At 42.7% G+C, this 144,179-nt stretch overlaps 5 protein-coding genes, 1 non-coding gene and 1 pseudogene across 8 annotated transcripts; 3 read left to right on the forward strand and 4 right to left on the reverse strand.

The window, feature by feature from the left end:
• Nucleotides 1-16,871: 16,871 nt before the first annotated feature.
• rps27.1 (ribosomal protein S27, isoform 1) lies at nt 16,872-19,096 on the forward strand. Its single transcript, XM_029663755.2, has 4 exons — nt 16,872-16,979; nt 17,716-17,824; nt 18,092-18,202; nt 18,839-19,096. The coding sequence occupies exons 1-4, from the start codon at nt 16,974-16,976 to the stop codon at nt 18,865-18,867; spliced, it is 255 nt and encodes an 84-aa protein (XP_029519615.1). The 5' UTR covers nt 16,872-16,973; the 3' UTR covers nt 18,868-19,096.
• Nucleotides 18,453-18,585, forward strand: LOC115132896 (small nucleolar RNA SNORA35). The gene has a single exon (XR_003864152.1). It is a non-coding gene; the product is annotated as a small nucleolar RNA SNORA35 (small nucleolar RNA).
• A 279-nt stretch (nt 19,097-19,375) lies between the features above and the next one.
• On the reverse strand, nt 19,376-35,963 carry LOC115131774 (small conductance calcium-activated potassium channel protein 2-like; annotated as a pseudogene).
• A 6,793-nt stretch (nt 35,964-42,756) lies between these two features.
• LOC115131776 (neuronal acetylcholine receptor subunit alpha-7-like) lies at nt 42,757-54,837 on the forward strand. The gene is made up of 10 exons (XM_065021069.1): nt 42,757-42,772; nt 43,075-43,214; nt 44,125-44,252; nt 44,368-44,447; nt 47,693-47,860; nt 47,989-48,183; nt 49,908-49,994; nt 50,338-50,447; nt 54,395-54,745; nt 54,790-54,837. The coding sequence occupies exons 1-10, from the start codon at nt 42,757-42,759 to the stop codon at nt 54,835-54,837; spliced, it is 1,323 nt and encodes a 440-aa protein (XP_064877141.1).
• Nucleotides 51,281-104,818, reverse strand: snx27a (sorting nexin 27a). 3 transcript variants are annotated; one of them, XM_065020546.1, is made up of 13 exons: nt 104,429-104,818; nt 96,681-96,912; nt 92,070-92,262; nt 91,552-91,616; nt 91,360-91,464; nt 80,928-81,006; nt 80,481-80,644; nt 77,891-77,980; nt 72,941-73,090; nt 72,642-72,770; nt 70,742-70,801; nt 69,605-69,653; nt 51,281-55,119 (listed from the first exon to the last, which is right to left on the reverse strand). In XM_065020546.1, exons 1-13 carry the CDS (start codon nt 104,737-104,739, stop codon nt 54,887-54,889), a joined length of 1,860 nt encoding a protein of 619 aa, XP_064876618.1. In that variant the 5' UTR covers nt 104,740-104,818; the 3' UTR covers nt 51,281-54,886. The 3 variants fall into 3 exon arrangements, with proteins under 3 accessions (XP_064876618.1, XP_064876617.1, XP_029519617.1); XM_065020545.1 differs by having other exon boundaries at nt 51,281-55,122; XM_029663757.2 differs by lacking the exon at nt 51,281-55,119 and adding an exon at nt 65,072-69,003 and having other exon boundaries at nt 104,429-104,814.
• A 17,085-nt stretch (nt 104,819-121,903) lies between these two features.
• LOC115132762 (ictacalcin-like) lies at nt 121,904-124,200 on the reverse strand. Its single transcript, XM_029665502.2, has 3 exons — nt 124,096-124,200; nt 123,109-123,251; nt 121,904-122,310 (listed from the first exon to the last, which is right to left on the reverse strand). The coding sequence occupies exons 2-3, from the start codon at nt 123,244-123,246 to the stop codon at nt 122,170-122,172; spliced, it is 279 nt and encodes a 92-aa protein (XP_029521362.1). The 5' UTR covers nt 123,247-123,251; nt 124,096-124,200; the 3' UTR covers nt 121,904-122,169.
• An 8,977-nt stretch (nt 124,201-133,177) lies between these two features.
• On the reverse strand, nt 133,178-135,338 carry LOC115132763 (protein S100-A1-like). The gene is made up of 3 exons (XM_029665503.2): nt 135,230-135,338; nt 133,884-134,049; nt 133,178-133,437 (listed from the first exon to the last, which is right to left on the reverse strand). Exons 2-3 carry the CDS (start codon nt 134,022-134,024, stop codon nt 133,279-133,281), a joined length of 300 nt encoding a protein of 99 aa, XP_029521363.1. The 5' UTR covers nt 134,025-134,049; nt 135,230-135,338; the 3' UTR covers nt 133,178-133,278.
• Between the last annotated feature and the right edge of the window lie 8,841 nt (nt 135,339-144,179).

Genomic DNA, 144,179 nt, shown 5'->3' on the forward strand with positions numbered 1-144,179 from the left:
TTGATGTGATTGGCCTGACTGAAACATGGCTTAAGGCTTATAAATTTACTGTGTTAAATGAGGCCTCACCTCCTGGTTACAATAGTGACCATATCCCCCGCGCATTCCGCAAAGGCGGAGGTGTTGCTAACATTTACGATAGCAAATTTAGTTTGTCTTTTGAGCTTCTAGTCATGAAATCTATGCAGCCTACTCAATCACTTTACAGGAATCCTGGGCCATAAACAGCGTTCCTCACTGAGTTCCCTGAATTCCTATCGGACCTTGTAGTCATGGGAGATAATATTCACATTTTTGGTGACTTTAATATGCACATGGAAAAGTCCACCGACCCACTCCAAAAGGCTTTTGGAGCCATCATCGACTCAGTGGGTTTTGCCCAACATGTCTCCCGACATACTCACTGCCACAGTCATACTCTGGACCTAGTTTTGTCCAGTGGAATAAATGTTGTGGATCTTAATGTTTTTCCTCATAATCCTGGACCACCATTTTATTAAGTTTGCAATCACAACAAATAATCTGCTCAGACACCAACCAAAGGTTATCAAAAGCCGTGCTATTCTCGGACAACCCAAAGAGTCCTAGATTGTTATGCAGGTGAGTGAGGACCCAAAAGCGGTTTAACAGAAACAGAGTCTTTTAATGTCCAAACACAGGGAAGACATAAATCCTCTTAAGATGTATCGGTTGACAAAATAGACAACCCGCAGAGAGGGCGACAAATAAATCATAAAGTCCTCTGATCTTTACAGGAGAGTCCCCTTCTAGCAGCAGAGGAGAATAGCAGGGTTAGCGGCAACAGACTGCTGGTCTCTCCGGGTAGGCGCGGGTTGTAGAGGACAGAGGTACCTGATCACACGTAGCATCTGATGAAGAGGCAGATTACGACAGGACGGGACAAGGGTGAAGCAAACGAGAATCTGACAAAGACAGAAGCAGAAACAGAGAGAGAAATAGAGACCTAATCAGAGGGAAAAAAGGGAACAGGTGGGAGAGAGTAAACGAGGTAGTTAGAGGAGATGAGGAACAGCTGGGGGAAGGAAAGGGAGAGAAGGTAACCTAATACGACCAGCAGGGGGAAACGAAGTGAAGAGAAAGAACAGGAACAAGACATAACATGACAATACATGACATAGATGCCCTTCCAGACTCCCTCCACCTACCCAAGGACGTCAGAGTACAAAAATCAGTTAACCACCTAACTGAGGAACTCAAATTAACCTTGAGTAATACCCTAGATGCAGTTGCACCCCTAAAAACATTTGTCATAAGAAACTAGCTCCCTGGTATACAGAAACTACCCAAGCTCTGAAGCGAGCTTCCAGAAAATTGGAACGAAAATGGTGCTACACCAGACTGGAAGTCTTACGACTAGCTTGGAAAGACAGTACCGCGCAGTATCAAAGAGCCCTCACTGCTGCTCGATCAACCTATTTTTCCAACTTAATTGAGGAAAATAAGAACAATCCCAAATTTATTTTTGATACTGTCGCAAAGCTAACTAAAAAGCAGCATTCCCCAAGAGAGGATGATTTTCACTTCAGCAGTGATAAATTCACTTCTTTGACAAAAAGATCATGATCATTAGAAAGCAAATTACAGACTCTTCTTTAAATCTGCGTATTCCTCCAAAGCTCAGTTGTCCTGAGTCTGCACAACACTGCCAGGACCAAGGATAAAGTGAGATATACTCAAGTTTTTTAATACTATTTCTCTTGACACATTGATGAAAATAATCATTGCCTCAATCTTCAAGCTGCATACTTAAATCAAATCAAATGTTATTTGTCACATACACATGGTTAGCAGATGTTAATGCGAGTGTAGCGAAATGCTTGTGCTTCTAGTTCCGACAATGCAGTAATAACGAACAAGTAATCTAACTAACAATTCCAAAACTACTGCCTTATACACACAAGTGTAGGGGGATAAAGAATATGTACATAAAGATATATTAATGAGTGATGGTACAGAGCGGCATAGGCAAGATACAGTAGATGGTATCGAGTACAGTATATACATATGAGATGAGTATGTAAACAAAGTGGCATAGTTAAAGTGGCTAGTGATACATGTATTACATAAAGATGCAGTAGATGATATAGAGTACAGTATATACGTATACATATGAGATGAATAATGTAGGGTATGTAAACATTATATTAGGTAGCATTGTTTAAAGTGGCTAGTGATATGTTGAACATAATAAACTTCTCTCTATCTACCGGATGTGTACCAAACTCACTAAAAGTGGCAATAATAAAGCCTCTTGAAAAAGCCAAACCTTGACCCCGAAAATATAAAAAACTATCGGCATATATCGAATCTCCCATTCCTCTCAAAACATTTTGAAAAACCTGTTGCACAGCAACTCACTGTCTTCCTGAAGACACACAATGTATACAAAACACTTCAGTCTGGTTTTAGACCCCATCATAGTACTGAAACTGCACTTGTGAAGGTGGGAAATGACCTTTTAATGGCATCAGACCAAGGCTCTGCATCTGTCCTCGTGCTCCTAGACCTTAGTACTACTTTTGATACCATCGATCACCACATTCTTTTGGAGAGATTGGAAACCCAAATTGGTCTACACGGACAAATTCTGGCCTGGTTTAGATCTTATCTGTCGGAAAGATATCAGTTTATCTCTAGATGGTTTGTCCTCTGACAAATCAACTGTAAATGTTGGTGTTCCTCAAGGCTCCGTTTTAGGACCACTATTATTTTCACTATATATTTTACCTCTTGGTGATGTAATTTGGAAACATAATGTTAACTTTCACTGCTATGCGGATGACACACAACTGTACATTTCGATGAAAAATGGTGAAGCCCCAAAATTCTAGGTTCTAGGGTTCTAGGGCCCAAGAAAAAAAGAGATCTTCTGTTGAATCTGACAATTCATCTTGATGGTTGCACAGTCATCTCAAATAAAACTGTGAAGGACCTTGGCGTTACTCTGGACCCTGATCTCTCTTTTGACGAACATATGAAGACTGTTTCAAGGACAGCTTCTTTCCATCTATGTAACATTGCAAAAAATCTGAAACTTTCTGTCCAAAAATGCTGCCGAAAAATTTATCCATGCTTTTGTCACTTCTACGTTAGACTACTGCAATGCTCTACTTTCCGGCTACCCGGATAAAGCACTAAATAAACTTCAGTTAGTGCTAAACACGGCAGCTAGAATATTAACTAGAACCAAAACATTTGATCATATTACTTCAGTGCTAGCCTCTCTACACTGGCTTCCTGTTAAAGCAAAGGCTAATTTCAAGGTTTTACTGCTCACCTACAAAGCATTACATGGCTTGCTCATACCTATCTTTCAATTTGGTCCTGCCGTACATACCTACACGTATGCTACGGTCACAAGACGCAGGCCTCCTTACTGTCCATAGAATTAGGAGGGGTGCGTCACTTGAGTGGGTTGAGTCACTGACATGATCTTCCTGTCCGGGTTGGCGCCCCCCCCTTGGGTTCGTGCCGTGGGGGAGATCTTTGTGGGTTATACTCGGCCTTGTCTCAGGATAGTAAGTTGGTGGTTGAAGATATCCCTCTAGTTGTGTGGGGGCTGTGCTTTGGCAAAGTGGCTGGAGTTATATCCTGCATGTTTGGCCCTGTCCTGGGGTATCGTCGGACGGGGCCACAGTGTCTCCCGACCCCTCCTGTATCAGCCTCCAGTATTTATGCTACAATAGTTTATGTGTCAGGGGGCTAGGGTCAATCTGTTATATCTGGAGTATTTCTCCTGTCTTATCCGGTGTCCTGTGTGAATTTTAAGTATGCTTTTTCTAATTCTCTCTCTCTTTTTCTCTTTCTTTCTTTCCCTCTCTCTTTCTCACTTTCTTTTTTTCTTTCTCTCTGAGGACCTGAGTCCTAGGACCATAACTCGGGACTACCTGGCCTGATGACTCCTTGCTGTACCCAGTCCACCTGGTCGTGCTGCTTCTCCAGTTTCAACTGTTCTGCCTGCGGCTATGGAACCCTGACCTGTTCACCGGACGTGCTTCCTTGTCCCAGACCTGCTGTTTTCAACTCTCTAGAGACAGCAGCAGCGGTAGAGATACTCTGAATGATTGGCAATGAAAAGCCAACTGACATTTACTCCTGAGGTGCTGACTTGTTGTACCCTCTACAACCACTGTGATTATTATTATTTGACCCTGCTGGTCATCTATGAACATTTGAACATCTTGGCCATGTTCTGTTATAATCTCCACCCGGCACAGCCACCCCTCATAGCTTGGTTCCTCTCTAGGTTTCTTCCTAGGTTCCGGGGGTTGGCATCTCTCACATCAAAACATACCTGCAGACGAGAGACAGATGGGGAGAGAGAGATAGCATGTTTAAGCTTATGTTTAAAAAAAATTCTAACTCTGCCAGTCATCATAAACATCAGGAGGTGAAACGCAAAACCTTGGATCATTAACTCTGGGACTAATACATCTCTGCCTGTATTTCAATGCAAAGTATCTCTTTAATAATACTTCCTGTTGACCCGACCAAGTAACGTCTCACCTCTGATTATGCTGTGCCCTCTATGTATTTCAACTTTTCAGGAAAGTTAGGAACGCAAAGGCTAGCTTTTTCAAACAGAAATTTGCATCCTGTAGCATAAACTCCAAAAAGTTCTGGGACACTGTAAAGTCAAAGAAGAATAAGAGCACCTCCTCCCAGCTGCCCACTGGCTAGGAAACACTGTCACCACCGATAAATCTACGATAATCGAGAATTTCAATAATAATTTTTCTACGGCTGGCCATGCTTTCCACCTGGCTACCCCTACCCCGGTCAACAGCTCTGCACCCCCCGCAACTTGCCCAAGCCTCCCCCATTTCTCCTTCACCCAAATCCAGATAACTGATGTTCGGAAAGAGCTGCGAAATCTGGACCCCTACAAATCAGCTGGGCTAGACAATCTGGATCCTCTCTGGATGCCCGCAATTGTTGTTACTAGCCTGTTCAACCTCTCTTTCGTATCGTCTGAGATCCCTGAAGATTGGAAAGCTGCCGCGGTCATCCCCCTCTTCAAACGGGGACACACCTTAGACCCAAACTGTTACAGACCTATATCTATCCTATATCCATCCTTTATAAAGTCTTCGAAAGCCAAGTTAACAAACAGATCACAGACCATTTCGAATCCCACCGTACCTTCTCCGCTATGCAATCTGGTTTCCGAGCTGGTCATGAGTGCACCTCAGCCATGCTCAAGGTCCTAAATGATATCTTAACCGCTATCAATAAGAGACAATACTGTGCAGCCGTATTCATCGACCTCGCCAAGGCTTTCGACTCTGTCAATCACCGCATTCTTATCTGCAGACTCAAACTGACTATCCTACCGATCCTTTACTTTAGCGATGTCATTTACAAAATAGCCTCCAACACTCTACAAATTGGATGCAGTCTATCAGTGCCATCCGTTTTGTCACAAAAGCCCCATATACTACCCACCACTGCGACCTGTATGCTCACGTTGGCTGGCCCTCGCTTCATATTTGTCACTAAACCCACCAGATACAGGTCATCTATAAGTCTTTGCTAGGTAAAGCCCCGCCTTATCTCCGCTCACTGGTCACCATAGCAGCACCCACCTGTAGCATGCGCTCCAGCAGGTATATTTCGCTGGTCACCCCCAAAGCCAACTCCTCCTTTTGGCCACCTTTCCTTCCTGTTCTCTGCTGCCAATGACTGGAACGAATTGCAAAAATAACTGAAGCTGGAGACTCATATCTCCCTCATTAACTTTAAGCATCAGCTGTCAGAGCAGCTTACAGATCATTGCATCTGTACATAGCCCATCTGTAAATAGCCCACCCAACTACCTCATTCCCATATTTTTTATATATTTTTTGCTCCTTTGCAAAAAGGTATCTCTACTTGCACATTCATCTTCTGCTCATCTATCACTCCAGTGGTTAATTGCTAAATTGTAATTATTTCGCCACTAGGGCCTGTTATTGCCTTACCTCCCTAATCTTACTTCATTTGCACACACTGTATATAGACTTTTTTACTGTGCTGTTGACTGTACATTTGTTTATTCCATGTGTAACTCTGTGTTGTTTGTGTCACACTGCTTTGATTTATCTTGGCCAGGTCGCAGTTGTAAATGAGAACTTGTTCTCAACTGGCCTACCTGGTTAAATAATGGTGAAATAAATAAATAAAATAAACTTTTTAGTGTATTTGCTATTTGCAGTGTATTTGCTTCACAGCTTTCTCCCTCTGCGTCATGTCAGAACACCAACAAACTCTTAACACTTTAACATTGACAACTTCCCCAATCAACTCTTTTATCACAGCCGTCAACCTTATCAGACTCATTGCCCCTACTCCCCCTTCCTTCCTAAACTTCAGAATAACTTTATGCTCCTCCTCACCTCCACGCCCCCCTCGTGTCTTATCTTGCCCTTCTTCGACACATCGTACCTCTGAACTGCCTCTAGCGTTAGAAAATATGTTTCTCTCCTCAAACTTCTTTTTCTGCCTCCTCTCTACCTCCATAGACCTCTCGCTCCCCTTCAAAACCCTACTCCCTTTCTCTCCACTTTCTTTTTCTTACTCCATCCTTTATTTGTACTACTATGCTCCATACTTGCTTCAACACCGAGTAAAGTTTGTTTGTTTTTCTTCAAATTCTAACTGTTCACACAATGTCGTCTCAAAAACCCGCCTCTCTATTCCACACAAAATAATTCAGTATTTCAGTCTATGATTGCCATGTGAGTGTATAAAATTCAGAAAGTAAATTGACACACATGTACCAAAAAAAACAAAGTTTATATATTTAAATCTAAAATATTGCCAGATTGGTTTTCATGCCAAAAGGTGTTCATTTTTGTCAATTGTAACATATCCCTTGATGGTATTTGTAAGTTCAACATTATTCATGGTTGTATTCAACCACAAGGGTGTACTAATGCACTATGATAAAAAAAAAATGAAAACATGCCAGCCAGACAAGCCTGTGTATGAATCAAATGTATTTGCATATGAATGAGTGGAAATTAGCTGACTTTGTGATCTGAAAGGTAAGTGGAGTTAATTTTTTAACCCGATGCCTGTTTATTCATAAAAAGCAGAAGATGGAAAATGACAATAGCAATGGCTAGCCTATGCAAAACATTAGGAAAATAAAAGCTTATTAATAGGAATACATTTAGCCTAATTGGTAACAAATATGATGTGGGGAAAAGTCAGGATCCTAGTCAGGGTATTGCTTGTCAAATCCAGAATAAATATAGGTCTTCATGTGTATCAAATTTGTAGGCGATTGTGGGCTAAATCAGTGACAAACCGCCTGAAATGTTCAGGCTTCATCATGATCTGTGATCAAAACAGGCTGGGTTGTTTTCAGTTCCGTTTAGGCTAAGGTTATGCGTAAGAATGCAACTGCAAATGAATAGCCTGACTCAATGGGACTCTTTTGAATAAATACGTTTTTATCTGTTAAACTGTTTGGTCTATGCATAGACCCATACCATCTTCTTGGTATTTTGTGGTAGGCATAGCCTACCACTAATTTTCTAAATTGCAGAGCATTTAATAAACCAACCACAGATTCCTGTGATGTTGAGGCTGAGCAAGACCTTCGATGGGCTAGTAGGCTGTGCAGATATAATTGTTATAGCCTAGATCGCTTTATAAAATCTGGACCGTTGTTTTTTCTAAGGCTAAGCAAACAAGGGGTAGCATATGCTTTATGCCACTCTCTATAACACAGGTTAGGCCTATGTCCTCACATACCACCCTCATTTCAAGCGCTGCTGTTAAACATAAGACATCTCCACAGAAATGTATAGCCTAAGGATTGCATGGTGACAGGGACTGTGTCTGTTAAACCTGGGAACCCAGGTTTAGGTTAGAGAAAGATGCCAGAGTTTCTGAAAAAATGTTTTTATATATTTTTATTTCAGTCTGAGCTCCGAATTTCCAGTTGTCTTGAACTCACCGAAGACGGAAGTCAGAGACCACTTATTTCTACCAGAGACGGACTTATTTTGACCACTTATTTCTGAATAGGGCTGCCTCCAACAAAGAAGCCCTTGTGTCTGTATTGAAGTGAAAAATAGGCATATCTACACAGTAATGGTGGCTGGATGCGATATCAACTAGCCTAATAATTTTTGTATTGAGGTGATATGCCTATTTTAGCTAAATCTACAAATTAAATTGATTAGATTACGCTAGCAATGAAAAATATTTTTTTCAAAATCATGTACATATAGACATTTGTAAGGCGATCACGGTGGATCTTTAATAATAAACTAAACATGAGACGCGTAATACATGTAGACGTTTTGAAGGCGTCGGTGCTAAGGTCGTTCATAATAAACTTACAAGTGAAGTGTCAGTGCCACGTTACGTGACGTGAACACTACGTGCACGTGTCACGAACGTGACGTGAACGCGTCGGCCTTAGACTGTCAATGGACCCACGTTTTTTTTCGATGTTAATTCGCAGTATTTTATGGCGCTAGGAAGATGTTAGGTGACTTCGTGAGAGGTATCAGTAGATTTACAAGGCTTAATTCTGGTGCTTATCACCCCCCATACAGGACCTTTGCCTTCCTAGCACACGTGACCTCCCTCCTGAAGCGTTTAACCAGTAAGCGCCACACAAAAAGCTAGAGGAAGTGGAGACACTTCAAGCTGAGGAGTAAGTTTCATACATCCACATGTGCTACATTCTCCCCTCAAATTTAATCAACAGCGACCCCAGTATTGAGCTTAGCGCAACTGTAGATCCGGCTCACAGCACCACTGTACGGGTTGTCGGAATTACTAGCTTGTACTGCTAAAACTGCCTCCTTTTGAAGTTGCCATCATGGCCCTTCATTGGGGTGTGCATTGTATAGCTCTGCCCTGCTCCCTTGTGGGGCTTTTTTCAGTTACTGTTTCCTGTGTAAATCAATGGTTAATTTACAGTATAACTGTCATATTGTCAATGTGGCTTACTATTCTAATAGCAGTTTATTATGTTACGTCAATGTAATATTGTTTATTGCTATAACCTGACATTTACTAATTATAATTCCTCTTCATTCTGTACTTTCAGAAAACCACACAAACACACATTTAGAACCCCCTGTGAATATACTTTCTAATTGACTTTTTCAACATTTTGTTATGTTACTGCCTTATTTTAAAATATATTAAATAAATAAAAGTCCTTTACTGGACTTCCGTGTGGCGCAGTGGTCTAAGGCATCACTACATACTTTGGTTCGATTCCAGGCTGTATCACAACCAGCTGTGATTGGGAGTCCCATAGGGCAGTGTCAATGTAAATATTCCAGGTGGCCATTTGATTAATTGTTCAGCAGTCTTATGGCTTGGGGATAGAAGCTGTTAAGGAGCCTTTTGGACCTAGACTTGAAGCTCCGGTACCGCTTGCCATGTGGTAGCTGAGAGAACAGTCTATGACTTGGGTGACTGGAGTCTTTGGCAATTTTTTGGGGCTTTCCTCTGACACTGCCTAGTATGTACAGTACCAGTCAAAAGTTTGGACACACCTGCTCATTCAAAACTATGAAATAACACATTTCAGACATCAACTATGAAATAACACATGGAATAATGTAGTAACCAAAAAAGTGTTAAACAAATCAAAATATATTTCATAAGTAGCTTCAAAGTAGCCACCCTTTCCCTTGGGTAGTCACATGGAATGCATTTCAATTAACAGGTGTGCCTTGTTAAAAGTACATTTGTGGAATTTCTTTCCTTCGTAATGCGTTTGAGAAGAAGATGGCCCTATTTGGTAAAAGACCAAGTCCATATTATGGCAAGAACAACTCAAATAAGCAAAGAGAAACGACAGTCCATCATTAATTTAAGACATGAAGGTCAGTCAATCTGGAAAATTTCAATAACTTTTAAAGTTTCTTCAAGTGTAGTCGCAAAAACCATCAAGCGCTATGATGAAACTGGATCTCATGAGGACCGCTACAGGAAAGGAAGACCCAGAGTTACGTCTGCTGCAGAGGATAAGTTCATTAGAGTTACCAGCCTCAGAAATTGCAGCCCAAATAAATGCTTCAGAGTTCAAGTAACAGACACATCTCAAAATCAACTGTTCAATGTGAATCAGGCCTTCATGGTTGAATTGCTGCAAAGAAACCACTACTAAAGGAAACAAATATGAAGTAGAGACTTGCTTGGGCCAAGAAGCTCAAGCAATGGACATTAGACCTGTGGAAATGTGTCATTTGGTCTGATGAGTCCAAATTTGATATTTTTGGTTCCAACCGCCGTGTCTTTGTAAGACGCAGAGCAGGTGAACGGATGATCTCCGCATGTGTGTTTCCCATGGTGAAAGATGGAAGAGTTGTGGGGGTGTCCAAACTTTTGACTGGTACTGTAGGTCCTGGATGGCATGAAGCTTGGCCCCAGGGATGTACTGGGCCGTACGTACTACCCTCTGTAGTGCCTTATGTTCGGATGTCGAGCAGTTGCCATACCAGACGGTAATGCAACCGGTCAGGATGCTCTCGATGGTACAGCTGTAGAACTTTTTGAGGATCTGGGGACCCATGCCAAATCTTTTCAGTCTCCTGGGGGGGAAAGGTGTTGTCGTGCCCTCTTCGTGACTGTCTTGGTGTGTTTGGACCATCATAGTTTGTTGGTGATGTGGACACCAGGGAACTTGAAACTCTCGACCCGCTCCACTACAAACCCGTCGATGTAAATGGGGGCCTGTTCGGCCCTACTTTTCCTGTGGTCCAAGATCAAATCCTTTGTCTTGCTCACATTGAGGGAGAGGTTGTTGTCCTTGCACCACACTGCCATGTCTCTGACCTCCTCCCTATAGGCACATTGTTGTCAGTGAGGCCTACCACTGTTGTGACGTTAGCAAACTTAATGAGGGTGTTAGAGTCGTGCTTGGCTACGCAGCTGTGGGTGAACAGGGAGTACAGGAGGGGACTAAGCACACACCCCTGAGAGGCCCCAGTGTTGAGGATCAGCGTGGCAGATGTGTTGTTGAGTTGATTTAATTTTTACAGTGACAGTGCACATTAATCAACATTTCAGTAAAAGTGCCGGTTTTAGCCAGCCGGCTCATTTTCAACCGCAGTCCCTGGGCAGGTTGCCTACCCTTACCTCCTGGGGGTGGCCTGTCAGGAAGTCCAGGATCCAGTTGCAGAGGGAGGTGTTTAGACCCAGGGTCCTTAGCTTAGTGATGAGCTTTGTGGGCACTATGGTGATGAACGCTGAGCTGTCGTCAATGAACAGCATTCTCATGTAGGTGTTTCTTTTGTACAGGTGGGAAAGGGCAGTGTAGTGCGCGATTGATATTGCTTCATTTGTGTATCTCTTGGGGCGGAATGCGAATTGGGAGTGGGATTCAGATTCTAGTTTTAGGAACAGAACACTGTATTGACAGATTCTAGTTTTAGGAACAGAACACTGTATTGAGATGTATTATATTGAAACGTTTCATCGATTTGAACATATGCAGAATGTCGGCCAACAAAGTGTCAATACAAATCTACAAATGTCATTGATTGATTGACAGATTACACCCGTATTCAATTAAGGTAGATATTTAGCCATTATTATGACTATAATAATGGTGTCCCAGTTTATCTAACCTGCTATCCCGGTTTACCAAACACCAACTGAAAATATGCTTTTGGCTTAGTGTACAGACTTTACGTCCGTCCCCTCGCCCCAACCTGGGCGCGAACCAGGGACGCTCTGCACACATCAACAGTCACCCTCGAAGCATCGTTACCCATCGCTCCACAAAATCCGTTGTCCTTGCAGAGCAAGGGGAACCACTACCAGTGCGCACCACCGCTAACTAGCTAGCCATTTCGCATCGGCTACATACACAAATGGTTGTATAATGCCTTCTGTGAATATATCATCAACATTTGTCATTTTTGTGTGATTAGGAAACATCTTGAGGATTTCAGAAATGCCTCATATGTTGATATATTGGATAGATGTAGAAAGAGATTACAGAAGCCGGAAATGCAAAGTGTTCCACCACATAGATTTGCTGTTTTAATACATTTTCATATTTAGGGATGTAAACAGAACAATCAGTGTCACAATCACTCATTGTGATGTGTTATCACTCACGATCAGAGCCATGTACTCTCAGTGGAAAGTTTATTAGGTACACCCATCTCGTGGGTCTCCAGAACAGCCTGCATTCTTCGTGACATGGAAACATTGCTCAATTGGCATCAACGGACCTAACGTGTGCAAGGAAAACATTCCACACACCATTACACCACCGCCACCAGCCTGTACCGTTGACAGCAGGCAGGATGGGGCCATGGATTCATGCTGCTTACGCCAAATTCGGACTCTGCCATCAGCATGCTGCTCCGGGAATCAGGATTTGTCGGACCAGGCGATGCTTTTCCACTGCTCAATTGTCCAGTATTGGTGATTGCATGCCCACTGGAGCCACATCTTGTTTTTAGGTGATAGGAGTTGAACCCAGTGTGGTCATCTGCTACAATAGCCCATCCGTGACTAGGATTGACCCGTTGTGCATTCTGAGATGCCGTTCTGCACACTACTGGCGTACTGCGCCATTATTTGCCTGTTTGTGGCCCACCTGGTAGCCTGCATGATTCTTGCCATTCTCCTTCGACCTCTCATCAATGAGCAGTTTTCGCCCATAGGACTGACACTGACTGGATGTTTTTTATTTGTCACGCCATTCTCGGTAAACCCTAGACACTGTTGTGGATGAAAATCTCAGGAGAGTGGACGTTTCTCAGATGCTGGAACCGGCGCGCCCGGCAACAACTATCATATCATGCTCAGAGTCGCTTAGGTCACTCGTTTCCCCCAATCTAACATTCAGTCGAACAGTATCTGAATGCCTCAATGTCTGTCTGGCTGCTTTATATAGCAAGTCACGGCTACATGACTCACTGTCTATAGGAGCAAACCATTTTTGTGAACGGGGTGGTGTACCTAATAAACTGGCCACTGAGTGTATATAAAGAGTTAGGCGCATAGCCAATGCAAGTGATAATTAACACTTCCGAGTTGTGCTGTTTATATCTGATAGTTTTCTAAACATATGAAGATGTCAGATATACAATTTGTTGACACTACAACACAGTAAAGACTTGGATATAAATCAATAAATTAAATTCACTGCTCTTTTTTGCTTGTTTACAGCGGTTCATTTCATAGGGAACTGTCGGCGGCACTCTATTGTTACATCACCAACATTTCAAGAATAAAGTTGTATATTTATTTATTTCACCTTTATTTAACCAGGTAGGCTAGTTGAGAACAAGTTCTCATTTGCAACTGCGACCTGGCCAAGATGAAGCGTAGCAATTCGACACATACAACAACACAGTTACACATGGAATAAACAAAACATACAGTCAATAATACAGTAGAAAATAAAAAGTCTATATACAGTGAGTGCAAATGAGGTAAATTAAGGAAATAAATAGGCCATGGTGGCGAAGTAATTACAATATAGCAATTAAACACTGGAATGGTAGATCGGCAGAAGATGAATGTGCAGGTAGAGATACTGGGGTGCAAAGGAGCAAAATAAATACCAGTATGGGGATGAGGTAGGTAGATAGATGGGCTGTTCACAGATGGGCTATGTACAGGTGCAGTGATCTGTAAGCTGCTCGGACAGCTGGTGCTTAAAGCTAGTGAGGGAGATGTGAGTCTCCAGCTTCAGAGATTTTTGCAATTCGTTCCAGTCATGGGCAGCAGAGAACTGGAAGGAAAGATGACCAAAAGAGGAGTTGGCTTTGGGGGTGACCAGTGAGATATACCTGCTGGAGCGTGTGCTACGAGTGGGTGCTGCTATGGTGACCAGTGAGCTGAGAGAAGGCGGGGCTTTACCTAGCAGAGACTTGTAGATAACCTGTAACCAGTGGGTTTGGCGACGAGTATGAAGCGAGGGCCAACCAACGAGAGCGTACAGGTCGCAATGGTGGGTAGTGTATGGGGCTTTGGTGACAAAACGGATGGCACTGTGATAGACTGCATTCAGTTTGTTGAGTAGAGTGTTGGAGGCTATTTTATAGATGACATCACCGAAGTCGAGGATCGGTAGGATGGTCAGTTTTACAAGTGTATGTTTGGCAGCATGAGTGAAGGATGCTTTGTTGCGATATAGGAAGCCGATTCTAGATTTAATTTTGGATTGGAGATGCTTAATGTGAGTCTGGAAGGAGAGTTTACAGTCTAACCAGACACCCAGGTATTTGTTGTTGTCCACGTATTCTAAGTCAGAGCCGTCCAGAGTAGTGATGCTGGACGGGCGAGCAGGTGCAGGCAGTGATCGATTGAATAGCATGCATTTAGTTTTACTTGCGTTTAAGAGCAGTTGGAGGCCACGGAAGGAGAGTTGTATGGCATTGAAGCTTGTCTGGAGGTTAGTGTCCAACGAGGGGCCAGAAGTATACAGAATGGTGTCGTCTGCGTAGAGGTGGATCAGAGAATCACCAGCAGCAAGAGCAACATCATTGATGTATACAGAAAAGAGAGTCGGACCGAGAATTTAACCCTGTGGCACACCCATAGACACACTGAACTCTATCAGAGAAGTAGTTGGTAAACCAGGCGAGGCAATCATTTGAGAAACCAAGGCTGTCGAGTCTGCCAATAAGAATGTTGTGATTGACAGAGTCGAAAGCCTTGGCCAGGTCGATGAATACGGCTGCACAGTAATGTCTCTTATCGATGGCGGTTATGATGTCGTTTAGAACCTTGAGTGTGGCTGAGGTGCACCATGACCAGCTCTGAAACCAGATTGCATAGCGGAGAAGGTATGGTGGGATTCTAAATGGTCAGTAATCTGTTTGTTAACTTGGCTTTCGAAGACCTTAGAAAGACAGGGTAGGATAGATAGGTATGTAGCAGTTTGGGTGTAGTGTCACCCCCTTTGAAGAGGGGGATGACCGTGTCAGCTTTCCAATCTTTGGGAATCTCAGGCAATATGAAAGAGAGGTTGAACAGGCTAGTAATAGGGGTTGCAACAATTTGGGCAGATAATTTTAGAAAGAGAGGGTCCAGATTGTCTAGCCCGGCTGTTTTGTAGGGGTCCAGATTTTGCAGCTCTTTCAGAACTTCAGCTATCTGGATTTGGGTGAAGGAAAATGGTGGAGGCTTTGGCGGGTTGCTGTGGAGGGTGCCGGGCAGTTGACCGGGGTAGGGCATGACCAGCCGTAGAGAAACACTGGTGACAGTGTTTCCTAGCCTCAGAGCAGTGGGCAGCTGGGAGGAGGTGCTCTTATTCTCCATGGACTTTACAGTGTCCCAGAACTAGTACTACAGTATATGGGCGATAGCCATCCTAAAACCTGGCCTAACTCTCTCTATACACTGTATATGGCTCTGCTCACATCGTTATTGTGAATGTTATGTAGGCTAGCCTATGGATTGTGATGTGTTCAGTAATCCATGGGTCTGGGGATATGACATCTCTAGAGAAATCTGATAAAAGACAATACCACCTGTTGGCTAAATATCTACCTTAATTGAATACGGGTGCAATCTGTCAATCAATCTATAGCTGTGTTCAAAAACCCATGCTAACATACTGTATACTACATACTTAATGAGTATATACTACATGATATTAGTTCATTTTAGTTTTCTAAACGAACGGTATAATTTCAGTTGAGCATACTAGCCTGTCTACCGGAAGTTGATGCTGTTGCTATGCAACCTCTTGCTAGCTTGTTAGCATAACAAATGAATAGCTAGGCAATTTACGACTTTGAGTGTGTTATTAAATTCAATCTGGAGTGTCAGAGTGCACTCTGGACGTCCGTAAACCCATAGCTTTGTCAGATTGTCGGTTCATAAATTCAGATAGCACACTGGACGCTCTGGCCAATAAGTATGGTTGATCCGAGCGTTCAACGGCAGTCAAGCACCCAAGCTAACTGGCTAACGTTGGTTAGCTACTTCCAGACACAAATGAGAAGAACACCTCACTCTGACCATTTTTCCTGCCCTAGGCATAGCTGGTTAGGCTGTTTTCATGTTATCCAGAGCGTTGGTGACTTTAGCTGTGCTGCTGGCAACAATTTAATTAAGCTTTTTTTGCCAACGTTTACTGACCAGCCATATTCAACTGGTGTTGAGCGTTGGTAAATTCATCAGTTATTCGGCGCTCTGGCACTCAGACCAGAGTGCCATTAACGCCATTGAAAAGCAAAACAACTATACATACCACTTAGCTAAGCATGATGTGAATAATCAAGTCAATAAAAGTTGGGTAGTTAGTTAGATAGCAGATAGTTAATATACTGCCTGGCAAGTTCGATGTATCGTTAGCCAACTAACATTAGGGGCGGCAGTCTGCCTAGTGGTTAGCGCATTGGGACAGCAACTGAAAGTTAAGAATTTGTTCTTAGCTGACTTGCCTAGTTAAATAAATGTATATTTTGTATTATTAGGTAACTAGTACCAGTACATACTGCTGTGACGCTAGTTCGTAAGGATAGCGTCGCTAACACGTTATTTTATTACATTGCTTAACATTTTCTTAACATTTGTCATAACTAGTTTAAGAAATCAATTTGTATCCGCTCTCGTTGGACTTCAGCTGCATATTTTCTACCATTTTCTTCAACTCTGAAAACGTTGTGAAGCCACGCCCATTTCCGAAGAATTGTTTTATGGGCCTTAAGAGTACGGAAATAGTGTCTACCTCGTGTATACTTCGTATTTTTGCGAATTACGTATGACATCCGGGAACTTTTGGCATACTAACTATATCCATACTATGATCGATAACTATACTAGACACTCAATTCACGTCCGAAATAGTACGGTTAGTATGAGTATTCGAACACAGCTTACGTGTTTTGACCTTACAAATATGTCCACCAACCTCCTCTAATTCACTCACTTCCTGTCGGTGCACAAAATGAGTGTCAATATGAACCCCCTGTTTCCGGCAATGCCTCCTTTCCGGCAGCGGCTATTTCCTCGCCAACATGCCAGTGAGTACTGGAGCCTGACATAATTGCGATTTTAACCGTTCATATGGGGCTTTAGATGCCAATACTGGAGTCAGTAATGCATAATAATGCGAGTACTGACTGTTGTGTGTTTTAGCTCTGTCGGCCTATTCAGTGCCGAGGTGTTGCTATTACAATCATTCACATACTCGCGCATTGTGATACGAGATGGCGGCCTGCATATCGCAAACATGGAGAAAGAGTCACCTGAAAATGAAACATTGTCTAAATATATACGTGCAATAGCGGCCGCTGTTAAACATACAGTTGCCTTGTGTACTAGTAGATTTATGTAGTGCCAGTTACTGCTCAAATCCCAAGTGAACATATTCTGTCTCGGCACAAGGGTCAGCGTTGACGTTACGTAATCCAGTGAGCAAGAGCTGTGGTAGTTATGAGGTTTTGGATCGCAAATTCATTACAGTTCCTTGTCAGTATCACTCGCAGCAATTGTCCTATTTTGATGTCAATTTCAACAAAGCTTGAGTGGTTGATATGTGATTCGATTTCAAATGTAATTCAACTGGCTGTGAGCCAACACCCATTGTGGGTTGTGTATCTGACATAACTAATGGCTGATACCGCGATGTAGCTTTCTCTGGATAGGGGGGTCTGCTATTGACAAATGTTAAATGCACGGTCTGTCATTTGTAAACAGTAGTCCTAACTACTCAAACTGAATAATGTTTTAAGCAGTCTTTTGTCCACTCTTCTGCAGCTCGCAAAAGACTTGTTGCACCCATCCCCTGAGGAGGAGAAGAGGAGCCACAAGAAGAAGCGTCTCGTCCAGAGCCCTAACTCCTATTTCATGGATGTTAAGTGCCCAGGTAGATCCAGCTCTTTCCTTCATCGGACTCATGTTTGAAGGGGCCACCTTGTCTATCTGAATGCAGTAGCTAAATGATTCAGTACTTACAACATTGTATTCATTAGGAAGCAAATGGGGACGGGCCTATTAGTATTTGTCCAATAAGAAACACTTGTTTTAGTTTCTTTGCTACTATGTACACTATGAATATACCCCCAGGCACTAATGACGTTGGTCTTCAGATTCTGTGTGTGTTTAATATTTTGTATTTTTCTGTTTCCCTCAGGATGCTACAAGATCACAACTGTGTTCAGCCACGCTCAGACTGTTGTGCTGTGTGTGGGTTGCTCCACAGTTCTGTGTCAGCCCACTGGCGGCAAAGCACGTCTCACAGAGGGTCAGTAGTCTCAGCATTCTGTCTCCCCCTGGGTTTTCCAACTCATGTTGGAGAGTGGATAGTCTCTAATTTAATATCTGTGGAAAAACTCACAGTAGTAGCAGTTAAGTATAGCATGTCAATATTATTGATGTAGTTGGTCCTATGTTAATGAATAGTAATTTGACTGGCTGATATTGGCACAGATTAATTCAGACTTGTCACATTCACTGTAGATGTTAATGGCTCATAACTTTATCAAATGACCTAACTGCACTGTCAAGTGACTGGACTGCCACCCCAATGGTTGTACTGTCTCATTCCAGTGCCAGATAATACATCTCAGTTTGCAGAAGGGTAGGGCTAGACCACTGGCTCTCCCCTTTCGAAGGCTGAGAACAAGATGCAAGTTATGCTATGGTGCTACTTATTATTTAGGTGTTGCAGTACACTGGATTCCAACATTGCTTTAGCAGATCTTAAATTATTGTTTTGGCAGCAGTGAATGCTTTCGTGCCATGTAGACTGTTTAGCACTAGATGCTGTAAATATGCAACCAAATGAATGAACACTGTCCCGCTACTCTCTAATCATTCAGATTGTAGTGGTAATGCCCCCGTTGTCTGTGGCCTGACTGTCCTTTTCTCTTTCCATCAGGGTGCTCATTCAGGAGGAAGCAGCATTAGTTGTACTCCCGATGCCCTGGTAGAGATGTAAGGGAGAGGGGTTGGACAGGTTGATTTCAGCGACTCCAGCCTTGACACAGCAGTCCCTGCATCCAGGAAACAGCGGATTGATCTAGAAGTGCTCTTGACGTCTGGACGCCAGATGGGAGTACTCTGTGATAGTCCAATTTGTTGCTGTAACTCAACTCTCCAACCAGTCTCTTAATAAAATATTGTTTTGGCTAAAGAATTGGGGTGGTTTGAACTTTTGTTCCCTTTTCCATATTTGCCTATGATGGCATGGAAACACTGTTCTATAGCACAGTTGCCTGACTTCATTGCAGACATATGCCAGAAATATTTAAGATATCTGCTGAACACATGATTAAGCAATCTGATTCCCAACTGTACGACATGGCACGCAACACCTGCGCATGTAGTTGGGCAGGAACTCGACCACTGGCATGTGTTCATAGCCTGTTACAGTAAAGCGAGTTCGTTTTTTCAAGAAAATACATAATTAACTGACTCGTGACAAGAAAGATGTAACTTTATTAATGTTTACTGTAAATTATACAATTCAGTAAAACAGATTTGGTTATTACTGGACATGGTTTTATACTGTACACCACCTATCATGACAATACATTAGTTACGACGCGCAGAACATTCAGTGCACATGCTGGCTAACAACACATTTTTTGTTTAATTCTGAGAATGTTAAAATCAAGACTCACCAAGGTTTTTTTTTTTGCCAGTATGGGTCACTTATCAGTACTGCATATAGTCTGGATGTTGGCTCATCGTAATTCTAATAAAAATAAAATCCATCCCTTATTGCTTTGACACATTCTTTACGTACACTTTGAACAGTTATTCCTATAAAGTATATTTTGAAAATCCTCATCCCAACTTTTGCCCATCAATTTCTTTCTACCTTTCCCTGTAACAATACACATTGCATACCTCTTGCCATCTTACCTATCCTGCCCTGCCATGCTCCATGTCACTGCCTGCTCCTCCCTCTCCCTGAGCAGGTGGCGGATGGAAGCATTTTGTGTGGCGAGGGTGCTAGAGAGGAGGGGCATTAGGGTCCTAAAGCCTTCTCTCAGCTCCTCCACATTCTGCTGCAGACTGTTCGTGTGTTTTTCCAGGTCCCCTCGGCATCCACTCACCTCTGACAGCACGTCATACATCAGATTCTGCATCTACATGGGGGAAAAGGTGCAGAGTGGTCTGAGAATGTGATAATGTTTAGAAGATTGTCGATTGCTCCCTTCTCTAGAATATTGGTCATATTTGGTTGTTGCAACAGTAGTGGCTTAGCCTGGACTCAGATCTGTTTGTGCTACCATGTCAACTCCTCGTCACTAATTTGGCATGACAAGGAGTTGACATGATAGCACAAACAGATCTGTGTCCAGGCTAGTAGTGGCCTCTAGAATATTGGTCATATTTGGTTGTTGCAACAGTAGTGGGTGAACCTAATGGGTAACCGTGCCTGTCTCTCACCTTGCAGAGATCCACCAGCGTGTTGGCCTGGTCAGCCAATTTCCTCCTTTCCATCTTCACATCACGCAGCCTGATAAACAGAGAATGACCATTTCTGTATTACAGTCGAGGCTTTCACAAGTTCTAGAGTTCTAACACCCCTGTGCATGTGGTGTAAAGTGTAACCTCATTGGCTTTTCAGAGGGGAATATCTAAGCTGATTGGTGGGTTACTTGGGGAAGTGTGTTTTGAATGGTGCTTTACCGGTGGATTGCGAGCAGCAGCTTCCTCTGGTGCATGCGCACTCTGCAGTGGTCTCTCTCCCTGGCCAGCTTGGTGTGTTTGTAGATCATCCAGGTCTCTCTCAGTACATTTGCTGCAGCAATTTTTATCTGGAAGAGAACAATTGCTTCCTCATCCAACACTCAGTTTTCAATGTGTGCATCCCAAATGGCACCCTTTTACCGGTGCACTATATAGGGAATAGGTTGCCATTTGTGAGACAGTCCATGTCTTAATGTCTTAATTACATCAAAATGTGGGGCAGAACTGATACAGTAGTGCACAGAGAAAGCACTGGACATAAAAACAATATTAGCTTGAGACGGTCATCATGAACGAATTGGAGGGGCTTGGCCATCATACAACTTTACAGGTCAACGTTGAATGTCTCACATATGTTAAGTCAAGGTTCCAAAGACCACTATTGAATACATTCCCATGTTAATTAAGTCAGGTGAGTTTTACCCCTTTTGTAAAGTGGGAATCCATCATGAAGTTGTGGACATGTTTCTCTGCCCTGGTCAGCTCCAGTTTTCTGGCAACCACGGCAACCACCAGCACTGTGCAACCAGCCCCCTTGTGTGTGTATGACAGAGAGAGAAATAAACAAAACAAAAAAGGTTAAAGGCCCAGTGCAATCAAAATCTAGATGTTCCTGTTTTATTTCCACACTAGGAGGAACTATGAAATTGTGAAAATTATGATAATGCCCTTTTAGTGTAGGAGCTATTTGAAAAGACCACCTGAAATTTTAGCCTGTTTTGGTGGGATGGAGTTTTGGCCTACCCAGTGACACCACCAGGAAATGAGTTAATAGACCAATAAGATTTCCAAACCAATAACAGCTAGTTTTCAGTTTCCCCCTCCCCACTCAGACCACTGCCAGACAGTCCTAGCTAAATTCTTGCTTGGGATATTGGTCTTGCTAAGAAGTCTTTTTTGTAAATTTTTCACTATTTTAATTGAGAACAATCACAGTAGGGTACTTAATTGTTAACCATAAATGATTTGATATTGAGATAAAAATGGCTGCATTGGGTCTTTAAGGAAAAGAAGACAGTATGCTAATGACCACAATTACAATGATTCCCACCACCTTCTCTTTTAAAGATTTCATCAAATTATTCCAAGGCACCAGCAACAAGCCAACTCAGCTGTGCGATTGCCTTTCCTATTTCGCCGAAGCTGCTTACCATGATCCCAGTGAGTAGACAGATGCTGCGGCCACAGTAGGTGTGGGGAACAACATCCCCATAACCAATGGACAAGAAGGTGACCGAGACCATCCACAGGGCCTCCATGTAGTTACTGCTCAGGTCCTTATAGTTGTGGTGTCTAGAGGACAAGGGAGGGTTGATGGTTCAGCTTTTCCTCTGTCTTGTCCACTCTTACCATATTAACATTTAACAAAAAAACTAGTTTCTGTCTAGGAGTTTCTGTCTGTGATATTTGACTGTATTTTTGATATGACTGACTGAACTTATGATGGGCCCATCTGATATTAGTCACAGTACAGGTTGGTCCAAGTCATATACAGTGGGGCAAAAAAGTATTTAGTCAGCCACCAATTGTGCAAGTTCTCCCACTTAAAAAGATGAGAGAGGCCTGTAATTTTCATCATAGGTACACTACAACGATGACAGACAAAAATGAAAAAAATAATAATAATCCAGAAAATCACATTGTAGGATTTTTAATGAATTTATTTGCAAATTATAGTGGAAAATAAGTATTTGGTCAATAACAAAAGTTTATCGCAATACTTTGTTTTATACCTTTTGTTGGCAATGACAGAGGTCAAACGTTTTCTGTAAGTCTTCACACACTGTTGCTGGTATTTTGGCCCATTCCTCCATGCAGATCTCCTCTAGAGCAGTGATGTTTTGGGGCTGTTGCTGGGCAACACGGACTTTCAACTCCCTCCAAAGATTTTCTATGGGGTTGAGATCTGGAGACTGGCTAGGCCACTCCAGGACCTTGAAATGCTTCTTACGAAGCCACTCTTTCATTGCCCGGGCGGTGTGTTTGGGATCATTGTCATGCTGAAAGACCCAGCCACGTTTCATCTTCAATGCCCTTGCTGATGGAAGGAGGTTTTCACTCAAAATCTCACGATACATGGCCCCATTCATTCTTTCCTTTACACGGATCAGTCGTCCTGGTCCCTTTGCATAAAAACAGCCCCAAAGCATGATGTTTCCACCCCCATGCTTCAGTAGGTATGGTGTTCTTTGGATGCAACTCAGCATTCTTTGTCCTCCAAACACAACGAGTTGAGTTTTCATCAAAAAGTTATATTTTGGTTTCATCTGACCATATGACTTTCTGCCAATCTTCTTCTGGATCATCCAAATGCTCTCTAGCAAACTTCAGACGGGCATGGGCATGTACTGGCTTAAGCAGGGGGACACGTCTGGCACTGCAGGATTTGAGTGTTACAGATGGTAGGCTTTGTTACTTTGGTCCCAGCTCTCTGCAGGTCATTCACTAGGTCCCGCCGTGTGGTTCTGGGATTTTTTTCTCACCGTTCTTGTGATCATTTTGACCCCACGGGGTGAGATCTTGTGTAGAGCCCCAGATTGAGGGAGATTATCAGTGGTCTTGTATGTCTTCCATTTCCTAATAATTGCTCCCACAGTTGATTTATTCAAACCAAGCTGCTTACCTATTGCAGATTCAGTCTTCCCAGCCTGGTGCAGGTCTACAATTTTGTTTCTGGTGTCCTTTGACAGCTCTTTGGTCTTGGCCATAGTGGAGTTTGGAGTGTGACTCTTTGAGGTTGTGGACAGGTGTCTTTTATACTGATAACAAGTTCAAACAGGTGCCATTAATACAGGTAACGAGTGGAGGACAGATGAGGCTCTTAAAGAATAAGTTACAGGTCTGTGAGAGCCAGAAATCTTGCTTGTTTGTAGGTGACCAAATACTTATTTTCCACCATAATTTGCAAATAAATTCATTAAAAATCCTACAATGTGATTTTCTGGATTTTTTTTCTCATTTTGTCTGTCATAGTTGAAGTGTACCTATGATGAAAATTACAGGCCTCTCTCATATTTTTAAGTTGGAGAACTTGCACAATTGGTGGCTGACTAAATACTTTTTTGCCCCACTGTAGTCACTAAGGCCGGGATTAAATCGAAGGCACGTCCCAGCACTACAGACAACGCGTCTTTTAAAATGCCATTTCCCCAACGTTTGCAATGGTAAATGCTACGGACGTCGGCTGAAGTATTAATTACCTTTAAAAGGTGCATTATCTGTAGTGTAGTGGGCAACACGCCTTTGAATCAGTGTTAATTTTAGCCCTTTTTTAAAATGTAGTCTAGTTTTAGACAAGGATATATTTGTCAAAATTACTTAAGTCACATTTTTGTCATTTAAATAATGATTTAGCATAGATTTAGCCTAAAAACATTTTAGTCAATTAAATGCCCTTTAATTTGAGTCACATTTTAATACACACATAGGGTATTCAGAAACTATTCAGACCCCTTGACTTTTTCCATATTTTGTTAAAATGGATTAAAAATATATTCGTAATCAATCTGCACACAATACCCCATAATGACAAAGCAAAAACGGGTTTCTAGACTTTTTGTTACATTTATAAAATAAGAAAAGCTGACATTTTACATTTACATACAGTTTAAACTCAGTTTTTCACAATTCCTGACAGTGAATCCTAGTAAAAATTCCCTGTCTTAGGTCAGTTAGGACCACCACTTTATTTTAAGAATGTGAAATGTCAGAATAATAGTAGACTTTTATTTATTTCATCACATTCCCAGTGGGTCAGAAGTTTACATACACTCAATTAGTATTTGGTAGCATTTGCCTTGAAATTGTTTAACTTGGGTCAAACAATTTGGGTAGCCTTCCAAAAGCTTCCCACAATAAGTTGGATGAATATTGGCCCATTCCTCCTGACAGAGCTGTTGTAACTGAGTCAGGGTTGTAGGCCTCCTTGCTCGCACACACCTTTTCAGTTGTGCACACACATTTTCTATAGGATTGAGGTCAGGGCTTTGTTATGGCCACCCCAATACCTTGACTTTGTTGTCCTTAAGCCATTTTGCCACAACTTTGGAAGTATGCTTGCGGTCAATGTCCATCTGGAAGACCCATTTGCGACCAAGCTGTAACTTCCTGACTGATGTCTTGAGATGTTGCTTCAATATATCCACATAATTGTCCTTCCTCATGTAGCCATCTATTTTGTGAAGTGCACCAGTCCCTCCTGCAGCAAAGCACCCCCACAACATGATGCTGCCACCCCGTGATTGACGGTTGGGATGGTGTTCTTCGGCTTGATGCTGCCACCCCGTGATTGACGGTGGTGTTCTTCGGCTTGCAAGCCTCACCCTTTTTCCTCCATGGTCATTATGGCCAAACAGTTCTATTTTTGTTTCATCAGACCAGAGGACATTTCTCCAAAAAGTAAGATCTTTGTCCCCATGTGCAGTTGCAAACTGTGGTCTGGCTTTTTTATGGAGGTTTTGGAGCGGTGGCTTCTTCTTTGCCGAGCAGCCTTTCAGGTTATGTCGATATAGGACTCGTTTTACTGTAGATATAGATACTTTTGTACCTGTTTCCTCCAGCCTCTTCACAAGGTCCTTTGCTGTCGTTCTGGAATTTAATTGCACTTTTCGCACCAAAGTACATTTCTGAACCAAACTTCTGGAGGTCTACAATTTTTTTCTGAGGTCTTGGCTGATTTCTTTTGACTTCCCCATGATGTCAAGCAAAGAGGCACTGAGTTTGAAGGTACGCCTTGAAATACATCCACAGGTACACCTCCAATTGACTCAAATTATGTCAATTAAACTATCAGAAGCTTCTAAAGCCATGACATCATTTTCTGGAATTTTCCAAGCTGTTTAAAGGCACAGTCAACTTAGGTTATGTAAACTTCTGACCCACTGGAATTGTGATACCGTGAATTATAAGTGAAATAATCTGTCTGCAAACAATTGTTGGAAAATTACTTGTGTCACGCACAAAGTAGATGTCCTAACCGTCTTGCCAAAACTATAGTTTGCTAACAAGATATTTGTGGCGTGGTTGAAAAACGAGTTTTAATGACTCCAACCTAAGTGTATGTAAACTTCCGACTTCAACTGTATGTATTCAGACCCTTTACTCAGTACTTTGTTGAATTACCTTTGGCAGAAATGACAGCCTCGAATCTTCTTGGATATGACGCTACAAGCTTTTGGTGCACCTGTATTTGAGGAGCTTCTCCTATTGTTCTCTGCAGATCCTCTCAAGCTCTGTCCGGTTGGAAGGTGCATAGCTGCACAGCTATTTTCAGGTCTCTCCAGAGATGTTAGATCGGGTTCAAGTCTGGGCTCTGGCTGGGCCACTCAAGGACATTGTCTTGGCTGTGTGCTTAGTGTCGTTGTCCTGTTGGAAGGGGAACCTTCGCCCCCCGTCTGAGGTCCTGAGCACTCTGGAGCAGGATTTCATCAAGGATCACTGTACTTTGCTCCGTTCATCTTTCCCTTCGATCCTGACTAGTCTCCCAATCCCTGCCACTGAAAAACATCCCCACAGCATGATGCTGCCACCACCATGCTTCACCGTAGGGATAGTATTGGGCAGGTGATGAGCCGTGACTGGTTGCCTCCAGATGTGACTCTTATTCCATTTTCTCTACATCTAAAGGCACAACCTAGAATCGAGCCAATGTCTTAAGTAGTTGAACATGTTATTACTCCAACCTCATGAAAGTGACAAACTAACATGTTTTCATTTTTTGTCAAAAACAACTTTATATATACTTTTATAACCTTTGATTTGATGGCCTTTGTGAAATATATTTTCCATAACCACAAATATTGTATTTTCAGCCATTTGAAGCTGGTGTACAAAACCAAAAGAAATAGTGCACATAGAACAGATCTACCGCTTCTTAGACTTGCTACAATGAGCATGACAGATCTATAACTTACATTTCTATATGAATTTGTTTCGGTTGCCCAAAAAGTTACATATTGCAGCTTTAACTCAAAATAAAGTTCTTTACCCAGTCAGATATAGTGTAGTGCAAGAGGAATTTAGTCAATAAATAGTTTGCTATCCCTTTTCTTTTCTTTCTGTGCCAGCAAATGTATTTATTTATTAGAAATTTATCAGGATGAAATCTCTTGAGATGCACCATCTCGTTTTCAAGAATGTCCAAATCAAAAAACAAACAAACAATAGTTTTGATCGAAATTTAAGGAATGGTAGCTGGAGGGTCATGCTTTTTCAATTTTGGTCAAGGGGAGGGTTTAGTATTTAATCTAGTCCAGGGGAGGGTCATGTCATTTCTTATTCATGAAAATTAGACATTTCTCAGTGTTTTAGAGTTAGTTGCTTATTAGGCTATACAGTGCATTTGGAGAGTATTCAGACCCCTTGACTTTTTCCAAAATTTGTTACGTTACAGCCTTATTCTAAAATGAATTTGTTTTATTCCCCCACATCAATCTACACACAATATCCAATAATAACAAAGCAAAAACAGTTTTTTAGAAATGGATGGATTATCTTTGGGAAAAGAGAAATGCTTCACAAACAGGGATGTAAAAACAGTTGACTATGGAACATTTCCAGGGTCTTTTATTTCAGCTCATGAAACATGGGACCAACACGTTACATGTTACATTTTGGTTCAGTATATACAGTTGTGGCCGAAAGTTTTGATAATGACACAAATATTAATTTCCACAAAGTTTGCTGCTTCAGTGTCTAGATATTTTTGTCAGATGTTACTATGGAATACTGAAGTACAGTGGGGCAAAAAAGTATTTAGTCAGCCACCAATTGTGCAAGTTCTCCCACTTAAAAATATGAGAGAGGCCTGTAATTTTCATCACACTTCAACTATGACAGACAAAATGAGAAGAAAAAATCCAGAAAATCACATTGTAGTTTATTTATTTGCAAATTATGGTGGAAAATAAGTATTTGGTCACCTACAAACAAGCAAGATTTCTGGCTCTCACAGACCTGTAACTTCTTCTTTAAGAGGCTCCTCTGTCCTCCACTCGTTACCTGTATTAATGGCACCCGTTTGAACTTGTTATCAGTATAAAAGACACCTGTCCACAACCTCAATCAGTCACACTAAAACTCCACTATGGCCAAGACCAAAGAGCTGTCAAAGGACACCAGAAACAAAATTGTAGACCTGTACCAGGCTGGGAAGACTGAATCTGCAATAGGTAAGCAGCTTGGTTTGAAGAAATCAACTGTGGGAGTGATTATTAGGAAATGGAAGACATACAAGACCACTGATAATCTCCCTCGATCTGGGGCTCCACGCAAGATCTCACCCCGTGGGGTCAAAATGTTCACAAGAACGGTGAGCAAAAATCCCAGAACCACACGGGGGGACCTAGTGAATGACCTGCAGAGAGCTGGGACCAGAGTAACAAAGCCTACCATCAGTAACACACTACGCCGCCAGGGACTCAAACCCTGCAGTGCCAGACGTGTCCCCCTGCTTAAGCCAGCACATGTCCAGGCCCGTCTGAAGTTTGCTAGAGAGCATTTGGATGATCCAGAAGAAGATTGGCAGAATGTCATATGAAACCAAAATATAACTTTTTGGTGAAAACTCAACTCGTTGTGTTTGGAGGACAAAGAATGCTGAGTTGCATCCAAAGAACACCATACCTACTGTGAAGCATTGGGGTGGAAACATCATGCTTTGGGGCTGTTTTTCTGCAAAGGGACCAGGACGACTGATCCGTGTAAAGGAAAGAATGAATGGGGCCATGTATCGTGAGATTTTGAGTGAAAACCTCCTTCCATCAGCAAGGGCATTGTAGATGAAACGTGGCTGGGTCTATCAGCATGACAATGATCCCAAACACACCGCCCGGGCAACGAAGGAGTGGCTTCGTAAGAAGCATTGCAAGGTCCTGGAGTGGCCTAGCCAGTCTCCAGATCTCAACCCCATATAAAAGCTTTGGAGGGAGTTGAAAGTCCGTGTTGCCCAGTAACAGCCCCAAAACATCACTGCTCTAGAGGAGATCTGCATGGAGGAATGGGCCAAAATACCAGCAACAGTGTGTGAAAACCTTGTGAAGACTTACAGACTGTCATTGCTAACAAAGGGTATATAACAAAGTATTGAGATAAACTTTTGTTATTGACCAAATACTTATTTTCCACCATAATTTGCAAATAAATTCATTAAAAATCCTACAATGTGATTTTCTGGATTTTTTTTTCTAATTTTGTCTGTCATAGTTGAAGTGTACCTATGATGAAAATTACAGGCCTCTCTCATCTTTTTAGGTGGGAGAACTTGCACAATTGTTGGCTGACTAAATACTTTTTTGCCCCACTGTATTTAAAAAAATACAAAATATCACATTTACATTAGTTTTCAGACCGTTTACTCAGTACTTTGTTGAAGCACATTTGGCAGCAATTTAGCCTCGAGTCTTCTTGGGTATGATGATACAAGCTTGGCACACCTGTATTTGGGGAGTTTTCCCCATTCTTTTCTGCAGATCTTCTCAAACTTTTCAGCTTGGATGGGGAGCATCGCAGCGCAGCTATTTTCAGGTCTCTCCAGAGATGTTCGATCTAGTTCAATTCTGGGCTCTGGCTGGGCCACTCAGGGACATTCAGAGACTTGTTCCGAAGCCACAACTGCGTTGTCTTGGCTGTGTGCTTAGTGTCATTGTCCTGTTGGAATGTGAACCTTCACCCAGGTCTGAATTCCTGAGCACTCTGGAGCAGGTTGTTATCAAGAAGCTCTCTGCTTCGTTCATCATTCTCTCGATCCTGACTAGTCTCCCAGTCTCTGAAAAACATCCCCACACCATGATGCTGCCACCACCATGCTTCACCGTAGGGATGGTGCCAGGTTTCCTCCAGACGTGACGCTAGGCATTCAGGCTAGACTTCAATCTTGGTTTCATCAGACCAGAGAATCTTGTTTCTCATGGTTTGAGAGTCCTTTAGGTGCCTTTTGGCAAATTCCAAGAGGGCTGTCATGTGCTTTTTACTGAGGAGTGGCTTCCGTCTGGCCACTCTACCATAAAGGCCTGATTGGTGGAGTGCTGCAAAGATGGTTGTCCTTCTGGAAGGTTCTCCCATCTTCACAGAGGAACTCTGGATCTCTGTCAGAATGACCATTCAGTTCTTGGTCACCTCCCTGACCAAGGCTCTTCTCCCCCCGATTGTTCAGTTTGGCCCAAGCGGCCAGCTCTAGGAAGAGTGTTAGTGGTTCCAAACTTCATACATTTAAGAATGATGGAGACCACTGTGTTCTTGGGGACCTTCAATGCTGCAGAAATGTTTTGATACCCTTCCCCAGATCTGTACTTCTGTGTCAGAGCTCTACGGACAATTCCTTCGATGTCATTGCTTGGTTGTTGTTCTGACATGCACTGTCAACCCTGGAACCTTAAATAGACAGGTGTGTGCCTTTTCAAATTATTTCCAATCAATTTAATTTACCACAGGTGGACTCCAATCAAGTTGTAGAAACATCTCAAGGATGGGGCTGCAGGGTAGCCTAGTGGTTAGAGCGTTGGACTAGTAACCGGAAGGTTGCATGTTCAAAACTCCCGAGCTGACAAGGTACAAATCTGTCGTTCTGCCCCTGAACATGCAGTTAACCCACTGTTCCTAGGTCGTCATTGAAAATAAGAATTTGTTCTTAACTGACTTGCCTAGTTAAATAAAGGTAAAACAAATAAAAAAAAGATCCATGGAAACAGGATGCACCTGAGCTCAATTTTGAGTCTCATAGCAAAGGGTTCGAATAGTAAATCAAAAGAAAATTGTGTTTTTTGTGATACATTGGCAAACATTTCTAAAAACCTGTCTTCACTTGGTATTTATGGGATATTATTTGTAGATTGATAAGGACCATTTTTTATTTGATCCATTTTTAGAATAAAGCTTTAACGTAACCATATTTGGCACTATCAAGTAGACCTACAGGTTATTTGTGTGGTCTCAATCAAATGATCAACAAAGTGCATGCTCGGAGAAACACAGAGCAGTTATATTTCTGCATTTACACACTGCAATGGATATTCAAACCCTGCTCTTGCTGATCAAAAACTGTTTTGCGTGCTGCGTAACCAATGGCTGTGCTGTGTAGTTATAAGGTGGCAGGTCAGGAGGAGTCAAAGGCTTCTTCAGAATATAATTAATCGCACGCGTATAAGCCTGTGTTCTGTTCAGTTTCAGAAAGAGAGTGCGAAGATGTAACGAAAGGATAACACAAACTTCTAGCAACCCTGTGGGTTGAATCTCTTCACGAACAACTATAGCATTTTTAGCTAATTAGCTACTTTTCAGATACTTTCAAATACTTAACATGTAAGCTATAATCCTTCACCTAACCCTTTTAGTTAACCCTTCCCCTAAAACTTTAACCTAACTCCTAAATGTAACCCTAACCCCTGAACCCAGCTAACATTAGCCAACTAATGTTAGCCATCTAGCTAGAATTTGTAACATATCATAGTTTTGGAAATGTGTCACATATTGTGCATAAACAAATTCATAACATATTGTACATTTTTCAAATTGGTAACATATAATATGTATTGTAATTCATAACATATCATACGAAATGGATAATGTACATCCACAAATTAATACATAGCATACGAAACGTTACATCTCATACTAAATGGAGTGTCTCGGACTTACGTACAGAATAATACGAAATGCTCTGAGACCAGGTTGGTTAGTGAAGCAAACGCTCTGCGGAGCCGGAGCAGAGCCTGTTTGCCCACGCTCATCAATTGATTTAGGCTGTGTTTGAAGGTCGCGTCCTTCCCACTGCTGAACAGAACTGTGCTGCCAATATTAATTGTGCTTATCACTGAAAAGCTGTCAATCTCCCAAAAATATTGTCTAGTCCATTTAGTAATCAGATTTTAGTCACAGGGATAATTTTGTAAACTGAAAATATATATTTATTTGTTTAGTTATATTTTTCCTGGGTCTATTTAGTCAGTTATAGTCTCATTAATTGCCACTGAAAAATAGGTTTTTGAATAATATTTTAGTCACTGTTTTTATTGACGAAATTAACACCACTGAATGAATCCCGGGAAAAGTCTATTGCATATTTCACTCCTCCTCAATCTCCTCCTTTCCCTTCTTACAGGCTGACTACATCGCTAGCGTTGCAAAATAAATGTAGAAATCTATGTTATTCAATTATTGCACCCACACTGCCCGCGTGCGTGCCAACGAGTGTCTGCACTGACGCAGATCGAGCTGCAAGTCCTGCCTCTCCCATCCCCTCATTGGTTTAAAGAAGCAGGTACCCACGTGGCATCTCCTCATTGGTTATACCCACGCGGGTGACTGAAAGATGAACGAGGTCAGTGGCGAAAAAGCCTGGAAGGAGGAGAGAGAACTAGAAAGGATTCGGTTGACCATTTTATGTGTGAATTAATTGTCGGAGTAGAGGACCTTATGCATTTCAGGTAAAATAACAACTCAATGTTTATATCCCAGGACAAATTAGCTAGCAACAGCAACTAGCTAAATAGGACAAATTAGCTAGCAAGTGCAAGCTAGCTAGCTAAATTGCCATACATGTTTAATGCTTTTTCGACCGGTCCCCAAATTAACATAATCGGTTCAGAGTTTGTTTTGATATTTTAACCTGCGTGTCGTGATCGTGTTTGGTGTGGGGGGACAAAATACATTTATGCACGATGGCGCACGCGCGCAGCCGGTTCAGGTTCCGTGTTAGTCACTCACCTCTCACAGACATGAAGGCCCCATGCAGCGATGAGCCACAGAGAGACGCTGAAGATCATCAACACAGTGCCAGGGTAGATGGTCATCAGCGCTTTGACCACAAAACGGCTGTTGAAGTGGATCTGGATACAAGTAATAATAATATTCATATCCACAGTAAGAATGGAGAGGTTTGCAAAGCCAAGCGGGAAGTTGAAGGTCATCAGCGCTTTGACCACAAAACGGCTGTTGAAGTGGATCTGGATACAAGTAATAACAATATTCATATCCACAGTAAGAATGGAGAGGTTTGCAAAGCCAAGCGGGAAGTTGAAGGTCATCAGTTTGATCAGTGTTAAAAAAGCAATAACAAGGGAAGGAATTACAGTGGGAGGATTTGGTAGAGACTCAGGAGAGGGAGGCGGGTTGCGGGACAAAGCAGAATGTAGTGTCACTGTCATAGTAGTGTCCCCAACAAACTCAAGTTGTACAAAAAAAGTAAAATAATTACAAAAGCATTGTGGAGATACTGCATTACACGGTTGTGTAAACATTTTTGTGCCTACAAAATCTCAACATCAGTAGTAAGTATCTTCTCATTCAAGTGGAATTTGGGATATGGCTTGAAAACGTACAGTATCTCAATCCAAGGATGGATGGTGTAGCTTTACTTCTAATTATCACATATCGAGAAGATTTAAATACTTCTGGTTGTTATTAAATAGCCTTTTTTGTTAGCATGCTCAGCTAGCCAATGCTAAAGCAGACCATTGGATTACATGAAAATGCAACACCTAGCAATGGGGTGAGTAGCTGCTGGAAGTGTTGTGGAATCCAATGGGCAGCTTTAGCATCGTATCGTGGTACTTACCACTGAACTTCAAGTCAAATCCATTTTGGCTAATGTACAAACTGAGTGTGTACAAGTCCATTAAAGCAAGTAACTAAGATTTGAGGGAGAGGTTGCACCACTTGCATGGTGACCAATGTTGACCTCTGACCTTGTTGAGGGCGCCAATGCTGCGCGAGGCCGTGTCTGTGTAGAGTCGGCTGTGCAGCATCAAGGCACGACCCAGGAGGTAGAGTCGCAGGAACATGGGCAGAGCCAGCACAATCTCGAGCTCCGTCTCTGACAGCGTGGGGGACATGGCTTGCCATGACAATGGGAGACCCACCGGGAACGGATGCACCACCGCTACAAACAGCTCCAGGGCGATCAGAGTCACTCGTTCCATTGTCATGGCGATTCGCCAGTCCTCTGCTCCGTTATCGTGGATGTAGAGCTTTCAGTGATGAGAGTATGGGTACAAAACCATATCCGAGTTAGAGCATAGACGTAGTACAGTGTCACTGAGAGTGTAGTCAAAGTGTAATAAATTATATAACGAGAGGTACCAGACAAGGTTGCCCTCTGTCACCATCTTCTTTCCAGGTTAGCAATAGAACCTCTACTATACTATAGTCTGGCATATAACCAAAACATTGTAGAGTAGAATGACTTAAAATAATCAAAGCCAAGGGATCATAGCTTGTTTAAAATAGGGAGATATGAGCAGTATATTAAGTAGTCAGAAAGGTGAAATTACCTGCACCTCACAGATGTGGTAGGCAATGATCAGGCCCAGCAGGATAAGAGAGGACAGGCTGATAATAGACTTCATAGCCACGGAGTATATGGAGCTCTGTAGGGGAACACATCACTGACTCACTCATCTTAACATACAGTACCCTTCAATTGGGCAAATATGCCTTCTTTTAACATACAGCTGGGATTCAATCATAGTGCATTGTAGCGCGCTTGACATTTAAAAGGTCATTTCAGATTGATACAATCTTCGCGAACATGGGAACATTAAAAGGCATGTTGTCCACAGTGCTCTACAGTACAACGCGCCTCAGACTGCATCTTGGCTACAGTAACCTTCATTCAAATATGCCATCTTCAGCAACAAACACTGAAGACCTTCAAATACATTTCTCTGAGTTAGAACTCATTATTTCTCATTAATTACCCAGGTGTCCCCCGTATTTCGAAAATGTGGTCTGTGCCTGGTTGAACTTGCCTGGCTTAGTTAACCTACAGAAAAGACCCAAAACTGCAAACCCCTCCCATCTGGCACTCCAGGCACTCAAGCAAATGCTCAAAGTATACAGAAAGAAAATGAAGCATTGGAACCCAGATCTGTACCCCAAGTCTGACCTTACTGTAGACGCTCCAGGAGAGCTCTGTCTCGGTGACCATGACCACCACTCCAAACATCCCCACAGCGAGCGCACAGTCATTCAGCCTCTGCCTCCTCTCAAACAGCGCCCTTCGCCGGACCAGCCTATGACCGATGCTCTGGGTCTTCTTGTGAGGGCAGTCATGGGGACCATCCTTGGGCTCTGCACCACTGCTCTCCTCACCTCCACCATAGGTGCCCTTGGCCTCAGATTTGGTGTGATTCTTGTCAGAGCTGGATGTTTGATTGGAGTCCTTTGGCTGGTAGTCGTCTTTGGTTGTAATGATAATCTCGGGTAGACTCTGGCGGACTTGCATCTCCATTGATGGGGGCTCTAGCCTTTGACCTCCTTCACTGGGTGGTCCACTTTCTGTCTCCCTTAAGTCCATACAAGACATGCGGACTCTGTTGTAGGGTGACTGAGTGGATTTCATGTCCTGCTGGCGCCTCTGTGGGCTTGCCTTTTTGGCTTTACTACCCCAAATCCGTTCCTTGTGCCCAGCATTCTGTTCATTTCCTGCTGGCTTCTCGCCTCTCTTTTCCTTGCGCACCTCCTTCCCCCTAACCTTTTCCTTATCGTCTCCCCTTCGGGGTGAGGAGTGGGGTGAGGGTGAGACATATTGGCAGCCATTGTAATATTGGAGGGTGGGTGGTGACTGGGTTCCATCGAGCCAAACTGAGTGATCTTCCCCTCTTTGACATGAGTGGTTCCTTCTGCACTGGTTGCCAAAAACAGGAGGGAGAGGGACCACTTTTGATTGAAGGAGGGGATGTTGATCCTCCTCATCCTGCATTGTCAAGTTCATAGAGGGAGAGGGCTCCATCTAGTGATTGATACATATTGAAATATTTTATGGGGTTTGGAAAGAGACAAAAGTGAGTTAATGCAGCCAGTCGGAGTGAAAACAGTAAAAATGTATAAGAGGGAAGCATATAAAAACACAAACTCTATTGTAAAATAAATCTGAGGCAGAGTTGATATGCCTGCGGAATGCTAAGAGATTCACAGAAGACATTCATACCATTCACAGTTCACATGAACACAAATCTTCCTCTGTGATAATGGTTGACAATATATTGACATTTCTCTGTGGGGTTTCCATTGAAGATAATATGATAAGACAATGGAAACCTGTTGGAAAAACTTATCTAGAAACACTAGAATTATTGAAGTTATTGCAGCATCTGGTAATCTTACTCATCAATATTCTTGCCAAATTACTATTAAAACCTAGTTGTTTCCGCTCAGTCTTACCTTTCCACGTATTTCAGTTACTTCCAAATAAGTTTTCAATTCCACCGTTGTTGGATAAGAATGCCCCTGTTCTTTTTAAATTCCTTAAATTGTCCTTTAGTCAATATCCTCAAAGTCAACACAAAGGAATTGAAGCATCAGTTAAATATATCCTGGATATTACCTCAGGATAATTAGGTGACAAAACTACAAAAATATATTCAGTTTCTCTAGTCTCTCAGAAATAACTTTCTATCAATCCAGCTCCCCTCCCACAGACACAAGTAAAGGTTATGAACTATAATCCATATAGCAGCATATGAACCATATGTCCATGGATATCAATTGTATTATGAATCCTTTATTTAATTATTTTCCACTTAAGTTATGTCCATCATGACATATTAATTTAAACTAGGCTTATGACTGACTAAGATCCACAGTTTCAGTTGTCCCCCGGTTGCATGGCAAAGTATTTGTCATCTGACAGAATAATTCATAAAGTTTGACAGTTCTTTCCCCTGTTTCTCCTTGTGTGTTTGTGTATGTGTTGAATAAGGGAAGAATAGTTGACATTTAGTTTTATTGAGTGATAAGAATTACTATTTTATTGGGTTTTATTTTTATTATGGTCATGGGAGCTCGCCAAGCTGGCAATTTGGATCATTTCCCATTTAATCTAAGAGAGTGCGTGATGGTCCTGTGTATGAATGCAGGGGAGGAGATTATAGAAATATGACAGATTAATCAAATTGGTTTGAGAGTCAGAGATCTGATACTTTCGGGCTAATGAAATATGTCACCCTTTAGCCTGACAATGTGGAGAGGGAAATGGTTTTGGAATTAAAGTCATAACAATGACATTCACCAACATTTAATTCCATCTATTAATACTTACAGATGGGCAGATGGGGCTCCAGTTAACAGAGGAAGTCAAGGAGGGTTGGAGAGAGGAGGATAAAGACAGGTATTGTAAAATCAAAATACAACACATACTCAAATCGAGATAGTAGCCTACTAGAAGTATGCAATGAGACAGGTGAAAGGCATTCGTCAATCAGGAAAAGGCTACTTTGAAAATGCAGCAGATACAGTTGAAGTCAGAAGTTTACATACACCTTAGCCAAATACATTTAAACTCAGTTTTTCACAATTCCTGACATTTAATCCTAGTAACAATTCCCTGTCTTAGGTCAGTTAGGGTCACCACTTTATTTTAAGAATGTGAAATGTCAGAATAATAGTAGAGAGAATGATTCACTTCAGCTTTTATTTCTTTCATCACATTCCCAGTGGGTCAGAAGTTTACATACACTCAATTAGTATTTGGTAGAATTGCCTTTAAATTGTTTCACTTGGGTCAAACATTTTGGGTAGCCTTCCACGGAGCTGGTGTAGCTGAGTCAGGTTTGTAGGCCTTCCTGCTCGCACACGCTTTTTCAGTTCTGCCCACACATTTTCTATACGATTGAGGTCAGGGCTTTGTTATGGCCACTCCAATACCTTGACTTTGTTGTCCTTAAGCCATTTTGCCACAACTTTGGAAGTATGCTTGGGGTCATTGTCCATTTGGAAGACCCATTTGCGACCAAGCTTTAACTTCCTGACTGATGTGTTGAGATGTTGCTTCAATATATCCACATAATTGTCCTCCCTCATGATGCCATCTATTTTGTGAAGTGCACCAGTCGCTCCGGCAGCAAAGCACCACCACAGCATGATGCTGCCACCCCTGTGCTTCACGGTTGGGATGGTGTTCTTCGGCTTGCAAGCCTCCCCCTTTTTTCTCCAAACATAACGATGGTCATTATGGCCAAACAGTTCTATTTTTGTTTCATCAGACCAGAGGACATTTCTCCAAAAAGTACGATCTTTGTCCCTATGTGCTGTTGCAAACTGGAGTCTGGCTTTTTTATTGGTGGTTTTGGAGCGGTGGCTTCTTCCTTGCTGAGCGACCTTTCAGGTTATGTCGATATAGGACTCGATTTACTGTGGATATAGATACTTTTGTACCTGTTTCCTCCAGGATCTTCACAAGGTCCTTTGCTGTCCTTTTGGGACTGGTTTTGCACTTTTCGCACCAAAGTACGTTCATCTCTAGGAGACAGAACACGTCTCCTTCCTTAGACGTATGACGGCTGCGTGGTCCCATGGTGTTTATACTTGCGTACTATTGTTTGTACAGATGAACGTGGTACCTTCAGGCGTTTGGAAATAGCTCCCAAGGATGAACCAGACTTGTGGAGGTTTACAGTTTATTTCTGAGGTCTTGGCTGATTTCTTTTTATTTTCCATGATATCAAGCAAAGAGGCACTGAGTTTGAAGGTAGGCCTTGAAATACATCCACAGGTTCACCTCCAATTGACTCAAATGATGTCAATTAGCCTATCAGAAGCTTCTAAAGCCATTACATAATTTTCTGGAATTTTCCAAGCTGTTTAAAGGCACAGTCACCTTAGTGTATGCAAACTTCTGATCCACTGGAATTGTGAAACTGTCTGTCTTTTTCAATTTTTGGAAAAATGACTTGTGTTATGCACAAAGTAGATGTCCTAACAGACTTGTCAAAACTATAGTTTGTTAAAAAGAAATTTGTGGAGTGGTTGAAAAACAAGTTTTAATGACTTATGACGTATGTAAACTTCCGACTACAACTGTATGATTATATACTTGTTATTGATAATACCCTATTAAGTGGGAGTCGTCAGCGTAGTATAATGCCCTAATCCAATCAAGAGAGTAATTAAAAACACACAGCACAATGACTAATTGTGTGCGTCCCCAAACGACACCCTATTCCCTGTATTGTGCACTATTTTGACCAGAACCCTATGGGCCCTGGTGAAACATAGTGCACTACATTGGGGAATTGGGGTGCAATTTGAGACGTAGTCATGGTTCCATTGTGAGAGGCCGGGTAACACTCAGTAATCAATGGGATTAACTATTCTTCCCTAGTGAAATCATCGCCAGCAGCATCCACCTAATCTTCATAATGAAAATTATTTGATTTATTCAGCTTCCATATCAATTGTTTTTTTTCATGAGCAATTGTTTTACAAAAGCCACTACTCATTGTTTTCATATTCTTTATCATTCTCTTGATCTTCTCCTCCTCCTCATTACCCTCCTGCTCTCCTCTCCCCTCAACTCATTACAGGTTGGTCAGAAATATTTATCTTTACCCTGAATGTAGTTCTTGTACAAACCACCAGATGTCACCCACACCCTAGTGGCTGACACGCATATTTTTATGAGGCATCATGGTTTTGATTTTGGCACAATACAATAGTGCGTAATAGGACAGGCACCATATTTGACACCATATTTGAATCAGACTTTAATTAATTCTGTACACATTCTAATGATGGAGGTATGTAGATTCAACATGAATCTTCTTACATAGCCTATTACAGTTGTGCACCATACAGGTAACTGCTAAAATAAAGGAAATATTTGACAACATCAGGGATACAAGGTATATTGAAAGCAGGTGCTTCCACACAGGTGTGGTTCCTAAGTTAATTAAGCAATTTAAATGTAAACATCCCAAAAATGCCCTGTTGCCCATTATTTTTGGATGCCATGGCTAGAAGAAGAGATCTCAGTAACTTTGAAAGAGGGGTCTCAAAAGAGCATAGGGGGTTTAAATGGTGTGTGTGCGTGTATGTCTCAGTCATCAGATCTCAACCCAATTGAAACACTTACGGGAGATTCTGGAGGGGTGCCTGAGACAGCGTTTTCCACCACCAAAACACCAAATTATGGTTTTATTTTGTGGAAGAATGGTGTCGTATGGTTTAAGACACTTGTAGAATCTATGCCAAGGTGCATTGAAGCTGTTCTGGTGGCTCGTCATGGCCCAACGCCCTATTATGTTGGTGTTTCCTTTATTTTGGCAGTTACCTGTATATCCTTGTTGTTTCATGCTTGGTGCAGTTTTCTTTACTTAACCGATACCAATGCTTTCCACCCCCATTCTACGGGCCATTCATCATTGTGTGCACCCATGCGTGAATATGTGCCTCTAGGGCACAGGAGAGGCCTGACAACTCCCCATAAGCCATGGATAGCGAAAGGCAGCAGAAGTAATAGGATATTCTATTCTACAGTCTCTATCTTTCTTTCCCCCTCGGTTTCTCTCCTTCCCTGCATCAGCACTACATGAGCACGAGTGAGGAGTGGAGTCCAACTATGCACATTACTGGGCCCCCATGCAGAGCCCAGCACTTTCTCAATTATACAAGTCCATCCCTCCTGCTAATTCAACTCCCCCTGTCACCCTCATTGACAGAGCTACTTCCCCACCACACCACACACAACCCAGCCAAATCACTCACCTATCTATCACCTCGCTCACTCACACAGGCTAGTTCTCCTCTCCATCAGTAGACTGTGTATATCACTGTGCAGCACAGACAAATCTGGAGATTGGACCCAAGAGGAATGTTTGTACACACACACGGAACTAATGGAATAGATACAAATATTCTGTAATGTTGTCAATTAAGATGTTGACACAAATCAATCAGGTCGGACTATTTTTCTCAAAAAGGTCAGTTGAGGCTCCCCCTCTCTTTTTCCACTCTTCCACATCCCTTATTTCCTCTCACGGTTTCCTTCTAGACTCCACCTCCCAGGGAAGCAGAGGGACACAGTAAGGGAGGGAGGATAAGGAGAGAGAGCAACAGAGAAAGAGAGAGAGGGGGGGCTGGCTTGTGTAGAATCAGTTGTTTTTTTCCTCCACTCATTCACTGCATTTTTCCAGACGGCGTGTGCAAACTTAGGCTCCGTACCTCACTGCCTGCCACCCATATCTCTGTCTTTCTCTCTCTGATTCAATTATTCATTCCTTCTGATGCTTTGTGGATGCAAATCAGGGATATTCCAGCCTCTGAATCCAACCCTCCTGTCCGTGCCTCTTCTCCTCTTATCCCTGTCTCAGCTGCACTCTTCTCCGATTCCTATCCATTAGAAATGTGGTGCTCTGTGGTTCTGGTTGTCTGTGGATTCTCTGCTTTGGTCCAGGGTAGGTCTGCCTCTCTATCTACTCTCTCTGACTACATTGAAAGATTAGAGTTACAAAGCCAGAGGGAAAGACTAGGAAAATATCACTGTAAAGGAGGAGAGGGCGAATGAGAAGTGTCGGTGTATTTGTGTGCGAGTTTGTTGTGTTCGGTCAGTGTTTGTGCTCTTGTTTTATGTTTGTCTGCGTGTACATGCCTACCTGTGTGCATAGTTAATACATCTGTTATTCAGAGCCTGATGTGACGTGGTGCTCAATGTAAAATACATGTTTATCGCGGGGACAGACATAAAAAGAAAGAGAGCCGGTTTATAAATTGAGAGAGATGGGGATAAATGCTTTACTAGGGAAGGATTTTATGCTGCAATCGTAAATGTAAAAACCTTGATCCCTCACTCTCTCCCCTCTATTTTCTCCAAATCCCTGTTGACAGAAAGTGCAGTATTTATAGGATTGAACCAGCAGGGAACAGACAACTGTCAGTGGTGTTCACGTCAATTGAATGGTGTCATTTCAATTGAACACCATTATAGATCTGGTTCGATCTTGCTCCCTTGTTATGCTGTTATGGACATGTTTCTGTAGTAAAGAGAGTAGATGTGCTGTAAGCAGAGGAAGAGATAGGTTACTAAGGGAAATTAAAGGTATTACTACAGTATATCAGAGGCTGCTTACCCTGGAATTAGATTAAAGAGACAGTGAACTTTCCTCTCAGTGCAAAATTATAAATCATTTCCAGACCGCAACCTTTTGTAGAGATTCTTGATACTTTCCCGGTGATACCAGATTCTCCTTTGGCTATTGACACACAGTGGTAAAGGATAATAGCGTCAGCTAGAAGTACACAGACCACTGAAAGCGCTCTTAACGTCTGTTTGTACACCAAATGGATCTGAAATGACACACAACAGCAACACACATATCGGGAGAACATAACAGCTACGGTTATGGGCCTATGAGGTTAAAAGCTAACAGCAAATACAGCTGCCAAAATCACACAAAACAGCTACAAGCTGACAAAACCATACACAACAGCTACAAGCTGACAAAAGATGCTAAGTCGACCTCAAAAAATATTTAATACCCACAGACTTGAGTTAGAAGCATACACAGCAGTAATACATCATACTGCACGTTCTAATGCAGTGCAAGATGTTGGTCCTACAGTATTTGAATGCACAGGAGGCTGCTGAGGGGAGGACGGCTCATAATAATGGCTGGAATGGAGTCAATGGAATCAAACTGATGGAAACCATGTTTGATGTGTTCGATACCATTCCATGAATTCCATTCCCACCATTACGTTCAGCTCGTCCTCCTAATTTGAGTACTAAAACAGAAACGCATCGAAGATATAATCGTCAGTAAAATTCTACATTTCTAGATGAGTCACGCAACACTTTCTTGAAACAAATCCTTAGCCTGCCTTATTTAATGATTCACACTACATACATTTTTAGTGCTTCAGGGGTTTTACACAAAACTGCTTTATTATTCATTAATTAGGTGTGCTTGCTGAAAGCAAAGCACAACTTTAGAAACTGTTCATCCTTATTATTATTCTCCTTCCGCTCCCATAAAAGCTACCAATACCAAAACAACTTTACAACGTGCAGGCTGACTGTCCGCAGTGTGCTTGAAAGAAACTTGTTGATACTACCGATACTTTTCACACCACAACAACATTTGCATGAATCCCAATGCATTTCAATGGCCATGCATTTCAATGGCCACAACGTAAAAGTTTGCATCGTTCAAACTTTAAAATGTGCTGACCAGTCTGGAATGGTGTGCTTGTCAACAGCTTTTTGATACCATTTACACTTTTTGAACTATAACTGTTTCAAATGTGCATAAAAGCTCAATAAGCTTGAATGGGAAGTATTTGGATACGCAACCGTTAAAGCTACCAACACCAAAACTACTTTATAGCATGCAGACTGGTCCTGGTACTGTTGCTCGAAAAAAACATTTCGATAGTAATGAGACTTTTCCCACTACAACCATATTTGCATATATCTAAATGCATTTCAGGAGCCATAGACTTGAATGGGAAAAATTCCAGTTCGCTACTACAGTAGTCTTCAACCGTTTAAGCTAGAAATGCCAATCAAACTTTAAAACGTGCAGACCAGTCTGGAATAGGTTACTTGTCTACAGCTTTTTGATACCTTCTATTTCTGTCACCTCTCTTCTGAAATCCCCTGCTCTCCTTTTCCTTCCATCTCCCTCTCCTCCGTTCTTCTCTCAGTGTCGGTGCAGGGCCCTCACCAGAGGACCCTGTTGAAGAACCTACTGAAGGACTACAATCGTATGGAGAGGCCGGTGGGCAACGATTCCCACTCCCTCACCGTCTTCTTCTCTATCAGTCTGATGCAGATCATGGATGTGGTAGGGATCATCAATGTTCAGATTACATTTACGTTATTTTTATCGGTCTGCGCCTTCGTCAATACCTGTGCCCACCTGCCTGTCTGTAAAAGTAAATCATCCACTGCACCTATTTTTTTAATTTTTTTTTTATACACAATTCTTTGAGTTAAGTCTCTCAATATACACTAGGTCCTCAGAATAAGAATTTACTTAAAAAAGGTTCACATCTTACAGGATGAGAAGAATCAGGTCGTCACCACTAACATCTGGCTTCGGATGGTAAGCACGGCACAGCTTCAAGTAAGAGTATACAGCTGTCGAAGTGAGAGTAAATGTATCTCAGGGGACCTTCTGTTATACACTGAGTGAACAAAACATTAAGGACACCTGCTCTTGACATGACATAGACTGACCAGGTGAATCCAGGTGAAATAAGGTGATCCCTTATTGATGTCACTTGTTAAATCAACTTCAATCAGTGTAGATGAAGGTGAGGAGAGGATTTTAAAGATTTGAGACATGGATTGTGTATGTGTGCCATTCAGACGGTGATTGGGCAAGACACAAGATTTAAGTGCCTTTGAACGTGGTATGGTAGTAAGTGCCAGGCATACCAGTTTGTATCAAGAACTGCAACGCTGCTGGGTTTTTCATGATCAACAGTTTCCCATGAATATCAAGTGGTCCACCACCCAAAGGACGTCCAGCCAACTTGACACAATTGTGGGAAGCATTGGAGTTAACATGGGTCAGCAGCCCTGTGGAATGCTTTCGACACCTTGTAGAGTCCATGCCCCAATGAATTGAGGTTGTTCTGAGGGCAAAGGTAGGGGTGCAACTCAATATTAGGAAGGTGTCCTTAATGTTTTGTACACTCAGTGTATATTCTGTTCACGTTGAAATCAATTACCTTGTCCAATATATCCAGTTTGAGTCTGTCTTCCAGAGCTGGTTTGACCATTATCTTCAGTGGAACCAATCTGAATACCCTGGAGTGAAAAACCTTCGGTTCACAACTGACCAGGTGTGGACGCCAGACATCCTCCTCTATAACAGGTAATACACCTATAGCTATATCACGTCGTCATGCAACACATTTACATGCATGCGTTTTCTGCTTTAAACACTACAGTTTAGAGTTCCATCCACCCTTTCCTTTCTCCTTTCTCAGTGCAGACGATGACTTTGACTCTACCTTTAAGACCAATGTGCTGGTTAACTCCAGTGGCTTCGCAGAGTATCTCCCTCCAGGTGAGTCTCTTTTTCTCTTTCCCACTCTGTTTGTATATATATATATATATATATATATATATATATATATATATATATATATATATACAGTTGAAGTCGGAAGTTTACATACACTTAGGTTGGAGTCATTAAAACTTGTTTTTCAACCACTCCACAAATTTCTTGTTAACAAACTATAGTTTTGGTAAATTGGTTAGGACATCTACTTTGTGCATGACACAAGTAATTTTACCAACAATTGTTTACAGACAGATTCTTTCACTTCTAATTCACTGTATCACAATTTCAGTGGGTCAGAAGTTTACATACACTAAGTTGACTGTGCCTTTAAAAAGCTTGGAAAATTATGTCATGGCTTTAAAAGCTTCTGATTGGCTAATTGACATACTTTGAGTCAATTGGAGGTGTACCTGTGGATGTATTTCAAGGCCTACCTTCAAACTCAGTGCCTCTTTCCTTGACATCATGGGGAAATCAAAAGAAATCACCCAAGACCTCAGAAAGAACATTGTAGACCTCCACAAGTATGGTTCATCCTTGGGAGCAATTTCCAAATGCCTAAAGGTACCACGTTCATCTGTACAAACAATAGTATGCAAGTATAAACACCATGGGATCATGCAGCCGTCATACCGTTCAGGAAGGACACGCATTCTGTCTCCTAGAGATGAACGTACTTTGGTGCGAATAGTGCAAATCAATCCCAGAACAACAGCAAAGGATCTTGTGAAGATGCTGGAGAAAACAGGTACAAAAGTATCTATATCCACAGTAAAACGAGTCCTATATCGGCATAACCTGAAAGGCCGCTCAGCAAGGAAGAAGTCACTGCTCCAAAACCGCTATTAAAAAAAGCCACTGCACATGGGGACAAAGATGGTACTTTTTGGAGAGAACACCATCCCAACCGTGAAGCACGGGGGTGGCAGCATCATGTTGTGGGGAAGCTTTGCTGCAAGAGGGACTGGTGCACTTCACAAAATAGATGGCATCATGAGGGAGGAAAACTATGTGGACATATGGAAGCAACATCTCAAGACATCAGTCAGGAAGTTAAAGCTTGGTCGCAAATGGGTCTTCCAAATGGACAATGACCCCAAGCATACTTCCAAAGTTGTGGCAAAATGGCTTAATGACAACAAAGTCAAGGTAGGCCATCACAAAGGTTACCTGGGGCGACAGGTAGCCTAGTGGTTAGAGCATTGGGCCAGTAACCCAAAGGTTGCTGGATATAATTGCCGAGCTGACAAGGTATAAATCTGTCATTCTGCCCCTGAACAAGTCAGTTAACCCACTGTTCCCCGGTAGGCCGTCATTGTCATTAAGAATTTGTTCTTAACTGACTTGCCTAGTTAAATTACATTTATTAAAAACATAGAAAGAGAAAATAGTGATCTCAACCCTGGAGATGACATTATGTGTGATTCCCCCCCCAAAATAAATCTTGTATTAGACATTTTATGTTTATGTGATGACTACATTTTATAATCAATACTGGATTTAATTTAGTATTGGTTTGATCGTCAACTTCTGGTTGCATTTTCAGAAAATCAGCTAACCCATTCAAATGGCTTTTCTAACCACATGGTTGTCCCTTATTTGCATGCCTTGTGTCTCATAATTAATGTTTTTGAGTGCTGTTTGGCTACTATGGCATTGTGGTTTTGTGCTCTACTGGAAAACTCAATAGGGGTCATTGCCAGCAATCTAAACTGTGTAGTACTTGGTGTGTCATCTCTGTGTTTCCCCCTGTGTGCATCAATAATGTAGTACTTTGTGTGTGTTTCTGTATAATGAAAATGTTGACTGCAGAGTAAAGATCAGTGTAACTCTCTATATCGCACTATATCTCCATTCTCCTGAAGTGTACTCATTGGGAGAATATCGCATCCTCTCTCTCCTCACCTAATTTTCAAAACCCATTGGATGAGAAAGCCAGAGGTCCCGCCCATCTGACCTTCTCCTCCAATGGGTTTTGAGAAGGACGCGAGGAGAGAGGACCCGAGGAGTGTGCAATTGAGATTCTCCCCCTCACTACTTCCCAAAAATCTTAAAGTATTAGATTGGTGGAGAAAGTCTAGCAAGCCAGGACCGTCTATCGCCAGGACCGTCTCCTAAAGTTGATTCAGCTGCGGGATCGGGGCACCACCAGTACAGAGCTTGCTCAGGAATGGCAGCAGGGAGGTGTGAGTGCATCTGCACGCACAGTGAGGCAAAGTCTTTTGGAGGATGGCCTGGTGTCAAGAAGTGCAGCAAAGAAGCCACTTCTCTCCAGGAAAAACATCAGGGACAGACTGATATTCTGCAAAAGGTACAGGGATTGGACTGCTGAGGACTGGGGTAAAGTAATTTTCTCTGATGAATCCCCTTTCCGATTGTTTGGGGCATCCGGAAAAAAGCTTGTTCGGAGAAGACAAGGTGAGCGCTACCATCAGTCCTGTGTCATGCCAACAGTAAAGCATCCTGAGACCATTCATGGGTGGGGTTGCTTCTCAGCCAAGGGAGTGGGCTCACTCACAATTTTGCCTAAGAACACAGCCATGAATAAAGAATGGTACCAACACATCCTCCGAGAGCAACTTCTCCCAACCATCCAGGAACAGTTTGGGGACTTTCCCAGCATAATGGGGCACCTTGCCATAAGGCAAAAGTGATAACTAAGTGGCCGGGGAACAAAACATTATATTTTATTTTGGATCCATGGCCAGGAAACTCCCCAGACCTTAATCCCATTGAGAACTTGTGGTCAATCCTCAAGAGGCGGGTGGACAAACAAAAACCCACAAATTCTGACAAACTCCAAGCATTGATTATGCAAGAATGGGCTGCCATCAGTCAGGATGTTAATTGACAGCATGCCAGGGTGGATTGCAGAGGTCTGGAAGAAGAAGGGTCAACACTGCAAATATTGACTCTTTGCATCAACTTCATTTAATTGTCAATAAAGGCCTTTGACATTATGAAATGCTTGTAATTATACTTCAGTATTCCATAGTAACATCTGACAAAAATATCTAAAGACACTGAAGCAGCAGACTTTGTGGAAATTAATATTTGTGTCATTCTCAAAACTTTTGGCCACGACTGTATATGCAAGTACATATTTTCTTCAAGAGTATATGTGGACAAAAAGTAAAATGTCTCTCATTCTCTCTTCAAATCGCCCTGTGCACAGGAAAGTGTCTATATTTCTTATACTTCACTCTTTGCCTCACTTTTAATCAATCTCTTTCCACGTCTGTTAGGGATTTTCATGAGCACATGTAACGTGGACGTACGTTGGTTCCCCTTCGACATCCAAAAGTGTGAGATGAAGTTTGGCTCGTGGACGTACGATGGCTGGCTGATGGACCTACAAATGAATGAGGCCGACATCTCCGGGTACATGTCCAACGGGGAGTGGGACCTAGTGGGTCAGTGGGGTTGGAATTTCCCTCCTATATTTCTGTTATCAATTTCTCAACTTCATTGTCAACTCAACTTCAACTTTTATTTAAAAAAAAATGTATTCTCTCCTTTACTCTTTTTTTCCTCTCTCAAGGAGTGCCAGGTACTCGTAACGAGGTGTTCTATGACTGTTGTAAGGAGCCCTACCCTGACGTGACGTTCGTTGTGACCATCCGCCGGCGCACTCTCTACTACGCTCTAAACTTGCTCATTCCCTGTGTGCTGCTGTCCTCCATGACCCTGCTCATCTTCCTACTGCCTGCCGACTCTGGAGAGAAGATCTCTCTGGGTGAGCAGATAGGAGAACATGATCTAAGAGTGATAGAATAGACTAAGCTTATTTTTCTAGAAGGAACACAGAGAGGAGAGGATGGTGGACAGCAGCATGGAGAGGAGGAAATGCATTAGAGAGTATAGGGCGGAATAAGAAAAGGACGTGGGGGAAGTAGGGAGAGTAGATTGATTCTAGAAAAAAAACTAAAAAAAGTGGAGGAGAACAAAGAAGACCTAGAAGAACTTTGGGGATGTGAAACGTTTTAACCTAATTTGAGGATGCATTACGCTGCATTGTATTACACACCACAGCCAATTAACATATTGATGTAATTAAGCCCAGGAATTGATTAGGGAGTGAGAGCATACACACAGCCTTCTAGGAATTCAGCTTGACACCATGCTTGATGAACAGGTTTTAAGGAATTAAGTGCCAAGATACAACATAGCCTGGTATCAGCCAGACTGTACAACACAAGCTATGTACCGAATACCTATCGTAGTGTGGAGAGGCTGTTTTCTTAACTCTAAATCGAGTCTCATGATAAGGGTAGAAATGCTCCCAGTTTTGTGCTTTGGCACCGATTGGTTATTACCCCCCCAAAAATGACCCGAGGGGCATTGAAAACTCTTGCTATTTGGATTTGAAAACGAGCAGTTGTAAAGCAAGGGGTCAGCGCTCACAGCCTATTTGTGTGTGGGGGTGTTACAGCGAGAGAGATGTAGGAGTGGAACAAACCAGTGTAAAAGCACAGCAACCTTCATTATTGAGGCTCCATCTGCATCCCAAATGGCATCTCATTCCCTTTATAGTCTACTACTTTTGACCAGGGCTCTGGCCAAAAGAAGTGCACTGTATGGGGAATAGGGTGGCATTTGAAGCGCATTGATTGTGCCAACAACATCAAAGGAGCCTCCCCAGCCGCTCACGTAAGGAGGACTTGGGAGTTTGGTATCAACCAGGCTAGCCAAGATAAGCATATTGCTTAAATGAAAGCCAATGTCCATTTCTTACTGTGACATTCCTAAAAGTGATTTTCTGATTTCCTCTCAACCCTTGAAGGGACATTCGTTTTTTATCTATAGAGCGAACAGGACTGACTCACTTGACAGATGTTTGTTTTATCGGCTTGCTTCTGGACGGTACCAGTTATGCCAAGAAAGCACTTGTAAAATGTGGGTAAAAAAAAAAAAGAGTGGGACAGAGGTAATGGGAGGAGATGAAGATTAAATCTGATGAATGAAGATGGAGAAGGGAGGGAGTTGGGGGGGGGACAGAGACAGCTGGGGTAGATAGATTGCTAATATTGGGTAAGCATATGTGCGGGCTAGAAGTAAGGCTTTACTAAGGGCAATTGAAGAAGAGGAATGTAAAGTAATTTCACTTTGGGTACATTACTCTGTCACACTTTGCAATTTGCATCAGATTGAACCAAATCGAATCATAGTCAATTGAAATGAATAACCATTGGCTTGATTGGTAGAGACCATCAAGTATTTGTCAAACGAGATGCCTATAAGAAAGTTTATCTTTACAAATGTGGATTTCTGTAGGCTTGTCCGGGATCAAAACTGATTGAGGCACTGATGTTAATAAATGTGTGAGAAGTGTGGGGAAGTAGTGTGTGTTGTAGTTGTACTGAGTATTTCAAAACCCAAGAGCCTAGTCAGTTATGGAGATGGTGCTCAGCATCCACTCACTGTTTTATACATTTTTAATATCTTCCGCTCTCTTTTCAGGTATCACTGTGCTGCTCTCTCTCACTGTCTTCATGTTGCTGGTGGCAGAGATCATGCCAGCCACTTCAGATTCCATCCCTCTCATAGGTGTGTGTGTTCTTATATGCGTGTTAGAGTCTAGAATGTGTGTGTGTGTGCACTTGAAATAATTGTCCCAAATGTTTGTCAGGCCCTGGTGATCTAACCATCTGGTTGTCCTTAAATGTAATTGGCTAAATAAATCTGAAAGATTCGCTGCTGGAAATTATGTACGGTGAGCTCCCTGTAGCCAGACAGATGGCTACTAAAACACAAATGCAGTCCACTGAAGCCCAAGAAAAATGCCAAGTCATGATCAGCAAGAACCACTGTTAGCATTGTTATTACAAATGGCTTCCTCTCTCTACTCTAATTGTTTTGTCTCTTTCCTCCTGTTTTGCCCACCTTTCAGGACAGTACTTTGCCAGTACTATGATCATTGTTGGGATGTCAGTCATAGCTACAACGGTGGTGCTGCAGTATCATCACCATGACCCAAACGGAGGACAGATGCCCAAATGGGTAAGGCCAGAGCTCATGCAGTCTACTCCAGCCAAATGCAGTTACATTTTAGTCATTTAGCAGACGCTCTTATCCAGAAAAACTTACAGGAGCAATTAGGGTTAAGTGCCTTGCTCAAGGGCAAAGACTGATTTTTTTTTAACCTAGTCGGCTCGGGGATTCGAACCAGAGACCTTTTGGTTACTGGCCCAACGCTCTTAACCGCTAGCCTACCACCAGTCATTACTAACTATTTAGCATTTCCCATTGGAAAACACATCACGCTTCACTGTATGCGCTTACCCATCCCTCCATGGCTGGTCTCCTGGTATATCACAATGCTACAGTTTTTCCCGTTATGGATAATGCTAACAAGCCAACTATTTTTGTTTGCCATCCTCCTTTGGTATAGCCATTTCCTCTTTGCTGCAACTAGCAAAACACTTACGGTTCGTTCTTGAATTGCAGTGGCATTTTGGGCATGGCATTTTGGAATCATTTTTCTAGATTTGTATTTTATTTCAAATGTATTTGGGTACATCTTCCCATTGTAAATCAACTAATGTGGTAGCTTAATGACTTTAAATCATTTGTACCACTATAATAACACTACCACCAGTAGGAGTAGTAACAACGATGATGTAACACCATTGACAAATTTGAGGTAATTGAGGATTTTCTTAAATGGAGGCCACAGATGCTCAAATCCAAGGTCATGTTGTTACCAAAGTAATATGATTAATAATTTTGCTCACAATTTTTCTTCATTTAAATTGAGTAACACCAATGACGCTTTGTATTTAGACACACCAAATGATCAATGGAGTCCTCAAATGTAAGACATTAAAGGGAGGGAATGCTTAAGGTCCATTTATATCTTTGTAATGAGCGTTTTACAAGCAGGTAACATTGACATAACATTTTTAAACTTTACGTTTATTTACTTTCTAGCATTCTAAATAATCGATAGATATCTCTAAATCTCAAAAACATGTCACTACAACTATACTCATCACTGTGGGACAAGCCAATTTGCTTTAAACAATTTGCTTGTATAAACATACATTTTTATGCAGTATAAAGAACTTGCATTGTGGTTTATCATTGATAAACAGTTCAATTAAAAAACAGAATGATGTGATGTGCAACTTTTTGTTGTTTTAAAGTGTTTTCTTTTTTTATGGTCGCAAAGGCGAAAGGCGCAAATGCCACCGCAAATCAAAAATGCCTGATTCAATACCTGCCGCCATGCTACCTTCAACCCCTTAATTGCTACCCTCTTTATCTGCCCTTCACTCCAACTGTAGTAGACTATTCTTTCAATGCCTCTTTCTATAGTTTTCTCCATATTTTCATCCTCCAATCTCTAATTTTCACATCCCTCTGTATTTGTCCTTCTAAACTACTTATACTAACAAATCACTATACATCTCCTCACTCCTTTGCAGTCTGTCCAAGTTCAGATCAACAGTACCATACCTTTCGGTTGGACCCAATAATACATTGGGTCTGTAGGCTTGTGTCTGACGTAGTTTCTAGCCTTATCTCAGTCTCTCACTTTGTGCAATACCTTGAAGCTTTTCCAAATGCATCTCTCAGCTTCCCCTGTTTGGCAGATACGGCATTTACAGATTTATTGATGTCATCAACTCAGAGAATGGGTTTTAGTGAAGGAGAATGGATGGGTTGAAGATGCTTTATAGATTGATGCAATCTGCAAGGTCTTCCCACTGATAAATGGCCCACTTTGGGTAGTCAGCTGGCCAATTAGCAACATAAATGATGGGGGTTCAGAGAAGGGCATCGAACGGCAATGTTAATAATTGCACAACAACAACAGACACTATAGAGGCCCACAGTGGTGTCGTCATTATACCCATAAAACCTAGCGGTCAAATGGGGAAATGGTTCCAATCATTTTTCCACCATTCATTTTTCCAATTGGGGATTATAGAAACACTTACCCTGACGTTTTGATAATCATGTAAATCTCTCTCGGAGTTGACTTTTATCAATATATTCACGGCTCTATTTACTCTCAGATTCGAAAATGCTATTTAGCGTCAAAGTACAGTGCATTCGGAAAGTATTCAGACCACTTCACTTTTTCCACATTTTGTTACATTACAGCCTTATTCTAAAATGGTCTAAAATAAAAATGTTTCCTCATCAATCTACACACAATACCCCACAATGACAAAGTGAAAACCGGACTCTCAGACCATGAGAAACAAGATTCTCTGGTCTGATGAAACCAAAATGGAAGTCTTTTGCCTGAATGCTAATCTTCACATCTGGAGGAAACCTGGCACCATCGCTATGATGAAGCATGGTGGTGGCAGACTCATTCTGTGCGAATGTTTTTCCACAGCAGGGACTGGGAGACTAGTCAGGTTTGAGGGAAAGATTAATCGCAATGTACAGAGAGATCCTTGATGAAAACCTGCTCCAGAGCGCTCAGGACCTCAGATTGGGGTAAAGGTTCACATTCCAATAGGACAACTACCCTAAGCACACAGCTAAGACAATGCAAGTGGCTCCAGGACAAGTCTCTGAATGTCCTTGAGTGGCCCAGCCACAGTCCGGACTTGAACCTGATCGAACATCTCTGGAGAGACCTGAAAAAAGCTGTGCAGCGACGCTCCCCATCCAACCTGACCGAGCTTGAGAGGATCTGCAGAGAAGAATAGGAGAAATTCCCGACATACAGGTGTGCCAAGCTTGTAGCGTCATACCAAAGAAGACTTGGGCTGTTATCGCTGCCAAAGGTGCTTCAACAAAGTACTGAGTAAAGGGTCTGAATACATATATGTACTGTTTTTTATTGTCTAAAATCCTGTTTATACCTTGTCATTATGGGGTATTGTGTGTATACTGATTAAATTGTGTTTTTTCTCATCAATTTTAGAATAAAGCTGTAACGTAACAAACTATGGAAAAAGTGAAGGGGTCTGAATACTTCCCGAATGCACTGTAGACATCATGCAATACTACAAATTCTAACAAGCTCCTGCACATCATCTCAATCTGACACCTTTGCTAACAGGTAGTGTGTCAATTTAAAACTTGCACAAGACAATTCACAGAATTGTCCATTTAATTTATTACATTTAGATAGTTAAACCAAGATAGCAGCGCAGACCAGAAGCAGTGGACTTGTGTGTGTTTGTGTCCTCAAAAGTTGCAGTGGGCAGACGATCTGCTGTAACTCATTCAGAACGAAGATCGGCATTTCATATTTTTTTCCTAGCCTCTCTCCACTTGTGGAAGTATTATATGCACACTGATAGCTTGCTAGAAAACGTCTTCACCAACTGATTTAACATGCGAGGAGAAATTGCTAGTGAAATGATGAAGCGATGAAGAGCAAGTGAATGGAGAGAATTACATGCCAAAGTATTACTTTGAAGTTTTGTGATTGGTTCACCCAAGTGAGCGTCATCCCAAAGCTGGGACTTGTTTTTGTCTAGATATAAAAGGGATAAAAGACACCTAAGGGGGAGACAAATGCCGGTGTCTAACTTTAATTCCATGGTTAGAATTTAAATGAAGCTTTATATAAAGGTTTCCTGCCTTAGGTGATTTTCTCATTCTTGTGCTCATGAAAGTAGCGTTGAATACAAAAGGTCAAGTTGAACATACCAGCATCTGCACACACCACCCACTGTGTCAAGCTTTTACCAGCTGAAAGGTTTTCCCCTAGTGTATTGTCAAGTGCACTACCCTTTTTAGGTGTAGGTGTATTCCTCACTAGATGTGTTTACCTCCCTTGCTATGCATCTACACTGAGTGTACAAAACATTAAGAACACCTTCCTAATATTGAGTTGAAGTGGATTTAACAAGTGACATCAATACCGGATCATAGCTTTCACCTGGTCAGTCTGTCATGGAAAGAGCAGGTGTTCTCAATGTTTTGTACACTCAGTGTATATTATAACATCCTTCTCTGATTGATTCTCCTTTCAGGTTAATGTGGTCCTACTGCAGTGGGTAGCATGGTTCCTACGTATGAAGCGCCCAGGGGAGAGTGATGACCCAGAGCGACCACCCTGCGCCCCCCACCTACGGCGCTGCTCCTCAAGCTCCCAGAGCGGTAGCATCCTTAACCCTCCAGACCCCACACTCCACCAACTCCATCCCCAGAACCTGGTCCCTCTCCAGGCTGGCCCCCAGCACTTGGGTCATCCCCATCTTCACGCCCAGTCCAGCACCAACAACAATGGAAACCTGCTCTACATTGGCTTCCAGAATCTGGACGACCCCCCACTGCTCCCAGATCACATCCAGAATTACAGCATCTCGGCCGGGCCTCCTCGAGTAGCAGGCAGTCCCCCTCCCCATCTGCCCCCTCCATTCTGCAGCCCTCCGCCACCCCCCACCCCCAACGCGGACACTGTGGGCTGCCCTAGCACCATTTCCAGTGGCGGAGTCTTCGGAATGGGGGGTGGAGGACAGTACTCAGGAGGGCGTATAGGCGACCCCCAGCTCCAGGCTATTCTGGAGGAGGTGCGTTACATGGCGGACCGCTTCCGTGAGCAGGATGAGACAGAGAGCGTGGCCGACCAGTGGAAGTTTGCGGCAGCAGTCATCGACCGGCTCTGCCTGGTGGCCTTCAGTGTGTTCAACATCATCTGCACCATCGCCATCCTCATGTCCGCTCCCAACTTTGTGGAGGCCGCCTCCAAGGACTTCTTCTGAGGAAGAAGAGGATGGGGCAGAGGAGGAGGAGATATTAAGAGTGAGAGGAGAAGTAGGGGAGAAAGAGCAGGATGTGGAATGATTTGGGGCTCAGTCTAAGAGGGCTATTGTCAGGGACAACAGACCCTCGTGTCAAGATGAGGGGTGTTCTTTGGAGATGTCTACAGTACATCTCAAGATGGTCTATCGAAGTCTATCAAGGACCTCTGATGAAATGGAACAGGATGGGGAGGGATGAGTTTATGGGGGAAGAATCAAAAAATGCATGGTTCAAGGACTGTAGAGGGTGAAGTCAATTGTATTGAACTATAAGGCTTTCTCAAAGACCTATAAGAAGTGAAGGTGAGCAGGATGGGCAATAAGAAAAGTGGAATATGGGATAATTCAACCTGAGATTGAACCTACAGAGAGTGACAGAGAGGAACATACAGATATATAGGGCTGTTTGATTTACTGGCAGAGAGAAGATAACCCTTCACTCTCAAGTCCCAGAAAAGGCAAAGAAAGACGGCATCATTTACTGAAAGGGGGGACCAGGAAGGAGGGGGAGACTGACTTTTACAAGGAGAGACAACAAGGAATGAGTGTGTGAACAGACAGAGGTATTCTATGGTGACAGCGAAGGAGGAAAGGTCCAACAGACTAAACTGGGCAGTGTTAATGTGAACACTTAGATCTCCAGGATAAAACAGAAGAACACATCAGATGAGAATAAAAATAATCTCATCTTTCATTCTGTCTCATTTGTTTCATGGGCATCAAATTGCAAGGTCTTAAATAACATGGGGTATTTTCAGATCGATTGGAGCACTAAATGAAGTCCCACTTCCTTCTCCAGGCCTGATCTGTCAGTGGGTTGCCAGTGTCTACCAATCTCCTTCAGTGTGCAGCGCTGCTTGTGATTGGGCAACTGCATTAGTGCGTAATCGTCAGTGTAATCGTCAGTAATTGTGTTACAGTGGAGGGTTGATCCAATAATGACCCATCAAAAAGTCACTTAATAGAATTTGGCAGGTCCTAATAGAGAAGGCTCATCTCATTGGCTCCAAAGTGAAAGCTTAAAAGGAAAATACCACTCAAAAACTTTAAAGTGGTCTTTTGGTATTATCTTTAATTAGTCTACTGTTGACATATGCAAAACATTTTGAGACTGTCAGCAGTCAAGTTTTGAAGATATAGGATTTTCAAGAAGCAATGTCACATCATCATGATGTGTTGGAATATGTTGGAAAGTCGACTGCTGACATGCAAAAACATTCATTGCTGTATCAGTAGAAAACAATACCATAATATAGTTTGAGTATTTTTCCTATAATATACTGTATGTGAGGAACGTGAAGGAAAGAGTGAACCTCAAACCTCAAGATGAACACACAAATGACTTGATTTAAATTACACAATTGTCATTTTTATATTACACAATATGGTTGATCATTTATAGGAGTTAAACATTTTCAATATTTTAATTATTTCCAAATTCAACGTATAACTACTAAAATATATTTACTACAGTTATTTTTAAGACCACAGAGAGCTCCTGGAAGATCTCACATCTCTCGCTCCATCTCTTTCTCTCTATAAAAACTGACAGATCTCCTCCCTTCAGGGAAAACTTCAAGTTGGGAGTAGGCGGACTGACTTTCTCTGGCACAAACACAAGTATAGAAATATTTCTCATCCCCAAATAAAATAACTTTTTTGTAAAAAATGTTTTACTATCCTTGCCTTCCTTTCCTCAATGGACACCGGTGCTGTAATACATAAGAGAAAAATTACAGAGCGGCAGAGAAAGTGCTGACACGCAGCGGACAGGGTTTTAATTGATCACGTCCAGGAAGAGAGGGAAGGGAAGGAGAGTTAACGGAGGAGAGAGGCCATGCTCGGTAATTCTCTGAATTTATGAGAGAGGACCAGGGGGATAGCCGCTCGACAAAGCATAACACAGTCACACAATACACTAGTGTTTCCCAACCCTGGTCCTCGAGTACCACCCCCCCCCCCTCCAACCGTACAAATGTTTATTGTAACCCAGGGCAAACACACTTGATTCAACGAATCATCAAGCCCTCAATGAGTTGAATGAGGTGTGTTTGTCAAGGGCAACAACGAAACTGTGTACTGTTGGGGGTACTCGAGGACCAGGGTTGGGAAACACTGCAATACACCACAATGCAAAATATGTGGTATATTACAGTGCGGGTCACCTAAGCGTTATTTTGGGGTCGCCTAATGCCAAACAGTGTAAACTTAAAACGACTAAAACCAGATATAAAGTATGTAAAGAACATATATATATATATATATATATATATATATATGTATATATTTTTATAATATAAACTTTGAGAACTAATAAATCACCCAAATAAAAGCTAGACAGTCAGGGAGAATTGAACATTTCAAAACCAATTAATTTAGCAGTATTCATTTTGTTATTGTTTGAGCAAAAGAACAGCATTATTCATGTCAAAAATACATTTCGTTGCAGGAAATTATACTGAACAAAAATATAAACACAACATGCAACAAAATGTCAATGATTTTACGGAGTTACAGTTATTTTAAGGACATCAGTCAATTTAAATAAATACATTAGGTCCCGAATCTATGGATTTCACATGACTGGGCAACGGTTCAGCCATGGGTGGGAGGGCATAGGCCCACCCAATCAGAATGAGTTTTTCCCCACAAAGGGGCTTTAATACAGACATAAATACTCCTCAGTTTCATCAGCTGTCCAGATGGCTGGTCTCAGATGATCCCACAGGTGAAGAAGCTGGATGTGGAGGTCCTGGGCGGGCATGGTTACACGTGGTCTGCGGTTGTGAGGCCGTTCTGCCAAATTCTCAAAAACGATGTTGGAGGTGGCTTATGATAGAGAAATTCTAATTAAATTCTCTGGCAACAGCTCTGGTGAATATATCCTGCTGTCAGCATGCCAATTGCACGCTCCCTCAAAACTTGAAGAATCTGTGGCATGGTGTGTGACAAAACTGCACATTTTAGAGTGGCCTTTTATTTCCTTTTATTTCCCCAGCACAAGGTGCACCTGTTCAATCAGCTTCTTGATATTCCACACCTGTCAGGTGGATGGATTATCTTTGGGAAAAGAGAAATGCTCACAAACAGGGATGGTGGTGGATTATGGTGGAAAATAAGTATTTGGTCACCTACAAACAAGCAAGATTTCTGGCTCTCACAGACCTGTAACTTCTTCTTTAAGAGGCTCCTCTGTCCTCCACTCGTTACCTATATTAATGGCACCTGTTTGAACTTGTTATCAGTATAAAAGACACCTGTCCACAATGTCAAACAGTCACACTAAAACTCCACTATGGCCAAGACCAAAGAGCTGTCAAAGGACACCAGAAACAAAATTGTAGACCTGCACCAGGCTGGGAAGACTGAATCTGCAATAGGTAAGCAGCTTGGTTTGAATAAATCAACTGTGGGAGCAATTATTAGGAAATGGAAGACATACAAGACCACTGATAATCTCCCTCGATCTGGGGCTCCACGCAAGATCTCACCCCATGGGGTCAAAATGATCACAAGAACGGTGAGCAAAAATCCCAGAACCACACAGGGGGACCTAGTGAATGACCTGCAGCGAGCTGGGACCAAAGTAACAAAGCCTACCATCAGTAACACACGACGCCGCCAGGGACTCAAATCCTGCAGTGCCAGACGTGTCCCCCTGCTTAAGCCAGTACATGTCCAGGCCTGTCTGAAGTTTGCTAGAGAGCATTTGGATGATCCAGAAGAAGATTGGGAGAATGTCATATGGTCAGGTCAGATGAAACCAAAATAGAACTTTTTGGTAAAAACTCTACTCGTCGTGTTTGGAGGCCAAAGAATGCTGAGTTGCATCCAAAGAACACCATACCTACTGTGAAGCATGGGGGTGGAAACATCATGCTTTGGGGCTGTTTTTCTGAAAAGGGACCAGGACGACTGATCCATGTAAAGGAAAGAATGAATGGGGCCATGTATCGTGAGATTTTGAGTGAAAACCTCCTTCCATCAGCAAGGGCATTGAAGATGAAACGTGGCTGGGTCTTTCAGCATGACAATGATCCCAAACACACCGCCCGGGCAACGAAGGAGTGGCTTCGTAAGAAGCATTTCAAGGTCCTGGAGTGGCCTAGCCAGTCTCCAGATCTCAACCCCATATAAAATCTTTGGAGGGAGTTGAAAGTCTGTGTTGCCCAGCAACAGCCCCAAAACATCACTGCTCTAGAGGAGATCTGCATGGAGGAATGGGCCAAAATACCAGCAACAGTGTGTGAAAACCTTGTGAAGAGTTACAGAAAACGTTTGACCTCTGTCATTGCCAACAAAGGGTATATAACAAAGTATTGAGATAAACTTTTAATGACTAAATACTTATTTTCCACCATAATTTGCAAATAAATTCATTAAAAATCCTACAATGTGATTTTCTGTTTTTTTTTCTTCTCATTTTGTCTGTCATGGTTGAAGTTTACCTATGATGAAAATTACAGGCCTCTCTCATCTTTTTAAGTGAGAGAACTTGCACAACTGGTGGCTGACTAAATACTTTTTTGCCCCATTGTATAATTATAAGCATTTCATAAGTGTCAAAGGCTTTTATTGACAATTACATGAAGTTGATGCAAAGAGTCAATATTTGCAGTGTTTTACCCTTCTTTTTCAAGACCTCGGCAATCCGCCCTGGCATGCTGTCAATTAACTTCTGGGCCACCTCCTGACTGATGGCAGCCCATTCTTGATTAATCAATGCTTGGAGTTTGTCAGAATTTGTGGGTTTTTGTTTGTCCACCCGCCTCTTGAGGATTGACCACAAGTTCTCAATGGGATTAAGGTCCGGGGAGTTTCCTGGCCATGGAGCCAAAATATTGATGTTTTGTACCGAGCCACTTAGTTATCACCTTTGCCTTATGGCAAGAGGTGCTCCAAGCTGGAAAAGGCATTGTTCGTCACCAAACTGTTCCTGGATGGTTGGGAGAAGTTGCTCTCGGAGGACGTGTTGGTACCATTCATTATTCATGGCTGTGTTCTTAGGCAAAATTGTGAGTGAGCCCACTCCCCTGGCTGAGAAGCAACCCCACACATGAATGGTCTCAGGATGCTTTACTGTTGACATGACACAGGACTGATGGTAGCGCTCACCTTGTCTTCTCCGGACAAGCTTTTTTTCCGGGATGCTCCAAACAATCGGAAAGGGGATTAATCAGAGAAAATTACTTGACACCAGGCCATCCTCCAAAAGTCTATGCCTCACTGTGCATGCAGATGCACTCACACCTGCCTGCTGCCATTCCTGAGCAAGCTCTGTACTGGTGGTGCCCCGATCCCGCAGCTGAAACAACTTTAGGAGACGGTCCTGGCGCTAGCTGGACTTTCTTGGGCGCCCTGAAGCCTTCCTCACAACAATTGAACCGCTCTCCTTAAAGTTCTTGATGATCCGATAAATGGTTGATTTAGGTGCAATCTTACTGGCAGCAATATCCTTGCCGGTGAATCCCTTTTTTGCAGTTCACTATTATTCTACAATGTAGAAAATTAGTTAAGACATCAAAACTATGACATAACACATATAGAATCATGTAGTAACCAACAAAACGTTAAACAAATCAAAATATATTTTATATTAGAGATTCTTCAAATAGACAACCGTTGCCTTGACAGCTTTGCACACTCTTGGCATTATCTCAAACAGCTTCATGAGGTAGTCACCTGCAATGCATTTCAATTAACAGGCGTGCCTTGTTAAAAGTTCATTTGTGGAATTTCTTACCTTAGGCAATCAGTTGTGTAGTGACAAGGGGGGTATACAGAAGATGGTCTTATAGCAAATAGGGCTAAGTCCATATTATGGCAAGAACAGCTCAAATAAGCAAAAAGAAACGACAGTCCGTTAATTTAAGACATGAAGGTCAGGCAATACGGAACATTTCAAGAACTTTGAAAGTTTCTTCAAGTGCAGTCGCAAAAACCATCAAGTAGTTCAAGTAACAGACACATCAACATAAACTGATCAGAGGAGACTGTGAATCAGGCCTTCATGGTCGATTGCTGCAAAGAAACCACTACTGAAGGACACCAATAATAAGAAGAGACTTGCTTGGGCCAGGAAACAGGAGTAATGGACATTAGACCGGACTAAATCTGTCCTTTGGTGGTGACTCCAAATTTGAGATTTTTTGTTACTACCGCCTTGCCTTTGTGAGACGCAGTGTGGGTGAACGGATGATCTGCATGTGTGGTTCCCAACTTAATGCATGGAGGTGGTGGTGTTATGGTGTTGGGGTGCTTTGCTGGTGACATGTCTGTGATTTATTTAGAATTCAAGGCACACTTAACCAGCATGGCTACCACAACATTCTGCAGCGATACGCCATCCCATCTGATTTGGGCTTAGTGGGACTATCATTTGTTCTTCAACAGGACAATGACCCAACACACCTCCCGGCTGTGTAAGGGCTATATTACCAAGAAGGAGAATGAGTGAGTGCTGCATCAGATGACCTGGCCTCCACAATTCCCCGACCTCAACCAAATTGAGATGGTTTGGGATGAGTCAGACTGCAGAGTGAAGGAAAAGCAGCCAACAAGTGCTCAGCATATGTGGGAACACCTTCAAGATTGTTGGAAATGCATTCCAGCTGGTTGAGAGAATACCAAGAGTGTGCAAAGCAAAGGGTGGCTATTTCAAGAATCTCAAATATATTGGTTACTACATGATTCCAAGAATCTCAAATATATTTGGTTACTACATGATTCCATATGTGTTATTTCATAGTTTTGATGTCGTCACTATTATTCTACAATGTAGAACATAGTGAAAATAAAGAAAAACCCTTGAATGAGTAGGTGTCCTGAAACTTTTGACCGGTAGTGTGTGTGTGTACATCTCCCTCTCTCTCAGGGTGTGTCTTCAGTGTGTCAGACAGATGGAGGGGCTATACTTATAGCAGCTGTTCTTGTACTGTAGGCCTGTCTGACTGGGTAATTCTCTCTTTTCGATCCTCTCACTTTCCCTCTTTCAGAGGCTCTTGGGTTGGCAATGTGCAGTGTTGGCACTCAGCTCTCAAATTTACTGGGTTCACTCAGATGGAAAAAGAAGAGAGCAGATAAGGGGAGTGTGTGTCCCCTGTGCTGTTGTTTGTGTGTGTGTGTAGAGGAATGCATGTGTGCATGCTTTGAATCAATCAGTTCTCGCTCATTCTCTCCCTCTCAGTTAATGAGCAAGTGCGTAGCCAATGCACTCTCCACACCGAGAGATATCTCCAGGCGGCCAATTGAAGAGTACCCGGCTGGAAACATTACCCCTCAGACTGTTTGAGTATGTGTGAATGGGCACTGCAATTTTTCATTAAAATATACATTACTGCAGAGCAAAAGCAGAATGAAAACCTACAACTCGATTTGAGACAAACACATGCCTGCGGCAGACATACACCTGTTAATACTGAACACACTACAAACATACCATTTACATAACACAAAAACATACATTACACACATCGAATAAATACACAAGGCTTGTAGGTCCACATCCTTATTTAAAAAAATACAGCCTCTCAAAACCCCCCACCCCTACAGTTTGCTCTGTTGTTTCCCTCGGACCATATTCCCGATGTGCGGATGATCAATACCTTTTAATTACCGTTCGGCCGGGAGCGCTGGTCGATAGAGCTGATGTGAAGCAGAGTGAGAGAGACCGGAAGAAAAGAGAGAGTGAGAGGGCAGAGACCTGCTCCGGACCGTAATTGATGCCCGTACCCGCCTGGTCCCACCTGGGGACTGCCTTGATTAAAGATACGTCCCAAATGGTACCCTACATCCTATTTGGGCCCATATGGCTCTGGTCAAAAGCAGTGCACCAGAGAACAGAGTGCCATTCAGGACATAGACTAAGCTTGCCAAGCCACATTCACTCACCATGCTGACTGTCATTCAGCTGTCCCAAACCTCTGCGGTCACAAGATTAAGTGGTCAGCTGGTTGTGGGCGTTTAGTGGGCCAATGAGGGTATTCTAGTCTGGCCGTAAATCAAGGTTGGACAGTTTGAGGTGGACCGAAACATGGGTCAGTTGACTTTTATACTGGGTCTTTATTGATTAAGTCCAGAACATCATTCTTTAAGTAGAAATGGACTTGGAGATATAGAGAGAGTCACCTGGAACAGCTAGGTTGGTCAGGGTTCAAAGTGCACGTGGGTTGAATTGAAATGTAGCTCAGACTTCCACGATCAATGGGGAAAAAAAGAGAATTAATTAACATTAATTCATGAACAATGTTGAACTCAGACTAAAGACAAAAGTATCTTTATCACACTAGTGCGATTAACTGACATTTTCATTATTAAATAAGTAATTGATGTCTGTTCAAATTATATAGCTTTTATTAATTGTTTTATTCTGTTACAGCATTCAACCCACATGATGCAATGTTTTTTTTGTTTGTTTTTGTTTTTTACAATTGTTTATACCAACCTCAAAAAGCACTAATCGCTCAGCACTATTAATCACTGCTAACCTAAAAATGTACTATCAGGTAAATGGTAGCCATGTAATTCCATATATAGTGAGCTACTTTTAACGAGGGCCCATTTTTTAAATTTTTAAAATTTATTTTACCTTTGTTTAACTAGGCAAGTCAGTTAAGAACAAATTCTTATTTTCAATGACGGCCTAGGAACAGTGGGTTAACTGCCTGTTCAGGGGCAGAACGACAGATTTGTACCTTGTCAGCTCGGGGGTTTGAACTTGCAACCTTCCGGTTACTAGTCCAACGCTCTAACCACTAGGCTACCCTACCCAAAAGTAGTGCAAAATGGCTGTTTAGACACGCAACCCAATTCTGATCTTTTGCCTACTTATTGTCAAAAGATCAGAATTTACCAGTCTGTGTAAACACAGCCCTTGTAGGGAACAGTTTGCCATTTGGGACTCAGCCGGGGACTTTATTGGGGCCCATTACCACTGGGGTGCCAGGTTTGACATACAGCTGCAGCCTCTCAAAGATTAGAGCAGTGAGCAGTGCAGCTCTAATCAATTGGCCCCTGAGCCCTATATAAATTTACCTGGACAAACCAAATTCCTCTACCATAATGAGAAATCTAAATAAGCCATTTGTTAAGGCTAAGGGGGAGCGAGCGATTAAGGATCACATGAGCAATTCTGGATAATTTGTGTAACTGTTTAGTTTTTTTAGTAACTAACTCCATTTCATCTGTGCTTGTGCTAGGCCTAACAAGCTGCCTTAAGTCATAGTGCCATCACAGATGGTAATGTATGACTGACTGACAGCACAATGACGGTATAATAAAGACCTTTGCAGGGAGTACCCATCGAAACTTTTACGTTTTGTCAGTGTTCCCTACTACAGGTTTTTTAGGGCACTATTCTGACAGGTTTTATAAATCTGACTTTTTGAAAGAGCGATCAACAGTCAGAAAAGTTTCTCATCACCCCAGCAGCAGGGATAGACTGGGACCAGAAATCATCCTGGGCATTTCTAACACACCAGCCCATTTTTTTCTCTTTTGAGGCCCCCACACTGACCCCCAAAACTAGCCAAATAATTACAATTTTGCCCAAAACAAACAAATAAAATAAATATATAAGGCCTACTGTTCTAAAGATGGACCAGCCCACCTGGCATTTTCCAGAATTGCCCTTTGGCCAGTCCATCCCTGCCCAGGAGGGTAATGAAGACTTCACAGAAGCAGAACCAAGACATCAGTGATATCCCTGTGGAGAATAACGGTCCATGCATTGATAAGAACCACCTGAGTACTTTATCAAAATGACAGGAGGAGGTAATGAGTTGTTCCAACAACAAATTGAGCTAATTACCAACTTCACATTCAGCATGCAAGGGTGTGTGACCAAAAACAATTATAGTCTTTGCCCTAGGGGTGAAAAGAAAAGTACAGTAGAAACATAGAACACAATTTTTCTTCAATATATAATTTTATTTAAAATAACGTTACAATGTTTCTCTACATGACATTTCCAAACCTGTAATATTTTTTCCATTTTTATATTGGTTATTAAACCTTCATATATTTTATATTTTAAAAAACTTTCCATTTTGTGTTTCAGTATCAGTTGTTTATTCGTGTTTTTAGTTTTGATAAGTAAATCCAACACTGCTTAACTTCCAAAACTTGACTCAATGTATATTTTAGTTAGGTCTTGCTTCCCCAAATACCCTACAGTAGTACTAGGACACCACACTATGGTTTCCCACAGCTTTAATAATTTGCTGAAATAAATTAAAGTTCTCAATTTTGAGAGAAGAGAGGAAGAGAGAGAGAATTTTTTATCCTAAGGACATTTTTAGGAATCATTTACAAGTTATGCTGAAGACAAAATATAAACATGTCTAGGTTTTTAATGTTACCTACTGTACTTGCCATGGAACAAAAGCCCTGCTCATCTGAAACGTAAAAGAACAGAAATCCATGTTTTACCTACACAAAGAAGGCTAACAGTCAGAAAACAGCACTTACATCTCCATGTTAGTTAGTCGTTTAGAATGCCTAGCTCAAGTGTTAAGAAGCGGGTGCCATCATTTAATGCCGGGGTGCATTCAACAGGGCAAAACATTTTGGAACATTCAGATATAAAAACACAGTATGTAGAACAAACACCCCTTTCGACAAGTAGAATAAGGAGTTTGGCTACAGAACGTGGCCCCGTTTTTTTTTCTCACTCTTATGGTAATGTAATGGTGGCTGAATCTACAACAGTGTCAAGCTGCTATCAGAGGACACTGACCTTTTAAATAATACCGCAAACAAAAAGGTAGGGGTGAAAGACCTTTTGAAATACATTCGATCGGGGAGACATGATCACTCTCTTTACAACTGACATTATAGAGATGCAGCAAAGTAAGCACAGGTGACTAGCGTTATTATAGCTCGGAACAAATGAGTCACAAAGACAACATCTTAGCATCCCCGGCATCTCAATGGCTCCTACTCCCTGTAACCATGACGATGGACCACTGACAATCCATTCCACATACAAGTGTGTGCACCTGTGTATGCGAATTGGTATGCATGCGCCCCTGTATTTCCAGGGTATGAGAGCCAACAGACAGCACCTGCTACAGCCTAGGGACGTAGACCGAAGTCTGTCAAAGGCTTTTTTCTCTCTCACAAGAACAGATACCATCGCGACGACATCAAACATTAAAGAACATTAACATGAATACGTTATAAGGGTGAGTGAGTCAGTTTTGTTATGCTGTCTGGGGCGAGACTGGGCATGCTCACACAGCGTAGTGCTGCTAAGGCAACCACATCTAGTCTGATGGTAGACCAACCTGGAGCGGAAGAACGGAACACTGGCACGCAGAACGGATGCGCGCGCACACACACACACACACACACACACACACACACCTGCTCATCGTCCCTCTCCCCCCTCTCAAAATCACACACACGTTCTGGTAGAGCATCTGCTATCTTTGTCATTCATCTATAAGTTGGCTATTACCCTGGCTGTCAAAACAAATAGGCAGCACCTCAATTGCACATCTTTAGCATTTCTTTCAGGATGCAGCTGTGGTGTTTATAACAGAAATGCTAGTGTATCGGTTGTCATTGGTTATTTTCCTTTTGGAAGGCAAGCAGTGCAGAACCATTCAATTAAGAATGGTCAAATGTTACACCTGTCAAATTTCAGTAATATCCTTTATTTCAACATAATTTCTGCTACAGAGAGGGAGGAGCGAGAGGGGTTGAGGCATGGAAGAGGTGTGAGCTAACCTTACACAGCTTGAAAAGGCTGCAAGGCAGAGCTCACTAGGGGAGGGGAAATGCCTCCCATCCATCTATCTGCACAGCTGTCACCCTGCACAACCCGCTCTGTGGTGCGTCCCAAGTGGCACTGTATTGCCTATGTAGTGCACTACTTTTGACCGGGACCATTAAAAGAGGTGCACTATTATCAGGAATATGGTGCCATTTGGGACACCGCCCTGGTCTTTATCTGCTGCCTCAAAACCTAAACCCCCACGTATCACATCCTAATCAAGCCTACCGCCTTAACAATACTGAGAGTAACACTGGGGTGTCTTCATTACAGAGACCATTTCCAAACCAAAACAAAGATATATATCTATATACTATCTCTCTCTCTCTATCCACCAAATTCAGGTAGGTCCCTCTCAGTTTCATTCCGTGTAAGACAGGTTTTGCAACAGAATTGGCATAATGAATATGCCCCATGCTCACACCCCCTTAATACTGTGACCATTTGGATAGACAAGGTGCAATGAGGGGCAGAGAGACAACATGCATCATAACTCTGGCCATGGTCCCACTTATACGCAGACACACACGTACACTGGTGCACACACACACGGGTAATGGTCAAACTGTAGAGCAGTGGTTGATTTACAGAGCCCAGCGGAGCAATCTCTGTCATGTCTGCTCAATACTGTCTCAGTAGTACATAGTACTTTAGTAGTACTCTACCGCTCTCTGCTGGCGGCAATATGCACTGCACCCAACACACTACTTCCATCCTGGTCTGTTTGTTGATCAATACTCAGAGTGGGGGAAATATTAGCTGGTTTCTAGTTTCTCTGAACGTTTAGTTCACAAGGTCAAACCCCGACTTCCTTCAATAGATGGCAACACCACTTTGATGAAAAACACACTTTTACCTCCGAACTTGGAATTTCTGCTGAATCACCACAAACATTTTAAGGTGATAAAATGTTCAATCTTTTGGTGAACTGCCAACAGACATCATTCTAGACAAGTGTGTTAGCTAGGTTAGAAAATGTGAAAAATAGAGCAAGAATGAGAAGCCAAGAAGGAAGCTTTCCACACGGTTAGAATAAGGAATTAGTTGAGCTCTTATATTAATATATCACTTTAGCAGATTTTTCTAAAACATAGCTGTATTGTTTTAATGAACAAAACACAATAACCCCTTGCATCTCCAGTCAGTTACTTTTGTTTCCTATGCTTTTGAAAAGCATAAGCTGGTGCCCAAAAAGTTAGAAGATGTGCTGACTAACGGCGAGTAAACTATAGGCTATAAAAACGAGTTGCACACACATATAGATAAGCTGACAGTAATTTGTTAGGTTAACCACACAACTAATTACTGGGAGCTTATATTGTGTAACAATTGTTTTTATAGCCTACAGCTTTTGACAGATAACCTTTTGTTTCTTAACCCCCCTTATCCAGAAAACCTAATCCATCTAATAATGTCCAGCATCAGGGAAAACCATTGCCAGTGACAATGGTGTCCCGCCCACCCTCCATTTCGTTTCCCAGCATGTCAGCTTGTAGTTCAGTAGACCAGAGGCACATTGAAAGCATTGGCCCAGACCAAACGTGTGGCAGAGCTGGCCGTCACAATCACGTCGCAGATGTCGGCTGGCTTCCTCACTGGCGTTTCATTGGTTGATCGCATCAAGGAGTTCCCTTCGTCCAATGGTGCCGCAGACTGGTGTGAACCTTGACCAATCGAACTGTACTGTTCTGTTTCTTCAACCAGTGGGGTGGCAGAACTCAGCTAGTGTCCCGCCCCATGTCGGAGGGGTGATGCATGGAGGAAAAAGTATATGCTATTCTATGAACATCTAGTAATGACATTAATGTTTTTTTTCCTTCATTGCTCGTCATCTATCTGAGAATTCCTGGGTTTGTGTGATTTTAAAATCAGTTTCCAGTTGTCATTTGGGGAGTGGATCACCTAAGTTCTTAGTTTTTTTGTTTCTTTTGCAGATGTCAACCTCTGTTGTGGCTGTGATGGCGTGAGTGGACCGATTCTGGTTCTGGGAGTATTTAGGATGTGGCGATCTCGCCCCCTAGATGGCGCCATCCCTTCTGTGTCTCCAGAGCAGGGAGATATTCTAGAATAGAGAGAAGGTTCAAGACACCAAACTCAACCACCCTCCCTTCCTGACAGTGAAGCTGCAGATGTAACAAACAGAGCAGACAGAGTGTCCAGTGTCCACGCTACAATTCTGCTTTTGCTGGTGACTTGCTGCCCTTTACCTTTCCTGTTCATTTGCTATTCACATTCCTTTGCTGTTCACTGGTCACTTTGCATTTGCCATTCATATTACTTTGCTGTTCATTTGCCTTTGCTGTATGACAGTCTCCCACAGGGTAAATACCTGTCAGTTTGGGTTTATTCATCTTTGTGCCTGGGAAGGAAGTGACCTTGATATGGACCACATGGCGGCTGTTCTTTTATGCTCATAAAAGATAAGCATACACCTGTATATGTGCTCCTGTACACCTCGCCTCAGGAGATCAACTTTGCTCTGTTCTCACTCATTCTTACCTACTGGGAATATTGGACGGGGGGGGGGGGGGTGCTTTAAGCTTTCATGTCACTGAGTATAGTGGACTGTTAAAACTCGTGAAATAAGTAGCCTCTTATCAGCAACATTGTGACCGGTTCATGTGGTTTATGTTGGACAACAAGGCTTTCCAGAGCACACTTACCGTTGTTACTGCAGTTCTGGTTGTCTTTGTCAGAGGCCTCCTCTTCAACCTAACATGTGGAGAGGGAAAGGAGAAATGTATATATATTTTTTAAATAACCATTGGCGTAGAGAGAGGGAAATGGACATTTAGAGTACCTAATGTTGTAAAATCCATAGTCTAAAACTCTTACAATGGTGAGGGCGGTAGGTAGCCTAGCAGTTAGAGCGTTGGGCCAGTAACTATGTTTGCTGGTTTGAATACCTGAGTCCGCCTTGAATACCCCGCCGCCTTGTGCAAGGCACTTAACCCTAATTTGCTCCAGGGGCGCCATACTACTATGGCTGACCCTGTAAAACAACGCATTTCAATTCACCTATCTGGTGTGACAATAAAACATGTATTTTTTTATTTAAACAACATTGTAAGACAATGGAATTGTACTGCCATTGTAATCTTTGGGTGGGTTGCTTAAGTCAAAACAGTAAAAAAAAATAACTATAAAAAATATATAAAGTATGTAGAAAAGATAATGGACCAATATTATTTTTTCATACTACAATCTTTAAGAGCTAATAATCACCAACAAAAAAGCTAGACAGTCAGGGAGAAAAATAATAATATTTTTTTATAAAAAAATGAATTGAGCAGTATTAACTTTGTTGTTACGGTTATACGGTCATGCTCATCAGTCTATAGGTACTTTTGCATAATTTAGTGGAATTAAATTGCTTATCGCCAGCGTGAGAGCACCTCAAAAAGTTGGTAGTGAAACATGCTTTTATTATTTATATTTTTTATTTAACTAGGCAAGTCAGTTAAGAACAAATTCTTATTTACAATGACAGCCTAGGAACAGTGGGTTTACTGCCTTGTTCAGGGGCAGAACAACAGATTTTTACCTTGTCAGCTCGGGGATTCGATACAGAAACATTTCGTTTACTGGCCCAACGCTCTAACCACTAGGCTACCTGCTGCCTGATCCGATAAAGTTTCAGTTGGTCACATAATTTTACTGTTTGGATAAAATGTAACCATTTGTTGACCGGTTAATAGGGGCCCTTGTAAAATGTCGTGCACTATAAAGAGAATAAGGTGCCATTTGGGATACAGACAATTAGTTGTGTATTGGAGGAGAAGGAAGGGTGTGACTCCTACCCGTTTCCTCCACTTGAGCTCACAGAAGACCCTCTCGAAGCACTCGTGCATGTAGTTGAACTAGGGAGAGACGACAAACACACTTTGTTAGAATGAACTCTTCTACATGCACTTAACAAAAATATAAAAACGCAAGTTACACCATGCCCAAACCGTGCGTCCACGTGCGCCAATTGATTTTGTTCCCCCACACCAAACGCGATCTCGACACACAGGTTGAAATATCAAAACAAACTCTGAACCATTTATAATCATTTGTGGACAGGTCGAAAAGCATTAAAAATGCACAAGGTCATCTACTCCGACAAAATGGTCAACTGAATCGTTTCTAGTCATCTCTCCTCCCAGGCTTTTTCTTCTTTGGACTTTATATGACGATTGGCAACTAACTTTCATAATAAAGGTGTATTACCACGACCAACCAACCTCAGTTCATCTTTCAATCACCTACGTGGGTATAACCAATGAGGAGATGGCAAGTGGGTAATATGCTTGTATAAACCAATGAGGAGATGGGAGAGGCAGGACTTGCACTGTGTTCAGCGTCACAAATAGAACTGACTTTAGGGCTATTTTAGTGCTTGGCAATGCAGACGCTCATTGGCACGCACAAGCAGTGTAGGTGCAATGATTGAATAACATGTAGGGGTACATTTATTTTTTAATGCTCGCGCACCTTGATGCAAGCGGTGTGGTCAGCATGTTACAGTTCATAAAAGGAATTTAAATTTAAATAAATAAATTCGGCCCTTATCTATGGATTTCACATTACTGGGAATACAGATATGTATCTGTTGGTCACAGATATCTTCAAAACAATGTTGGGGCGTGGATCAGAAAACCAGTCAGTGTCTGGTGCGACATCTCCTTTGCATAGAGGTGATCAGGCTGTTGATTGGAATGTTGTCCCACTCCTCTTCAATGGCTGTGCAAAGTTGCTGGATATTGGCAGGAACTTGAAAACGCTGTCGTACAGGTCGATCCAGAGCATCCCAAACATGCTCAATGGGTGATATGTCTGGCGTGTTTTAAGGCCAAGGAAGACCTGGGACATTGAGCTTCCAGGAATTTCGTACAGATCCTTGCAACATGGGGAGGTGCTTTATGCTGAAACATGAGGTGATGGCGGCGGAAAAATGGCACGACAATGGGCCTCAGGATCTCATCACGGTATCTCTGCATTAAAATTGCCATCGATAAAATACAATTCTGTTTTTTGGTCATAGCTTATGCCTGCCCAAACCATAACCCCACCATCGTGCACTCTGTTCACAACGTTGACATCGCACTTCTCCAGCGTGCCAGTGGCCATCGAAGGTGAGCATTTGCCCACTAAAGTCGGTTACGACGTCGAACTGCAGTCACGTCAAGACCCTGGTGAGGACGACAAGCACGCAGATGAGCTTCCCTGAGATGGTTTCTGACAGTTTGTGCAGAAATACTTTGTTTGTTTGTTCAAACCCACAGTTTCATCAGCTGTCTGGGTGGCTGGTCTCAGACGATCCAGCAGGTAAAGAAGCCAGATGTGGAAATCCTGGGCTGGCGTGGTTACACGTGGTCTGCGGTTGTGACGTACTGACAAATTCTCTAAAACATTGAAGGCGGCTTATGGTAGAGAAGTGAACATTTAATTATCTCGCAACAGCTCTGGTGAACATTCCTTCAGTAAGCATGCCAACTGCATTCTCGCTCAAAACTTGAGACAAATTTGGCATTGTCCCCAGCAAAAGGTGCACCTGTGTAATGATCATGCTGTTTAATCAGCTTCTTGATATGCCACTCCTGTCAGGTGGATGGATTATCTTGGCAAAGGAGAAATGCTCATTGATGGCTGAATATATTAAAGCAGTGATTTATGGGAGATGTCCTAGTGTATTTTGTCTGTGTATTGTAAACTCACGTATGGTGTGAAGATCTTGACCCAGCGAGGTTTCTTCTCTCCCCTGGCGTACTCAAAGCAGAACGCCATGCCCTCCTCGTCAGTGTCCCAGCGCTGCATCTCCACCCACTCAAACGCTATCACCTGGTTCTGATGGGGCGGGAGAGAGAATGGTAAGTACATACACAGAGTATGAGCCAGAGTATACACAGACATACACTCTAATGTTTTTCCTTTTCTTCTGTGTGGTGAGAGAAGCACGGCACACACAATAAACGTCAGTGTATATACACACACACACTCCAATCTCACTCACTCACCTCAAGCGTGCCGTCCTCTGTGCAGGCGTGCAGTTTGAAGTGGTGCATGCTGATGGCCGTGATGACGTGGCCCTTCCTCCGGGAGTCACAGGCGCAGTGGGGGAACATGACCTCGTTGTAGCCCTCACAGGAGCGCAGCAGACTCAGGTACTGACAGACAAGATAGACTGCCATCAACCACACAGGTAGGCACCAAACAGGCACGTACACATTCAATTATTTATTTATCCCTTATTTTACCAGGTAAATTGACTGAGAATAGCCCTCTGTGCCAGACATCTACTACTAAGGAGATGTGAAGTCAATGATCAGTGAGCCCTTCAGCTTAAGAGCATCTCGGCTGTCCGACACAGACTGGGCTCTCATGTCACACTAGCGCAACATCAAAACACACTGTTTTAAGAATGCAAGTTTGATTATTGTCAACTTCAATGAGTTTGTGTTACAACTTCTGCTACAAAGTGAGAATTTCTTTGCCTTTAATAGTTCAAACAATTCATGAGATTCAAACATTTAATCTTGTGATTTAAATTTAGAATTACATCTGTTGAGGTTTTAATATTAGAAATGTGTCTACGCAATGTGGAGATTACGGTCTTTAAAATATACTGCACAGAAACATCTTACTTTTTCTTAAACTTGTCGAATAATACAGTTATGCATTTTTTTTTAAACGTAGAATTACTCGCCCTCCGACCCGCAAGGCTCTACAGAGGGTAGTGAGTACGGCCCAGTACATCACTGGAGCCAAGCTTCCTGCCATCTAGGACCTCTATACCAGGCGGTGTCAGAGGAAGGCCCTAAAAATGGTCAAAGACTCCAGCCACTCTCGTCAGACTGTTCTCTCTGCTACCGCACGGCAAACGGTACCGGAGCTCCAATTCTAAGTCCAAAAGGCTTCTTAACAGCTTCCACCCCAAGCCATAAGACTCCTGAACATCTAATAAAATGACTACCCAGGCTACTTACACCCCCCCCCCAAACCTCTCTTTTACACTGCTGCTACTCTCTGTTTATTATCTATGCATAGTCACTTCAACTCTACCTACATGTACATATTACCTCAATTAACCTGTGCCTCCACACATCGACTCTGTACCGGTACCCGCTGTATAAAGCCTCGCTACTGTTTTTTTTACTGCTGCTCTTAAATTATTTGTTATTTTTAACTTATCTATTATTTACTTAACATTTATTTTTCTTAAAACGGCATTTTTGGTTAAGGGCTTGTAAGTAAGAATTTCACTGTAAGGTCGCGCATGTGACAAATACATTTGATCTGCCTATAAAAAAAAAATGACACCATCACAAAAATAGTAATGCGGTGCGACCAGTGTTTGTGCAAGTGCGACCACCAATTGTGCAAGTTCTCCCACTTAAAAAGATGAGAGGCCTGTAATTTTCATCATAGGTACACTTCAACTATGACAGACAAAATGAAAAAAAAAAAAACAGAAAATCACATTGTAGGATTTTTAATGAATTTATTTGCAAATTATGGTGGAAAATACGTATTTGGTGAATCTGCAATAGGTAAGCAGCTTGGTTTGAATAAATCAACTGTGGGAGCAATTATTAGGAAATGGAAGACATACAAGACCACTGATAATCTCCCTCGATCTGGGGCTCCACGCAAGATCTCACCCCATGGGGTCAAAATGATCACAAGAATGGTGAGCAAAAATCCCAGAGCCACACAGGGGGACATAGTGAATGACCTGCAGAGAGCTGGGACCAAAGTAACAAAGCCTACCATCAGTAACACACTACGCCGCCAGGGACTCAAATCCTGCAGTGCCAGACGTGTCCCCCTGCTTAAGCCAGTACATGTCCAGGCCCGTCTGAAGTTTGCTAGAGAGCATTTGGATGATCCAGAAGAAGATTGGGAGAATGTCATATGGTCAGATGAAACCAAAATATAACTTTTCGGTAAAAACTCAACTCGTCGTGTTTGGAGGACAAAGAATGCTGAGTTGCAGCCAAAGAATAACATACCTACTGTGAAGCATGGGGTGGAAACATCATGCTTTGGGGCTGTTTTTCTGCAAAGGGACCAGGACGACTGATCCTTGTAAAGGAAAGAATGAATGGGGCCATGTATCGTGAGATTTTTAGTGAAAACCTCCTTCCATCAGCAAGGGCATTGAAGATGAAACGTGGCTGGGTCTTTCAGCATGACAATGATCCCAAACACACCGCCCGGGCAACGAAGAAGTGGCTTCGTAAGAAGCATTTCAAGGTCCTGGTGTGGCCTAGCCAGTCTCCAGATCTCAACCCCATAGAAAATCTTTGGAGGAAGTTGAAAGTCCATATTGCCCAGCAACAGCCCCAAAACATCACTGCTCTAGAGGAGATCTGCATGGAGGAATAGGCCAAAATACCAGCAACAGTGTGTGAAAACCTTGTGAAGACTTACAGAAAACGTTTGACCTCTGTCATTGCCAACAAAGGGTATATAACAAAGTATTGAGATAAACTTTTGTTATTGACAAAATACTTATTTTCCACCATAATTTGCAAATAAATTCATTAAAAATCCTACAATGTGATTTTCTGGATTTTTTTTCTCATTTTGTCTGTCATAGTTGAAGTGTACCTATGATGAAAATTTCAGGCCTCTGTCATCTTTTTAATTTGGAGAACTTGCACAATTGGTGGCTGACTAAATACTTTTTTGCCCCACTGTATATTGGGAGTAGTGCCTTTCCTCAGCCACAGTGTGTTATATGTGCAAAAGGACTCTCACAACTCAATGAAACCTCCCTTGCACAGACATTTAGAAACAAAACATGGCAATTTGAAAAATAAGCCACAGGACTTTTTTGAGCGAGAATTAAGACTTTCAAGTAGTAAGACATGTATAAAAGCAACAGATACCATTAACAAGAAGGGGCTAGAAGTGCCTTATATGGTGAGCTACCGAGTGGCTAGGACAGGCAAGTCCCATACTATTGCTGAGGGCTTACTTCTTCCTGGTGCCACAGATATGGCTGGGACAATGCTGGGGGAAAAGGACAAAAACAACTATACAGACAATGCCTTAAACAACACTGTTGCAAGACGCATCAGTGATATGGCAGGAGACGTTTTGAAAAAATTACTGCTTCACGTATAAGCCAGTGAATTCTATGCGTTACAGCTGAATGAGTCAATAGACGTGGCGGGCCTGGCAGAGCTCCTGGTATATGTTTGTTACGTTTATTAAGGAACACATCCTTTTCTGCAAACCAGAAGAGGATATTTTTTAAGTACTGGACAGCTTTGTGACATCAAAAGGACTTTGGAGGTCAAGATGTGTTGGTATTGGTACTGATGGCGTAAAAGCCATGACAGGGAGACATAGTGGAGTGGCAACGTGCATGCAAGCAGTTGCTCCCGATGCCACTTGGGTACACTGCAGCATCCACGAGAGGCTCTTGCTGCCAAGGGAATGCCTGACAGCTTGAAAGATGTTTTGGACACTATAGTGAAAACAGTTAACTTTGTTAAAGCATAGCCCCTGAACTCTCGTGTATTTTATGCACTATGCAATGATATGGGCAGTGACCATGTAACGCTTTTACAACATACAGAAGTGCGCTGGTTATCAAGGGGCAAAGTATTGACACGTTTTTTTTTAATTAGCTTAAAGAGAGATTAGCTTAAAGTTCTCTTTACTGACCATCATTTTCACATGTCTGACCGCTTGCATGAGGACGAGTTTCTCACACGACTGGCCTATCTGGGTGATGTTTTTTCTTGCCTGAATGATCTGAATCCAGGATTACAGGGACTCTCCGCAACTATATTCAATGTGTGGGACAAAATTGAGGCTATGATTAAGAAGTTGGAGCTCTTCTCTGTCTGAATTAACAAGGACAACACACTGATCTTTCCATCATTGTATGATTTTTTGTGTGCAAATGAACTCAAGCTTATGGACAATGTCAAATGTGATATAGCGAAGCACCGGAGTGAGTTGGGTGCACAATTACGCAAATACTTTCCCGAAACGGATGACACAAACAACTGGATTCGTTATCCCTTTCATGTCCTGCTTCCAGTCCACTTACCGATATCTAAACAAGAGAGCCCCATCAAATTTGCAACAAGAGGTTCTGTGAAAATTGAATTCAAATCAGAAGCCACTGCCAGATTTCTGGATTGTGCTGCGCTCAGAATATCCTGCCTTGGCAAATCGCGCTGTTAAGACACTGATGCCCTTTGCAACCACGTACCTATGTGAGAGTGGATTCTCGGCCCTCACTAGCATGAAAACTAAATACAGGCACAGACTGTGTGTGGAAAATGATTTAAGACAGACTCTCTCCAATACAACATTGCAGAGTTATGTGCATCCTTTCAAGCACACCCTTCTCATTAACATGTGGTGAGTTATTCACAATTTTTGATGAACAAATACGTTTTTATATGTAAGATGCCTAAATAAAGAGCAAAATTATTGATTATTAATTATTATTTGTGCCCTGGTCCGATAAGAGGTCTTTGACACTTCCCACGAGTTGGGTTGGGACAAAAACTCACATTTAATAAACATAAGAATGAGTGTATGATATAGTGTGTGGCAGGCTTACAATGATGGCAAAAAAACATTTGAGAGTGCGCTGACCCTGGTGCTAGAGGGGGTATGCAGCTGGAGGTTGAATGTTTGAAGGGGTACGGGACTATAAAAAGTTTGTGAAACACTGTTATACATCATTGACCCACAAATTATCACGCTGTACATTAAGGCACATATATTATTATAACTCATAATGTGTATGTCATTTTTAGCAGACGATTTAATTGAATGTGACATAGTCATGCATGCATACATTTTACGTACGTGTGGTACCAGGAATCAAATCCACTATCCTGGCGTTGCAAGTGCCATGCTCTACCGACTGAGCTACAGAGGACCACTTGCAATGGGAAGAGAATAGAAACGAGAGGCTAGAAAAAAGGACTAACCATGGCCATCTTGCGCTGCTCTGCCAGTTTCGTCAGCTGGTAAGAATTGTCTTCTGTTTTGATGAATCCCTTCTTCACGTCATCCAATGCCTTAGCAGAGAGAGAGAGAGAGAGAGAGAGAGAGAGAGAGAGAGAGAGAGAGAGAGAGAGAGAGAGAGAGAAAGAGCGAGAAAGGGGCTTTGTTAGAGACCACATTTCATCTAATCTAGCACTGACCTCAGAGCAGTGGCACTGGGAAGCAGTAGTGGCGGTAATATCATTGACACTGACCACGGATCAGTATTATACAGTAGTCTAACACTGACTCAGGACCAGTAATACAGCAAATGAGGATAGATTTAGGTATGAATGCCTTTCACCAGCCACGTGGAGGGTAGTAAACTTGAAGGGCTCTACAGTGCGAGTATTACATTCACATAACAAATAAAGTCAAAAGTCAAGTATGAGCACTTGTGCGAGTTGAGATTTTCTAGCAAGAAAATGCTGCAGTAGATGTTTAAAAAGTAATTCTGCTGTTTTGTTTCATACTGTAGCTGCTAATCGCACAAAGAAATACAAATCCTATATTCCACCTCCAGCAGCAACACTACCTGGCTGGGTAACTGTGCACAGTGAAGTGCTGATCGATTCCTTTTTGGAGGCGCTGCACACAGGAATTCAAGTTGGTCTAATTTACTGGAAAGTCTACAAAGCGAGATGATCTTGGCTATTTACAAGCTCGGTTGTATTTCAATGTTAGTTTGAGTCTGTTGCTTCAGCTTAGTCAGATCCCAAATCTCAGACACACACTCGACAACTTCATTGGCCCCGTTATCACGGGAACCTCCCGCCCTTAAAGGGGCAGCTGAATATTTTCATCTCAACTGACAGTTTGGTTAAATGTATTTTGGCTGGTAAAAATAAATCTGAGTGGCTGGTAGATTTTTTTCCCCTCCATCTACCTGCAACAGTTAAAAAAAAAACAACATACATTTTATGCCCTGAATACAGTAACCCAGATAATAATAATAAACAGTACCAGTCGAAAGTTTGGACACACCTATTCATTCAAGGGTTTCTTTAATTTGACTATTTTCTACATTGTACAATAGAATAATAGTGAAGACATCAAAACTATAGAATAACATATGGAATCATGTAGTAACCAAAAAAAGTGTTAAACAAATCAAAATATAGTTTTAAATTATTCAAAGTAGCCACCCTTTGCCTTGATGACAGCTTTGCACACTCTTGGCATTCTCTTAACCAGCTTCACCTGGAATGCTTTTCAGTCTTGAAGGGGTTCCCACATATTCTGAGCACTTGTTTGCTGCTTTTTCTTCACTCTGCGGTCCAACTGATCCCAAACCATCTCAAATTGTGGAGGCCAGGTCATCCGATGCAACACTCCATCGCTCTTCTTCTCGGTCAAATAGCCCATACACAGGCTGGAGGTGTGTTGAGTCATTGTCCTGTTGAAAAACAAATGGATAGTCCCACTAAGCCCAAACCAGATGGGATGGTGCTTTTACACCTGCATTGTTTGCTGTTTGGGGTTTTAGGCTGGGTTTCTGTACAGCACTTTGAGATATCAGCTGATGTACGAAGGGCTATATAAATAAATTTGATTTGATTGCGTATTGCTGCAGAATGCTGTGGTAGACATGCTGGTCAAGCGTGCCTTGACATGCGGAGATCATCCGTTCACGTACTCTGCGTCTCACAAAGACACGGCGGTTGGAACCAAAAATTCCACCGGTCTAATGCCCATTGCTCGTGTTTCTTGACCCAAGCAAGTCTATTCTTCTAATTGGTGTCCTTTAACAGTGTTTTTTTTGCAGCAATTCGACCATGAAGGCCTGATTCACACAGCCTCCCCTCATCAGTTTATGTTGAGATGTCTGTTACTTGAACTCTATGAAGCATTTATTTGGTAACTCTAATGAACTTATCCTCTGCAGCAGAGGGAACTCTGGGTCTTCGTTTCCTGTGGCGGTCCTCACGAGAGCCAGTTTCATCATAGCGCTTGATGGTTTTTGCGGCTGCACTTGAAGAAACTTTCAAAGTTCTTGAAATTTTCCGCATTGACTAACCTTCATGTCTTAAAGTAATGGACTGTCATTTCTCTTTGCTTATTTGAGCTGTTCTTGCCAAAATATGGACTTTGTCTTTTACCAAATAGGGCCATCTTATACCAACCCTACCTTGTCACAACACAACTGATTGGCTCAAACGCATTGAGGAAAGAAATTCCACTAATTAACTTTTAACAAGGCACACCTGTTAATTGAAATGCATTCCAGGTGACTATCTCATGAAGCTGGTTGAGAGAATGCCAAATGTGTGCAAAGCTGTCAAAGGCAAAGGGTGGCTACTCTGAAGAATATTATTTGTTCAAAAACACTTTTTTGATTACTACATGATTCCATGTGTTATTTCACAATTTTCTACAATGTAAAAATATAGTACAAATAAAGAATAACCCTTGAATGAGTAGGTGTCCAAACTTCTGACTGGGAGGTGTGTGTGTGTATATATATATATATTATATATATATAAATATATATATACACACGTATGCATGCATAAATAATCAAGAGGGAGCCCTTACCTGGTGGAAGCAGTAGTGGACAGCCAGCGGGTTGTCCCTGAGAAGTTCCTCCTCCTGAGAAGTGAAAAGCCACTTGCGGAGGGCCAGACAGGTGCCCGGCACAGCTGACGTGTAGTTCTGCACGTACAGCTTGTGGGGAAACTCGTTGGGGGCCAGTTTTCGCACTAGGGAAAGATGGAGAGGTGGAAAGGGGCAGCCTATTTATTTCCATACCCTTAAAACAATATAGTAGTCTACAAACTGACTGGAGGGTGCATCTCAATAGACTAGAGAGGTTGGGCTTCCTAGTCTCCCGTCGTTTCAGGATGGTACAGTTAAATGGAAGGAGACAGGGAGAGAGAGGAAGCCACTTTAGACTACTGAAATGCAACTGTAATGATCAGAAGAGTAAAGGTGAAAGGTAAAGGGGTCAAAAAAATGAATGAATAAACAGATGAATGGTCTTACCAAAGGAGTGGTTGATGACTTCAAAGAGGGCAAAGTAGCTGGCCATGATGCTGTCCATACCAACCTTCATCACTAAAGCCTGGGGAATAGAGAGAGGGAAAGTACAGTGGCGGCCTATCAATTATTGATATTTAAGCACCATTCAGTCGCATAAGAGCCATGTATTGATATTGATCTAGTGTTACACACTCTGGTCCTGGGAGTGCAAGCCTTTGTCCCAGCCCAGCATTAACCCACCTGATGATTCAACTAACCAGGGTCTTGATGATTTGATGAATATCTCCATGATTAATCAATCCTGTTTAGTGTACTTTTACATACTTCTTTTTACGTGATTTTGTTTTTTATCCTGCTGATTTCATGGTGTAAGTAAAGTGACTTTGGGCATCTGGAAAAGCTCTTAAAATGTATTATTATTATTGATTGGTTAAATCAGGGGTGTATTCAGTGGTGTACTGAATGTTTCAGATATAAATATAATTAATAGAGCAGACATTTCCCGTATTCTCGTATCTGACACAGAAATTGTACAAATGACATGATTGCTATCTGAAAGTTCTGTAATGTTACATCCTCCTGAACAGGGCCCATATTTACATAGTGTCTCAGTAGGAGTGCTGATCTAGGATCAGTTTTACATCATCATTAATAAGATGAGGGGAATGATCCTAGATCAGCACACCTACTTTAAGATGCAGGTATTGCAGCGCTGGGCTGTAATAAAAGCCAGCACACACGGTTGCCCTCAAGGCAGTGCTCTTAAACAAACAAACAAAAATCATTAGAATCACTGGTGTTAGGAGCACAACATAAAATAAAGGAGCACCAGAAAAAATATATTTTTAATTGATTGACAAATACACTGCTCAAAAAAATAAAGGGAACACCTAAAATAACACTTCCTATATCTGAATGAATGAAATATTCTTATTAAATACTTTTTACTTTACATAGTTGAATGTGCTGACAACAAAATTACACAAAAATTATCAATGGAAATCAAATGTATCAACCCATGGAGGTCTGGATTTGGAGTCACACTCCAAATTAAATTGGAAAACCACACTACAGGCTGATCCAACTTTGATGTAATGTCCTTAAAACAAGTCAAAATGAGGCTCAGTAGTGTGTGTGGCCTCCACGTGCCTGTATGACCTCCCTACAACACCTGGGCATGCTCCTTGTGAGGTGGCGGATGGTATCCTGAGGGATCTCCTTCCAGACCTGGACTAAAGCATCCGCCAACTCCTGGACAGTCTGTTGGTGGATGGAGCGAGACATGATGTCCCAGATGTGCTCAATTGGATTCAGGTCTGGGGAACGGGCGGGCCAGTCCATAGCATCAATTCCTTCCTCTTGCAGGAACTGCTGACACACTCCAGCCACACAAGGTCTAGCATAGCATAGTTTCTATCTTGTCCAGCTGTGTAACATTTCACGTAAACCCTGTTTGTTGTCTGCATCAAAGTAGCGGTCCTTGTACCTAGCATCGAGCATGGTGGCAAAACAGTAAAGAGGCTCAGAGAGAATGCCACCAAATTGCTTGTTCACGGCCTCTAGTAGAGTACTTTTACAAGTTTTAACCCCACGGTTTATCTCCAGTTTTGTTGAGCAGACGTTTCAATGCCATGACAGAGGGTATCATGTCTGCTGCAGACGCAGTTGATGAGCTTATTTCTCCAGTCACTTGTTCGAATGGAGCTAGGAGTGTGTTCATGTTTCCAAGTTTCAAACATGTTCTCAAATGGCATTGAAATACCAGCAGCGGTATGAGAACCGGCACATTCTTGACCAACGCAATAAGGCTTTCCTCTGGATGTGCGTTTCAACAATACTGTAACTCCGGTAGGGCAACATCTGAAAAATAGCGCCTACTTGGTAGTGTGTACCGGGGCTCGAGGTACTCGACCAGTCGGCAAAAGCCAATATCATCCACGACAGAGAACGGTTGATTGTCAAGGGCAATGAATCCCATTATCTTCTTGTTGAAATTGTCTTACTCTTTCAAATGACTGCTCAACTTGAACTTGTTGGAAGTGTACACTTAACTTTTTTCTGCTTTTGTTCTAAGTAGTCGCTGAAAGTCTGGGGGTGATGCACTTTCAAATGAGTAATTACATTTATGGTATTGAAAGATACCACTTTCTCCCCTCGGGAAATAATAGCAGCACAAATTTGACATATAACCTTCTTGTTATCTTCCTTTGAAACTTCAAAAAAGATCCACACAGCAGACATTCTGGGCTAGGTTAGGAATGCTGTGTTGCATGTGTAGCGCAGTATTTGTGTGGCATCATTACTTCAACTACCTATGTTATATAGGTATGCACATCAGCTTTGACATCGGTTTTGCATATCAGGCCGATGCCGACATTGGCATTTTTAGCTAATATGCTTACCGATACATTGTGCATCCCTAGTAGTTCCACTACACCTAGTAGTTATACTAGGTATTTATACTTTTAAATGTTTTTAAAGTGACAGCTGCAGTTCAGACCCCTTGACTCAATTGTTTTTTCGTTTTTTTAACGTTATAGCCTTATTCTCATCAGCAATACCTCATAACGACAAACTAAAAACAGTTTTTTTTTTTTTTAAATACAGAAATGCCTTACCTACATAAGTATTCAGACCCTTTGTTATGGGACTTGAAATTGAGCTCAGGTGCATCCTGTTTCAATTGATCATCCTTGAGATGTTTCTACAACTTGGTGTCCACCTGTGGTAAATTCAATTGATTGGACATGTTTTGGAAAGGCACACACATCTTTCTATGTAAGGTCCCACATTTGACAGTGCAAGTCAGAGCAAAAACCAAGCCATGAGGTTGAAGCAATTGTCTGTTGAGTACCGAGACAGGATTGTTTGAGGCATAAATCTGGGGAAGGGTACCAAAAAAAATGGCTGCAGCGTTGAATGTCCCCAAGAACACAGTGGTCTCCATCAATCTTAAATGGAAGAAGTTTGTAAACACTAAGACTCTTCCTAGAGCTGGCTGCCTGGCCAAACTGAGCAAACGGGGGAGAAGAGCCTTGGCCAGGGAGGTGACCAAGAACCCGATGGTCACTCAGAGAGCTCTAGAGTTCCCCTTTGAAGATGGGAGAACCTTCCAAAAGGACAACCATCTCTGCAACACTCCACCAATCAGGTGTTTATGGAAGCCACTCCTCAGTAAAAAAGACACGACAGCCCGCTTGGAGTTTGCCAAAAGGCACCTATAGACTCTCAGACCATGAGAAACAATCTTCTCTGATTTGATGATACGCAGATTGAACTCTTTGGCCTGAATGCCAAGCGTCACATCTGGAAGAAACCTGGCACCATCCCAACTGTGAAGCATGGTGGTGGCAGCATCATCATGCTGTGGGGATGTTTTTCAGTGGCAAAAAGGACTGGGAGACAAGTCAGCATCGAGGGAAAGATGAAAGGAACAAAGTCCTTGATGAAAACCTGCTCCAGAGCACTCAGGACCTCAAACTGGGGTGAATGTTCACCTTCCAACAGTACAACAACCCTAAGCACACAGCCAAGACGATGCAAGAGTGGCTTCGGGACAAGTCTCTGAATATCCTTGAGTAGCCCAGCCAGAGCCCGAACTTGAACCCAACCAAACATCTCTGTAGAGACCGGAAAATAGCTGTGCAGCAACGCTCCCCATTCAACCTGACAGAGCTTGAGAGGATCTGCAGAGAAGAATGGGTGAAACTCCCTAAATACAGGTGTGCCAAGCTTGTAGCGTCATACCAAAGTACACTCGAGGCTGTAATCGCTGACAAAGGTGCTTCAACAAAGTACTGAGTAAATGGTCTGAATACTTATGTAAATGTGATATTTCAGTAACATTTTTAATACATTTGCAAAAATAAAAATAAATACTTTTTGCTTTGTCATTATGGGGTATTGTGTGAAGATTGGTGAGAGAATTTTTTTATCAATCAAATTTGATCAATTTTAGAATAAGGCTGTAACGTAACAAAATGTGGAAAAAAGGGTCTGAACACTTCCTGAATGCACTGTAGATGCAAGATTCTTACAGGGTTCAACTTCAATGTCTAATTTACTGATTAACACCTTCCTAGTATTGAGTTTGACCCCCTTTTGCCCTCAGAACAGCCTCAATTCGTCAGGACATGGACTCTACAAGGTGTCAAGGTATATAAGGTATATATATATATATATATATACAAGGTATATAAATTCCGGAGTTCCAAATTGAGCAGCTGCTGAAAAATGAGCTCCTGTATATATTGAGATTTAAATGGTTTTTAGAGTGAAGTACATCGAAAAAATCAAGAGAAAACTGCAAGACTCAATAGAAGACAAAACAAGGAACAAACCAAAAAGACAGGCTTTTGAAGAAGTAACTATTTTTCATAAAATTGTACAGTTATCTTAGCTAGCTGAATTGCTAGCTGAATTGTTTACTTGTTGCTAAGCAGTTGCTAGGGACTCTCCTGGAAGAAGCTAGCTAGCTTACAAAGAATAACAACAAAAAATATCTAGTTAACAGAAGAAAGGAAGACAAAATAAGGACAGAAGTAAAAGGAAAAGAAAAAGGACAACAAAGTGAAACCTCTAAAGAAACAAGAGACCATAATACAAGAAACAGCACTATAGAGAGATAGAACAACAACAACGCAGCCACTGCCAGCTAGCCTACTTCAGCAGTACTGTATCATTTGAATTATTTTAGTCAATAAGATTCCTGCTACGTAAGCTTAACTTTCTGAACATTCGAGACGTGTAGTCCATTTGTCATTCCAATCTCCTTTGCATTAGCGTAGCCTCTTCTGTAGCCTGTCAACTATGTGTCTGTCTATCCCTGTTCTCTCCTCTCTGCACAGACCATACAAACGCTCCACACCGCGTGGCCGCGGCCACTCTAATCTGGTGGTCCCAGCGCGCACGACCCACGTGGAGTTCCAGGTCTCCGGTAGCCTCTGGAACTGCCGATCTGCGGCCAACAAGGCAGAGTTCATCTCAGCCTATGCCTCCCTCCAGTCCCTCGACTTCTTGGCACTGACGGAAACATGGATCACCACAGATAACACTGCTACTCCTACTGCTCTCTCTTCGTCCACCCACGTGTTCTCGCACACCCGAGAGCTTCTGGTCAGCGGGGTGGTGGCACCGGGATCCTCATCTCTCCCAAGTGGTCATTCTCTCTTTCTCCCCTTACCCATCTGTCTATCGCCTCCTTTGAATTCCATGCTGTCACAGTTACCAGCCCTTTCAAGCTTAACATCCTTATCATTTATCGCCCTCCAGGTTCCCTCGGAGAGTTCATCAATGAGCTTGATGCCTTGATAAGCTCCTTTCCTGAGGATGGCTCACCTCTCACAGTTCTGGGCGACTTTAACCTCCCCACGTCTACCTTTGACTCATTCCTCTCTGCCTCCTTCTTTCCACTCCTCTCCTCTTTTGACCTCACCCTCTCACCTTCCCCCTCTACTCACAAGGCAGGCAATACGCTCGACCTCATCTTTACTAGATGCTGTTCTTCCACTAACCTCACTGCAACTCCCCTCCAAGTCTCCGACCACTACCTTGTATCCTTTTCCCTCTTGCTCTCATCCAACACTTCCCACACTGCCCCTACTCGGATGGTATCGCGCCGTCCCAATCTTCGCTCTCTCTCCCCCGCTACTCTCTCCTCTTCCATCCTATCATCTCTTCCCTCTGCTCAAACCTTCTCCAACCTATCTCCTGATTCTGCCTCCTCAACCCTCCTCTCCTCCGTTTCTGCATCCGTTGATTCTCTATGTCCCCTATCCTCCAGGCCGGCTCGGTCCTCCCTCCTGCTCCGTGGCTCGACGACTCATTGCGAGCTCACAGAACAGGGCTCCGGGCAGCCGAGCGGAAATGGAGGAAAACTCGCCTCCCTGCGGACCTGGCATCCTTTCACTCCCTCCTCTCTACATTTTCCTCTTCTGTCTCTGCTGCTAAAGCCACTTTCTACCACTCTAAAGTCCAAGCATCTGCCTCTAACCCTAGGAAGCTCTTTGCCACCTTCTCCTCCCTCCTGAATCCTCCTCCCCCTCCCCCTCCTCCCTCTCTGCAGATGACTTCGTCAACCATTTTGAAAAGAAGGTCGACGACATCCGATCCTCGTTTGCTAAGTCAAACGACACCGCTGGTTCTGCTCACACTGCCCTACCCTGTGCTCTGACCTCTTTCTCCCCTCTCTCTCCAGATGAAATCTCGCGTCTTGTGACGGCCGGCCGCCCAACAACCTGCCCGCTTGACCCTATTCCCTCCTCTCTTCTCCAGACCATTTCCGGAGACCTTCTCCCTTACCTCACCTCGCTCATCAACTCATCCCTGACCGCTGGCTACGTCCCTTCTGTCTTCAAGAGAGCGAGAGTTGCACCCCTTCTGAAAAAAACCTACACTCGATCCCTCCGATGTCAACAACTACAGACCAGTATCCCTTCTTTCTTTTCTCTCCAAAACTCTTGAACGTGCCGTCCTTGGCCAGCTCTCCCGCTATCTCTCTCAGAATGACCTTCTTGATCCAAATCAGTCAGGTTTCAAGACTAGTCATTCAACTGAGACTGCTCTTCTCTGTATCACGGAGGGCATCCGCACTGCTAAAGCTAACTCTCTCTCCTCCGCTCTCATCCTTCTAGACCTATCGGCTGCCTTCGATACTGTGAACCATCAGATCCTCCTCTCCACCCTCTCCGAGTTGGGCATCTCCGGCGCGGCCCACGCTTGGATTGCGTCCTACCTGACAGGTCGCTCCTACCAGGTGGCGTGGCGAGAATCTGTCTCCTCACCACGCGCTCTCACCACTGGCGTCCCCAGGGCTCTGTTCTAGGCCCTCTCCTATTCTCGCTATACACCAAGTCACTTGGCTCTGTCATAACCTCACATGGTCTCTCCTATCATTGCTATGCAGACGACACACAATTAATCTTCTCCTTTCCCCCTTCTGATGACCAGGTGGCGAATCGCATCTCTGCATGTCTGGCAGACATATCAGTGTGGATGACGGATCACCACCTCAAGCTGAACCTCGGCAAGACGGAGCTGCTCTTCCTCCCGGGAAGGACTGCCCGTTCCATGATCTCGCCATCACGGTTGACAACTCCATTGTGTCCTCCTCCCAGAGCGCTAAGAACCTTGGCGTGATCCTGGACAACACCCTGTCGTTCTCAACTAACATCAAAGCGGTGGCCCGTTCTTGTAGGTTCATGCTCTACAACATCCGCAGAGTACGACCCTGCCTCACACAGGAAGCAGCGCAGGTCCTAATCCAGGCACTTGTCATCTCCCGTCTGGATTACTGCAACTCACTGTTGGCTGGGCTCCTGCCTGTGCCATTAAACCCCTACAACTCATCCAGAACGCCGCAGCCCGTCTGGTGTTCAACCTTCCCAAGTTCTCTCACGTCACCCCGCTCCTCCGCTCTCTCCACTGGCTTCCAGTTGAAGCTCGCATCCGCTACAAGACCATGGTGCTTGCCTACGGAGCTGTGAGGGGAACGGCACCTCAGTACCTCCAGGCTCTGATCAGGCCCTACACCCAAACAAGGGCACTGCGTTCATCCACCTCTGGCCTGCTCGCCTCCCTACCACTGAGGAAGTACAGTTCCCGCGCAGCCCAGTCAAAACTGTTCGCTGCTCTGGCCCCCCAATGGTGGAACAAACTCCCTCACGACGCCAGGACAGCGGAGTCAATCACCACCTTCCGGAGACACCTGAAACCCCACCTCTTTCAGGAATACCTAGGATAGGATAAAGTAATCCTTCTCACCCCCCTTAAAAGATTTAGATGCACTATTGTAAAGTGGCTGTTCCACTGGATGTCTTAAGGTGAACGCACCAATTTGTAAGTCGCTCTGGATAAGAGCGTCTGCTAAATGACTTAAATGTAAATGTAAATGTGTCAAAATTGTTCCACAGGAATGCTGACCCATGTTGACTCCAATGCTTCCCACAATTTTGTCAAGTTGGCTGGTGGACAATTCTTGATACACACAGAGAAAATGTTGAGCGTGAAAAACCCAGCAGCGTTGCAGTTCTTGACACACTCAAACTGGTGCGCCTGGTACCTACTACCATAACCTGTTCAAAGGCACTTCAATCACAGTATGGCACACACACACAATCCATGTCTCAATTTTATCAAGGCTTAAAAATCCTTCCCCTTCATCTACACAGATTGAAGTGGACATCAACAAGGGATCCTAGTTTCACCTGGATTTACCTAGTCAGTCTGTCATGGAAAGAGCAATGTTTTGTACACTCCGTGTAAGTCAAAACTAGGCCACTCAGGAACATTCAATGTCGTCTTGGTAAGCATCTCCAGTGTATATTGAGCCTTGTGTTTTAGGTTATTGTCCTGTTGAAAGTTAATTCATCTCCCAGGGTCTGGTGGAAAGCATACTGTTCCAGGTTTTCCTCTAGGATTTTGCCTGTGATTAGCTCCATTCCTTAATATTTTTTACCCTGAAATTCTCCCTAGTTCTTAACAATTACAAGCACACCCATAACATGATGCAGCCACCACTATTCTTGAAAATATAGAGTGCGCTACTCAGTAATGTGTTGTAGTGGATTTGCCCCAAACATAACACTTTATATATAAAAGTGAATTGCTTTGTCACATTTTTCACAGTAAGTATTACTTTAGTGCCTTGTTGCAAACTATATGCATGTTTTTGAATATTCTGTACAGGCTTCCTTCTTTTCACTCTGTCAATTAGGTTAGTATTGCAGAGTAACTACAATGTTCTTGATCCTTCCTCAATTTTCTCCAATCACAGCCATTAAACTCTAACTATTTTAAAGTCACCATTGGCCTCACGGTGAAATCCCTGAGCAGTTTCCTTCCTCTCTAGCAACTGAGTTAGGAAGGACGCCTGTATCTTTGTAGTGAAGGTGTATTGATACGCCATCCAAAGATAAAATAACTTCACCATGCGCAAAGGAATATTCAATGTCTGCTTTTTTTACCCATCTACCAATAAGTGCTCATCTTTGCAAGGCATTGGAAAACATCCCTGGTCTTTGTGGTTGAATCTGTGTTTGAAATTCAATGATCAACTGAGGGACCTTACAGTACATGTGGGGTACAGAGACGAGCTAGTCATTAAAAAAAAGAATAAACACTTTTTGCACACAGAGTGAGTCCATGCAACTTGTGACTTGTTAATCAAAAGTTTACTCCTGAACTTATTTAGGCTTGCCATAACAAAAGGGGTTGAATACTTATGGACAAAAAATTTGGAAAAACATAATTCCACTTATGGGGTAATGTGTGTAGGCCAGTGATACAAAATGTCAAATCAATCCATTTTAAATTCAGGCTGTAACAACAAAATGTGGAAAAAGTCGAGGGGTGCAAATACATTCTGAAGGCACTGTAGCTATTCATTACAATAGCTAGCTAAACTAGTTAGTGCTTTGTTAACTTTATTAGCAGTATGTTTTGAGAGGTGGAAAATGCCAGCGCCATAGCACCGGTGTCCAGTGGTACCATCGGGGGCTGCCAACTCCTCTCCCTCTCGACCTTGTTCGTGCTTTGTGCTGTCCCGCTAATAATGGCTTGAATAAAAGGCTAGTCCGAGCAGTTTCCTAGGCAGAGACCAATTTCTAAGGGGCAGTCGGTATCAACGGTACAGCAAAGCCTAATCATTACAACAATTATCTGGGCGTTTTTTTTTTTTTTGGCGCACAGTTGCTCCCAAAATAAAATTTCAGGTCGCACAGCACAATATTTAGGAGCATATGCAACCAAAATGGTTACACATGCTGACCATACCGCTCGCGTCGCAAAATAAATGTACACAAACATGTTATTCAGTCATTGCAACCGCACTGCTTGCGAGCGTCTGCGTGACCAGGCGCTAAAATAGAAATAGGTTATATTTGTGACACTCAACGCGCTGCAAGCCCGGCCTCTCCCATCTTCTCATTGGTTTTTGAGAGCATATACCCACGTGCCATCCCCTCATTGGTGTTTAGGAGCATATACCCACGTGGGTGATTGAAAGATGAACTGACATCCACACTCCACCAGTTGGTTGTAGTAACGCCCCGTAAAGTTGGTTGTCAACCGCCAAAGAAGTAAAAAAGAAGCCTGAAGAAGGAGGAGAGATGACGAGAAAGGAATTCGGTTTACCGTTTTATCTGTTGTCGGAGTAGAGGACGTTTCAGGTAAAATAACAACCCAATGTTTATATCCCAGGACAAATTAGCTAGTAACAGCAAGCTAGCTAGCTACATTGCCATAAATGTTTAATGCTTTTCGACATGTCCCCAAATTAATATAATTGGTTCAGAGTTTGTTTTGATACTTCAACCTGGGTGTCCTGATCACGTCTGGTGTCGGGATACAAAAATCAACATGCGTGCGCGCGTGCCCGGTTTGGTCAGAATATATTTGACTACAAGTGAGGAACTTATCTATAAAAACAGTTCTATACCTGGTAGACTTGGTCAGTTGTGCTGTTTTTGCGCACCCTGACAGAGATGATGGTCTTGTCTGGCAGGGCTATCCGCAGCTCCACGTCTGAAATGCCATTGTAATTCTGACAGAGAAAGGAAAGGTGAGTATCAGTGTGTGTGTGTTTTAAGATGCTCTCCTGGAGCTACGGAAACGGTCTGCACAAACATACCTCATCTGATTCAGAAAGGAATTCCTGCATGATGTCACTCTCACCAATCACCCGTACTGAACAAACTACAGAAGGAGAAAATAAGAGAAACAGAGAGAGCAAAAGGTTGTCTTACCATATTGTATTACACTGCATTACAGCATACGTGGTTTCGCACTTCTCCAAAAACTCATATTTCTGTGCTACTTGTTCCTCTAATTAACTCACACAGGCATTCCAAAAATAAAGCACGTGCTGTTTTTCATCTCTCCTCAACTGATCTCCAGCACTGACATATGGAAGAGGTGTAATACCACAGAATGAAATAGAACGTAATAATAGTAATATATACACATCTCTATGTGTAATATGATACCTGTGGTGTTGGCGCTATAGGCACTATCTGCATGTCCATTACACATCATTGAAGGGAATTAAGTTACAATCCTTAAGTTTTTTCCTTTTCGTTAACTCTCCTCAATTCTCTACAGGTACACTCTACCTCTTTCTCTACCTTTGCTTCCTTCTCGCTCTCTCACCTCTCTCCAGGTACTCCTCCAGGCCCCTGCGGCGTGTGTCCAGCTGCTGCTCAGACAGGGAGAAGGGCCACTTCCCTGGGATCTTGGGGAAGGTGTAACTGGCAAACTCCCTCTTCAGGTTCTGGTTCAGGATAGCAAACTCCCGGTAGCGCTTGGAGCACAGCTGCCTGCCCGACATGTACACATTGTACACCTGTAGGGAACAGACCGACGTGAGTGGTAAGGTGGCATATGACAGAACACAGGGGAAATTATGCACAGTATTCACTTGTAAAAGATGAGACATGTACACAGGGCTCTAAAGTGTGACCATTTTGGTTGCATATGCTTCTAAATATTTTGTTGTGTGACCTGGACTTAAATTTGGGAACACCAATGTGCCTAGAAAAACATTTGTAGTTTTACATTTTTTTGGTGGTAGATCAGCTTTAATATTGCAGACAGATTGTAGCTTTCATCAATGTAATTGTCTGCATCATTTCCAATCCCCACAATAGACACACACACACACAAAAGTTGCACACCACCAACTACCTACCTCATCCCCATATTTGTTTTTCCTGCTCTTTTTTGCAAGTAGAAATACTGGTGTACATCTGCACATATCACTCCAGTGTAAATTGCTAAATTGTAATTACTTTGCCACTATTGGCCTATTTATTGCCTTACCTCCTTACTTCATTTGCACACACAGTATACAGATTTTTCTATTGTGTTATTGACTGTACGTTTGTTTATCCCATGTGTAACTCTGCATTGTTGTTTTTGTTGCACTGCTTTGCTTGATCTTGGCCAGGTTGCAGTTGTAAATGAGAACTTGTTCTCAACTAGCCTACCTGGTTAAATAAAAAAATACATTTGGTCACACCTATTCATTCCAGGAATTTTCTTTATTTTGACTATTTTCTACATTGTAGAATAATAGTGAAGACATCAAAAACTATGAAATAATATGGAATCATGCAGTAACGAAAAAGTGTGAAACAAATCAAAATATATTTCCTTTTTTGGATTCATCAAAGTAGCCTTGATGACAGCTTTGCACTCTTGGCATTTTCTCAACCAGCTTCATGAGGTAGTCACCTGGAATGCATTTTAATTAACAGGTGTGCCTATACCTTAGAGAAGTTAAAAGGTACATTTGTGGAATTTCTTTCCTTAATGGGTTTGAGCCAATCAGTTGCGTTGTGACAAGGTAGGGTTGGTAAACAGAAGATAGCCATATTATGGCAAGAACAGCTCAAATAAACAAAGAGAAACGACAGTCCATTACTTTAAGACATGAAGGTCAGTCAATCCGGAAAATGTCTCAAGTGCAGTCACAAAAACCAAGCGCTGATGAAGAAACTGGCTCTCATGAGGACAGCCACAGGAAAGGAAGAGTTACCTCTGCTGCAGAGAAGTTCATTAGAGTTAACAGCCTCAGAAATTGCAGCCCAAATAAATGCTTCAGAGTTCAAGTAAGAGACACATCAACTTCAACTGGGCAGAGGAGACTGCGTCAAATCAGGCCTTCATGGTCAAATTGCTGAAAAGAAACCATTACTAAAAGACACCAATAAGAAGAAGAGACTTGCTTGGTCCAACAAACACGAGCAATGGACATTAGACCGGTGGAAATCTGTCCTTTGGTCCAAATTCATTATGTGGGACAGAGAAACTAGTCAGCATTGAGGGAAAGATGAACGGAGCAAAGCACAGAGAGAGATCTTTGATGAAAACTTGCTCCAGAGAGCTCACAACCTCAGACTGGGGCGAAGGTTCACCTTCCAACAGGACAATGACCCTAAGCACACAGCCAAGACAACGCAGGAGAGGCTTCAGGACAAGTCTCTGAATGTCCTTGAGTGGTCCAGCCAGAGCCAAGCTCCCCACCCAACCTGACAGAGCTTGAGAGGATCTGCAGAGAAGAATGGGAGAAACTCCCCAAATACAGGTGTGCCGAGCTTGTAGAGTCATACCCAAGAAGACTCGAGGCTGCAATCACTGTCAAAGGTGCTTCAACAAAGTACTGAGTAAAGGGTCTAAATACTTACGTAAATGTGATATTAAAATATTTTTATTAAATTAGCAACAATTTCTTAAGAACTGTTTATGCGTTGTCATGATTGGGTAGTGTGTAGATTGATGAGGGGGAAAAAATATTTTCATCCATTTTAGAATAAGGCTGTAAGGTAACAAAATGTGGAAAAAGTCAAGGGTTCTGAATACTTTCCAAATGCACTGTACATACACAGTGCATTCGGAATGTATTCAAACCCCTTGATATTTCACACATTTTGTTACGTTACTGCCTTTGAAATTGTTGCATGTAGCGTTTATATTTTTCTTTAATATAAAAAAAAAAGATACATTTTTATGGTGAAAATTAGCTTCCCCAAACTTGAAACTCACGTGGCGCCTTTGGAAAGTGGATGAATGTGCTTAATTTTAAGAATTGAGCAATAAATACTGCAGCATAAGAAATCTGGGATCCTCTTAAATAGTGGCCAGTCAAAACTCTGTTTTCACATGCAATTACACAAATCGTGTACTTTTGAAAAATGACTTTAAAGTGCTACTTAGTTTTTTGGGTGGTATCTGTACTTCACATTCAGCAACTTTTACTACTACTTTTTACTCCATACATTTTCCCTGACAGCTCGTTACATTTCGAATGCTTAGCACTTATTCACACACTTATCAAGAGAACCTACCTGGTCATCCTTACTGCCTGATCTGGTGGACTTACTAAACAGAAATGCTTTGTTTGCAAATGGTGTTGGAGTGTGCCTCTGGCTATCCGCAAAACAAAAAAAATCTACAAATAAATAAAAAGCCAACCGTGCCATCTGGTTTGCTTAATATAAGGAATATGAAATAATATTTACTTTTGATAAATATGTATATTTGAGCAATTACATGTACTTTTACTCAAGTAGTATTTTACTGGGTGACTTTCACTTACGTCCTTTTCTACTAAGGTATCTTTACCTTCCACCATTGCGATTGCATAATGACTGGGCTTATAAGAACATGTTTCACTCAGTTGTGATACACACCGTATCAAAACATAAGACTATGGGCTAGGCTACATAAGCGACTGGCAGTTAGAAAGTTTGGTAGAATACTAATGACCATCAGCAGCATCAGAGCGCAGTTTTGGAGAAACCCAGTTATGTGACTAAACGGTCACGTGGAATTTGACTCGTGACCGCTGGTGTGGCGGTAATACTGTCACCGTAACAGCCTTAGTCCACAGGAACCTGCACAGTCATGAAGAAAGCATGGCAGCGCCTCTTCCCTAGAGGAAAACCTGATTCAGTCTGTTTTCCAACAGACACTGGGAGATAAAATTCACCTTTCAGTAGGACAATAACCTAAAAACACAAGGCCAAATATACACTGGAGTTGCTTCCCAAGACAGTAGTGCATTTTCCTGAGTGGCCTAGTTAGTTTTGACTTAAATTGGATTGAAAATATATCGCAAGACTTGAAAACGGCAGTCTAACAATGATCAACAACCAAGTTGACAGAGCTTGAATAAATGTTTTAATAATATTGTGCAAATATTGTACAATCTCTTAAGAGACTTACCCAGAAAGACTCACGGCTGTATTCGTTGCCAAACGTGATTCTAACATGTATTGACTCAGGGGTGTGAATTAGATATTTCTATATTTAATTTGAAATAAATTAGCTTTTCTAAAACATGTTTTAGCTTTGGCATTATAGGGTATTGTGTGTAGATGGGTGAGAAAATACATCTATTTAAAAAATAAATAATTAATGCTGTAATACAACAAAATGTGGAATAAGTTAAGGGGTATGAATTGACACTCCCACACACATTCAGCACACACACCATTTGCTGCTGCTAATCTGTTCTTTATTTTACACTTATCTATCCTGATGCCTAGTAACTTTACCCTGCCTTCATGTACACATCTACCTCAAATACCTTATACCACGGCACATTGATCTGGTGCTGGTACTCCCTGTAAACAAAACAAAGAACACCTGCTCTTTCCATGACAGACTGACCAGGTGAATCCAGATGAAAGCTATTGATCATTTGTTAAATCAGTGTAGATAAAGGGGAGGAGAGGTTAAAATATGGATTTTTAAGCCTTGAGACAACAGATACACAATCCATGTATGTTTGCCATTCAGACGGTGAAGGGGAAAGACCAAAAATGTCTGTCTTTGAACGGGGTATGGTAGGTGACAGGCGCACTGGTTTGTGTCAAGAACTGCATCGCTGCTGGGTATCACGCTTAACAGTTTCCCATGTGTGTCAAGAATGATCCACCACCTAAAGGACATCTAGCCAACTTGACAACTGTGGGAAGCATTGCTTTCAACACCTTGTAGAGTCCATTCGCCCGACAAATTGAAGAGGTTCTGGCGGCAAAAGGGGGGGTGCAACTTAATATTAGGAAGGTGTTCCTAATGTTTGGCATATTCCGTGTAGGTCGCATTGTATGTGATTACTTACAAAGGCCTACACATTTTGGCATGGCCGAACTCTGCACTGCAAAAGACACATTGGGCTTTTAGAAAAGTTCAGTCATTCTCTAGTAAACAAGGCCAGCCAGAAACCTCACCATAAACAATGTATTTTTTACTCACCACAAACCTCTCGGCGTGCTGCTCCACGTGCTTGAATGTGGGGATGGAGATGGGCACGGCCTGCTTGTCGCTGTAGTCATAGCTGAGCTGGGCGGCGCTCTCATCCCCGGCCTCAAGACCGTCTGCCTCCTGGGGCGGCACAGACAGCACAGAAAGCACCAGTTCCCTCTCCCCGGCCCGGATCAGATCCACCACCTGCTTGTGGGTGGCCCCCTCCACACTCACACCATTACTGTGGGACGCAGAGTGAGAGATGGTGGGACGGGATCAGTCGGTGCTCATGTTATGCCCGTTAAGGGTGGTAGTGTTTGGTTAGACCTATCCTCCAACACCTTCTCTGAAATTATTCACGTTTACCTTATTCTGTCTAGCTCTGTAACCTGCCAAACTTTTACCCTTGATCTCTTTCCAATGTTGGCTGAGCAGTGAGTCTCTCGCTATCGATTCCCTATCGCTACAAAAAATAATAATAATATATATATATATATATATATAAAATAGTAAAAAAATCAAATAAAAAAAAAATATATAGTACCAGTCAAAAGTTTGGACACCTACTCATTAAATGTTCTTTCTTTTTAATATTTTCTACATTGTAAAATAATAGTGAAGACATCAAAACTATGAAATAACACATATGGAGTCATGTAGTAACTAAAAAGAAAACAAGTGTTAAATCAAAATATATTTTATATGAGAAACTTCAAAGTAGCCACCCTTTGCCTTGATGACAGCTTTGCATACTCTTGCATTCTCTCAACCAGCTTCACCTGGAATACTTTTTGAACAGTCTTGAAGGAGTTCTCACACATGATGAGCACTTGTTGGCTGCATTACCTTCACTCCGCGGTCCAACTGATTCAAAACCATCTCAAGTTGATGTTGAGATGTGTCTGTTACTTGGCCTCCGCACTCATTCGACCTCAACCCAATTGGTTTGGGATGAGTTGGAACGCAGAGTGAAGGAAAAGCAGCCAACAAGTGCTCAACATATGTGGGAACTCTTTCAAGACTGTTGGAGAAGCATTCCAGGTGAAGCTGGTTGAAAGAATGCCAAGAGTGTGCAAAGCTGTCATCAAGGCAAAGGGTGGCTACTTTGAACAATCCTGAATATAACATATATTTGGATTTGTTTAACACAATTTAATAGTTTGCCTTCACTATTATTCTACAATGTATGAAAATAAAATAAAAACCCTTGAATGAGTAGGTGTCCAAACTTTTAACTTGTACTGTATATAGACATTCGGAAAGTATTCAGACCGCTTCACTTTTTCCACATTTTGTTACATTACAGCCTTATTCTAAAATTGATCAAATGCATGTTTTTCCTGATCAATCTACACACAATAATCCATAATGACAAAGCAAAACATTTAAATTGTTTGCACATTTATTAAAAATAAAACAGAAATAACTTATTTTATATAAGTATGCTTAAAACTTGAGCTCAGGTACATCCTGTTCCCATTGTTCATCCTTGAGATGTTTCTACAACTTGATTGGAGTCCACCTGTAGTAAATTCAATTGATTGGACAGGATTTGGAAAGGCACACATGTCTATATCAGATCCCACAGTTGGCAGTGCATGTCAGGGCAAAAACCAAGCCATGAGGTCGAAGGAATTGTCTGTAGAGCTCTGAGACAGGATTGTGTCGAGGCACAGATCTGGGGAAGGGAACCAAAAAATGTCTGCAGCATTGAAGATCCCCCAATAACATCCCGAAGGTGAAACATGGTGGTGGCAGCATCATGCTGTAGGGATATTTTTCTGCGGCAGGGACTGGGAGACTAGTAAGATCGAGGGAAAGATGAACAGAGTAAATGTACAGAGAAATCCACGATGAAAACCTAATCCAGAGGGCTCAGGACCTCAGACTGGGGCGAAGGTTCACCTTCCAACAGGACAACGACTCGAAGCACACAGCCACGACAATGCAGGAGTGGCTTCGGGACAAGTCTCAATGTCCTTGAGTGGCCCAGCCAGAGCCTGGACTTGAACCCGATCAAACATCTCTGGAGAGACCTGAAAATAGCTGTGTAGCGACGCTCCACATCCAACCGGACAGAGTTTGAGAGGATCTGCAGAGAATGGAGAAACTCCAAATACAGGTGTGCTAAGCTTGTAGTGTCAAACCCAAGAAGACCCGTGGCTGTAAATGCTGCCCAAGGGGCTTCAACAAAGTACTGAGTAAAAGGTCTGAATACTTATGTAAATGTGAAATTTATTTTTAATAAATAAATACATCTCTGCAAACCTGTTTATGCTGTTGTTATGGGGTAGTGTGTAGATTGACGAGAGGATAATAAAAAATAAAATAAAATATATTTTAGAATAAGGCTGTAACGTAACAAAATGTGGAAAAAGTCAAGGGGTCCGAATACTTTCCGAATGCACTGGGTTTTATTGTCACACACCGGATAGGTGCAGTGAAAATATTTTGTTTTACAGGGTCAGCAATAGTAGTACAGCGCCGCTGGAGCAAATTAGGGTTAAGTGCCTTGCTCAAGGGCACAGACAGATTTTTCACCACGTCGGCTCGAGTATTCTAACCAGCGACCTTTCGGTTACTGGACTAGCGCGCTAACCGCTAAGCTACCTGACGCCCTACAAGTTTACTTTGTGGTGACAAGCCTCCCTCCTTAACTCACGATGCTGAGGCCAGATGGCAGCAGCATCAGGTGTCTCGGCTAATCTGCCTCTGAGTACCAAGGGGGTTGAGGGAGGGCAGGGGAGCGCCTGCCTGCCACACACTTTTTCCATCATTACTTATTCATTTTAGTAAACTTTGAAACTCCTGGCCTATAAGATCAGGACTATTTTATGTGTAAGAGAACATTAAACCTTTAACACCTCCTCGAGATTAAAGTTTTTACTGCAAGATATCATTGTGACAGTTTCATATTTGTTCTTCAAATTGTGTATTTTATTAAGACAAATGAAATATCCCACATTATCTCGAAAAATGTAAGGTTTTGTTTTAGGTTTCCGCTTTTCACAGGTTTTTACTCTTAAAAAAATCACACAACACTTAAACCTGAGAAATGTTTACTTTTAGGTGTAGTTACCCTTTAATTGAAGTGCACACCTAGCAAGAGGCTGTTTAGCTGCGTTTTTGTAGTGCACATATGATAGTGTTTGCAAAACAAATACCCACTGGATTGATACCCCCCCCCACACACACACTCTTCAGAAAGTTGCAGGAAATACAATTAATACATTTTCAATACATTTAGTGGATGCACTACTAAAGTCGAGACTTCCGTTTTAATGCCTGGATTCGATGAAGGCCCTAATTATCATACTTGGATCAGAATGATTGTTACGAATTCCCTGCCGGGCTAATCGGCACACTCAGGTCCTTATTCCCTAGGACCATAGCCTGAGAGTCTAGGGAGTACCCTAAACCTGCTTCTCAAACTCTCTGACCTGGGTGACGTGTGCCCTGATAGTAACCTCCCTAGCAACCTAAGGTGGCGGAAATCTGCCCATCCCTTGACTCTGCAGGTCGTACAGGGTACTTTCCATACTGCCTACCTGCAGTCTAGTGGAGTATGGCTCCGGGGTATACAGTGGACTAATACCATGTGGATTATACCCCTTCTATGGAGCCTACTGGAGTGAAGTACAGGAAGAACATATGGTTCGTATGGAGCAGAATAGATCTTTGCATCTTCGAATAGCAGACCAGATCCCGGGCTTCCTCCGGTCAGGGGAGCCCTCTCCAACCCCAGCAACATTACCGACTACGACTGTGACTTTAGTATTCTGCCTCTTTGGCGGCACGGCAAACTCTGGGGGAACCCTCTCCCTGGCTCGGCCAGCATCGCCAAGCGGTAGGTAAACCTATTGCTGACCAGACCCTATTCCTCACCGCCTGTCCCTGAACTATGGAATCCTGCAGAAGCACCGGACCTGTCTGCTGCTACCTCCGATGACAGTTCCAGCCCTGACCTGGGCCCATGGGGAGACCCAGCCACCAGTTACTGACAGAACAGCTTCACCTGACCCAGCCATTGCCCTGGTCCCATTCAGTATGTCCAGGATGCACCTGCCCAGCATGCAACACCCGATCCAGGTTCAGTCCTGCTGCCTCTGGACTCAACCCCAGATGTGACGGTGGGGGACACACCTTGCCTACCTCTGATAGGGGGCCCAGACCTACCTTGGGACCAATAGGCTCTAGACTGACATTCGAGCATGGAATGACTTATTTTGTATGTTGCTCATATTTAGGGGTGGCTGTTACAAATTCCCTGCCGGTGACTTATCAGCACCTCACAACCCTGAGCTGCACACTCCCATTCCCCACGACCAGAGCCTGAGAATTTAGGGAGTACCATAAACGTGCCTCTCAAACTCTCTGATGTGTGTGACCTGTGCCTTGAAAGGTTGCTAGGGAGGTTACTAGGGGCCGGACAGCTGCCCATCCTCTTGACTCTGCAGGTCACACAATACTTCAAGCAGTCAGAGAGCAGCAAGCTCATCTCTGTCCTGCACAACAACAGCTGGACTCATTCATATCTGGACTTGTGGGATGGTGTGCGTGCCAAAAGTGAGTGTGTGACATTTGTATATTGTTCTTCATAGTTACTACTATTGCATGTTGCCCCTCTGCGTTAACTGTGTAATACTCTGCAGGTAGCATATGCAATCTATACAGTCCTTTGCATCTGTGCCCTGGTGTATTCATTACCTCTGTTTCTGTCCATTACAGAACCACTACCATCCCCATGTTCATCTTTATCAGTTTGTTTAAATAAAGTTTGCATATGTGTGAACTCTTGGGCTGCTTTATTCCCATTCTAACCGGGGCAGTGTCGGTGGGTCACAAATCACTAAAATACGTAGAGTCGGGTACCTCTAAATTATACACTCCTCGAACCATTATTCCTGCAATGATGATTCACCATCGTCATCAATTATTTTCATAATTTATCTGCAGATAATCGCCAAAAAGCCTAAGTCTACCTGTAGCCTGTGCAAATTTGGGAGCCAAATGAAAGCCTCTCCCACCGATGCCAATTCAGGAGCTTACACTGAGTGACGAGAGTCACCCACTTCAGCGTCACTGTCTGGCAAGCCCAGACATCCTAGGAAAGGAAACTTAAGAAATCCTTTGATATACTAGTCCCGATATGATACCATAGACATAACCACGTTTCATGATTCATGAATGGCAAAAGGATATAGGAGATCGACTTTGTTCAGTCAGTTCACTTTTTATAAACTAGTCAACACTTGCTGTTCAGTGGTCTGTCCACACACAATAAGTTTCCCGGTTGGATTTTGACTAATCGTTACCAATTACATTGCATCGGACATACAAATTCACAAGCATCATGCTCTCTCCCCTCCGCGTAAAGAAATTCAACTGCATCTAGAGATCTGTATATAAATTATACGCTCAAGTCTCCACCCTAACAATGGGAGTCGTTGTCCCAAAGGCGGGAAGGCAGGAGACAAGCTTAGGTCTAAAATATGCACATAGAAATGCTTCACCTCTTCCTCTCTGCTGTGTTTCCCTGTCATCACTCGCTTTGTGACTGAAAGGCACCTATCCTATCAATAGATCGCTATAAGATGTATATCGTTCATTCTAGCAGGAGAAGGCTCGACAGACTAGCGAATTAAACCTTTTAAATAAAAAGTACCCTATTTAATATGAAGTGGAAAACGTAGCTGGCTGAAAACGAGTCTGTATTGGGAACTTTCCTCAAGCTTATTCAGGGGGACAAAGAGGGGACCGGGGCGGGGGGAAGAAAGGGGATATAGGGAGATGTAGGCTAACCCCTCTCCACATCACAGCTTTGATGTAGCCTTGATCCTTCTATCAATCAGAAAAACAGTTCTCTGTAGCATCTGCCAAATTAATCTCATGAATACCATTTATCGAAACGTAAAGGTAGGTGAACTGAATTGGAATAAAGTTTTTTTTTTTTTTTTTTATAAAAAAAGGGACAGTAACCAAGAGAGTTGGCCAACTTCTGGCTACTTCATGAGAATTTTTCACTCATTGACAAGGGTGGATCTAAATGAATTGAAATTGCAAAATAAAACTTTGCATAACTTTTAGGTTTCCCTCAATCAATAAATAAGTAGGGATTGACAACAGCCTAAAGCCATCTAGTAAAACAGCAAATGTGCATGCGTAAACAAACAAACTAACCTTCAAGCCTGAACCACTAACGTGAGCTAGAGGTGTAGGCACTAGGGGAATAACTTGACTACACACATCAGGTTTATTTCCAATTGCTGGGGAAGCAGTAGTGGCTGACACATGAGCACTATTTATCATACGACACAGGCAAAGTGGCTAGTTGATGGATAAAAACATACTGTTAGGAAGACAAAGGTTTTACGTCCCAATATCACCCTATCCCTTATATAGTGCACTCTTTTTGACCAGGGCCCATAGTGCACTACATAGGGAATAGGGTGCCATTTGGAAGTAGAAATACCCTTTTGATGCCTCAGCAAGTTGCCGATCATGTTCCTCATTCTTTCTCGTTTGTCATTGACCGAGAAAAGCTTGGTATCGTTTCCATTTTCTTGTTCCTCAAGAGTAAGGCAAAGGAAGACCATTTCCTTTGCAACTTTTTTAGGAAGGTATGAAAAGTTAATTCCCTCCTCTGATGTTATGATTCAAATTATATTTTCCTAATTAGAGGTGATGGCCTTGCCCCAAAATGTTTTCAAAACGAGGGTCCGGGTTTTCCTGTATCAACTCCACCCAGGCATACTGACTTGCACATAAATACACTCAGAAATAGGGCAAACAAACACTTCAAAGCATGATTGACTGGCTACATAACCAGGCTAATTCCCCCCTATGGTAGACTGTCAGACTGAGTAAAACCCCCATTTCACACACAGTTGAGTTGAACTGTCGGCCTACAGATGGTTGAGTGACAGTAACTGACCTACTCACTGTCATTATCCTGTCAGTCATGAGGACGCTAGACAGAGAGAGCCCTATCTTTTTAATCTCCCATTTCAAAAAATGATTAAAAAGTTACCAAGAAACCAATGACAACTCTGACATTCAACACTCATGAGCAGTGTTAAAAATCACTCACTGACTGCGCAAACGTACTCTACCAAATTAGCTAGCAAAGATCATATTGTTTGTGGTGGTGGTGCGATGATTTGAAAACTCACAAATTTGTGCAATGATTATCGGTCTGGATTTGTTTATTAAAATGCTTGCTAGCTAATTAGCATGGGTGCTAGCTAGCTAATGTGTACTAGATAGCTACAGATAACGTTTCAGCCAATTACTGCAGTGAGGTTAACTAGCTAGCAACTTGCTAGCTAACGTTAGCCACTTTGCTAAATACCTAGTTATTGCAACGTTCAAAACAACTTGGAACTCTCCGACTTCCATGTGTTCAAACCAACCGGGAAATTGGAAGAATTCGATTTGAAAGGTCATACAACTCGAAATTGCAACTCGGGAACTAGGGCCTCTTTCTAGAGCTCCGAATTCCCGATCTGAAGACCACTGACGTCATGATTTGAACTCGTTCTTTCCGAGTTCTCAGTTGTTTTGAACGCGCGCATGATGCGGTTTCCCGAGTTGGATGACCGTTTAAATAGAGTTTTCCCAGTCGGAGCTCCTTTTTTCCGAGTTTCCCAGTCGGAGATTTGAGTTCACAGTTGTTTTGAACGCGGCATCAGTCCTCCCCAGAGGTAGCTAGCTAGCCAGCTAACGGCCTCTATTATGGGTAAAGAAATCTGACTTACACCTCCAGAATCCTGTCACCCTTTGATATGCCAGCTCGGTCCGCTGCCCCTCCAGGCAAAACAGCACTGACATGCTGAAGAGGTGCATACAATTCCCCATTGATGCTTCGCAGTTGTCCTCCTTCGCTAACTTGTCCACGAACGTTGAATCCATATCCTGATTCCGACTTTACAATTCTAACCATTCGTGGACCTGACGTCACTTGTGTAGCATTTTGGACTCCGGTACCGACTACCGAACCTGCAGCGGGTCCATTACGGGAAGCCGAAGGGAGAGCCGACTTAATTTCATCGCCTTCAACATCCGCCATCTTCTACTCAATGCCTCCGGTCGGTGTTTAGCGGTTTCAAAACAACAAGTAGAAATACGCTCAGCCTAGTTCCTCGAGACCGACTCAGAGGGAGTTATATTAACCTGAACCACCGTGCACCGGTCTATAGCCCGTGACGTGAACGGGCAGAAAACGGTGAAGAAGGAGCGCCCTTCTCAAATCCAACAGTAATGCGATGCTCAGTCATGTTGTAAACAGGACAGCAAACATACATTTGTTTTCCACCAAATATATGTTTGCATTTTCTAAGTAGTTTTGATTGGTAAGGCAGATCAAGCGTTTTTATCTAAAGCAATCACTTTTGCATTGGCAAAACACAGAATCCTACTCATTACCAACAATTACGAAACAGCCTACTGGGAGGAGGTGAGGGCCCTGGCAGAGTGGTGCCAGGAAATTAACCTCTCCCTCAACGTCAACAAAACAAAGGAGCTGATCGTGGACTTCAGGAGACAGAGGGAGCAAGTCCCCATCCACACCAATGGGCCCGCAGTGGAGAAGGTGAAAAGCTTCAAGTTTCTCGGCGTACACATCACTAACAATCCCAAATGGTCCACCTACACAGACAGTGTGGTGTAGACGACACAAGAGCATCTCTTCAAACTCAGGAGGCTGAAGAAATTCGGCTTGGCCCCTAAGACCCTCACAAACTTTTACAGATGCAAAATTGAGAGCATCCTGTCGGGCTGTATCACCGCCTGGTACGGTAACTGCCCAATTTATCACCGGGGGCACACTGCCTGCCTTCCAAGACACCTACAGCGCCTGATGACACAGGAAAGCCAAAAAGATCATTAAGGACCACCCGACTGTTAAATAGCCATCACTAGCTGGCCTCCACCCAGTACCCTGCACTGAACTTAGTCATTGCCACTAGCCGGCTACCACCTGATTACTCAACCCTGCACTGTAGAGGCTGCTGCCCTATGTACAGTTGAAGTCGGAAGTCGGAAGTTTACATACACTTAGGTTGGAGTCATTAAAACTAATTTTTCAACCACTCCACAAATTTCTTGTTAACAAACTATAGTTTTGGCAAGTCAGTTAGGAGATCTACTTTGTGCATGTGTAACAGTATAACTTTAGACCGTCCCCTCGCCCATACCCAAATCCAAATCAAATCAGATTTTATTTGTCACATACACATGGTTAGCAGATGTTAATGCGAGTGTAGCGAAATGCTTGTGGATCGGGCGCGAACCAGGGACCCTCTGCACACATGAACAACAGTCACTCTCGAAGCATCGTTACCCATCGCTCCTTGCAGAGCAAGGGGAACCACTACTTCAAGGTCTCAGAGCAAGTGACGTCACCGATTGAAACGCCATTTAGCGTGCACCACCGCTAACTAGCTAGCCGTTTCACATCCGTTACACCTGACACAAGTAATTTTTCCAACAATTGTTTACAGACAGATTATATAACTTATAATTCACTGTATCACAATTACAGTGGGTCAGAAGTTTACATACACTAATTTGACTGTGCCTTTAAACAGCTTGGAAAATCCCTGAAAATATCATGGCTTTAGAAGCTTCTGATAGGCTAATTGACATAATTTGAGTCAATTGGAGGTGTACCTGTGGATGTATTTCAAGGACTACCTTCAAACTCAGCGCCTCTTTGCTTGACATTATGGGAAAATCAAAAGAAATCAGCCAAGACCTCAGAAAAAAATGTGTAGACCTCAACAAGTCTGGTTCATCCTTGGGAGCAATTTCCATACGCCTGAAGGCACCACATTCATCTGTACAAACAATAGTACGCAAGTATAAACACCATGGGACCACGCAGCCGTCTTACCACTCAGGAAGGAGACGCGTTCTGTCTCCTAGAGATGAATGTACTTTGGTGTGCGAAAAGTGCAAATCAATCCCAGAACAACAGCAAAGGACCTTGTGAAGTAGCTGGAGGAATCAAGTACAAAAGTATCTATATCCACAGTAAAACGAGTCCTATATCAACATAACCTGAAAGGCCACTCAGCAAGGAAGAAGCCACTGCTCCAAAACCGTCGTAAAAAAAGCCATACTACAGTTTGCAACTGCACGTGGGGAAAAATATTGTACTTTTTGGAGAAATGTCCTTTAGTCTGATGAAACAAAAATAGAACTGTTTGTCCATAATGACCATCGTTATGTTTGGAGGAAAAAGGGGAGGCTTGCAAGCTGAAGAACACCATCCCAACGGTGAAGCACGGGGGTGGCAGCATCATGTTGTGGGGGTTCTTTGCTGCAGGAGGGACTGGTGCACTTCACGAAATAGATGACATCATGAGGTAGGAAAATTATGTGGATATATTGAAGCAACATCTCAAGACATCAGTCAGGAAGTTAAAGCTTGGTCGCAAATGGGTCTTCCAAATAGGCAATGACCCCAAGCATACTTCCAAAGTTGTGGCAAAATGGCTTAAGGACAACAAAGTCAAGGTATTGGAGTGGCCATCACAAAGCCCAGACCTCAAACCTGTAGAACTGAAAAAAGTGTGTGCAAGCAAGGAGGCCTACACACCTGACTCAGTTACACCAGCTCTGTCAGGAGGAATGGGCCAAAATACCCCCAACTTATTGTGGGAAGCTTGTGGAAGGCTACCCAAAACATTTGACTCAAGTTACACAATTTAAAGGCAATGCTACCAAATACTAATTGAGCGTATGTAAACTTCTGACCCACTGGGAATGTGATGAAAGAAATAAAAGCTGAAATAAATCATTTTCTTCTATTATTCTGACATTTCACATTCTTAAAATAAAGTGGTGATCCTAACTGACCTAATCCATCCATAAACTGGGTTTAAATGTATTTGGCTAAGGTGTATGTAAACTTCCGACTTCAACTGTATATACTGTAGACATGGAATCACTGGTCACTTTAATAATGGAACACTGGTCATTTTAATAATTTTTACATACTGTTTTATTAATTATATACTGTATTCTTGTCAATGCCAACCTATTAAACTATTGCCGTTTCAATACTATTATATCCTACAGATATACTAAATATTCTGTCCACATACTGTCCATAATGTCTATATATCCCATCACACACACATTTAAATATGTGTATGCGACCAATACAATTGAATTTGATTACACCACATGCTTAATCTAGCCTACTTTTGTTTTGAGCAGACTTTGCTACCGTGTGCTTTGAATGGGGCACCTGGCTCATGCCTGGGAGGCAGCCAGGTTACAAAACAAATGCAATCACTTTTCTCTCTGAGTAAACTCCTTTACCGCGATATCCCGGGCCAGATAATCGAATCCCCTCAGTCAGCCCGCCCCTTGATCACATCACGAGACCTGCTTTTCACTTTCTCCACTCAGGCAACGCGGGATCTGAGAACTGTCAGTGTATGCAGATGCTTTCTGTTTATTGTATTCCGGTTTAACCTACACAAGCATACGTTTATCACACCCACATGAGGCTGCTGAGGGGAGGACCACTCCTAACAATGGCTGGAATGGAGTTCATAGAATGGTATCAAACACATGGAAACCATGTGTTTGATGACTTTGATATCATTCCATACAGTCATTTCCAGCCATTGACCCTGTCCTCCCCAATTAAGGTGCCACCAACCTCCTGTGTCACCACCGTATTATGTAAATGGTGCATAAGCCTGCTGATGTAGGTCTACAGTACATACAGTGCCTTGCGAAAGTATTCGGCCCCCTTGAACTTTGCGACCTTTTGCCACATTTCAGGCTTCAAACATAAAGATATAAAACTGTATTTTTTTGTGAAGAATCAACAACAAGTGGGACACAATCATGAAGTGGAACGACATTTATTGGATATTTCAAATTTTTTTAACAAATCAAAAACTGAAAAATTGGGCGTGCAAAATTATTCAGCCCCCTTAAGATAATACTTTGTAGCGCCAACTTTTGCTGCGATTACAGCTGTAAGTCGCTTGGGGTATGTCTCTATCAGTTTTGCACATCGAGAGACTGACATTTTTTCCCATTCCTCCTTGCAAAACAGCTCGAGCTCAGTGAGGTTGGATGGAGAGCATTTGTGAACAGCAGTTTTCAGTTCTTTCAACAGATTCTCGATTGGATTCAGGTCTGGACTTTGACTTGGCCATTCTAACACCTGGATATGTTTATTTTTTAACCATTCCATTGTAGATTTTGCTTTATGTTTTGGATCATTGTCTTGTTGGAAGACAAATCTCCGTCCCAGTCTCAGGTCTTTTGCAGACTCCATCAGGTTTTCTTCCAGAATGGTCCTGTATTTGGCTCCATCCATCTTCCCATCAATTTTAACCATCTTCCCTGTCCCTGCTGAAGAAAAGCAGGCCCAAACCATGATGCTGCCACCACCATGTTTGACAGTGGGGATGGTGTGTTCAGGGTGATGAGCTGTGTTGCTTTTACGCCAAACATAACGTTTTGTAAAAAGTTCAATTTTGGTTTCATCTGACCAGAGCACCTTCTTCCACATGTTTGGTGTGTCTCCCAGGTGGCTTGTGGCAAACTTTAAACGACACTTTTTATGGATATCTTTAAGAAATTGCTTTTTTTCTTGCCACTCTTCCATAAAGGCCAGATTTGTGCAATATACGACTGATTGTTGTCCTATGGACAGAGTCTCCCACCTCAGCTGTAGATCTCTGCAGTTCATCCAGAGTGATCATGGGCCTCTTGGCTGCATCTCTGATCAGTCTTCTCCTTGTATGAGCTGAAAGTTTAGAGGGACGGCCAGGTCTTGGTAGATTTGCAGTGGTCTGATACTCCTTCCATTTCAATATTATCGCTTGCGCAGTGCTCCTTGGGATGTTTAAAGCTTGGGAAATCTTTTTTTTAATCCAAAATCCGGCTTTAAACTTCTTCACAACAGTATCTCGGACCTGCCTGGTGTGTTCCTTGTTCTTCATGATGCTCTCTGCGCTTTTAACGGACCTCTGAGACTATCACAGTGCAGGTGCATTTATACGGAGACTTAATTACACACAGGTGGATTGTATTTATCATCATTAGTCATTTAGGTCAACATTGGATCATTCAGAGATCCTCACTGAACTTCTGGAGAGAGTTTGCTGCACTGAAAGTAAAGGGGCTGAATAATTTTGCACGCCCAATTTTTCAGTTTTTGATTTGTTAAAAAAGTTTGAAATATCCAATAAATGTCGTTCCACTTCATGATTGTGTCCCACTTGTTGATTCTTCACAAAAAAATACAGTTTTATATCTTTATGTTTGAAGCCTGAAATGTGGCAAAAGGTCGCAAAGTTCAAGGGGGCCGAATACTTTCGCAAGGCACTGTATAATAGGTGCAGTCTGGAGTAGCCCTCCAGTCAAAATGTCTAGTTTACATTTTGCGAGAATCTTGAAAATAGAAAGTTACGGGAGGCCACAATCAAAGGCTAAAGTGTACCCTCATGAGGTTATGCTCGTTGAATGCTCTTCCTACACGTAAGTAGGCTAGTAGCTGCTTCAAGTTGGGGACTACCTCACACAATGAGTTTTTTTAATGCATTTTTGTACTTTGGTCTTTACCTATTGAAACCAAGAGAGCTACTAACAGTACCTCTTTTAAGTGAAAAAAAAGATTTGTGTGACTTACATTTGTCTTGTGTATCACTGCTTTTTAATGAAATTGATTGTTGTGACTTACATTTATCTTGTATATACCTTGTAAGCATTTGTGTCTGTCATGTGAATGTTGCTTTTTATATGTTTACTTTATGTTTACAGTTTATTAGGTACACCACCCTGTTCACAAAAATGGTTAACTTCTACAGAGTGAGTCACATGGCCGTGTCTTGCCTTATAAAGCAGGCAGACAGGCATCGAGCAATTCAGTTACTGTTTGATTGAACTTTAGAATGGGCAAAACAAATGATCTAAGCAACTTTGATGGTGGTATGATAGTAGGTGCCAGGGGCGCCGGTTCCAGCGTCTCAGAAACAGCCTGGGCTTTTCACACACGGCAGTGTCAAGGGTTTACTGAGAATGGTGAGACAAACAAAAAACATCCAGTCATCAGCAGTCCTGTGGGGGCGAAAACAGCTTTTCGAAGGAGAATTGCAAGAATCGTGCAAACTAACAGGCGGGCCACAAACAGGCAAATAACGCACAACTTGTCGGTCCTTGTCATGTATGGGCTATTGCAGCAGACAACCACACTGGGCTCCACTCCTTCAGATAAAAACAGGAAGAAGTGGCTCCAGTGGGCACGAGGTCACCAACACTGGACAATTGAGGAGTGGATAAACATCGCCTAGCCTGACAAATCCCGTTTCCTGTTGCATCAATGGTTGGGGAGAAGTCTCTCCGTAATCAAGAGATGCTCTGCTTTTTTGACACCACACTCCCCAATGCAAGTCCTGCAGGCTCTAATTTGATTTTATCTTGATTATTGTCCAGTCATATGGCCAAGTGCTGCAAAGAAAGACCTGGTTAAACTGCAGCTGGCCCAGAACAGAGCGGCACGTCTTGCTCTTCATCGTAATCAGAGGGCTAATATTAATGCTATGCATGCCAGTCTCTCTTGGTTGAGAGTTGAGGAAAGACTGACACCATCACTTCTTGTTTTTATAAAAAACGTTAATGCGTTGGAAATTCCAAATTGTTTGCATAGTCAACTTACACTTAAGTGATAATGCCTGAGAATCCGGTGTTTGGAGGATATATTGGTATGGGTGTTGTTAGGCTCTGGACGTAGCCGGGGGCTGGCAAACCGTGCCAGTATATCCTCCAAACACCGGCTATGAGGGCATTATCACTTTTATACAACGGGTTACCAACATATTCAAATAATGATAGACATATTTTCATTAAAAACTTTATTTTGACGAATTTATTCATATTATTACATCCTTCCACAAGATATGGTCATGACAAAAATCTGGGGTTGCTATCCAAACCGGCTGGTCATTCTGCTTTTTGTTCTATATCTATGGACGCAACCCAGTCGCTTGTTGTAAATTTTCCATTGCCATCCTGGCTGGCAACGTCCTTATCCCTTGCTTGCTAGCTAGCCAACTACGGCTAACTTACAGTCACGTCAAACAGTGCTGCCAGAATAACAACAGTGTAGCTGCATTTGAATTTGTTTAAGCTGTTTTATAGTAACAATTAGCTAATGAGGCATAGAAAATGGGTTCTCTCGTCAGGACAGAGGAGCTAGCCGACAGCACAGCTAACACAATCACTTCAAACTGAAGCTAGAAAGACTGCAAACTAACTCTTCGTTTCATTTCACCTTTTTTCAATTGACATTTCTTTGTATCTATCCATAAAAATGAAGCCAGCTGATTGTTGTGACTTTTCTTTCATTAATCTGATGATTGTTATTTATCTAATCAACTAAATGTGTTTAATTGTTACCCAATTAAATTAATTGTGTAAAAATGACCTAATTAGGGATTTGGGGCGAATTAAACTCTAAAGGTCTTTACCTATTACATCCATAAACAGTCAACTCATTAATCATAATCTTGTATCATATAATCATTCTGAACAGTCGTAACCTCCTGCATCTGCAAAAACCCCAGCCTTATTTATGATTCAGTACTACACAAATTGGTTTAATTCTTTGTTTACTAGCTAACTTAATGATAACACAGGGTAAACATACACACTTACTAGATTAGAAACAGATCCCTAGAGTACTGACACAATAGAGATGGAGAGGGAGGGAAGGAGAGAGAGCGAGAGAAAGAGACACTTATCGTTGGTACATTTTTAGAAACTACTCTCACAGTAATCATATACTTTACACACAAACTGCCGCCCATTTGGATTAAGAAATCATAAAACTTGGTTCTCCAAGTATTGCTGTCGGAAACAGGCCTTCTTAGAAAGGGTGTTGGGCCTTTCCGTGGCACGCTTGCAAAGCTCTGAATGTCCAAAAGGGTCCCCACTCGTCTTCTACTGTTGTTCTCTGCCGTCGTTCTGTATCCGGTAACTTGTCGTGTAGTCCTGAACAGAACTACGTAGTTTATTCGACTTTCCATTCGCTCCTGAAGCTGCCTCTTTGAAGAAGGGGTCGATGGTTCCCATTGGAGTGATGATAGCTGGTTCCACTGGTCCCACTTAAATTAGTTTTCTAGATACTTTACTTAGGACAGCTAATCAGCCGCACCAGTGATTGTCTGGGAGGTGACTATTGTCTCTACCTCGTGTTGATATTTCAAAGTTCAAACCACTTTGGATGTGAGCTGCAGCTACATGCCTCTCTGGTCTGATATGTTAATTCTTAACCCACCGTTTTATACAGTTCATTCAAAAGGGGCATTTCGTGAGGCTGACACACACTCTTACCTCACTCAAGGGGGCGGTGACTACTCACTTGTACAAAGTTATTGAAACAATACCTCTTATAGTTTCTAAGATCACATCCCTCTCTTAATAAAAACACTCATCATCGTTCATATTTCATACATAATGTAGAGGATGGAGACTTCGCACATATAGTGTGTATACTTTTCAAGTTACGGTATTTCCTTTATAACATTTTTAATGACATAACAAAATAACAACCGAAATGGCATTATAATTCTTTAGATCGCCTCTGACCATTCCCCACATTTATTTTTTATTTATTTATACATTTACATTTACATTTAAGTCATTTAGCAGACGCTCTTATCCAGAGCGACTTACAAATTGGTGCGTTCACCTTAAGACATCCAGTGGAACAGCCACTTTACAATAGTGCATCTAAATCTTTTAAGGGGGTGAGAAGGATTACTTTATCCTATCCTAGGTATTCCTGAAAGAGGTGGGGTTTCAGGTGTCTCCGGAAGGTGGTGATTGACTCCGCTGTCCTGGCGTCGTGAGGGAGTTTGTTCCACCATTGGGGGGCCAGAGCAGCGAACAGTTTTGACTGGGCTGCGCGGGAACTGTACTTCCTCAGTGGTAGGGAGGCGAGCAGGCCAGAGGTGGATGAACGCAGTGCCCTTGTTTGGGTGTAGGGCCTGATCAGAGCCTGGAGGTACTGAGGTGCCGTTCCCCTCACAGCTCCGTAGGCAAGCACCATGGTCTTGTAGCGGATGCGAGCTTCAACTGGAAGCCAGTGGAGAGAGCGGAGGAGCGGGGTGACGTGAGAGAACTTGGGAAGGTTGAACACCAGATGGGCTGCGGCGTTCTGGATGAGTTGTAGGGGTTTAATGGCACAGGCAGGGAGCCCAGCCAACAGCGAGTTGCAGTAATCCAGACGGGAGATGACAAGTGCCTGGATTAGGACCTGCGCTGCTTCCTGTGTGAGGCAGGGTCGTACTCTGCGGATGTTGTAGAGCATGAACCTACAAGAACGGGCCACCGCCTTGATGTTAGTTGAGAACGACAGGGTGTTGTCCAGGATCACGCCAAGGTTCTTAGCGCTCTGGGAGGAGGACACAATGGAGTTGTCAACCGTGATGGCGAGATCATGGAATGGGCAGTCCTTCCCGGGAGGAAGAGCAGCTCCGTCTTGCCGAGGTTCAGCTTGAGGTGGTGATCCGTCATCCACACTGATATGTCTGCCAGACATGCAGAGATGCGATTCGCCACCTGGTCATCAGAAGGGGGAAAGGAGAAGATTAATTGTGTGTCGTCTGCATAGCAATAATAGGAGAGACCATGTGAGGTTATGACAGAGCCAAGTGACTTGGTGTATAGCGAGAATAGGAGAGGGCCTAGAACAGAGCCCTGGGGGACGCCAGTGGTGAGAGCGCGTGGTGAGGAGACAGATTCTCGCCACGCCACCTGGTAGGAGCGACCTGTCAGGTAGGACGCAATCCAAGCGTGGGCCGCGCTGGAGATGCCCAACTCGGAGAGGGTGGAGAGGAGGATCTGATGGTTCACAGTATCGAAGGCAGCCGATAGGTCTAGAAGGATGAGAGCAGAGGAGAGAGAGTTAGCTTTAGCAGTGCGGAGGGCCTCCGTGATACAGAGAAGAGCAGTCTCAGTTGAATGACTAGTCTTGAAACCTGACTGATTTGGATCAAGAAGGTCATTCTATAGGGGACAATGCACATTAATCAACATCAATATTACAATAATGCAACATCCATGTAAATGTGCCGGGGTTAGCCAAAAGCTAATTTGCACCCATAGTCCCAGGGCAGCTAAGGACAATTGAACAGCCACAATACAAATACTCACCGAAATAATACAAAATACAATACATTACATCCAGTAATAAATCATTCTAACGACAACAACACCATCATCCACAGTCGTCTTACATATGAGGAACCACAGACAACTCATGTGTACAGGTTTGGATAGATTTGAGCCATTTTTCAATTCAAATTTTAAAAGTACAATAATCAATGCAGCTTCTCAAGTCCATGGGCATTACATTCCAGTATATTGTAGCTCTAACAGAGAAGGCCGAATGACCGATTTTACTGTGTCGAAAAGGGACAACACAATCCCCTCTAGTTACTGCCCTTGTTATCCTGGAGGTGCTTTCCTTGAGCATTATATATTTATTATTATTATTAAACTTTATTTAACCAGGAAGGGCTCATTGAGATTTAAAATCTATTTTTCAAGAGCGTCCTGGCCAAGATAGGCAGCACCAAGTCATTAGAAAAATGACAGAAAAACAACATGAAAAACTACAAGTAATTTAGTAAAAACCATAGAATTCACTAGAATATAACAAAATCAAAAACAGCAAATTAAAAACATTGACAGGTCAGGGAATCAATCTCAAAATCATTAATCAGTGATTTAAAAATACCAATCGGGACAAGTTCTTCCAGTTTAAAAGTATTTTGTAAGGCGTTCCAAGACGATGGTGCAGAGTACATAAAAACCCTTTTTACCAAATTCAGTTCGGACATTTGGAACAGTTAGCAGGATAAAGTCCAGCGAACGAAGAGAGTACCCACCACATTTCTGAGCAATAAAAATGCCCAAATAAAAAGGTAGTAAACCCAAAATGGCATATATGCCGACATAGGGGTGGAGGGGCAAGACCATTCAGGATCTTAAAGACAAGGCTTGCATCTACACACTGCTTAAAGCTATCCAGACTAAAAAATGATGTTTGTAAATGATATGACAATGGTGGTAACTGTTTGTTTTGTTATCAAAAATCTTAAGTGTTCATTTGCAGAGTGATTCAATTGGTTTCAGAATAGTAGCTCCTGCTTGTGACCAGCATGTGAGGCAATATCTCAAATGTGATAAGATCATAGTATGAATATATAGTTTGGCGGCCTCCAGAGGATGGAAAGGTCTTATAAACCTAAAGTTGGATAATCCAAATTTAACCGTGTTAATCACCTTCATCACATGTTTCTTAAATGTCAAGTTGGAGTCCAAAATGACACCAAGATACCTGAAGTTAGACACAACTTTCAGATTCTCCCCATTAACAAGAACAGCTCATTGGGAATAATCAATACATTTCTTAGAGAAGTGCATACAAACAGTCTTGTCGATATTTAAATGCAGGCAAGAATTAGTCATCCATTTAGAAAAATGTACCATAGCTTCTGTTAAAATGTTCACAACCAACTGTCTATTGTTTGAGTGTACATACAGAACTGTATCGTCTGCATTACTTCTGCAAGTTAACTTGTGGGCAAGCAAATGGGAGATCATTTATATAAATGGTAAACAGAACGGGGGGGGGGGTAATATTGACCCTTGTGGGACCCCGATGTTATAGTAAAGAGAGTCTGACTGAGTGTCCCCCAAATGAACCCTTTGACCTATGTTTGTCAGATAGGAATACATCCAACTAATGACTTCAGTGGGCACATTAATTAAGGGTGGATAGTTTACATAGAAGGACCTCATGGTTCACAGTATCAAAGGCCTTTTTAAGACTCAAAAAGACTGCACCAACTTCACCACCTATGTCCAGTTTAGATTTAATGCACTTCAGAAAATAGGAAATGGCTGTTTCGGTAGAATAGTTAGTTCTAAATCCAAATTGCATTTGATGTATGGAGTTGACCTGAATGAGGTGATCAGTCAGATGATCAGCCACCCATCTTTCAGCTACTTTTGATAGCACTGGAAGAATGCTTATAGGTCAGTAATTTTCCAACAGTGTTAGGTCACCAGATTTTTAAAACAAGTATCACTGCAGCAGACTTCCAAGCATTGGGGAAGAACCCATATTTTATGGACAGATAAACTAGATGTGCAATAGGGGCAATCAGAGAATATTTGTGTCTCTTCAGGAATACAGTGTCTAGACCAAATACATATTTTGTTCTAGAGCTCCTGAAGAAGCTAATAATAGTGTCCACTGCTGACTCTGAGATTTCAGGAATTATGAATATTGGTTTATTATTATACAGTTGAAGGTAGAAGTTTACATACACGTTAGCCAAATACATTTAAACTCAGTTTTTCACAATTCCTGACATTTAATCCTAGCAAAAATTCCCTGTTTTAGGCCAGTTAGGATCACCACGTTATTTTAAGAATGTGAAATGTCAGAATAACAGTAGAGAGAATTATTTATTTCAGCTTTTATTTCTTTCATCTCATTCCCAGTGGGTCTGAAGTTTACATACACTCAGTTAGTATTTAATATCGGCTCATTCCTCTTGACAGAGATGGTGTAGCTGAGTCAGGTTTGTAGGCCTCCTTGCTCGCACACACTTTTTCAGTTCTGCACACAAAGTTTCTATAGGTTTGAAGTCAGGGCTTTGTGATGGCCACTCCAATACCTCGACTTTGTTGTCCTTAAGCCATTTTGCCACAACTGTGGAAGTAGGCTTGGGGTCATTGTCCATTTGGAAGACCCATTTGCAACCAAGCTTTAACTTCCTGACTGATGTCTTGAAATGTTGCCTCAATATGTTCACATCATTTTCCTCCCTTATGTTGTCATCTATTTCGTGAAGTGCACCAGCCCACCCTGCAGCAAAGCAACCCCACAACATGATGCTGCCACCCCCATGCTTCACAGTTGGGATGGTGTTCTTTGGCTTGCAAGCCTCTTTCCTCCAAACATAACGATGTTCATTATGGCAGTTCTAACACAGTTCTATTTCTATAACAGTTCTATTTTTGTTTCATCAGACCAGAGGACATTTCTCCCATGATTTTCCCATGATGTCAAGCAAAGAGGTACTGTGTTTGAAGGTAGGCCTTGAAATACATCCACAGGTACACCTCCAATTGATTCAAATTATGTCAATTAGCCTATCAGAAGCTTCTAAAGCTATGATATAATTTTCAGGGATTTTCCAAGCTGTTTAAAGGCACAATCAACTTAGTGTATGTACACTTCTGACCCACTGTAATTGTGATACAGTGAATTGTAAGTGAAATATTCTGTCTGTAACAATTGTTGGAAAAATTACTTGTCTTATGCACAAAGTAGATGTCCTAACTGACTTGCCAAAACTATAGTTTGTTAACAAGAAATGTATGGAGTGGTTGAGAAACTAGTTTTAATGACTCCAACCTAAGTGTATGTAAACTTCCGACTTCAACTGTATATTAACTGTGGTCTTGGATGAAAATCATTGAGCCAGTTCCCTGACAGAGTCAACAAAAAAATGGTTATAGGTGGTGGATATGAAATCGGAGTCTTGAATTAGAATCCCGTTAACTTTTAATTCAGGATGTTTTTTGGCCTTTTCAGCTCCTCTCCCTGTTAGTTTGTTTAGATTTTCCCAAATGACTTTGCCATTTCCTTTTGCTTCATTGATCACTCTAAGAAAGACCTCTGCTTATGCTTTGTTTTATATTCCTAACCACCTTATTTCTCAGTGCTGTAAATACACGTCTGTCATCATTCTTTCCAGACTTCAGTGCTTCTTTCAAGGAAAGATCCCTTTCTCTTATCTGCCTCCAGAGGTCCTTGTTGAGCCATGGCAGAGAAGTTTTCCATCTTGGCTTACATTGAAATGTCCTTGTGAAAGAGGTATCCACTTTGTCAAAAGCTGACAGAAATGTTCTGTATCCAGACTCTGGGTGTATCTTCCGAAGAGGAGAGGCGAAACGGATCAGAGGACCAATATGCGGCGTGGTAAGTGTCCATGGTTCTTTTTTAATACGTTAAGATACACATGAACAACTGACTACAACAAACAAGAAATGTGAAACTCAAAACAGTCCTATCTGGTGCAAACACAGAGACAGGAATAATCACCCACAAACACACAGTGAAACCCAGGCTACCTAAGTATGATTCTCAATCAGAGACAACTAATGACACCTGCCTCTGATTGAGAACCATACTAGGCCGAAACATAGAAATACTCAAATCATAGAAAAACAAACATAGACTGCCCACCCAACTCACGCCCTGACCATACTAACTAATTACAAAACACAGGAAATAAAGGTCAGAACGTGACACTGGGTCTTCATAGCTTAACAGATCAGACCAGTCAATTTGACTTAGAACTGCATCAGTGTTACTCTGCTCACTTTTCAGGATTTTTTATCATACTGTTGCACATTAATATGGTTCTTAAATCTCTTTTTAGTGAGCTTTCTATCCACCACTGTAACATTGTGGTCAGATATGCCAGTTGGTAAGTTACTGAACTTAGTTATTTGATCAGGTCTGTTAGTAAAGACCAGATCAATTTGAGTCTGGGATGACTGTGTTACTCTGATTGGACCTTGTATTATTTGAGTCAGGTTGAAATAATCTGTGATCTCATTGAGTTTTTTACTGCGAGTTTTGTTTTCCCAGTTTATATTGAAATCGCCCCTGAAGATGATCTCTTTCTTATGATCACATTCTTTAAGCATGGCATTTGCATGGTCATAAAACAAGATATCAGATGTTGGTGGTCGATATAATCCAATAATAGTGAGAGACATATGAGGGGAGAGGAAGACATTCAGCCCCATACATTCAGAGTCATTGGCATGTTTCCATATGATACGATTGGAATATCCAGGGACATTAAAGACAGAAATAGGAGAAGATTTCTTCTGCCATGACTCAGAGAAACAGAAGAAAATCTAGATTGGAGTCATTCAATAAATGTTCTACCTGTTCACTCTTAGAATAATGCTATGAATATTCAGATGACCTCCCAATATTCCTCTAGGCTTGGAACCATGGTCCCAAAGCATTTTAGACTGACGAATGGTTTGATGGTACAATGTTTTATAATACCTGTGTTAAGGCAACTGAGTTTCTGACTCAAAGGCGGGTTTTGTTTGGGACACGTATCAAGAGTTGGCATTAAAATGACATTATCAGCAGATTGCTCATTCTCTTGGAAAGCCATGTTAGCGACAGAAGTTATGCTCACATACACAGAATATCCTTCTCTGAACCAGATCATTTTTTACTCAGATATAGATTATTTCAATCCTTCATCAATGATTTTGTTTGGTCTGGATGGCTAAGTAGGGGGACTTTTCTCCATTTCCCCAGAATTACATCCTCCATATCAGCAGGTGACCTAACTCCAGACTCTGATGAGGAGCTTGTTACCCTGGGCCGCTTGGGTGTAAGTTTATTCCGGATTGTTTGAATGAAGACCAGCGTTGATGTTTGGCTGCCTTCTTTTGTATTCCCCAGAGAGTTTCACTACCTTCGGGGTCCTTTATTAACCTCAGAGTTTGAGCATTTTCCCTCGTGTTCTTCTTATTTATCATGGAATGAGAGGTCACTGTTGTAGACTCTGGCTCACCAGGTACCATCTCCAATGTTTCATTCACTCCGTCTTTGCCCCTGGGAGCCGAGGAATTATCCTCTTTAACTTCAGTCTCACGTTCTGTCATTTCAGCTGAGATATGTGATATGTCGGCCCTAATCATGGGGAAAGGATTGTTGTCCTGCACGTAGTGTGAAAACGTTTCCTATGTTAGAAATATTGTTCCAGTACTTTAGAACATGTTAGAGTTTTGTCGGGAAAACGTCTGTGAACCAGGCACATTGCTGTGTGAATTTGGAGACGGAGATAGCTGAACGTTCTTGTTCTTGATTTACAGCAGGGTGTGAGCTGTCTGTGGGTGAGAGAGGGTCTGGTTGAAGTTATCCATTGCCAAGCTGATCTGACCTATTTGGATCCTCACAGGACAGTCATGACATGATTCATGATTTCGACTGGCTGAGAAACGCCGCCTGTCTGTCCCGACTCTCGACACGTTCATTACTATGGGACAGCTGGAGGTCGAAGTGGAATATTGAAACAATGTTTCAAATGTTGAAGAGATAGACAGCAAGGTTTCAGTGGATTGAGACAGTGGATTGCGCAGTCAGATGGAACAGAGTAAATAGGCATTTTAACGTCATAGATTTAGCTGGGGGAATAGACACCGGCTGGAATGTGGTTTTAATCAATCAGCATTCAGGGTTAGACCGAGCCATTGTATAAACAGTACTGACATACACACTTACCCCACCAGGCATGCCACCAGGGTTCTTTCCACAGTCCCCAGGTCCAGAACAAATTCATGTACAAATTCATGTACATGTACAGTATTATACAGAGCCATGAATGAGTGCATGGAACACCCATTCATCTTATATAGAGCAAGTGAACAGCAAACCTGGTTTCAAAAAACAAATAAAGTAACACCTCACGGCACAATGCGCCTCCCCCATGTGACCTACTTGTTGTGTGTGTGTGTACTGACATATGTATGTGTAACTGATAGATGCACACACAGTACATGTTCATGTTTTTAAATGTATGTAAATTGTAAAGTATTTTTTGTTGTTGTCTGTAATGTCTTTTTCGTTATGTGTCAGACCTCAGTAGGACTAGCTGTTGCCATTGAGGTCGGCTAATAGGGATCCTAATAAATCAAGTCATGCTGATGGCAGAGTCAGGAATAACTGACTCAGGAGTAACTGAATAATTTTCCTGGCAGATGTTAGGTCCCTTGATACAAATTAAGCAACGTTTGAACAACACACCTTGTAGAATTCATGCTCCAAAGAATTCAGGCTGTTCTGCAGGCAAAGGGGGGTCCGACACGGTACTAGATGGATGTACCTAATAAACTGGCCACTGATTGCATACCTTTACCTTTATCTAATCCGACTTGCCACAACTGAAGTTCCTTCTGGAAAAATAATCAAGACATAATTGTTCAACTTTTGGTTGAAGGAACAATTAAATCAATTTGAATTAAATCAATCATTAAATCAATGATCTAATATCTATTGAGTTCATGAGGAATTATAATCACAACTTTAAACAAAACCTCGAAGTGACAGCAGCACACAAAAATGACACCAGACCAGGGTAGACTGAACATACTCATCTAATTTGTTTATTGATCTCATTTGTTTATCAATGGACCTCAATGGATTTGCATGACAAGGACACATTCACAGATTCAACCTGACTATTATCTATTACTGTAATATTACTGCTCTACACTGCTTCACTGTGTTTGCATGTCATTGTCCTCCAAGTGTATCTCCCTCCCGTGAAATCTCTGTTTCGTGGAGAGAAAATGGAAGTCTCCTCCTGCAGTTTTGCACGACGGCCGCTAGGTGGCGAAAGTGCTCTTACTTCTTTATGAAGAAGTCATTGCACATCACCGTGAGGCAGGACACCAGAGTGACATACTCCTTGAAGTCGACAGTGTTGTCTTTGTTAGAGTCCAGGTCCTTGAAGATTCTGTCCACTGCTGACTTGTCACTGGCTTTCTGCAAACAGAGAGAATGCAGAAGAAAGTGTCTTGGTTTATCTATCCGTTTATTTTGATCATGGCGAGACATTGCTGTATTTCTGGCCAATGGTGAGATAAATCTTTGAGTTTCAATATTTTGGGATGCCATTGCTGGAGTTAGCAAGCATTGTTTATTTGAGCTGTATTCAAAAAATGGACCCCATCTTTCCAGCTTTCCTATTCTGCCCAGCGCAATGGATCTCTGAAGAGAGAGAACTGATCCAGCATCAAATCAAATCAAATGGTATTAGTCACATGAGCCGAATACAACAGGTGTAGACCTTACAGTGAAATGCTTACTTACCCTAACGAACAACACTAGATACTGCAACAGTGCAGTATCTAGTGCAGGGGTGTCAGGGCCCTCACCTAGTTGTCTAGGTCTTCATTGGACACAAATATAAAGGAAATAACAAAAATCAGCAGACACACCCCACTGGGCAAAAACTGGTTGAATCAACGTTGTTTCCACGTCATTTCAACCCCTAAATGAAATGTGATGATGTTGAATCAATGTGGAAAACTGATTTTTTTTTTTTAAATCAACAAAAGGGAATTTAATATTTTTTTCACCCAACTTTTAACCCAATGACATGGTAACACTTTTTGTTGATTTCACATTGAATTCACATTAGTTGACAACTCAACCAAATGTATATCATAACTAAACCGACGTCTGTGCCCAATGGGACGGCCCTCCAGGAATTGACACTCCTGCTGTAGTGCAACAAGCAATCTGATCCCAGATCATTAGGACTTGCTCAGTCTCACTCACCCCCAGCATCTCCCCTAGTTCAGCCTGGAGCAGCTCTTTCAGCTCAACCTTGCTGAGGGTGAACTTGTCTCCCTCCTTCCCAGAGTACTTGTGGAAGGAGGCGATGAGGAGAGACATGGCCTGCTGGATCCCAGACATGGTAACTATAGTTAAAGGGGAAACAGAGGGACACACAACCTATTAGAAGCACTAAATAAATAATGTTTCTGGACATCTGTGGGGCATTAAACCATTTCAATGAATTCACTGACAGCATATGGTTTTTGTTTTGCATCATACTGTAGCTTTTTCATCATAGCTTTTGTCTCTTGTGTTTTTCTCTGTATTTTCCATGAAGAGGGATCAAAATAAACCCTGGTTTCCACAGAGCCCATGGTAGAACCATATTTCCTACATAGCCCTGGTCAAAACAAAGTAGTGTACTATATAGGGAATAGGGTGCCATTTGGGAGGCAGCCATGGTCTCTACCACATGTTCTATGGTGAAATACACAGGCACTGTTATGGCAACGATCCTGCTCTCCTGGTAATTCACATGACTCCTGATGAGGAAACAGGTTAAGGTCTGGGCAAATCCCATCTGTGGATTACTAATTTTCCATATGCGGTGTGTTATCCCCAAGAGAGTCACTTCTTTAATGTTGTGCCCCTGCTATTTAGGGTGTGGCTGAGGGAGGAAAGGGTCGAGCCAAGGTAACGTTAGCCAGATGAGACAGAGAATGAATGAAAGAAGGGAGAGCAAGGAAAAGGGAATGAGAATAGGAGAACCAAAAACTGTTGATATATTGTTTTTTCCCTCCAGAGATGACGCATTACAACTACTGAGTACATTTTGTTTTCAAGTGAGAAAATATCAAGAGAAAAATACGAAGTGCACAAATTAAAACATACTTAACAGGGATTACATTTAAAAACTCTGGAGTAGCGTTGAAGTTTAAACATCAGACCCGCCCAGTTAAGAGAAACAAGATTACATTTTCTACTCACCGAGATGTACGAAGAATGAGAAAGCAAAGTAGAAAGTGAGTGTATATGGAGAGAGTGAGATAGTGAGAGACTGATGGAGAGAGGGATGTGTTTTATACACATCCACACCCTCTATCCCTCCCTTTATCTTGGTCCTTAAATTCTCTTCCCCCCTCTCTCTTTCTCTGGTACATTAACTGTTACTTTCCTCTTCGTTCACTTATCATTCATTTATCATGTTACCTGATAGTGTTAATTGTCTCAATATTTACACCACATTGCATAAGAGTGGATGTTTAGCTTGGTGCACCTGACATGGTCTAAATCCTTGCATTATATCCAACCATTAATTCCCAAGACTTTAGATGCAATACAATACATTTAGAACAATTCACTGCCCTTCTCACACTATAGGTTAAGCAATGCATTTACATCAAGTTTACCTTGAGCTTTTGACCAGCAGCCTTTTAGTTGTATTGTAGGTTGACCAAAGATGGGATTTGCTTAAGAATTATTTTGATTGCGAAGTATTAAAGCCCATAATGTATTATTGTCTGCCAAACAGGCCTACTTTTGTAACTTGTTCGTAATGCAAATGGGTGACGCTAACATTGAATCTGCCAGCTAGTATGTCTTTGATACTGTGTTATTGACAAGATGTTATTGATAATGTGTTATTGACAAGACGTTATTGATAATGTGTTATTGACAAGATGTTATTGATAATGTGTTATTGACAAGACGTTATTGATAATGTGTTATTGACAAGACGTTATTGATAATGTGTTATTGACAAGACGTTATTGATAATGTGTTATTGACAAGACGTTATTGATACTGTGTTATTGACAAGACGTTATTGATACTGTGTTATTGACAACACGTTATTGATACTGTGTTATTGACAGCACGTTATTGATACTGTGTTATTGACAACACGTTATTGATACTGTGTTATTGACAACACATTATTGATACTGTGTTATTGACAACACGTTATTGATACTGTGTTATTGACAAGACGTTATTGATACTGTGTTATTGACAACACGTTATTGATACTGTGTTATTGACAACACGTTATTGATACTGTGTTATTCACAACACGTTATTGATACTGTGTTATTGACAACACGTTATTGATACTGTGTTATTGACAACACGTTATTGATACTGTGTTATTGACAACACGTTATTGATACTGTGTTATTGACAACACGTTATTGATACTGTGTTATTGACAGCACGTTATTGATACTGTGTTATTGACAACACGTTATTGATACTGTGTTATTGACAACACGTTATTGATACTGTGTTATTGACAACACGTTATTGATACTGTGTTATTGACAACACGTTATTGATACTGTGTTATTGACAAGACGTTATTGATACTGTGTTATTGACAACACGTTATTGATACTGTGTTATTGACAACACGTTATTGATACTGTGTTATTCACAACACGTTATTGATACTGTGTTATTGACAACACGTTATTGATACTGTGTTATTGACAACACGTTATTGATACTGTGTTATTGACAACACGTTATTGATACTGTGTTATTGACAACACGTTATTGATACTGTGTTACTGACAACACGTTATTGATACTGTGTTATTGACAACACGTTATTGATACTGTGTACTGGTTGTTTAAAGTTCACATACAGCGTAGTGTCCTACAGACTTGCACTACATAGTACTTATGGATAAGCACAGTCATACTGTAGATGCAGTATAATATGAGTTCCATTTGCACAGTAAAAGTAGCCAATTGTAAAGTTGACTATATGAGAACACATGAAACTTATTTAGGTGTGTTAAGACAGCAGATCTAGAATAAAATTTCGCTACGGGATTTCGTCCCAAACGACACCCTATTCCCTACATAGTGCAATACTTCTGATGGGCCCTGGTCAAAAGCACTATAAAGGGAATAGGGTGCCATTTGGGACACAAGCCTAGGGCTGGATATGTGTTTAACAGAGGGAAATGAACATAGCTTCACAGCCCTGCTTGTCTGAGTGAGTCATGCAGTATCATTTATATAATTACAACATGTCCCAAAAGCCTGCGGTTTCCTTGGTCACAATTAACTTCAGTCACCATTTGTAGATGCATTTATAGGAATTGCTTCACAACTTGACCAAACATCTTTCAACTAGGAGGCATGGGCTGGATTCACTGGAGGATAAATCGTTTACAATATGTATAAATAATGTAATTGAGTTACTATACCATAATACTACTGTATTTACTGAGAAGAAAACACTTTTAATCAAAAACACATCTTATATAATTTCTGTATTGTAGCTCTTCTTCACATTAATACATTAATATCTGGTTTTACTTGCACTAAAATACTGTATATGCCATTACATCACACACACACACACACACACACACACACACACACACACACACACACACACACACACACACGCGCGCACACGCACACACACACACACACACACACAAAAAAACACGCCTAGGCAGAGTCTCTGTCCCGTGCTCTTCCTTTGTTGCTTTGAGAAATGATAATCAACGTCATCTTGTGACGCTTTTCTAAAGCTTGTAAGAAGAATAATAGAAACACTGTCCCACACACAGTTGAAAGATTCCAAGAGTTTATTGTTTTGAGTCAGAGTAATTTGTCAGGCCTTGGCTCTTTTAATGTAACGCTTGAGTTGGAGACAGAGAAAGACAGTGAGTGCATGCTTTATGTACCACTCCCACAACTCCCTGCGTGCTTTTATTCCTAAAAATGTGCATCTAGATTACTGTGTGGGGCTGGTTCTCCTTCAAATCACTCGTGTGTGTGTGTGACTCAGTGAGGAAGCTGAATGTGTGTGTGTGTGTGTGTGTGTGTGTGTGTGTGTGTGTGTGTGTGTGTGTGTGTGTGTGTGTGTGTGTGTGTGTGTGTGTGTGTGTGTGTACTAGTTCTAGTTAAGTTCTGCAAATGAAGCTCCTCCTGACTCACTGGTAGTGAGTGGGTCCTCTCTTCCTCCACAGCGATTTAATTCCACATTTCTGAGGTGGTGATTGTGAATCACTGACATGACCCTGAGCAAATGAGTCAGACAGACGCCTGACTGAACATAATTATGAACATCTGAGCGTCAGGCCCATCTCTACCATTATTGCAACCAATGCAGTCTCATCATGTGGTCATCATGTGTGTGCGTGTGTGCATAAATGTGTTTGTGTGCATGGATGTGTGCGTGCGTATGGTCAGTGGTTTAATCAAGGATGCATTATGTGTACTATCTTGGATTTCTGCATTTGTCTGTACGTGTATACATTGTATATATTCCTCCTTGGAATTCGTCCTTAATTCAACATGTCTTCAAGATAGCATGAGCCTCCGATACAATAGGATCCAATTTAATGGTCTAACTTTCAAGTATCTTTGGTAACTATAAGATTATAAGATTGGCATGGAGAGCGTTGGGCCAGTAACCGAAAGGTTGGTGGATCGAATCCCTGAGCTGACAAGGTAAACATCTGTCGTTCTGCCCCTGAACAAGGCAGTTAACCCACTGTTCCTACGCCGTCATTGTAAATAAGAATTTGTTCTTAACTGAATTGCCTAGTTAAATAAAGGCTAAATAAAAATGTAAACAAAAAAATTAACACTGAATACCCCCTTGGCCTTAGAGTACCAGTACCAAGTCAATGTGCAGGGGTATGAGATAGTTGAGGTAATATGTACTTGTAGGTTGGGGTAAAAATAACTAGGCAATCAGGATAGATAATAAACAAAGTAGCAGCGTGTGTGTGTGTGTGTGTGTGTGTGTGTGTGTGTGTGTGTGTGTGTGTGTGTGTGTGTGTGTGTGTGTGTGTGTGTGTGTGTGTGTGTGTGTGTGTGTGTCCAGTAAGTGTGCATAGAGTCCGTGTGAGTCAGTGCTCTGGTACTGCTTGCCGTGCGGTAGCAGAGTGAACAGTCTATGGCTTGGGTGGCTGGGTCCTTTGACAATTTTTGGTGCCTTCCTCTGACACCACCTGGTATAGAGGTCCTGGATGGCTGGGAGCTTGGCCCCAGTGATGCACTGGGCTGTCCGCACCAATCTCTGCAGAGCCTTGTGATCGAGGGTGGTGAAGTTGCCATACCAAGCAGTAATGCAGCCAGCCAAGATGCTCTCAATGCTCTATTACTCTTTGAGGATCTGAGGGGCCATGCCAAATCTCTGTCACGCCTTCTTCACAACTGTGCTGGGGTGAGAAGACCATGTTAAGTTCTTGGTGACATGGACACCAAGGAACTTGAAGATCTCGACACACTCCACCACAGCCCTGTTGATGTCGTCCACGATCACCTCCTTTGTCTTGCTGACGTTGATGGAGAGGTCTCTGTCAGGTCTCTGACCTCCTCCCTGTAGGCTGCCCCATTGTCGTCAGTGATCACGCCTTCCACCGGCGTGTCATCAGCAAACTTGACGATGGTGTTGGAGTCGTGCGTGGCCACACAGTCGTGGGTGAACAGGGACTGCAGGAGGGGACTAAGCACACACCACTGACGGGCCCCCGTTTTGAGGTTCAGCGTGGCAGACGTGTTGTTACCAACCCTCACCACCTAGGGTCGGCCCGTCAGAAAGTCCAGGATCCAGTTGCCATATTCAGTCCCAGGGTCCCAAGTGTGTAAGATTCTGTAGGAAACAACAAGAGTCCCACTGACACACAGGCACGCACACACACAACCCAGGCCTTTATTACCCAGTGCTCATAAATAGGAGAATTAGATAAATAAACAGCAGTCGCACATCCACACACATATGATCAACTTATCACATGAGAACACAAACGTCTTCATCTTCAAATATGTTTGTGTAACCATGATGAGATATAGCATAGGAGTACATATTGCGACATCCTTTGTATATAGCCTCATTATTGTTTATTGTGTTACTATTTTCTACTTTTTAACTCTGCATTGTTGGGAAAGGGCTCGTAAAGTAAGCATTTCCCGGTAAAGTGTACACCTGTTGTGTTTGGACCATGTGACAAATACAATTAGATTTTTCATTTGACTTGACTGACCTCCCCTGTGGACCTCCTCTCTGCCTTTCTTTCCCTCTGCTGCCCTCTCCCCAACACCTTCTCTCAATCTAAACGTTTTTGTCTTTGAAGGACAGACAATACAAAAGGAAGAGCACACAGTAGAGGTTAATGTAAGCAGCAGTGTTATGTGGTTGTTTGTGTATGTGAGGGTTGACAGTAACAAATTACCTGGGTCGTATTTATTAAGGCACATCTCAGCAAATCCTTCTGCAACAGAATATGAAAACTGGTTTCTCGTTGCACTCATTCTTGTAGTCCCTCCCTTTTTAAATTAGTTTTCTTCCATACAACAATGCAATAGCTCCGAGTTTAACAGTAGGATTGCCATACTCTCCTGACATCTAGTGGTCAAATATGGAACTGTGGCCTGATCGCCATTATTCCAGAATAGAGAAGATAAGAACTTTGGTCAGTGCCAAATCTTGTACTTGTTTTTAATCAATTAGACATACAGTACCAGTCAAAAGTTTGGACACACCTGCTCATTCAAGGGTTTTTCTTTATTTTACTATTTTCTACATTGTAAAATAATAGCAAAGACATCAAAACCATGAAACAACACATGGAATAATGTAGTAACCCAAAAGTGTTAAACAATATATTGTATATTTAAGATTCTTCCAAGTAGCCACCCTTTGCCTTGACAGCTTTGCACACTCTTGGCATTCTCTCAACCAGCTTCACCTGGAACATTTTTCCAACAGTCTTGAACGTTTTTCCAACAATTTCCACATATGTTGAGCACTTATTGGCTGCTTTTCCTTCACTCTGCGGTCCAACTCATCCCAAATCATCTCCATTGGGTTGAGGTTGGGTGATTGTGGAGGCCAGGTCATCTAATGCAGCACTCCATCACTCTCCTTCTTGGTCAAATAGCCCTCACACAGCCTGGAGGTGTGTTGGGTCATTGTCCTGTTGAAAGAAAAATTATAGTCCCACTAAGCGCAAACCAGATGGGATGGTGTATCGCTGCAGAATGCTGTGGTAGCCATGCTAAATCACTGACAGCACTGACAGCATCACCAGCAAAGCACCCCCACACCTCCTCCTCCATGCTTCACGGTGGGAACCACACATGCAGAGATCATCCGTTCACCTACTGTGCGTCTCACAAAGACACGGCGGTTGGAACCAAAAATCTCAAATTTGGACTCATCAAAGGACAGATTTCCACTGGTCTAATGTCCATTGCTCGTGTTTCTTGGCCCAAGCAAGTCCCTTCTTCTTATTGGTGTCCTTTAGTAGTGGTTTCTTTGCAGCAATTCGACCATGAAGGCCTGATTCACACGGTTTCCTCTGAACAGTTGATGTTGAGATGTGTCTGTTACTTGAATTCTGTGAAGCATTTATTTGGGCTGCAATTTCTGAGGCTGGTAACTCTAATGAACTTATCCTCCGCAGCAGAGGTAACTCTGGGTCTTCCTTTCCTGTGGCGGTCCTCATGGGAGCCAGTTTCATCATAGCGCTTGATGGTTTTTACTACTGCACTTGAAGAAACTTTCAAAGTTCTTGAAATGTTCCGTACTGACTGACCTTCATGTCTTAAAGTAATGATGGACTGTAATTTCTCTTTGCTTATTTGAGCTGTTCTTACCATAATATGGACTTGGTCTTCTATATGCCACCCCTACCTTGTCATAACACGACTGCTTGGCTCAAATGCATTAAGGGAAGAAATTCCACAAATGTACTTTTAACAAGGCACACCTTGTTAATTGAAATGCATTCCAGGTGACTATCTCGTGAAGCTGGTTGAGAAAATGCAACGAGTGTGCAAAGATGTCATCAAGGCGAAGGGTGGCTACTTTGAAGAATCTCAAATAAAAAATATATTTAGATTTGTTTAACATTTTATTAGATACTATGTGATTCCATGTGTTATTGCATAGTTTTATTGTCTTCAATATTATTCTACAATGTAGAATATAATAAAAATAAAGAAAAACCCTTGAATGAGCAGGCGTGTCTAAACTTTTGACTGGTACTGTACTTTGAGACAGGCATTGTAAATGGAACTACATAAGTTAGTTTTATTGAACTATCCAAAATGGAAATTGTATCTAAATAGTTGAAATCGAAATTCTCCAATTTTTTTTCTTCCCGAAAATGTGTTTACATATAGACTCTCAAACCAATGATCAGTGACTTCCAACCCATTGAGGAAAACTAGTTGAAAATATTTTGTTTCAATTGCAAAACAGTAAGAAATTATGTATTTTTAACCAGTTTTGCACCCTGGAAGTGGGAACGTATCTAGTGTTGTCTCACTTAAATTGAGAATATGTAAATTACTGTAGTTTTGTTGTCTCATTTAACACAGTACATTATACAGCATTACAATATTCTGTAAAATGCACATAGCACAAAGTGAGTAGAAAGGATGTTATGAAATTATCCTGAGAGAAGTCCCAATTCTAAAACCCTTGTGTGTGTCACATGGGCGTGTAACTCATGTGGATATAGTGTTTATACTGTTTATGCAACCTCCCCCTCAACCCACAGTTACCTAGCAACACCCCTGTTTGCCTTGTAACCAATAACATTGGTTGGCAGCAAAGTAGGCCCTGCTTAAGTATACTCAGAGAACAAGAGAGGGTAGGTCCTGCCAAGAGAGAGAATGAGAGAGGAAATAACAGCTTTTGTTACTCAACTTGCACCAGACCATGACACACGATGAGAAAGGCCTTGTGGGAAAATAATTGCATGAAAATATAGCCCACTATGTGTCCTATAATTAAACCACCCTACAGTTATTTTGTTGGCCTCTGTTACATACAGTGCATTCGGAAAGTATTCAGACCCCTTGACTTTCTCCACATTTTGTTACGTTACAGCCTTATTCTAAAAGCAATTACATTTACATAAGTATTCAGACCCTTTACACAGTACTTTGTTGAAGCACCTTTGGCAGTGATTACAGACTCAAGTCTTCTTGGGTATGACGCTACAAGCTTGGCACACCTGTATTTGGGGAATTTCTCCCTTTCTTCTCTGCAGATCAGGTTGGACGGACAGCTATTTTCAGGTCTCTCCAGAGATGTTCGATCTGGTTCAAGTCCGAGCCACTCAAGGACATTCAGAGACTTGTCTCTAAGCCACTCCTGCGTTGTCTTGGCTGTGTGTTTAGGTCGTCTTCTTGGAAGGTGAACCTTCGCCTCAGTCCTGAGCAGGTTTTCATCAAGGATCTCTCTGTACTTGCTCCGCTTTCCCTCGATAGTCTCCCAGTCCCATCCGCTGAAAAACATTCCCACAGCATGATGCTGCCACCACCATGTTCCACTGTATGGATGGTGCCAGATTTCTTCCAGACATGACGCTTGGCATTCAAGAGTTCAATCTTGGTTTCATCAGACCAGAGAATCTTGTTTCTCATGGTCTGAGAGTTCTTTAGGTGCCTTTTGGCAAAATCCAAGTGGGCTGTCATGTGCTTTTTACTGAGGAGTGGCTAAGTACGATAATGTATGGATAATGTATGGACTAAGTCGTTCTGGATAAGAGTGTTCGCTAAATGACTAAAATCTAAATGTAATCTGTACAAGACTGAAATCACAGGTAAATCTGTGAAAGGACATGGTATATGGTGTCTTTATATGGCAGTCTCAGACACACATTAATCCTAGTTATGGACAACAACAAAAACAAGCTCAACAGCGATTATCCATTGAAATAGCTTTTTACTCCAGGAGAACGGTTCATAATAATGGCCGGAATGGAGCAAATTGAATGGCATCAAACACCTGGAAACCATGTGTTTGATATATTTGTTACCATTCCATTCATTTCGCTCCAGTCATTACCACGAGCCTGTTCTCCACAATTAAGGTGCCACCAATCTCCTGTGGCCTAATCTGTGTCCAAGAAACCTCCAAGACTATTATGCATTTTTTTGTAGACAAAGATAAACACACATCTACAGTATTTTGTACTCTAATTGAATTCCAATAGACTAGCTACAGTATAACACATGTACAACCTGCATCTATAACTACTTTCTCTAATGCATGCATGCACACACACAAAATAATGACAACAACTCCTTGGTCTTTGTGTTTAATGGACAGTGTGATCATTACAAAAGTGAAAATTAGAACCCGTCTTTTCTCCACGCCCCTTCCTCCTCTCCTCTTTTCATCCCTCACTTCCCCATCTTCTTCTTGTGCATCTGGTAGCACTGTTCACAGGCGATGGACAGGCCCACAACTAGAGAAACAAACTCCTCAAAGTCCACCTCTCCATCACCATTAGAGTCCAGATCCTTCATGATCTTGTCTACTGTGGCTGGGTCCTTCTGAGACTGAAAGGAAGACAGGGATGTTTTAATAATACTACTGTAATTTCACAAACAGTACTAGGGGACAACCGTTGACGTCGCTACTCTTTATTGGGCAGATACATGACAAGTAGGAACACTTTTTTGCGGACCACCTGACCAAGGAAAACTCTGGGCCTTATGACCTGGTCCCCTGAGTTTTTCCTGGTCAAGTCACGTGATCAGGAAAAACTCCAGACCCTAATCATAAATGTGCATGTTTTCTGTATCAAATTAACAGGGAGTGCTTCTATAGCAAAATAGTAATAGAGATAATATTTATTTATTTTATTTCACCTTTATTTAACCAGGTAGTATACTGTACGTCCCAAATGGCATCCTATTGCCGAAATAGTGCACAACTTTTGACCAGAGCCCTATGGTGCCATATGATACACAGACATAGTAGAGATAGTAGTAGAGATGGCCACCTTGAGGAAGCCAGAGAGCTCGTTCTCCATCAGGTCCCTTAGCTCACGGCGGCTCAGAGTGTTGCCACTGCCCTCCTTAGCAGCATACTTGTGGAACACAGTGATCATGGACTCCATTGCTCGTTCCAGGTCTGATGGCATGGTTGCAGGTCTAAGTTAGGTTGCACTGAGAGAGAGAGAGAGAGAGAGAGAGAGAGAGAGAGAGAGAGAGAGAGAGAGAGAGAGAGAGAGAGAGAGAGAAATTACATTTGAATGACAGGGTAGCAAAGCATTCATGTGACTAACATGTATCTTTAGTCTGGCATAATGTTTTTTTTACAAATACTGTAGTTTACAAGATGTTGGCTAAAGGAACTATATTTCATGAGGGAATGTGTGTGTGTGTGTGAAAATGGGCCATGTTGAAGAAAATCAGCACTATGTGCCCTGCCCATTCCAATGAGTAATGCTCACATGAGTAATCCATAAAATCACCAACAAAAGTTGATCACAGATTCACTACTAAGTTCTTTTCTCTCAAATACAGAACACAAAATACATTCAAATACACACAAGTCAGATACAAAGAGCACACAGATAATTTGACCCTACTTTACCTGGTTGAATTAGATAGAAGGGAAACGTAAAAGAGAGCTAATGAAAAAGGGTGTGGTATGAGAGAAGAGAGGAAATGACTGAACTTGGAAAAAATGTAGTCCAAAACTGAGGAAAGTAGGGTAAAAGGAAAGACAAACCAGACTCGAGAAAGAGAGGTTGCACCAACAGTGAGGAAATACGTGTGTGTACATGTCCACAGTCAGCTCAGTCATTCAAAGTGAGCCACACCCGTATTTTAGTCAGTTTCTTTATTGTTAAATAATATTACAAACTCAGATTCTTTTAGACCAAAACAATTATAATGCACACAATTATAATGCTCTAATTGTTTAGCAAACATTCTAGGTTCTATATCTATGTGTTGGACATGCTCTTTTGTCCTTATGACAAATGTGATTATTTTAGTTATGAAACTATAAAGTTTTAAAATCCTTCATCAATGCAGAACACCTAAAAAGGTACTACTGTAAGGGTGGACTGTAAAAAGTGACTTATGTTGACTTTTATATTTACAGATGAAAAGTTTGACAACTACCCCATAGACAACTGCACTTCAGAGCCAAATGCACAAGACCAAGAATGAATTAAAGTATTTCAAGTCCTCTGACTAGTTCCTGAGTTGGATGAAGAGATCAGATAGGATTAACAAAACTATTTAGTCTGAAGCGACGTTTTACATTCGTAGACATTTATTTTTACCACCAGTCGGACAAGAACAAGAGTATACATATTATATGCTGAATTCTTACCGTTCACGAGTGTGGAGTTGGCGATTGAGAAGAGTTGAATCGTGCTGAGCTGAGAAAAATATTGCGTCTGAGAATTTATAGATAGACTACAGGGCGGCGCCTATGCGCTGCCTTGAGTGAAGTAATGATATATTGAGCAATATAGTAGGTTAAATTGGTAAACCTTGCAAACACAGTCAACGAATAGTTCGCGTTGTGCGTTTAAAATTATTAAAATTACTTACTCATTTACATGACAAGTAGGGCACATTTTTATTTTAGAAAGTATTAATATCCCTAAATTTGATTAATCTCCCACTTATATACAGAATAAAAAGAATAGTGAAAATTGAGAGTGAGGTAAAGACAAATAGACATAGCCTAGTGTAAATGATAATCGATTGTAATAGTCGAAAAGGAGCGCAGCTGCTTAGAGTTCCACATACTGTATTACAAATTGAAACTTCACAAAAACAACAAAAGAATAAACTAACGTCCAGTACAGAGCGCACTTAGCCACCAACTGAAAACAATATCCCACAACGCAGGTGGGAACAGTGGACAACTTAAGTATTATCCCCAATTAGAGGCAGCTGATTATCGTCTCGAATTGGGGATCATACTTAAGTTGTCCACTGTTCCCACCTGCGTTGTGGGATATTGTTTTCAGTTGGTGCCTAAGTGCGCTCTGTACTGGACGTTCATTTGTTCTTTTTGTGAAGTTTCAATTTGTAATACAGTATGTGGAACTCTACGCATGCTGCGCCTTGGTCCGCTCCTTTCCATGAACGTAACAGAATATCCCACCACACAAGGACCAATCAGAGTGCCTGGGAGATAAAGGAGAGTTGGACATGGGAGGAAATCCTAGGAGGATGCGAGACCCTTCCCTGGAGGGAGTCGCCAAGGAATATAGGAGGACAGCGACGATGCCGGGGTCCACGGCCACAGAAACCCCAAGATTTTTTGGTGGGGGGGGGCACAAGGGGCGGTCAGTCGAGCGAGGAGAGAGCCAGAGGCTGTCTGTGGGTCGATGGAGCAATTTAAGGAGGGATATCGGAGAGAGGTGTTAGCGAGGAGAATGCTGCAGCGCAGGCGTTTGGAAGAGCGTGTCATCAGTCCGGTGCCATCTGGGCCGGCTCCACGCACCAGGCCTCCAGTGCGCCTCCCTAGCCCGGTGCGTCCTGTGCCAGCTCCCGCACTCGCCCTGAAGAGCGTGTCACCAGTCCAGTGCAACCTGTGCCGGCTCCACTCACCAGGCTTCCAGTGCCCCTCCCCAGCTCGGAGCGTCCTGTGCCGGCTCCACACACTCGTCCTGAGGAGCGTGTCATCAGTCCAATGCAACCTGCACCAATGCCCAGTCCAGGCACGGTGTCCAGTCCCGCTCCATGGCAGGAGCCTTCCTCTGCGCCGGTGTCCAGGCCAGGCACGGCATCTAGTCCTGCTCCATGGCCGGAGCCTTCCTCTGCTCTGGTGCCCAGTCCAATGCAACCTGCACCAATGCCCAGTCCAGGCACGGTGTCCAGTACCGCTCCAAGGCTGGAGCCTTCCTCTGCGCCGGTGCCCAGTCCAGGCACGGCGTTCAGCCCGGCTCCATGGCCGGATCCGCGGGTTGAGCGGGTGCTACGTCCTGCACCGGAGCCGCCACCAACGCTAAGTGCCCACCCTAACCCTCCCCATCCATCATTATCAAATAAAATGTTAATTGCCCATGCGCTGAATACAATAGGTGTAGACCTTACTGTGAAATCCTTACTTACAAAGCCCTTAACCAACAATGCAGTTCAAGAAAGAGTTAATCAAATATTTACTAAATAAACTAAAGTTAACAAAATGACAAGAAATGTACATAACAATAACGAGGCTATATACAGGGTACCGGTACCGAGTCTGTAAGAGGGTGCGTGCTGGTGGCAGAGAAGTCAGGGGCAGGAGATCGAACTTGGTATAAACGGAGCAGTTTAATAAGTGCTAAACAAAAATCCCAAAACCAAAATATACAAAATAATACTAGTGGGTACAAAACCCTTTGCACACCAGAACATAGCTTACAAACAAACAATCACCGACAAGGACATAAGGGGGAACAGAGGGTTAAATACACAACATGTAATTGATGGGTTTGGAACCAGGTGTGATACAAGACAAGACAAAACCAAAGGAAAATGAAAAGAGGATCAGCGATGGCTAGAAAGTCGGTGACTTCGACCGCCGCCCAAACAAGGAGAGGGACCAACTTCGGGGGAAGTCGGGACAGTAACCCCCCCCCCCGCGAGGCGCAGGGCGATCCGGACGAAGGCGGTGGAACTCCTGCAGCATAGATGGGTCCAACACATCCTCGACCGGAACCCAGCTCCTCTCCTCCGGGCCATACCCCTCCCACTCCAAAAGATACTGAAGGCCCCTTGCCTGGTGCCTCAAATCCAGTATGGAGCGAAAGGAGTACGTTCAGAGGTGGCGGAGGAACCTCCCACACCTCAGACTCCTGGAGCAGGTCAGCCACCACCGGCCTGAGGAAAGACACATGGAACGAGGGGTTAATGCGGTAATCGGGGGGAAGCTGTAACCTATAACATACCTCGTTCACTCTCCTCTGGACTTTAAAATGGCCTCACAAACTGCGGACCCAGCTTCCGGCAGGGTAGGTTTCGGGTGAGCCAGACCCAGTCCCCCGGTGCGAACACCGGGGTCTCACTGTGGTGGCGATCTGCATTACTCTTCTGGCGCGTCACGGCCTGCTGAAGGTGGACACGGACAGCTTCCCATGTCTCCTCCGCACTCCTGAACCAGTCGTCCACCTCAGGAACCTCGGTCTGACCCCGATGCCAAGGCACCAGAACCGGCTGGTACCCTAGTACGCACTGGAAGGGAGAGATGTTAGTGGAGCAGTGGCGAAGCGAGTTCTGTACCATCTCCGCCCACTCCTCCGGCCGGTCCTGGCAATAGGACCGCAGAAACCTGCCCACATCCTGGTTAACTCTCTCCACCTGCCCATTACTCTCGGGGTGAAAACCTGAAGTAAGGCTGATCGAGACAACCAGATGTTCCATGAACTCCTTCCAGACCCTAGACGTGAACTGGGGACCCCGATCAGACACTACATCCTCAGGCACCTCGTAGTGCCGGAAGACGTGTGTAAACAAGGCCTCCGCAGTCTGTAGGGCCGTAGGGAGACCGGGCAGAGGGAGGAGAAGACAGGACTTAGAGAAACGATCCACAACAACCAGGATCGCTGTGTTTGCCTGTGAGAGTGGAAGATCAGTAAGAAAATCCACCGACAGGTGCGACCAAGGCCGCTGTGGAACGGGTAAGGGGTGTAGCTTACCTCTGGGCAGGTGCCTAGGAGCCTTACACTGGGAGCACACCGAGCAGGAGGAAACATAAACCCTCACGTCCTTAGTCAAGGTAGGCCACCAGTACCTTCCGCTTAAACAGGGCACTGTCCGACCGATCCCAGGATGACCAGAGGAGGGTAACGTGTGGGCCCAATAGATCAACCAGTCACGAACAGCAGACGGGACGTACAGACGCCTAGCGGGACACTGGATGGGAGCGGGCTCTGCACGTAATGCCTGCTCAATGTCCGTGTCCAGCTCCCACACTACCAGCGCCATGGGCCGCTCCTCTGTGTCATACAGCCAGGACAATGCGTCTGCTTTCGTGTTCATGGAGCCTGGTCTGTAAGAAAGGGTAAACACAAAACGGGTGGAAAAACATGGCCCACCTTGCCTGGCGAGGGTTCAGTCTCCTCGTCACCCGGATGTAATCCAGATTGCGGTGGTCAGTCCAGATGAGAAAAGGGTGTCTAGCCCCCTCAAGCCAATGTCTCCACACCTTCAAAGCCTTGACGACAGCCAACATCTCCTGGTCCCCCACGTCATAGTTTCGCTCCGCCGGGCTGAGCCTCTTTGAGAAGAAGGCACAGGGGTGAAGCTTCGGTGGCGTACCCGAGCGCTGAGAGGGCACAGCTCCTATCCCAGCCTTGGACACGTCCACCTCCACTATGAACGCCAAAGAGGGATCGGGATGGGCCAGCACGGGAGACGAGGTAAACAGAGCCCTCAGGTGACTAAAAGCCCTGTCCGCCTCAGCTGTCCACTGCAAGCGCACCAGGCCCCCCTTCAGCAGTGAGGTAATGGGAGCAGCTACCCGACCAAAACCCCGGATAAACCTCCAGTAGTAGTTGGTAAACCCTAAGAACCGCTGCACCTCCTTTACCGTGGGAGTTGGCCAATTATGCACGGCTGCAATGCGGTCACTCTCCATCTCCACCCCTGAGGTGGAAATACGATACCCTAGGAAGGAGACGGACTGTTGGAAGAACAGGCATTTCTCAGCCTTAACTTACAGGTCATGCTCCAACAGGCGACCAAGCACTCTGCGCACCAGGGACACATGCTCAGCGCGTGTAGTGGAGTACATCAAAATGTCATCAATATACACCTCTACACCCTGCCTGTGCAGGTCCCTGAAAATCTCATCTACAAAGGCTTGGAAGACTGATGGTGCATTCATCAACCCGTACGGCATGACGAGGTACTCATAGTGTCCAGAGGTGATACTGAAAGCTGTCTTTCACCCGTCTCCCTCTGACACCAGGTTGTAAGTGCTCCTGAGATCTAGTTTGGTGAAGAAGCGTAGCCATGCATTGACTCTATCGCTGTGGCTATGAGTGGTAGCAGGTAACTATACCTCACAGTGATCTGATTCAGACCCCAATAGTCAATACACAGGCGCAGACCTCCCTCCTTCACAAAAAATAAACTTGAGGAGGCGGGTGAAGTGGAGGACCGAATATACAGTGATTCGGAGGCTATTACCTCTCCATAGCCTCCGTGTCTGCCTGTGAGAGGGGATACACGTGACTCCTGTGAAGTGCAGCGTCTACCAGGAGATCTATCGCACAATCGCCCCGTCGATGAGGTGGTAATTGAGTTCTCCAAAAAGAAGGCGAGAGCCAAATCGGCATATTCAGGAAAAATGCGCACGGTGGAGACCTGGTCTAGACTCTACACCGTAGTAGCACCAATGGAAATCCCTAAACACCTACCTGAGCACTCTCACGACCACCCCGTGAGAGCCCTCTGTGGCCAAGAAACAGTGGGGTTATGACAAGCTAACCAGGGTAGGCCCAGTACCACGGGAAAGAGACTGATCCCCCTGCGTCACCATGCCCAAAGGAGCGGTGACCTCCCTAATCAACTCTGACCCTAATGGTTGAATGGGGAAGGGCACATCCACGGGAACGATGGGGATCCCTAAAATATGGGCTAAAGCTTTATCAATAAAATTCCCAGCCGTGCCTGAATCGACAAGCGCCTTATGCTGGGAAAGCGGGGGAAACTCAGGGAAAGTGACAGACAAACATATGTGCAATAGAGGGCTCTGGTTGAGAATGGTGCCGGCTCACCTGGGGTGACGCCAGAGCGCCCTGCCTGGATCCCCAGAGGAACCAACCCGGCCCCGACCGGCAGTGTGACCTCTGCAGCCTCAGATGGTGCACGAGCGGGAACCCCTTCCGGTCTCCCTGCGCACCGCCCCTCCCAGCTCCATGGTTATCGGAAAGGGGGTGCGAGAGGATAGAACCACCGGACCCTGATCAGAACGTCCGTGGGTAGCCAGCAGGTTGTCCAGCCGGATGGACAAGTCCACCAGCTGGTCGAACGTGAGGATGGTCTCTGCAGGCCAACTCCCGACGGACGTCCTCGCGCAGACTGCAGCGGTAATGGTCGATCAGGGCCCTGTCACTCCATCCCACGCCGGCAGCAAGGGTCCTAAACTCCAGGGTGAACTCCTGGGCGCTCCTCGTCTCCTGCCTCAGATGGAAGAGGAACTCACCCGCCGGTCTACCCTCGGGCGGGTGGTTGAACAGCCCGGAAACGCTGAACTCCTCAAACTGGTCCAACACCGCATCTCCCTCTCTCCACACGGCGTTGGCCCACTCCAGGGCTTTCCCGGTGAGGCACGAAACGAGGGCGGACACCCTCTCATGGCCCGATGGAGTCGGGTGGACCGTGGCCAGGTATAGCTCCAGTTGAAGCAGGAACCACTGGCATTTCGCAACCTCTCCGTCGTACTCCTGGGGCAGGGAGAGACGAATCCCACTCGAACCAGGTGGAAAAGGGGCACTCAGAGAAGACCCCAGTTGTGCTGGTGGAGTTGCTGGAAGAACTCCCTGTCGCTCCCAGCGGTCCATTGTCTGGACAACGCGGTCCATGGCGGTGCCAAGATGGTGAAACATTGCTGCGTGCTCCCAGACGCGCTCCCCCATCCCTATAACCGGGGTTCCTGCTGACTCCATAGTTGGGTCGGTGATTCTGTAAGAGGGAGTGTGCTGGTGGCAGGGAAGTCAGGCGCAGGAGATCGAACTTGGTATAAACGGAGCAGTTTAATAAGTGCTCAAAAACTCCAAAAACCAAAATATACAAAATAATACCAGTGGATCAGCGATAGCTAGAAAGTCGGTGACTTCGACCGCCGAACGCCACCCGAACAAGGAGAGGGACCAACTTCGGTGGAAGTCGTGACAGAGTCAATGTGCGGGGTACAGATTCATCGAGGTAATTTGTAAAGTGACTATGCATAGATCATAAACTGCGAGGGGGGGTTCAATGTAAATAGTCCGGGTGGCCATTTGATTAGTTTAGTTGTTCAGCAGTCTTTAAGGAGCTGTTAAGGAGCCTTTTGGTCCTAGACTTGGCACTCCGGTACGGCTTGGAGTGCGGTAGCAGAGAGAACAGTCTATGACTTGGTTGACTGGAGTCTTTAACAATTTTTTGGGTCATCCTCTGACAACACCTAGTAAAGGTCCTTTATGTCAGGAAGCTTGGCCCCAGTGATTCACAACGCAGTTAAGAAAAAAAATACAACAATTTAACACATAATTTAAGGAGCAACAATAAAATAACAATAGCGAGGCTATATACAGGGAGTTCCGTTACAGAGTCAATGTGCACAGGCACCGGTTAGTTATTCTGTAGGTGGAGGTAAAGTGACTATGCATGGATAATATACAGAGTAGCAGCAGCAGCGTAAAAATAGGGGGTTGGGTGAGGACAATGCAAAACATATTCCAGTCTGTGTTAGCAAATCAGTTCTGTAGCTTAGCATCTGCGTCCTCTGACCACTTCCTTATTGAGCTGATACTTTCTGCTTTAGTTTTTGATTGTAAGCAAGAATCAGGAGGATAGAGTTATTGTCAGATTTGCCAAATGGAGGGCGAGGGAGAGCTTTGTACGCATCTCTGTGTGTAGAGTAAATATGGTCTAAAGTTTTTTTTCTCCTCCTCCTGGTTGCACATTTAACATGCTGGTAGAGCATGCCCCCATTCTCATCGATGGGGCCTTTTTCCCCTCAGGAGACTGAAAAGATTTTGCTTGGGTCCTCAGAGCCTCAAAAGGTTCTACAGCTGCACCATTGAAAGCATCCTGCCTGACTGGTTGCAACACTGCCTGGTACGGCAACTGCTCGGCCTCCGACCGCAAGGTACTACAGAGGGTAGTGCGTACGGCCCAGTACATCACTCTATACCAGGCGGTGTCAGAGGATGGCCCTAAAAATTGTCAAAGACTCCAGCCATCGTAGTTATAGACTGTTCTCTCTGCTACCGCACAGCAAGCGGTACCGGAGCGCCAAGTCAAGGTACAAAAGACTTCTTAACAACTTCTACTGCTTCTACTCTTTCCCCAAACCAGACTCTCCCTACCCATCAAATCATTTGCATTGCCCCCTCCCCCTTTTACACTGCTTCTACTCTGTTAATTATCTATGCATAGTCACTTTAACTACATGTACATATTATCTCAATTACCTCGACTAACCGATGCCCCAGCACATTGACCCTGTACCGGTACAGGGCTACTGTTATATTACTGCTGCTTTTTAATTATTTGCTACGTATCTATTTTTTACTTAACACTTATTTGTTTTAAAAATGCATTGTTGGTTAAGGGCTTGTAAGTAAGCATTTTACTGTAAAGTCTATACCTGTTGTATTCGGCACATGTGAAATTAGGTAAAACAGATGTTAAGTTACATTAAAGTCCTCGGCCACTAGGAGCATCGCCTCTGGATGAGCAGTTTCTGTTTGCTTATGGCCGTATACAGCTCGCTGAGTGCCATCTTCGTGCCATCATCGGATTGTGGTGGTAAATAGACAGCTTCGAAAAATATAGTTGAAAACTCTTGGTAAATAGTGTGGACTACAGCTTATGAGATACTCTACCTCAGGCGAGCAAAACCTTAGTTAATATTAGATTTCGTGAACCAGCTGTTATTTTCAAATAGACACAGACCGCCACCCCTTGTCTTACCAGAGGCAGCTGTTCTATCTCGCCGATGGACCGAAAACCCGCCAGCTGTATGTTATCCATGTCGTCGTTCAGCCACGACTCTGTGAAACATAAGATATTACAGTTTTCAATGTCCCATTGGTAGGATTGCACATTGGCTAATAGGACTGATGGTAGAGGGGGTTTACTCACTTGCCTACGAATTGTCAGAAGGCAGCCCAACCTCCGCCCCCTTTTTCTCTGTCTTTTCTTCACACAAATGGTGGGGATTTGGACCATTCCTGAGAAAGCCGTATATCCTTCGCGTTGGACTCGTTAAAGAAAAATCTTTGCCCAGTTTGAGTTGAGTAATCGCTGTTCTTATGTCCAGAAGTTATTTTCGGTCATAAGTGATGGTAGCAGCAACATTATATACAAAATACATTTAAAAAAAAAGACAAACACAAAAAAAACGAACAAAATAGCACAGTTGGTTAGGAGCACATAAAACGGCAGCCACCTCCTCCTTTGTTTGTTACCATTCCATTGATTCCATTCCAGCCATTACAATGAGCACATCCTCCTATAGCTCTGCTACATTGAGGTTTATCTTTCATTATTTTAGGTTATCTGGCATTAGGCCCTAAAATGTAGGCTTATGCACTAACTGTACGTGCGCCAAATAGGCCTGCCGACAAGAA

This window comes from Oncorhynchus nerka, linkage group LG7, assembly GCF_034236695.1.
Source record: "Oncorhynchus nerka isolate Pitt River linkage group LG7, Oner_Uvic_2.0, whole genome shotgun sequence".
Lineage (NCBI taxonomy): Eukaryota > Metazoa > Chordata > Actinopteri > Salmoniformes > Salmonidae > Oncorhynchus > Oncorhynchus nerka.

Coding starts and splice junctions, on each gene's coding strand:
- LOC115132763 (XM_029665503.2), bottom strand. CDS start 134,024: ATGCCATCAGACCTGGAACGAGCAATGGAGTCCATGATCACTGTGTTC. Junction 133,438..133,883: donor AGCTCTCTGGCTTCCTCAAG/GTGGCCATCTCT, acceptor TCTTCCTTTCAG/TCTCAGAAGGACCCAGCCAC.
- snx27a (XM_065020545.1), bottom strand. CDS start 104,739: ATGGCGGATGTTGAAGGCGATGAAATTAAGTCGGCTCTCCCTTCGGCT. Junction 96,913..104,428: donor GGTGACAGGATTCTGGAGGT/GTAAGTCAGATT, acceptor TGCGTCCCACAG/TAATGGTGTGAGTGTGGAGG. Junction 70,802..72,641: donor TCAAGATCTTCACACCATAC/GTGAGTTTACAA, acceptor GTCTCTCCCTAG/TTCAACTACATGCACGAGTG.
- LOC115131776 (XM_065021069.1), top strand. Junction 44,253..44,367: donor GACATCCTCCTCTATAACAG/GTAATACACCTA, acceptor CTCCTTTCTCAG/TGCAGACGATGACTTTGACT. Junction 47,861..47,988: donor CGGGGAGTGGGACCTAGTGG/GTCAGTGGGGTT, acceptor TCCTCTCTCAAG/GAGTGCCAGGTACTCGTAAC.
- LOC115132762 (XM_029665502.2), bottom strand. CDS start 123,246: ATGTCTGGGATCCAGCAGGCCATGTCTCTCCTCATCGCCTCCTTCCAC. Junction 122,311..123,108: donor AACTAGGGGAGATGCTGGGG/GTGAGTGAGACT, acceptor CTCTGTTTGCAG/AAAGCCAGTGACAAGTCAGC.
- rps27.1 (XM_029663755.2), top strand. Junction 17,825..18,091: donor CATGGATGTTAAGTGCCCAG/GTAGATCCAGCT, acceptor TGTTTCCCTCAG/GATGCTACAAGATCACAACT. Junction 18,203..18,838: donor CAAAGCACGTCTCACAGAGG/GTCAGTAGTCTC, acceptor TCTTTCCATCAG/GGTGCTCATTCAGGAGGAAG.